Here is a 144,179-nt window from a genome sequence, read left to right on the forward strand (position 1 = left end):
TTAGTTCAGCCTATGCTCCCGAATGAACAAGGACAACTTCAAGGTTAGAAGCAAGATGGAATAAGTTAGATCTGACCTCTTTCACTGTCATAACTTCCTCAGTTATAATTTTTGCAAAGGCAGTTTCAGTTTTTAAACTATTCTTTGCATTCCCACATTCCAATTTTGGAAGCTGGGAAATACACAAAGTTCTTTGTTTTAACTAACAATTGCAAAAAACAAAATAAAAATCGAATTGATAACATAAGAGCAGAATAAATAAAAGTTTCAAAAGACCCACCTACTAGTAATTCAACTAATACATGAACAGCAAAAAAATGTAACAACTGACAATATTTTATTTTATTTTATTTGAAACAGAGCCTCGCTTGGTCACCCAGGCTGGAGTGCAGTGGCGTGATCTAGGTTTACCGCAATCTCCACCTCCCAGGTTCAAGTGATTCTCCTGCCTCAGACTCCGGAGTAGCTGGGCTTACAGATGCCGGCCACCACACCTGGCTCATTTTTGTATTTTTAGAAGAGACAAGGTTTCACCATGTTGGCCAGGCTGGTCTCAAACTCCTGACCTCAGGTGATCCACCTGCTTTGGCCTCCCAAAGTGCTGGCATTACAGGCAATTTTCACAAAATCAAGATGTTCTGAAAATGAAGCATGTTTCCCCAATACTGAAAGCGTTCCATGTGTATGGACAGACTAGGAGTTTTACAAAGTTATGAGAGTTGTGTGGCAGTCATACCCCTTATGGGAGTACTAAACTAGGTCGTCCAAGTTCTAGTAACATGCTCTTTTTGCTTAAGGATACTGAATTTTTTTAACCCTTACTCTACTCTAAATAGCCCAATTCTCTGTGGAGTAAAAGTATATAGAATTGCTAGTCAGTTGGCATGAGAAGTACATAAATGACTTGCTATTTTTATTTTTCCATGAAGTTGGCAAGTTCCCTGTGGTCTACCAGAGGCTTCAGGATCACACTGAGGAAAACACTGCTCTAGAGCTGCAGTGCTGAAACTAATTTCATATCGGACCATCGAGAAACAAGTATGGCCCTGGCAGGATTTTTGGAATGTTAGAACTTGTGGACCTTCGCCTCCCTGCATGGAAGAGATGGGAGAAAAGGAAGAATGTAGAATTATGCATTTTTGCTGTCCCCTTTAAAGTCTCTCCTTCCTCTACACATTTCTTTCCTCCCCACAGACAAGCAAAATAAATACGGATGGGGGAAAAAAGTTGTGATTGCTTATTAATTGATTGCTGCATATATCTATAATACATATTGTGACATGAAAGTTCTTAGGAATGGCTTTCATGTTTCCATGGACCATAGTGCCCAATCTCCATAGCTTTTGTTTGTTTGTTTTGTTTCATTTTTTGATGCTAAATTCTGTGTAACATCCTTAGGAAATGGCTCTATATCAGTCTGCAGAACTATACTTTTGAATTCTCTGCTGACCTGAGATAAAATTAGCACTTGTAATAGTCACCCATTACTTCTTTACTTCTGCTTTAAAAAAACCAAATCATTTGGATGAAGCTTGGACCATGTTGTCTGAAAAGTTGTTGCAGAATCATGGATTAAATTCTTCCCTGTTTTTCTATCTGTCTTTATCCCCTGTCTGTTTCTCTCTCTCTCTCTCTCTCTCTCTCTCTCTCTCTCTCTCTCTCTCACTTGCTCTCGGCCACTGTGTATTCAGTGTTTACCTTTGCAAGACATTGCATTTCACAGTTAATATACGCTATGATATTAGCCTGAGTAAAGCCTCCCAAAATCAGTAATTTATCTATAGCAATACTATCCCTAAGAATTAAGATATAGTCAATAAAGGCTCCTGAAATTCTACCAATACTTAAAATAATGGGAGTGTTCCAGAATAGTGCTGTTTTCTTGAAGTAGTTTGATTTTGGTCTCAGTCTTTGGCCAAGAATGGGTAAAGACACAAATCCACAAATCCACTTCAGGAAAAAATAACCTTGGAATTAAAGAACAAAGATGTTAACTAATTATTAACACACTTACAGAAATGATTACTAATTGCATTAACATGTTATTTTAGCTTGTATTCAACCCAATGTATTTCATTGTCTTTTATGTTACTATGAGAGTTAGGGATTGTCCTTGGGAATTTTTCAATTAATGATCAATAAGAGGTAAAGATCAGTCTCTAATTATGGAGTTGTTAAATTAAAAGTATGTAATTAAATCAGCAGCCAACCAGAATTCTTGTAGAAAAATAAACATCTTAAATGTAACTTTTCAAAAGTTACCCATTTCTTCTTTACTTAAGCTTTAAAAAGACCAAATCATTTGGATAAAGCTTGGACCATGTTGTCTGAAAAGTTTTTGCAGAATCACGGATTCAATTCTTCCCGATTTTTCTACCTCTCTTTATCCCTTGTTTCTCTCTCTCTCTCTCTCTCTCTCTCTCACACACACACACACACACACACACACACACACTTTCTCTCAGCTACTGTGTATTCAGTATTTACCTTTGCAAGACATTGCATTTCGCAGTTAATATAATACCTAATTTAATTCTTCCACTACCTCCCCCAGCAATTATCATATTCATATTAAAAATGAGAAATCAGTGCTTAAATAGGTAGGAGCACATTATTCTAGCATTTGGAAATTTTACTATCAAAGTTTAAGTCTGTCTGGCTTTAAAATTGTGCTCTTCACCACAGAGCAGCTTTTCTCAAGAGTGATAAAAGTGAATTCCTTGCTTTTGCCTGCAGAAAAACAAAAGAGTCCTAAAGGCTAAAGACTTATTGTTTAAATGTATGTAGGGAGGAGAACCTATATTTCTTTCCTTTCCATTAAAGGAGGTTTGGGGGCATGACATGAAACTGCCAACCAAAGAAGGAGTAAATATTGATAATATCCTGGGTGGTTGAATGGGCTTCTAATTTTTTATTACTATTCAGGAAGTGTCACTCAAACTAGATTCTTTTATTGCAGTGGTGCTGTGAATCACTGTCATAAATTTTCTGTTTGTACAATTTTCCCTCTCATATTGTCAAGTATCTCGTAGTTTTATTAGTGGCTTGCCTGTAATTAGATTCCAGGTACAGACACACACTCATCTTTCCAGAGGAAATCAGAAAACCTATCACTTGTCTTCTGCTATTCCAGTGAATTCAGTTTGGGATATAAGATGTGTTAGTGGTAATTTCATTTGTGAGTTACACAGTACCCAGTGACAATGGACTCTGCTCTCCTGATGTTTCCGTAACCTCCCCTCATTTGGGATTTTGCTCTGCCTGAACATTTCTGTTTTTAAGTGAAGACTCTGTCTCATATTTTGGGACCTATACAAATTAAAATCGGAAAGAAAAACCATTTAAGTATGGCTGTCTTCAGTATTTGTTAAGTATTGCAATGTTCATTATATCTTTATTTTCTGGCCTAATTCGTGGCCTAATTTTAAAGGAGAAGAATTTAATTTTAAATATAGCATCTGTCCTGTGAGTAAAATCCCCAGGGACCGCTTGTTGTTTTCTTTCTTCTGAGACCCATAGGTTAATGACATTTCTTTCTTTTTTTTTTTTTTTTTTGAGACAGAGTCTCGCTCTGCCGCCCAGGCTGGAGTGCAGTGGCGTGATCTTGGCTCACTGCAAGCTCCGCCTCCCGGGTTCACGCCATTCTCCTGCCTCAGCCTCCCGAGTAGCTGGGACTACAGGCGCCCGCCACCTCGCCCGGCTAGTTTTTTTGTATTTTTTAGTAGAGACGGGGTTTCACTGCATTTATTTCTTTTTATCTGCAGTTCTGCTGAGTATACACTGTAAAGTGCAGTCCTTGGTGATATGTGCTTACATTATCCCTTAGACCCAAATGAAACTTTCAAATGATAAGACTTTGGTTTAGATAATTTTTAAAAATCTCTCTGTGTGTCTAATAGTGTCACATTTATGAACACTCTATTCCCAGGGGCTGTCAAACACAAAGGGCAGAGAAGCCTGAATAAACATATTTTCAGGGAAGCAAGTACTACAAGAAAGGCCAAGAACACCATTATAAGCTATCAGATCATGAAATGACCATGTTCTAGCAATGTAAGAAAACATGAGTTTCATTATTTTCCCCCGATCTGTCCAAGGACTCACAATTCATGACACATATGCGCTTCAGAACAAATTAAGGTGAAAAGATGCTCAGATATTAATGGAAATCTCCTATTTTCTTTTGATTAATTAAAAGGGGTTTTAGGAGAAAACTAATAATGATCCACAGGGAAGAAAATGCCATTAAAGTCATGGAATATATATTAGCAATTATCCTACTTTATTTACAACCCATTTTTCTGCTGAAAACGGAATGCATAAAATATATAAATTGTCATAAAATAATAAATATATATAAAATTCATGAATACCTGAAAACAGGTTGTAAACATAATGATATTATTAATAATTAAAATAATTTCATATTTTTCAGTGACCAAAGTACATGAGATGAACTTTTAAATAGTATTAAATCAGTAAAGTAGGGTTGTTATAGAATGCAGCCCTAATTAGACTCTGTTCATTTTGATACTCATTTAAACACCTCCTAATTCTCTTCTTAAAGAGAAACATAGATTAGAGACTAAGGTAAGACTATAATGAGTCAGACAAATTTTGAGTGCTTATTATTTCATAGAAGATGGAATATCAAGATGGATTCTTACAGGTGAGCCTACGAACTTTGAACTGTAAAAAATATCAACAGGGCAGTTCTGGTCCAGACTTGCTCTAGGTACATGCCAGCCCCTTCATTTAAAAAATACAGTAACATCAAGAAATCTGGATTTGTCCATGCCTGACTTGAATATGAGTTGCAATCCCAGGAAATTCCTGATTCAATTCCCAGGGGGCCCAACTAATGAATCATGGTGTTGGGCATTTGAACATGGATGTTGACTTTGCCAAATGGAGAGGTCAAGCATAGGGGTAAAGCCTAAGTACATTTTTCTGAAATAAAGATGTGCTCTGGGATGGATGTGGCAGCTCCTGCTGTGGTACCAACATTTTGGGAGGCCTAAATGGGAAGGTTGCTTGAGGTCAGGAGTTCAAGACCAGCTTGGGCAACATAGTGAGACCCCATCTTTCCAAAAAATAAATAAATTAGCTGGGCATGGTGATGCACACTTGCAGTCCCAGCTTCTTGGGAGACTGACACAGGAGGATCACTTGAGCCCAAGAGGTCGAGGCTGCAGTGAACCATGATTGGGCCAATGCACTCCAGACTGAGCAACAAAATGAGAGCCTGTTTCCAAAAACAACCAAAAACCAAAAAACAATAACAACAACAAAACACACTGCTCTGAAAGAAACCCAAATGTAGATATGAACTACCAAATAGTTACTGAACAATTTTGGTGCAAAGCACAATTTTTGACTCCAGAAATCTAAGATGCATTTCAAGCTTAATGAAAGAAACAGAAACTATTCATGAAAGGTAAGTAGCATGCAGTATAGTCGGAAAAGCTTGATTTTTTTAAATTCCCACTAGGTTATGAACTTTTTCACCTCTTTAATACCTCAGTTTCTTCTCTATAAAATGGGAGTGAAAAATCTATCTTATAAACCAGGTGCGGGGGCTCACGCCTGTAATCTGAGCACTTTGGGAAGCCAAGGAGGGTGGATTGCTTGAGCTCAGGAGTTTAAGACCAGCCTGGGCAACATGGCAAAACTCCATCTCTTTGTAGAAATTCCAGATTTAACTGGATATGGTGGCACATGCCTGTAGTCTCAGCTACGCAGGAGGCTAAGGTGGGAGAATTGCTTGAGCCCAGGAGGTTGAGACTACAGTGAGCTGAGATCGTGCCACTCACTGCATTGTAGCCTGCATGATTCAGTGAGACCCTGTATATGTATATATACCTCATAAGGTAATTCTGGTGATTGAACTAATTTGTTTATGTGCATCTGGCACATAGTGAGCACTCAATTGATTGTAACCATTAAATACGCTTACAATATATAGTGATTCATAAGAGGTACTTGATAAAGACTAGAGTCCTTTCTCCTAACATCATGCATCGATTTGACAAATGTCAAAATAATGGTTCAGAAATAAGAGTCATAACATAATAATTCACTGAGTAATAATAAAGCCTCCAACAGAAAATTCAGGACTTCAATGACCATGTGGGAGAAGATATACCAGAAAAACAAATGTATAGAGGGAATTATTTGATGTTTGAGAAATAATAAGTAGAAAATTCATCAAAGTAGAGGCTAAACAATGCAAAGTGGGGTAGAGAAAGTTAAGAATGGAGAAGTAAGAAGCAGTGGAAGAAACTTCTAATTTTTTATGGACATCATCTAGAACATCAATAACATTTTAATCAAGTAGAAAAAAAATTAAGAGAAAAAGTCCTGAAGTGTTTTATAATAAAACATTGAACAGGAAGCTTTTCAGCAATGGATATTATGTAAAATATGTAAAATTACACACTGACCATCTGTGTCTGTTAAGTAAATATTTGCTGCTGTGGCAAGTAAGGCCCCAAATTTCAATGGCATATTACAATAAAAGTTTGTTTTTTTGTGTGTAAATTACATGTTCCTGATCAGCAGACAGCCTTCCGTATTGTCAATTATGGATCTAGACTCCCCTGTATTGTAGCTTTGCCCTCCTCTGAATCCATAGAGAAATCTCTATTCAGCAAAAGCACAAGGAAAAAAAGTGAAGGAATGATTACAGAAGGTTTTAATTACTTCGGCCTGGAAATGGTGTCCATCATTTTTGTCTAAACTCTATTGGCCAGAACTCAATCACATGGGCCTCATTCAATTTAAAACAAGACTAGAAAGAAAAAAAGTTTTAGTATTTTTAAAAGCCCACAGTAGTCTGCCATATCATCTAAAATGTCAGTCTGTTCAGGCTGGAATTTGCAACACTCAACTCTTGACAAACAACACATGAGCAAGAACAGATGAAAATTGGTGGCTATTTAGAATTGACTTATGAGCCTCATAAGAAAGCACTATATGTTTTCATTTTTTTAATCAAGTAAGCTTGAATCAAAATGAGTGATTAGTTGGATTGTGAGCTATCTAAAATGTAAGAAAAGTATTCAAAATATATAGGTCTGTCTGAACATTCTGATACAAGGAGCTGTCTCAACATCCCATTGTGTTATTTGCAACCTTTCCAAATAAGCGTATTCTCTTTGTGCATTTTACATGTTAATTACTGAAAGAATATTTGTTGTTAAATATTAAAGAGTATTATGAGGTATTCATGTAACATATACAAACGCCCATGGAAACGAAGAGGAAAATTTCTTAATTACATAAGAGCATTTAAATAAGAAAAACTATCATATAAAGAGTTTGTTAAAAATGTAACCACCAGAAAAGTGCATAATAAAATTCCTTCCTACTAATTCTAGTAGTAGATGTAGTAGCCAGTGATGTTGCTATGGGATGAAATGTACGCCCAAAATGCATATGCTGAAGTCTAACACTCAGTAACTCTAAATATGGCTATATTTGAAGAGAAGGACTTTAAACATTTGATTAAATTAAAATGAGGCCATTGAGGTGGGTCCTAAGCCCATCTGACTGCGGTTCTTATAGGAAGAGAAAATTTGGACAAACAAATAAAGACCAGGGATGTACACACACAGAAGAGCATGTGAGGATACAATGAACAGACAGCCAAGTACATGGCAAGGAAAGAGGCCTCTGGAGAAAACAAACCTGCTGAATCCTTGATCTTGGACTTCCAGGCTCCAGAACTGTGAGAAAATAAACTTCTGTAGTTTAAACTCCCCAGTCTATAATTTCTTCTTATGGCAGCCCAAGCAGACTATAATAGGCGATTATGAGATGACAGGTCTGATTCAAAACTTAAGGTTTCAAAGCCAAATAGGCACCATAAAGTATTTACTAAAAAACTTAAAAGTACTTTTGCAATTAAAAAGGCCAGTAAACAACTGAGTATCATCAAAAGAGCTGTAACACAACAATTCATTTGGATATAATGCTAGAAATTCTTGCAATATTGCTGAAATTATGTATTTAAAAAATTTATAGCCTAGTTATTTAGAATACAGAATGCAAATTCTTATAGAAAAAGTAATATTAGGGAGTTCATAATACAAAATGTTTCATTTACCAGGAAGCTAAAAAGTTTATTAATTTGTATTCACCTAAATGCATGAATACATATATGTAATGCAAAATATGACATAAGTGAAAGAAGAAATCACAAACATGAACACATAATTATAAAAGAAGATTTTAATACATCTCTCTCAATACTTGATAAGAAAAACACTCAAAGTCATTGAAATCACAGATCTGCAAAATATGACTCACAAACTTGGACTAATTGCTATCTATAGAACACTGCATCCTGCAATTACAGAACATTTTCAGCATTGATCATACACCAGGATATAAAGCAAGTTTAACACATTTCAAATAATTGAGACTATACATATTTTGTTTTGAACACAATGACATTAAGCTAGAAAACAATTTTTAAAATGTAGAAAAGCCCCAGATGTTTGGAAATTAAGAACTATAATTCCAAATAGCTCATGAGTCAAAGAAGAAATCTCAATGAAAAATTAGATATTTGTAACGAAATTAAAATCTAAAGTAATTTAAATCTGAAATATACATATTTAAATAAAAAACGGTTGATAATAAATTATTTATGTAAATATTTTCATTCATTTTGTGTTGCTATAACAGAATACCAAAGACTGGTTAATTAATAAATGAAAGAAATGTATTTTTTAGAGTTCTGGAGACTGGAAAATCCAAGGTTAAGAGGCCTACATCTGCTGAGGGCCTTGTGGTTGTGTCATCCCATGATGGAAGGTGGAAGGGCAAGAGAATACAAGAAAGCCCAAGAGAGACCAAATTCTCTCATATAATGAATCCATCTCATGATGACAAACCCATTCCTGCAGTAATAGCAAGAGCCTATGCATGAGGGTAGCCCATTCACAAGGGTAGATTCCTCATGACTTAATCACCTCTTAAAGATCCTGTTAAGGTTGCTGCAGTGGGAATTAACTTTCCAACACACAGACTTTGAGTAAAACATTCAAACCACAGCAGTATCCATTTCCAGAAGGTTAGAGAATAAACAGTTAGTTAAGCCCAAAGATAACAGAATGAAGGAAATTAAGAAGGAAAAAAATGTGGAAATTAATCAAAAAAAAAAAAATCTCAATAGAAAAAAAAAAAAAAAGGGAAACCAAAAGTGTGCCTTTGAAAGGGCAAATTACCCCAGCAAAACCTTAGCAAAAAAAGAGCGAAATTGAAATATTAATAAATAATAAGATACAAATGATAAATACTAGGAATAAAAAAGAGGCATCACTTCAGAATTTATAGAGATTTTTAAAAATAGCTATTATAAACAACTATATGCCAAAATATGTGCAAATTCGGATGACAAGACAGGTAACTACAACAATGTAACTTAGCAAAACTGATGAGAAAAAAACAGAAATCTAAATAGTCTTATGTGTTTAAGACATTAAACTTGGGATGAAACCCTGTTTCATTAGCCACAGACAAATATGAATTAAAACTAAAATAAGTGCTATCCACATCCACTAGAACTGCTAAAGTTAAATATAGAAAATAATAAGGATTGTCGTGATGTGAAACTACTGGAATGTTCATATACCCTGTGACTACAAATTGGTGCAACTGCTTGATACATGAAAAAACAGGGAATCTCATACTTAAGGTTGAACGGAAGAGGAATGACACAAAATTCACACCATATGATTCAATTTATACTATGTTCAGAAATAAGCAAAACTAATCTATATTCCCTTGTGGAGAAGAGGTGTGGTAGGTAGTAGGATGTTTGAAAGAGACTTTTAGGGTGCATATAGAGTCATCCCTCAGTATCCGCTGGGGATTGGTTCCAGGACCCCTGCGAATACCAAAATCCACAACTGTTCAAGTCTCTTTTATAAAATGACATAGCCTTTGCATATAACCTGGGTACTTCTTCCAGTACACTTTATCATCCCTAAAATACTTACAATACCTAATATTATGTAAATACTATATAAATAGTCATTATACTGTACTTTTTATATATTACACTGAATATTTTCAATTCATGGTTGGTTGAATCTGTGAATGCAGAATTCGCAGATATGGAGGGCTGACTGTAATGTTCAATTCACTGACCTGACTGATGATAGAGGTGGTATGTTCACTTTTATCGCACTAATTACTTATTTTTTGTGTACTTCAATAAAATGTCTATAAAACCATCACAGATATGATAATTATTCAACATGTACTGGGCTCCATTATGAAATTCTCCAGTCTCTTTATTATAAAGTAAACAAGGTATAATTACCTGGATAGAACAAGGCCATTGTGAATTAATCATGAACACATGAAACACTAGAATAGCCAAAACAACAACAAAAAAGAAGCTCACAATTTCAGCTGTAGAAAACTTATTTCAAGTTTATTCCAAAAACAGAAAAAAAAACCCATATATTTGTGCATATGTATTTAACAGGGAAAGAAACAGGGAAGAAAAAATAGAAGCAAATATTGAAGAAGATATTTTGCACAACTAACATAAAAACTGTGCAGAATTTGATTCCTCTAAAAGACAGTAAGAATAGAACTTGTAAATTTGAAAAAATCAGTTGAGACATTGTTGTTCTTGCTAATTAACAAAAAGTGTTGATGTGACATTTAACACTTAGATTCTGACTACTGAACAGATGAAAATAAACTGGGAAAGCCTGGCCCCAAACTGTAAAAAGACCATAGGAAACATGTAGATATAATAATTTATAGTTCTGCCTTACTGCCCATCTGGGCGACTTAACCAACCACTTCCAGCCCCAAGCTCAGATCTCATTTAGCTATTTAGACTGGGGCCGGATCCAGGAAGTAAGTTTTGATTAGTTCAATGTAATAATGGACAGTTGTTTGATTCTCCTGGCTAGTAAATAGGTTTAGAAAAGATTGTGTTGCCTAATTTTCACCAGTGAGAGTGCTTCATGGAAAGGTACAGAAAATAAGGAGGATTCAGCCTTTCTTTTTCCTCCTCACTCTGAACACTGTTGCCCTCTGTGGTGCTACAAACAGCTTGCTCTATGAGGAGGGAGAAACCCTATTTCTGAGAATAAAGAATGATGTGAGTATTGAAATAGAAAATTAACCAGCCATTGAAACATTCTACCACCCTTCACTGGAAGATAATAAATCTCTAAATTGTTTATTCCAGTAATTCTCAAAGTGTGTCTTCCAGATCAGCAGCAGCGCCATCACCTGGGAACTTGTCAGGAATGCAAATTCTCAGACACCACCCCAATACTACAGAATGAGAAACTCTGGGCAGGGGATCTTGATGGCCCCATAAAGTTTGAGGACCACTGGAAAGAGTCATTTTGAATTGGGTTCTGTTACTTTTGGCCAAAACTTTCTATTTGAAACCATAAATGGTAAGGAGTAAGATAAGATAAAAGTAAATGGTGATTATGAAAAAAAAAAAAAAAAGACAGAGAGAAACAAATTTGGAAAACCAACAGATAATACAAAGCTAGAACCTGGTACATTTTCTCGCTTATAAATTATAACTCAATAAAGAAGAACGGGCCGGGCGCGGTGGCTCAAGCCTGTAATCCCAGCACTTTGGGAGGCCGAGACGGGCGGATCACGAGGTCAGGAGATCGAGACCATCCTGGCTAACACGGTGAAACCCCGTCTCTACTAAAAAATACAAAAAACTAGCCGGGCGAGGTGGCAAGCGCCTGTAGTCCCAGCTACTTGGGAGGCTGAGGCAGGAGAATGGCGTAAACCTGGGAGGCGGAGCTTGCAGTGAGCTGAGATCTGGCCACTGCACTCCAGCCTGGGCGACAGAGCGAGACTCCATCTCAAAAAAAAAAAAAAAAAAAAAAAAAAGAACGTACTCACATACACCAAAGGCTAAGATTGAGTTTATTTTTCAAATTCTATGCTGCATACCTTAAGCATCTCTGTATTTGATAGCAGTTTCATAAACTACGAATACCTCAGGGTCTCAGCATCACCCGTGTTAATCTTTGTATTAGTTAAGATTCATCATACTTCCTTAGCCCTCCCGTATTAAGAAGCCAAAGAATACAGCAGAGTACCTATAGCTCTGTCTTTCTGCCCATAAAATTCCCTCAAAAACACTAACTGAAGAAATAGAAATAGAAATTATTTTACCTTTCCAAAATTACAGGGCACTCTAACCCTAAACCTCAAAATTTATGGAAGAACTGCAAAATGTAGCAAAGACTAGACAGGTGTGAGAAAACGTCAAATGTGAAAACCTGTAGATCTCAAGCAAAGCCAGCAGAACATAGTCATCCTTAAGCAGGGATTGCATCCTCAGAAGCCAAAGAAATAACAGTTTTTGTTTAAAATATTTTCTGTTTAAAACAAAGGAAATAGAACACCCAGGCAGGTGGAAAAAGCTCCACGAGATGTCATTTGGTACCATGGTGTATCAGGAATTCCACAAGGAAAGAGACATACATGACATTATTGAAGAGACTGGAGACAGATTGGAGTGGAAAAACTGAGGAGGAGTTTGGAGCCTCATAGCTGTTCACCTCTCCTGGCCATGTAAAAGTCATGATTTAAATAAATAAATAAATAAATAAATAAATAAATAAATAAATAAATGGTGTCATCCAAGGTGACACCTTGAGTAGCCTCCAAGATGAATTCCTACTAGCTGACATGCACTTCCTTGATCTCTCACATAAACCTTTTGAACAGAGCCAGTCCAGGAAGAGCTCATCTTATTTAAACAATCAAACTTAACCAGTCCCGGATCTCCCCCTAAATGCTACAAAGTAAAAGATGAAGGCTACAAAGAACAACAGAAACAATTACAATATCAAATCTATTATTATGAAATTTTTTAAATTTAGTAAAATAGCCAAAGGTTTCAAAGCAAATACACAGGGCTTGAGGAAATATATAATAGTGCAAAGAAATAGAAGCTTAGGGAAACCATTGAGTAGAAAAAAAGAGTTATTGAAGCTTCACTGATGACAATGCTAAGGAAAACCTACTGCTAAAAACACAAAACAAGTAAATGGAGGTCAAGTATGAGGCAAAAAATGAGCAATGCTCACTCAAACAATGAGTTTTAAAAGCAGTGACCATAATTGGAATGGAAACATTTTCAAATATGTAAATCAAAATTATTTTCTATACTGAGCTACAGAATAAAAGAGAAAATTGTCCGGGAAAAGTGTCCAGGAAAAATTGATACAGAATAATCAAGCCTAAAATATACATGAGTAGAGTTAGCGGTCTTCTAAAAACAAAACAAAAGAAAAAATCTGTTTGGCATCAAGTTCACAAAGATAAAGTCACCATTGGAGGAAGATTCAGGCTAGCCTTGGAGACTTCTGTTCGGAACTTTCTAACAGTAGAATGGATTGGATTGCCAAATGCCTACAATATTTTCAGAGAAAGAAATCAGAACACGAAAAGCTTTATAATCAGGAATCTAGATGCAAACCAAAGCAGAAGACAGACATTTTCACATGTGTAGGAATTCTAATTCCCATAAGCCTTTTTTAAGGAAACTAATAGAGCCAACCAAAAGACAAATAGAGAAACTGTAAGGGATTGGTTAGAATATTGAATTCATTTAACTCCAAGACTGAGACCAAAGTGCTGATAAACTTATGGTTAGAAAATCAAAAGAAAATATTGCAAACCATAAAAATAAGTCAAAAACATATTACCCAAAATGTGGATACAAAAGGAAGAGAAAAATGGAAAGTGGTATAAGTACTCTATTTCCTCATCTTGAGTAGCTAGTGATTAAAATATGTTTTTAAAGACTGATATAAATGTAATAGAGATACCATTTTTAAAAAGTGTATAATGGAAAAAAGTAGTAAAGCTAAGAAAAAGACTGTGTTCATCTGTAATTTCATGGTAGAAATAAAGGGAAAAGATTGAGAAATTATAACAATTTTGTTATTGCACAAAATGAAGATTTAATAGTTACTGCCTAATGATGAAGAGTAGTAGTTAGTATATTACATAAAATTATGATATAAATGTAATCACTGAAAGAACCAAAGAGGCAAACTTCCAAATTATCTGAAAAAATCCACGCACATAGGAGAAAACTAAGAAAAGAATCCATAATAATGCGAGAAAGAAAATCAAAGAAAAGGGGTCTCAGGCTGAACAAAGCAAAAGTCTACTTTTTTAAACTTGCTATAAAAAGACACAACGTTGAAACAAAAGGTCTCAAAAAAAAAAAAAAAAGCTAGGGAAAGGTATACAAGACACATATAAACAAAAAGAAGGCAAGATTAGGAATCTTAATATCAGACAATGTTGGATTCATGACAAAAAGAAAAAGAGAGTAAGTGTGACTATACAAAATACAAAATTTTTTTAAATGGCAAAATAAGCAAAGATACTAAAAAACCTAAGATATTCCCAAGATATGAATTTGGTCAACTCACAGAAAATCAATTTGAAAATCTAGGTGAAATTAATGATTTATTTTTAGAAAAAGGTATAAGTAGTTTTGGAATTATTAATCAAAGTAATTGTTTATTTAAAAAGAGATACGCAATGTAAGTTTATAATGCTAAAATCACAAATGTTAATGCAGACAAAAGTTTTTTCTATGTACCAAATACCATAGCAACTACCTTCATAAAGCAAAAACTACAAGATATTCAGGGAAAAATAGGTAGAAACATACTAACAGGAGACTTTAACATACAAGTCTCTGATCAAATTTGGTCAAGTGAACAAAGATATGTATGAAGACACAGATGGACTAAACAACATAATCCTAATGAGCTATATCATATGAATAACTTATGTAATGTTGCACTCTGATAATAGAAAACATACCTGATTGTAGATAAAACATGAAGCATACACAAAAATGTTCTGCGTAACCACTAGGCACAAAGAAAGCCTCAATAATTTTATAATATTCCATACACGAGATTCTCTGATCACTAGGCAATCAAAGTAGAAAGTAACAAAAAAAAAAAAAAAAAAAAAAATTAAGACCTGTCCACCTGGAAATTTTTTAAGTTTCTATTACACAAATCTTAGGTAAAAGTGTAAATACAACTTAAATTGTGGTATTTCTTAAAAAGTAGTAATAAAAACGCTGCCTTGAAGAATTCATGGAATACATTTAAAGCAATAATTAGAAGACATTCCATATATTTAATGCACAATAAAAATGCTTCCATAAGAAGGTAAATGAATGGGATAAAATGCAATTAAGATAAAGGACAAAATATAAAATAGAAAAACAATAAAACTGACAAATACATGAAAATACTGGTTCTTTGAAAAAGTAAGCAAAAATGAACAAATCATTAGCTGACCTAATTCATAAAAAAACAGTGAAAAAGCTAAGATATACAAAATAAGAATTTTTCTCCTCCAGTTACTATTTCATTAATATGAAATTTAAAAGGGGAAATTGTAAAACCCCAAAGAGATTACTTCATATTGTTCTATGTAATAAAACTGAAAACCTAGATGAGATCAACATTTTCCTCAAAAAATCATTTTACCAAAATTCACCTCAGTTGAAACAGAAAGTTGAAACAGACAAATGCGCCAGGTGGGGTGGCTGATGCCTGTAATCCCAGCATTTTGGGAGGACTAGGAGAGCTGATCACCTGAGGTCAGGAGTTCGAGGCCAACCTGGCCAACATGGTGAAACCCCATCTCTACTAAAAATACAAAAATTAGCCAGGTGTGGTGGCACGTGCCTGTCATCCCAGCTACTAAGGAGACTGAGGCAGGTGAATCGCTTGAACCTGGGAGGCAGAGGTTGCAGTGAGCCGAGATCATGCCGCCACACTCCAGCCTGGACAACACAGTGACTCAGTCTCAAATGAAAACAAAACAGAAAAACAGACATATGTCCACAGAAGAAATACAAGTATTTACAAAAGGACTATCATACACCTAAAAATAAAAAAATAAACATAATAAAATCAATGGGCCAAGATGGTGTCACAGATAAATTTCACCAAACCTTTAAGGCCATGTAACACCAACACTACATAAATTGTTCCAGGGCATACAGAAAAGAAAGAGGAAAAGCTTGCAAACTTCGTATCAAGTGTAACAATAGAACATAAACATGACAAAGACAGCACAAGAAAAACTAAAAACACAATCTCATATCAAAGCAAATATTCTAAATAAAATGTTAGCATATAGAATTCAATACCAAATTAAGAAAATAATACATCATAACCAGGTGGGAATTGATTTAGGAATAAAAGGATAATTTGAGAATAGGAAATCATTAAAGAACTATTATACAAATTTTTAAAATTTACGATTTCGGCAGGGCACGGTGGCTCAAGCCTGTAATCCCAGCACTTTGGGAGGCCGAGACGGGTGGATCACGAGGTCAGGAGATCCAGACCATCCTGGCTAACACGGTGAAACCCCGTCTCTACTAAAAAATACAAAAAACTAGCCGGGCGAGGTGGCGGACGCCTGTAGTCCCAGCTACTCCAGAGGCTGAGGCAGGAGAATGGCGTAAACCCGGGAGGCGGAGCTTGCAGTGAGCTGAGATCCGGCCACTGCACTCCAGCCTGGGTGACAGAGCGAAACTCCGTCTCAAAAAAAAAAAAAAAAAAAAAGTGATTTCCCCTCGATGCTGAAAATGTTTTGACAAAATACCCATTCCTGATAAAATACTCAATCAAAATAGGCTGCTATATTAATAGATACTTTCTCAGCATGATTACGAAGATAGATGGGTAGTTTAGATAGATTAGATAGATTGATAGATGGATAGATCAATATCTCTATGTATGTATCCATTGCATATCGTGGTCAGCTATTTATCTGTCTAGACATATATAGAAAAATACATTATTTAACCCTAAAGCCAACATTCTTGTTGAATAGTTTAATAATAACAAGGACATTCTCACTAATGTTATGAACAAGATAAGAATTCCAAAAAGTCATCACTATTCTTTAACATTTTACTACAGGCAAGAACCAATGCAATAAGAAAACTGAAAACTATTGGAATCATAAGAACTAGAAAAACTCATAAATTTGCTCTATTTACAAGTGATACGACAGTATGCCTAGAAAACCCACGAGAGCAATAATGAAAGGAGGTCAGAGAAGAAAATAATTTATTAAGATGACAAAATTGAGAGCAATAATGAAAGGAGGTCAGAGAAGAAAATAATTTATTAAGATGACAAAATTAAAATCAATATGTGACTATTATACATTAGCAGACGTTAGTAATAAATAAAATAACCAATCAAAGATACAGTGAAAGAGAAAACCCATTTATAATAACAACACACACACACACACAAATTTAGGAGTCAGCTTAATAAGAAATGTGGAAAAAGAGGAAACTTTAAAAACATTCCTGTAAGATACAAAAGTAGATTTGGAAAATGAAAAGCATTTTCACTTGGAAAAGATTACCCCTGATATTATTTTCTCAAAAGAATATAAATTTAATATGATCTCAAAAATATATCAACAGCTATTAAATGTAGCTAGACAAATTTATTCTAAAAATGATACAGGAAAAAATGCAAGAAATTCTAGTAAAAATAAAACCTAATGAAGAAGAATCCGACTGCTACTTCACTTTCACTAGATGAGCTAAATTAAAAAAGACAAAGTCAAAGTTGAAGCAACTGGAACTTGCATTTATTAGATAAAAGAATGGTAGTTCCCTATTGAACTAAACATTCACCTACCCTGTACCCCAGTAATTCTACTCTTAGATATTTACCCAAGAAAAATGAAAACATACATCCACAAAATAGTTATTCAAGTGTGTTCATAACAGCTTAATGCATAATAGACCCTAACTGGAAACAGCTCAATTGTCCATCAGTAAGCAATAAAGTATAGTTTATTTATACAACGGAATACCACTCAGCAATTAAGAGAAATGACACACACACGACATGGATGACTATAAAAACGTACTACTAACTGAATGAAAGAAACTTTACACAAGTACAAGTGTACTTACCTAGTGTATGACTCCATTTACATGAAGTCCTAAAACAAGTCAAACTAATTTATGATAAGAAAAACAAATGAAAACAGCATTTGCCTTTGGACAGGAGTATAAGTGAAGATTTACTGGGAAAAAGAACTTTACTGGAGTCAGAGAGTGTTCAGATTTCTCAAAACTCATTGGATACTACATTTAAGATTTGTGAGTTTCATTACAAACAAATTTATTCCAAGAAAATAGAGAACGCTAACAAATTTTTAACTCTATTTGATGTTACGCATACTGAAGTATTTGGGAGGGCGATAGTGATGTCTTCAATTTACTTTGAAATGTATCCAAAAATGAGATGAACTGAGGGAGGGATGGATAGATGGATGAGTACTCACTGTAAAAAAAGAAAAGCAGTAAAAGAGCATTAGCCCTACTAGAAGTGAAAACATATTTTAACATTCCTAAAATTTAACAAGAAATGTGTGATTATTGGAAGAATACATAAGCCAGTGAAACAGAATAGAGTGTCCAGAAATTGACTCATATACAGATGAAAATTTTGTGTATCATAAAGATGACCTCTCATATCACTGAGAAGATAGAGACTCTTTTTTTTAATTATTATTATTATTTTTGAGATTGATCTCTCTCTATTGCCCAGGCTGGAGTGCAGTGGCTCAATCTGAGCTCACTGCAACCTCCACCTCCCGGGTTCAAGTGACTGCCCTGCCTCAGCCTCCTGAGTAGCTGGGCTACAGGCACACGCCACCACGCCTGGCTAATTTTTGTATTATTAGTAGAGACGGGGTTTCACCATATTGGCCAGACTGGTCTCGAACTCCTGACCTTGTGATCCGCCTACCTCAGCCTCCCAAAGTTCTGGGATTGCCCAGCCAGAGATAGACATTTTAATAAGTAGTGTTGACACACTGAATACCCTTTTGGATTACAGGTAAAATGGGATTCATACCTCACACCATGCATGAAAACAAATTCCAAATGGATAAGGTATGCGTATCAGTCAGGGTTCTCCAGAAAAACAGAACCAACTGAATATGTATATACAAATATAGAGAGGTTTGTTTTAAGGAATTGGATCATGCAATTGTGGAGGCTTACCAAGTCCAAAATCTGATGAGGTAGTCTGGCAGGTTGGAGCCTCAGGAAGAGTTTCAGTTTGAGTTAAAAGGCAACCTACTGGTAGAATTCCTTCTTGCTAAGAGAAGTTCAGTTTTTGCTCTATTAAAGCCTTCAAATGATTGCATGAGGCCCATTTGTATCATGTTGGGTAACCTGCTTTACTCAAAGTCTATTGATTTAAATGTTAATCTCACCCAAAAAACACCTTCACAGAAACTTCCAGAAAAATGTTTGACCTAATATCTGGGCACAATAGCTCAGCCAAATTGATGCATAAAAATAATCATCACAATATATAAGTGTACCAAAAAACTGAAATCACATACCTGAAGAAAATTTGATTGAATTCATTTATACTCAAAATCCAAATGTAATACGAGTAAACTGTTAATAATTTTGACTATTTAAAAATCTTGCAGAGCAAAACAAGACATTATAACAAATTCAAAAGGCAAAGGACCAACAGAAATGAACATTTGCAATGTGTGTAGCAAATATTCAATGTTTATATATCAATAAAGTATCTGATACATAAATAGCTTCTAAAAGTTGAGGAGAAAAAAGCTAAAACCCAAAAGAAAATGGATGAACTTACATGCCTTCTGATGCAATGCACCGAGGACACAGCATCACGTATGTAGTATTATTCCCCCAAATGTTGCTTATGAACCTAATCATGAAGAAACAAGCAGGCAAATCCAGATTATATGACATTCCACAAAACAACTGTCCTGAACTATTAAAAATGTCAGTATCGCACATGATTTTTTCTTTCCAAAAAAGGTGGAGAAATTGATGTAGATTGAAGAAGACTAAAGAGACAAATGTAGTATTTGATTTATTGATGAATTTTCAGTGGGGGGGAATCAGCCATAAAAGGCATTGGGATAACTGGGAATATTAACATATGAGTTAATACGTAAGATGATTGTATATTATCAATGCTCTATCCCTTGAGAGTCACAATATTACTGTGACTATGCAGGAGAACATCCTCATTTTTAGAAAATACATGCTTATGTATTTCAGAGTGGTGCATCACAATGCCTGAAATTAAAAGTTTTGCAATGCACAGATGTGCACATACAGAGACAGACACAGCACAGATGATAACCGGGTGAATTTAAGTGAAGGTTATATTTTCTCTTATCTCTTCACAGACCACCCTAGAACTACATGGCCCTTCAAAATTACCCCAAATTGAGCTGAGGTGGCCATGCCATTATGTCCCTCCACTCGCATTGATCAGTCATCTGATGCTGGCTGCTGCCTGGAAAGCTTGCCCTTGGGCAGGACCACTCTCTGAAGCTAAGGCAATCCTGGAAGAGGCTGACAGCCAAAAGCTTTCCTCTACAGCACTCCCAGCAGCTGGACCAACACGTGATCCTTATAGACGCATCTAGGCAGCACATCACAATGTCCACTATAGGATACTTCAAGATGCATAAAGACATTTCAGAAGTTATTGCTAGAGAGGACATTATTTCTCCAGTCAGAGAAAAACAAATAAGACGGCAGATGTCCCACATCAATGCAGCTCTTGATAAGCACACCACATTCTATCCTACTATTGTTATTGCTGCTAAGGATTTATTTTTGTGGCTTTTTAAACCAACTCATGTTTAAGTGACTCTGAAAAAAACGGCTCTTTTCACCCTGAAATTATGTGCCTGATTTAGCTGAAAGAAATACGGTAATACATAATCTTAACTGAAACACAGTATAGCAATTTCCCTGAGAAGGTCAGGGTTAACCTTCAATGCCCTTACTCATAAGGGAAACATCTTTAACTTGAATCAGCATATTTTCATTAAGTTCGCATTGCCCTTCAAGGTGCAAAAATGGCTTTCATCTCCAAGCAGGCAACAACTAATTAGAAATAAAGTTGCAAGGAAGGCACGGATTAAGCTGTGAGAATGGCACAGCCATTGCAGGCAAGGCATTCCAAAGAATCCAAAAATCACTTAGAAGTGCAAAATAGAAACCAGAAACGGGGCTGTTTGACATAAGACATTTCAAGGGTGCAATGGGCCTTTAAGTCAGAATTCTAACATTCATAAAGCTGTAAGCGTATACATACACATGCTAATCTAAAGGACATTGTTCCCGGTGGCTCACAGGAAGGCAGTCCAGAAATTTCAGCTTGTGTAGGAAAGTCACAATTGCAACTGTTTTATCCTTTTATTCTGTAGCATCAACTATTATTCTTTCTGGAAATTCCAAGTTTGAAATTCAGAATACAACTATCACAGAGTATCTGTAACCTGAAAATTAACTGATTTGTAGTTCATTGCATATTTAAAGGTTGGAAATTATAAGTGACATACAGGAAAATGCAAGACTATGGCAATTGTACAATGATCCAGTGTGAGCCTGTGTCCAGTTTTGTTTTAATTTAGAAAAACAGCACAATGCCTGACACATGATAGGCACATAATATGTATTCATTGTGTAAATTTTAATGTTTTCCCAACAGAGAAAACCTGTCATCTTTTAGGTAACAGAAATAATAGTACCTATTTAACTGTTCTATATGTTCTGAGCAATTTTAATGGGTAGAATCTCTTAAAGATAACTTTATTTAACTACTGATGTGTCATTTTTCATATGCTCTGCCAAAAAAAAAATTGCCTAGTTTTTGGGAAAATATTGTCGACATTTGCTTAGCAAAATATAGTTTCTAAAACTCAACAAGCACATTGCCTGCTTCATATTTTGGTTCAGTGAGTTTGTGTGCTATTTTCTTATCAGGAGACCCATTTAGGAGATGCAGTACCTACTAATATATTTTTCCCTAATTCTTTTTCCTGAAAAACCCATGGGGGCAGGAGGAAAGTTTTCTGATTATTTTTCAGCCCGATATCAAGTATACATAAGATCACACTTAGGAGTTATTAAATTAAATCAATTTGCCCAGTTAACCTTAAAATGGCGATTTATATAAATTGAATAAACGTGTCCACATAGGAATAAAAAGGATAAAAGGTAGAAAAAGTCAACTGATTGGAAAATTCCTAGTCATCCATGTCTTAAAATGAGTTGCAAAAGCTATTGAAAGATGGCCAGGAACGGTGGCTCATGTCTGTAATCACAGCATTCTGGGAGGTCGAGGCGGGCGGATCAACTGGGGTCAGGAGCTCGAGACCAGCCTGGCCAACATGGTGAAATCTTGTCTCTACTAAAAATACAAAAATTAGCTGGGTGTGGTGAAACACGCCTGTAATCCTAGCTGCTTGGGAGGCTGAGCCAGGAGAATCACTTGAACCCGGGAGGCGGAGGTTGTGTTGAGCTGAGGTCACACCACTGGACTCCAGCCTGGACGACAGAGCAAGACTCCATTTCAAAGAAAAGAAAAGCTGTTGAAAGGTTGGTATTTGTGGGGTGGCTACACTTTCAATCATGCTTTCTAGAACTACTGAGGTTGACGAAACAGCCCGAGAGCAATTTGAGTTATTACTATTTAATTTTTAAATTTATCTGTAGTAGCCTTGACAAGAAATAAAAGATGAGTTGTTTGAGCTTGAATACAAAAGTCTGTTTCCTATCAATTAAATTTGCTCCTTTTCCCACACTTAAAGTATTTCCCAATATGATACTTGTGCTGGTGTGCTTGATTTTATTTTGAAATGAGTTTTTTGTAACTTCTGTTCTGTTTTCTTTCCTTTCTGAGATATTCATTCTGAATCTCTGTGTCAGGAAACAGAAATGTTATCTCTAAATGAGAAGTGTATGCAAGAAACTCTGCCATTATTGAATTTCAATGAACTTGGTGGTTCTAATGACATGAAACTCTGTCAAATGTTAACAGAAATTATAGGTAGAATTCTTCAGGAAGCTTTCAAATCATAGCCTCTTCTGTCAGCATTTCATAATAACCTACCATCTATAATCTACCAAGGTACTGAAGTATCCCTGAGGAAAAATCATGACTTTCTTAGGCCAATTTAATAACAAAATGCATTTCCAATTTCAAGTACTTCTAGATCTTCTAATTGTGTTTTTCGGATCTACTGCTTGGCAGATATAAAACATAATGGCCAATGAAAACATTCATTCATTTGATACTTGGGACTATTTCTGATTAAAATGATTGTGTAGTCATTTAACAGCTCTCTCTTTTCCCATTTTAACCAAAGAATGAGTATGAAAAATTGTATAGGCCTTTCTTTTTCCAAATGTTCTAAATGGAGGCATAATAAATATTATTTAGCAGATCAACCAAAGCATTAGATACAATCTTTAAAGTCCTTTCCATTTTTTCTGTCCACATTATTACATTTTTCTAAAGACAAGAATGTGACGTAGATAATGTTGCTTGCCTTAAGTTAGTCTACACTTTTTTTTTAAATGATGCAAAAGTCTATGGAAATCAAGAGGCAAGGGGCAGTGGAGATCTTGGAATTCTTACCACAGTTGATGTGTCCAAAGGGATGTCACTTTTAAATTAACTAATACTACCTCCCATTTGCTGTCTTCCTGCTTCAACTAATATCGCCTACATTCCTGAATATTCGAAGCTGGAGAGGTATACCTATGAACAGAGATTTGGAAACAATACCAATCCAAAGAGAACCCTAGACCTACCTTTCTTCCTACCTTTTTGGGCCTGATAACAATTGATTGCATGATGGCTGATCTTGGTCCAGGCCAATACTTACCCCACTGTAAGACAAGATTTGGGACACAGAGTAGCTACCTTCAACAAGACACCATGCAGATGATGGAATTAACAAATTGAGTTACAATGGCTTCTTCTACACACAGCTGCAAGCAAAAGGTCTTGTCCTCGTAGTGTAGGGAAAAAGTTTGTGGAGCGGTATTTTTAGGCATGTTCATGAAATATATATGCTGGCAAGGAATATCCGAAGGAAATGAAAACACTGTTTCAGAGAGATATCTGCACTCCCATGTTCATTGCAGCATTATTCACAGTAACCAAGACATAGAAACAACTGAAGTGTCTGTCAACAGATGAATAAAGAAACTATGATACACACACACACACACACAAACACATATCTTACACTATATATATTTATGTCTATATACATATAGAGAGATATGTATGTACACACACCCAACGGAGTATTATTCAGCCTTAAAAAAGCAGAAAATCCTGCTACTTAGGACAGCATGAATGGAAGTGTAGAATATTACACTAAGTGAAATAAGCCAGACACAGAAAGACAAATGCTATATCACCTCACTTAAATGTGAAATCTAAAATATAAAATTCATAAGAATGGCAACGGTGGTTACCAGGGGCCTGAGGTGGCAGAAATGGGGAGATGGTAGTCAAAGGCTACAAACTTTCCGTTGTGAGATGAATGTGTTCTGGACAGCAATATGTGGTGCAGTGGTCATAGTTAGTAAGGATGCATTGTATACTTAAAATGTGCTAAGAGAATAGATGTTGTATTTTCACACACACACACACAAAAGTGTGTGAGATGAGGTAATGGATATGTTAATTAGCTTTATTGTGGTAATCATTTTGTAATGTACAGCAAATCCTTACCTTTTATACCTTAAATATACAATATACAATATTTAAGGTATAAAAATGTACAAAAATATACAATGTTTTTATTTGTTAATCATGCATCAATGAAGCTGGGGAGACAAAACCAAAGTAGATAGACTGTAAGCTGAGGAAGGACAGGCTCGTGTCACTTCTATTCATGGCTGTTTTCTATATTCACTGCACCTAGCACAGCCTTTGAAATGGAAGATAGATGCTCAAAGATACAGTAGATACATGCTCAAAGAATGAATTTGCCAAAGCTCGAGAATCAATATTAACCAGCTATATGGGTTTCCCCTTCCTTGATAGCCTTGCCAATTCCCTGGAGCCAACCATAATAAGTATACTTACCTAAGGTAGATATAACCGTGTGTGTGTGTGTGTTAGTACCGTGAATGAGATACAAGTGCCATGAATATCTTCACCAAGAATAGGAACTAACATTTTTTGATAATGCTTTACAACATAGCTGTTAAAATTATGCCATTTGAATTCAAAAGCAGAAAATAATGTCACGTTTAGAAAGTCAAGTTTCCCCAGATTTGAGTTATTACTGGGGTAATTCAAAATTTGTAAACTCCATTGCTAGTTAACAGAGATTTAGGCTTTAGTCTTAGACTAACTGGAACACTTGGAAAATTAATGGAGCCAAAATAATAATTAGATTTTAAAAGACTTTAAGTTGAAAATAAAATCATAAATTGAAATTTAAATCAGAGAGAATAAAAATATATAAATACAACAGAAACAAATCTTTTTAATACAATGTATTTGGTAAATCACAATATAAATATAATTTGTTCTTTATTGAGGGCATTGACTCAAATTCACAAATAGAGTTATATTTGAATTACATTTCATGTATCTACCAATAAGAGGAAGAAATTGTCTTCCTCTCTTCTTATTTTTAATGGCAATACTTCTGACTTACTATTGGTAATTTTTCCAATCTCTTCTTACTTTGTATTAATAGAGATAATTTAATTTACTCTCATAGCTCTAACTGCAAACTTGCTCATGTTCTAAATAATTTTAAACTGATTTCATCCAAGATGTCTTTTCTGAGATTCAGGCTTATATCTAATATATATATTATATCTATTCAAACATGCCCATTTAGATATTCTACCAGCCCCAAGTTCACCATGTCAAAGCTGGTCATATCATCTCCTGTCTAATTCCTAATTTCCAGTATTTTTTCCTTATTGCTTATCTCACTTGGTTACTCTAAATAGCAAAATCTTAACATCAATAATTTCCCCGTCTTTATTCTCTTTACACAACTAATCAATTCTTATCAATTCTACCTCCTGCAATTCTTCCAGATCTATCCACTTCTGATGCAAGCCACCAATGTCACTGGCCTGGCCAACTGCCACACTTTTACTCTTTCTGTGTCTGATCTTGCCTCTGTCACTGACCCCACCTCTATTCATCCTTCACCCTGCAACCAGAATGATCCTGATGAAGTGCAAATTTGATCACAGTAGGCCATTGGACAGACCCTTAAATGACTCACCAGTGCCCTATGATTTATTAACTTTAGATAGATAGCTTGACATTCAAGTGTTTCACAAATTTCTCTTCCTTTATTCACTGACTAGACTTAAATGATGTCGAACTGCTGAAATAAGCTCATTACTTTCTGTTATGGACTGAACTATTTCCTCTTCAAATACATATGTTGAAGTCCTAACCGCCACCCCCCCACCCCCCGCCCATGTAACTGTTTGCAGATAGAGCTTTTAAAGAGATAAGGAAAGTTAAATGAAGTCATAAAAGTGGGGCCTTACTCCCCTCATTTGAGGGCCTTACTCCCCTTATAAGGGCTGGTGTCCTTACAAGAAAAGTCAGAGACACCAGGAGTGCATGGACACAGTAGAAAGACCCTCTGAGGATACAGCAAGAAAGTAGCCATCTGCAAGGCAAGAAAAGAGGTCTCACCAGAAACAATCTCTGCTAGCACCTTGATCTTGGCCTTCCAGCCTCCAAAACTGTGAAAAAATACATTTCTGTTGTTTAAGCCACTAAGTCTTTCATAATCTGTCATAGCAGCCATAGAAAACGAATACATCTTCCTTCCATTCCAAGCCTAGGAATACCTCACCCCTCTCTTTTTTCATACCTTTCTCACTCCTCCATTGGATGAACTAATTCCTGCTGGTCTTTGATGCCTCAATCAAATTATGAGTACCTCTAACAACTCAACCCCTCCTACAAGCAATACTGGATTAGTTGCTCCTCATAGGAGACAGACCCTATAGCCCCTTGTTATCATATTTTAATGGTCTAGATTTTAAATTCCACATAATTATAAATTATTTGGGGGCAGGGACTATATCTTATACAGTCTTTTATTCCCAGAGCTAGGACAGGCACTCAAGTAATATTTGTTGAACAAATGAACAAACAGTACCTGATACACAGTAGATGTTCAGTAACTGAAAAATAACAGGTAGAAAGCTATGCTAAAAGCTTTTACTAAAATTGAGGAGAATTCAATGGATGATAATTAAAGAGCTAGGAGTAACTGCAATAGTGCAGTAAAAGAGCAAGTCCAGGAAAACAAAGCACTTTAGTTTGATGTCAAGACCTATGAGTAGCACAGGATACATAAATAATAACAAGAAACATGGCAAAGCGCATATCAAATAGCATATTTGAAATAGATTTAGGCACAAGTAATTGTTCCACATCAAATAACCTTATGCATTTGTGTACAAGAGTACAAATTTCATCTCCTTGGTTTCTTTTTCCTCCACATATGCCTTTAGAAAAAATGGTTATAAAATAAACCTTTTAAGATTTCATGAGATATTTCATGTTTTGTCCCTCTAATGGTTCTATTAAGTCTCTTCAAACAGGCACTTTTCTACCAGAGCAAACTTGAAAGAACAGAACATTTATTCCAAAAGCAATTTCCTTCCCCAGTTATTTTCTGTATTCCCTTGGCAGTGTTTTTCGACAGTTTTACTTGAATAAGAGCTTATTTGGTCCCAAACCAGCTTCTCCTGCTGCTTGAACCTGCAGTCAAGTCTTAGACCTTTCCTGTGTGACCTCCCAATTTGCTACCATGGAAATGATTACAATCACACAAGTATATCTTTTATTGCATGATGAGTTCAGATGTTTATTTTTAAAAATTAAAGAAAACTCTTGCAAAACATATTTAGAAATACATTGTGTGTCTTTCTTTAAATCCAGTCAAAGAAATTGAACAGGTTCCCAAATGGAACCTTTGATGTTTACAGGAAATTGTTGAAAATAAAGAGATAATGGTGATGATGATTATGATGATGATAACAAGCATTTCTTATCATTTCATACAATTGTAAAGCTTGCAACAGGCTAATGGTTTACAACCACCCCGGGGGAAAAAGGATGGATTTTAATATCCCCATTTTACAGACAAGAAAACAGTCTCGGAGAGGTTATTTTACTTAAAACTGTAAAGTTTTTCCAACCAGAAGAGGCATTATGGGTCATCTGTTGCCAGTACTCTTGTTTTGCAAATAAGGGATCTTAGGTAGGTGACTTTCCCGGGACGAATTTTCCACTAAGTGGTAAGCCTCTCACGACTGCTGTGTAGACAGTAGGAGACACAGCAGCTGAATTCTTCTGAGCACTAGCTCCATTCCAGGAATAAAGCCAGTGCCTCAGGACAAGTGTATGCGTTATTTTTTGGCCTCTATTTGTAAGAGTTGAATGTAAACAAGTGGCCCCAAGTAGCCCTAGGTATTAATAAAAAGAACCTTTCTGGGAAGTTTGAACAGCAATTAACAAAAATAATGTATATGGGATTGCGACCTTCGATGGCCTTTTGAGACCTATCTGGTGTCACTCCTACCTGATTGTCAACTCTCTCCTGCTCATCCATCTCCTGGGATGTCCCTCCAGGAGAGGAGCACATCTACTACCCATGAGTTTTCAATTGCACCAGCTTTGCCTCTTCACTGTCTCACTGCCTCATCACAGCTCCTACTGGAGATTCAGAAAAAGCTTGCTGGAAAAAATAAAAATAAAAATAAAAAACTGGACTCCTCATTAAAAATTGGTCATGGATTCATGGTATCAGAAGGTTGTTTGAGTGCAACTAAATTTGGCAAGCACCCACAGATTACAGAAGTATTTTAAACGATGCCACAGTAAGCCTGACAGAAAACAAGAAGTGTAATATTTTTTTCCAAGCAGGTAGCTATAAGATGGTTTGTTTCTGTTTAAATCAAATTGCAAATTTGTTCTTGTAACCCTTTAGTTTTCTCTGATCTCCCACTCAAATCCTCTCCTCATTTTCAGAACTTGTGTTGAATCCCAAGCGTCTACCTTCAAATCAGGAATCTTCCATTGAGGGGGGCAAGAGTAATCACTGTAGCCCTTTCCTGATACCTCCCTAGATAGTTAGATTACTTTATGAGCTTAACAAATTGCTTTCTCTCTTTCTAAACAACCACTTCTACCAAAGTACCTGGATCTCTTCAGGTGGGAAGAATGATCATTTTGTTCTCTTAATACACATTTCACGTACCACTCAGCAGATTCCACCTGCTCTGTAGTCATGAATTCTGGGGAGGAAATGAGGGCTTTTTCCATACTTCCAGTTCCTTGGTAATACTGTCTTTTAGGAAAGGACAACACAGGTACTTTTCACTACAAGATTCCTCATCCAAAGTCAGCCCCAGCCTTCACATCTTCTTCCTCAATTAATTTTCCTACCTTACCCTGCCCCTTTGCCCCACACCTCTGCACACTGCCTTGCCCTTTCTTCAGCCCTTTCCAACAGTGCTGAGAGGATCTGTATTCTGAATGATGTTTTAAGGTTGCAGTCCCCAGGTGTCTCAGCTAAAATTCCTAGGGCAGAGAACATTTATAGTTCAGTGCATGCTTTCATAGTCAATGGGAAAAAAATCCTCTTCTACTCCTAATGGACTTCTTCAGTAACACGCTTCCCCTGGATGTGTGGGAGACTGACGTTGCCAGAATATTTCTTTTTTATGGCTTTTGTTGCTTTGACAGCTTTGATTTTATGGCAATTTTAATCATGTGTGTCCTATTCCTTCACCTCTGGCATTTTGCAAATATTCGATTTCTCTATCGCTACTACCATAATGGCCTTCAACAAACTGTGATTCATCAAGCTGTTTCCCCCAAGTTCTTCCGCCTCATCCACAGGCGAAACCCCAAAGGGAACTGCATCAGGCAAACAAGGCGATGCTAAATGCTCATGAGTGAGAAAATCTATTAACTAAAAAGGGGAGGAGAGAAGGAAGAGGAAGGAAGAAAAATTACACGTATAAGTTAATGCAGCCCCAAGACACCACTGGCAGTAACTTATGCACTGACACTTTAAACAGGCTTTATGAGTCTGTTTACTCTATTCACAATTATTCATGAAAAAATGTGCTATCAAATATAACAACACAAAGTACATGTGCTATCTTAAAGATACAGTGAGTCAATAAATCATGCCTGAGCTTTAACAATATTATATTTCCCTTTCTTGTATATTCATAGAATAATGGAAGTGGAAATAAAAAGGAGCTAGAGATGGAAAAGACCAAATGGGTTATCCATTTAATCTTGTTCTGACAGAGGATCGGTCTAGAGCAATACGTCTTAGGATTTGTCGTTTAGAAATTAGTGCCTCTTTTGTGTCATAGCTTTTGGTCACTTTTCTTCACAGTTTATTTCTGAATAGCCGAGTTCCAGTTCTTTTCCCTGAAAAGCAGAAGTAAAATTTGATTTTGCTAATTTGCTCACCTTTTTCCTCATTCTAATTCCCTAGACCCTGTATAAAAATTTCCTCTGCTGTGGATATTTATACTATTTTAATATGCCTTCAATTATTCTCTGGTTCCTATTACTCATCTAGAATAAATCCCATGGCCAGCTCCCTTTCTTTCCTGAGAGGCAGCCCTCAGGAAATATAGCACCTCTTCCCATGCAAAATGTTTTGTGTGCAATATTTCCCCAGGAGAGTGAGATTAGGATAATGTCCTGAAGAGCTTTGTAAACTAAAATGCCTCTCTTTAGCTATTCTCCTCCTAGCAATCTCTAAACTAAGGCGAGATTTGCCCATAAGTCCTGCAGCCCTCTCTCTGCCTCAGCAGCCATTTCTGCCTATTGTATACCTGTGTTTCTGATTCGTTTGTCTCACTTTACACTTAAATCTCACTAAGCTGCAAGCCCTATTCATGCTCCAACACCGTGTGGTCCCTTTTTTCTGTTTCTTCTTTTCTTACAAATAAAGACATTGTTTCCAAATTTCATTGAAACGCTATTTACTTTTTTACAGAGATTATTAAAGATTTTTTTGTGTGAGTCATATTAATGCTACAGTTGACTAACTACCTCTCCAAATTGATCAATTTGTAGCCATTTTTTCAAAGCACTGTGATGCTTTGGTTACAAAAACTAAGTAGGTTTTCAATATTTTCACTTTGAGGCCACTCCTCACTCCCACTTTCCTACCAAAGAAAACAAGAAGATATGATGCTACCAAATATTTTATAGAAGTCATTATAATTATCAGAAATACACAAATGTCCCAAGAATGTGTACAGTTTGTAATATTGATGCAAAACAATATGGATTAAAGTGTCAATAGTTTATTCACTTTTTACCTCCAGATTACTTTTAGATCTGGCATAGATTGTCAATAAATATACAAACATTTGAAAGTGTATATTTAGACAATACATCATTTCCTCAGAACCAAAATATTTTAACTATGTTAATTTTGCTACACAAAAGACTTAGATTTAACTTACAAACACAAAATCAAGGGTTAGCAAATGTCTGTGTAGATGCCCAGAAGTTGTGTTGTGCATTTCACATGTATTTAGTCCAACCCTGAAAAGATTCCCACAAGTCAAAGGGACAGGCTAAAGTGCAGAGAGGTATTTTGCATAAAATCACACACACGAAAAATATTAAGGGACTGTATCAGTCAGAGTTCTCCAGAGAAACAGAAGCAATAGGATATGTGTGTGTGTGTGTGTGTGTGTGTGTGTGTGTGTGTGTGTATTATATTTATTATGGTAATTGACTTACATGGTTATGGAGGACCAAAAGTCCCACAGGCTGGAGAATGAGGAAAGACAGTAGCATAATTCAGTCTGAGTGTGAAAGTCCAAGAATTAGGAACTTCAAAGTATGAGGACAAAAGATGCCTCAACTTAAGAAGAGAGAGAGAATTTGCCCTTCCTCTGCCTTTTTGTTCTCTTTGAGCCATCAATGAATTCAATGATACTCACCCACTCTGGTGGAGGTGGGTCTTTTTTACTTAGTCTACTTATTCAAATGCTAATCTCTTCCAGACACACCCCCACTGAAATACCCAGAAATAATGTTTCACCAACTATCTGGGCATCCCTTAGCCCAGTCATGTTAATACACAAAATTAACCTTCACAGGGACTTAGAATTAGAACACAAGTGTATTGGCTGGGCACAGTGGCTTACACCTGTAATCCCAGCACTTTGAGAGGCCAAGGTGGGCGGATCACTTGAGGTCATGAGTGATGAGAAGTTTGAGACCAACCTGGCCAACATGGTGAAACCCCACCTCTACTAAAAATACAAAAATTAGCCGGGCATGGTGGCATGTGCATATAATCCCAGCCACTTGGGAGGCTGAGACAGGATAATCACTTGAACCCAGGAGAAGGAGGTTGCAGTGAGCTGAGATCCATCCAGCAGAGTGAGACATTGCCAAAAAAAAGAAAGAAGGAAGGAAGGAAGGAATGAAAGGAAGGAAAGGAAGGAAAGGAAGGAAAGGAAGGAAGGAAGGAAGGAAGGAAGGAAGGAAGGAAGGAAGGAAGGAAGGAAGGAAGGAAGGAAGGAAGGGAGGAAGGAAAGAAGGAAGGAAGGAAAGAAAAAAGAAAGGGAGGAAGGAAAGGAAGGAAGGAAGGAGAAAGAGAAAGAGAGAGAGAGAAAGGAAGAAAGAAAGAAAGAGAAAAAGAAAGAAAGAGAAAAAGAAAGAAAGAAAGAAAAGGAAGGAAGGAAGGAAGGAAGGAAGGAAGGAAGGAAGGAAGGAAGGAAGGAAGGAAGGAAGACAAGTATATCTCCACAACATCAGGCAGGATGTGCAAATATTGATTGAAAGAAGAAAAGACCAGAGCTGGGAATCAAATAAAGGAACTCTGTCTGTAGGATAGTTATGTACAATGGTACAGAAGCATGAAATAGTGTGAAATGTATTGGGAACTTGCTAAATTGAAGATGGATCTAAAAGGATTTGCAGTGATTACAATGGGGGAAGTCAGTTACAAATCAGCTCATAGGGACCTTGCTCTTGATTTGCTGCCAGAAAAGAGTTGAGATTTTATCCTATTGCAAGGCAGTCACTGAAGAACTTTAAGCGAAAACCCTCCTAGGATCTTTCTGGCTTCTGGCATCAATAACTGATTTGAAGACAACAAGGAGAGATAAGGAAACATGCTTAGAAAGACACTGCAACAGTCCAAGTAAAGAATGATGAGGCCCTGAACTAAGGCAAGCGCTGTGACAGTGGAAGTAACAAGTAAGGTTAATTAATTTCATAGTGGAGGAAAGATGAATAAAAAGGAGTTTAACTCACTGCCAAGTGAGTTTATGGTGATGCCCTCCATAGGTAAAAAATGTAGAGCCTGGAAACTGCTGTGGAAGATAACGTGGGTATGGGATGGGGACGCTGAAGACAAAGGGAGGAGTAAGCTGGATGAGATTGGAAATCTTGAGTTCAGTTTGGAACATCTTGAGTATGATGATACATGGGCATCCAGTCCAGTAGGATACTGCTGGTGGTGAGACCGTGGGATGGGATGAAATTGCTCAGGAAAAATGTGAACAGTTGTGATCTCAACTGTAAGAATGTTCCAAAATATGCACACTCAAGCTTTGCCTTAGATATTTTCAGTAGTTCTGAGGTAAAAGTTCGGTTAATTATAAAAAGCCAACAAATAAATAAACACGGTGCTCAGGCCTAACAAAACACATCTGTCGGACTTCTGCTGGATGGACAGAACCCCAAGTCTCTAGATTGCCACTGTTTTCACTGATTTGTAGACTAGTGTTTTATAAGGTATGAATCATAGCCTATCGGTCATTTATAAAATTGATTTAGTAGGTTGTAACAGTGTTAAATATCACAGGTAATTTCACATAAAGCAGCATGTACTGTTTTCCTGTACTTTCATATCCATTTTATATGCATATATTTGTGTAGAGACAGGTGGCGTGTGTGTGTGTTTGTGAGAAAGAGAGTGTGTGTGTGAGAGTGTGTGTTTGTAGTGGTTCATAATATAAAGTTAAATTTTTCTTTCACAGTTAAAAAGTTTTAAAGCCACTGTTGTAGGTGACAAAAGAAACTAAGACAAAATGTTATAATGTATTTTTAATGTCAAAATGGTCAAATTCTAGAAAGAAAATCTGAGCCAGATATTTAAAAACATGATTCTATTTCTAGTTTCATTACCTTTACATTGTTTGTTCCTGTGCAAGTCAAGATCTCTAAATGGCTTTTTTTCTAAACAAGAAATGAATAGTGCTTATAAACTACTTCACTGACAGCAATTTAATGACCATTTATGTCAAGTGTTTTGAAATCTGAGAGAAATAGACTATAAACAAAAATATCACATGGATTTGTTTAACTTTTAGAAAAATATGTAAGGATAATTTGGAACAACTCCTGCTTGACTCATGAATTTCATTGTAGATCTTCCTCCCGCTTGTAAAGTAACAACTTTTGGATTATATTTTATACTTTATAATGAATATTTACATATATAATAATTTTGGCTCCCAAGGAAAGTCTTTGAGGTAGGCAGGGCAAGTTGCTTTATCTGCATTTTGCAAAAGAGGAAATCAGTCTCACAAAGGATACATGACTTATTCATGGTAACCACAACACTATTTTCTCAAATATTAACTGATATTTCTGATAAAACTATGACTGTTTCCATTTGTATACACAAAGCATATTGATCAGTTTCTAAGAAGCTAATAATCTGACATTTTTCATCCACCTATCATCCACTGAAACTAAAATTACAAACACACACTCTAAATAATCTTATTTTACTAAAAAACTTTTTTTCTTCATGTTTCTATTTAACTCTTGTAGGAGAGATTGATGGTTGCCTCCCTGTAATTTTTCTTTTCTTGCTCACTAAGGAAGCCCTAATTTTATCCATATATCTATACTTTATGGAATATAATTCTGTTTTCAGTTCAGGAGTAAATCCTGAATAGTTTAACTCTATCAGGTTAACTCATACTGTTTTTCAATAACTGGTTTATGGATGGAACTATGACCCATTCCGATCATAGATCTAAGAAGCAGGTCTCGTGAGTCTAAGGACAGCAACTTAGAAAAAGAAGCACAAAGAAGAGATTGTCATTTTATTTCTCTGAAATCTGACATTTCTGGATGTAACTATGGAACTATGGTAGTCAGACTGCAATCTAAGGGAAGCTAACCTGAGGATCAAGACTAGCTTGATCCAAAATCATGGTAGTGGAAAGATGGAAGGAACTTTAATTCCTGATGACACTTGAATCATCCTATATAGAAACTCTATATGAAACAATATACTTTTTCTAGAGTTAAGCCTTTTGAGTTGTGTTTTTTAATGTTTACAACCAAAAATATAGCCAATAAAAATCTCCATTACATTTGGTTTATTGGTCAACCTTTGAGACTAAATAGTGTAAGTCACCATTTAACTGCTTGGTCAATAATCTGGGAAATACAGTCATGTATCACACAACATTTTCATCAATGACAGACCATGTATATGACTGTGGTCCCATGAGATTAGAATACTGTATTTTTACTGTATATTTTCTATTAGATATGTTTAGATACACAAATACTTACCATTTTGTTACAATTCCCTATGGCATTCAGTACAGTAACATGCTGTACAAGTTGTAGCCTAAGAGCAATAGACTATACTGTACAGCCTAGGCATATACTAGGTTATACCAGTTAGATTTATGTAAATACATTCTATGATGTCCACACAACAAAATTGCCCAACAACAAATTCTCAGCATGTATCCCCATCATTAAGTGATGCATGCTTGTATTCTAATTTGGCCTGTTTTACATTCAGTTAATCTAAAATACTGTTTACATGCTTATCTTGTTTTTTCATTGAGAGACTATTTTCCAAACTTTCTAGATCTTTAGAGAATCCAGTGCTTTTATAAATCATTCAGAAACACACTGGATAAATAATGACATCACATATATTTTTTAAAATCACATGCTAACAATCTTTCACAAGTGTTTAACTTTGAAAAGTAACAACTCTTGGAATGTATTCGATGCTTTAAAATGAACATTCACATATATAATAATTTTGGCTCCCAAGAAAAATCTATGAGGTGGGCAGGCAAGTTTAGTTAAACCATTTCACACACTTCTAACTTGGTAGGCACCATATGTGTAACACACGAACAAAAAAAAATGTGTCAGAAAAGGGGATACTAGCCCAGCCAACGGACATGACGAAAGTATGAACAATCTTGGGTTGGTATCTAATACCTTCTGAAATTTTATTCAAAATTGCTTATGTGTGTTTATGCATATTTTTCTGGATAGACCATCCATAGCTTTGATCAGAGCCTTAAAGGATTAAAAAACACTGTATATGATGAAAATAATCCTCTCTATTTATGTTCTTGAATGAGATTGGCACAAGTCAACATTGTTTATTCAGATAAAGAATGACTTGATCTCGGATTTGTCACTTCATACAAACCTAGCTCATGTACATAGTTTATATATAAAGCTACACTACTTGGTGAAGGCTGGAAAATACTAGAAGCATTAGATGCATTTTCGGAGAGGATGACATAAATTAGGCAATTGGATTTTTAGTTCTGCATCATTTCATCCACAGCAATATAGAGTGGTTTAATTTTCTTTCCAATACTAAAAAATATAAGCATATGAAAAATATAGGAAAAAAGTCTGTGGAATGGTTCAGTATTCACAAAGTGACACTGCTAAACTGTGGAAGACAGAGCCTAACACACTTACAGTGTCTACCATTCCAGGTTTATCTCTGAAAACCCTATCTCCACCTCTACTCCATCTATTCCTAAGCTGTAGTTATAATGGAAATACTTTTCTCTCTAAGATAAATATTTCCATTTCTCTCTGCCTCTGAATATATCATTTCCCTCCCACGATGTTCTCTCCTCTTGCCTTCACTTGTTGCCTGGCATATTTCCCATCTTTCAATACTAGTTCCAGAGTCACCTCCTCTGAGAAGAACCTCCTAAGAAGAGTGTGATGTTCCCTCCTCTGCTCTCATACAACCCCAGGCACTCTTTCAACAAATATTTATTCAATATCCCTAATCACTGGGAACATATCAGTGATCAAAACAACATCCTCACTCTCATGGAGATAATATTCTAATGGGAATAGAGAAATAGTTTTAAAAAGCACTTAATATATGGCAGAGGTAATAAGTTTTACAAACAAGAAGAAATTAGGGTAAGCAAAGAGTGATGGGCGTGGTGAGCAGCTATTGCAGACGAGGAGGAAAATCCTCTATGACAGTGTACCATTTGAGCAAAATCCTTCATTGAGGGAGGAAGACATGTGACTGCTCCAGGAAAGCATATTCAAGGAAGAAAGAACAGCAAATCACAAGCTTCAAGGTGGAAGCATATTGTAATATTGGAAGAAAAGAAAAAGAAGAACAGTAGGAGTTGGAGGAGGGTGAGAGGAGTAGGAGATGAGGTCAGAAAAGTAGCCTAGTGCCAACCTAAGCTCTTGTAAGCTCTGGCAAGGGCTTTTGACTTTTACATGAATATAGTGAAAGCACGGGAAATTTTAAGCAAAGAGTGACTTGACCTTATTTCTACTTTTAAAAACTCACTCTAGCTGCTTTGAGGAGCCTATAGGTGTGTCAGTGAAGAGGCAGGGAGACCACAGAGAAGTCGTTCAGGTGAAAACTGGTGGTGGCAGCTTGTCCTAAGGTGACTGCAGATGCAGGAAAGTGAAAATGATGAACACTGACAACGTGTTTAAGGGTGTGCGCTATAGAAGAGCGCAGAGAAGTGGTTAATTTACTGAGAAGGGCAGTGAAGTCAGAGAATATTACTAGGATACATCACAGCATATTTTACCCTAGTGGGAATGATCCAGTTAAGAGGGAAATGGTAATGATATAGGATTGAGGGAACCCAATGTCATGTCCTTTAATAGGTGATTGAAGGTGGGATACAGGTTGTAAAATGATGGGATGACATTATGGGTCAGGGACAGTTCAACTGTACAAGACAGGTATACAGAGTACTTGGGAGTAGATGCAAGTGAGGCAGTATCTGTGGTGGCTCAACATCTTATAGATGGGGAGAGGAAAGGGGAGGGATGTGGTAAGAAATCATCTCAGTGTGCAAGAGACAGCTGATGGAGCAGGGCCATATTTGGCTGGCTGGACAGGACTAAGGTGCAATATATATAGTGAGATATAATATGAGATAGTCAGCATGTTAGTGTATTTTATATCAGTCTCATTCGACTGCTAGGATGCCAGGATGAAGGAGAAAGAAGGTTGGATTTAACCACAATGGGGTCTTCTCAGGTGAGTTTGACAGCGGAAAAGAATGGCAGGGGAGCTGAGAGTGAATGCCAATGATGACTTACAGTGATGAACCACAAAGTGAACCAACACAGGAAGAAAGTGAGGACATGAGTGGGAGCCACAGACAATAAAATGAGTAGGATCAGCCATTCTAGGGGTTATTGGAATGGGAGAAATTGAAGCAGTGACCTGGAGGGAAAAGTGGCAATCAAAGAATGGGACACCTGAAACGGGGTTTTGGTAATGGCACATTGTATGTGTGACCATGAGTGTATGCAGCTGCGGTGAGGTGGAAAACAAGATCATTGCAAGTGTTCTATTGGGTGTCCTATCACTGGTAAAAAGGGAAACACACTGTGAGATATAATTAGGCATTTCACAGGATCTTTAGGAAGGTCAAAGAATTATTGCAGGCTGTCCATCCAGGACAATACCCAAATTACATTGGAAGATTGCTAACAAGACACAGTTTTCCACTGCTGCTGCTGGGAACAGGCACCTTAGTTTTTCCTGCCTGTGTGGACTCCATGGTGCCACTGCTGGAACCCATGTAATACTGCCTCTCTCCCCGTCATTCTCACCAGGAAATGATTCTGAAATGTGCCTTCTTCTTCCTACCATGTTTCCTAATCAAAATCTTGCTTGGAAATGTCTGATGGGAGAAACCTAAATCAAATTCTTGGGCCCTGGTTGTTAAAAAAGGTTTGAAAATTAAGTTTCTGACATCTACCTTGAAGATACAGGTCTCATAAGAGGAGAAATTCTCCAAACACAAAGAAGGAGATGTTGGGCAGCCAACACTATGAAATATTAAACTGCAGATCTTTACCTGTTTGATGTTATACTCCCAGCACTTTTCACAACACACATAAGAAATTAGCATGCAACAAATGTCTGTTGAATAAATGGATAAACAAATGGATGAGTAATTTTTTAGGCACAGCCATTTGTTATCTATTTTGACACCTGGCTCCCACCTTAAACTCTACAAATAATGTAAATTAAACTGGGGGTATCCTAAAGCATTAATTTACTGCCTTAAACCTCTGATATTGTTCTGTACATGAAGGTTCCTTTGGGAAGTTGAGTCATTTAGGCTCCCATTTATTTCAGCACAACTGTCCTGAGAAGGTGCTCAATCTCCATTAATGCTTGAGAATATAGAACACAGTGAATATTTATTCATTAAACAGAGATTTATTGAGCCTCTAAAATAGCCAGACATTCTTCTAGTTGTTGGGCACAGAGCAGTGAAGAAAAGAGATAAAAACCTCTGCTCTGGCAGCACAAAGGCAGGCTTCCTAATTTACAATTATGTTTGAGTGATTATAAAGCCAAATTATGTTTATGGCAGATAAGTTTAAGAAGAAAATAAGATCACCTATGACAGCACCAACACACTAGCACAATTCTTGTGCCTTTTGATATGTATTCCTATAGTTTTTTGAAGTATATAAACAAATATTTTATTACAAATGCAGAATGTTACCTAAACATACAGCTTTTTGTTTTGCTTTTATTCACTTGACATTACAGATATTTATGAAAAATTTTTTATATTATTATGGAGTTTTTATAGCATTTGAAAACATGCCCATATTATTCTGTCTTATAACAGTATCATTACCAAGCCTGCTTTATTGACCAATTAGGCAGTTTCTAATTTTTCATTATTATAAACAATGCTGCAGTGAACATCCTTGTATATACATCTTTGCACATTTATCTGATTATGTCTCTAGAATTATTTTGTAACTGTGCAATTGTTAAGTCAAAGAGCAATCTGAACTTAAGACTGTATATATTCATGCTAAATGCCCCTTCATAAAAAGTTGAACCATTTCATCCTCTGCTGCAGTGTGTATGAGAGTGCCTATTTACTACATCCTAGCAGATTCTTCTTTTTTGACTATTAATCAACTTCTGATGATTCAGCCAGCAACTCTCCACAGTAGGGAGAAAGGTAGTTGAACGGCTGTCACTAGATGATAAGTCAACAGATTTCTTGATATGTACCATTTATCCACAAGAGTTACACTGTGCCCAGTAGGATCCTTACCTATTTCACGCTGATAGGAATGCTAAAGAAACTTCTGAAGGAAGAAAGGAAAAGAGGAAAGCAAATGCATCAGTAAAACTTCCTCCTATCATTATTACCCATCCATCTTCCATTAATAAGCAATGTTAATAGCATTGAAAAATATGTTGAGACAATGTTGGTACTGACAAATGAAATTTAGCTCTATAAATACATTTGTACCCCGTACACAAAGTGATCAAAGGCAAATGGAAATGTAATTGAGATAACATATGAGGTAATAAACACTGAACAATGGGGAAAGTATGGTCCTTCTCTGGGAATGTCCACATCCTACCCAGGCCTAATCTGTAGAATTTTTAAAAAGCAAGAAAACACTTAAACTAGTAGTCATTGTTTTCATACGTTTATTCCACTTTCAAAATTGTAATCATTAATACTTACTGATGTGCACCAAGTGTCAGAAACGTCATAATCCTAATAATAAGGTTTACTCAATCCTAATATAAGGTTAGGATCAATCTCCCTATTTTACTGTTAAAATTCAAATAAATTTACTAAGGTTGCAGCTAATATATGGTAGATTCTGGACTTGAAATAAGTTTTATCTGACACCAAAGCCAATACATAAGTTTGTCCTTTTTGGGAAACTGTTTCTTGGGATGTAGTCAATCACCACTTAATATTAGAGATAAAAACAAGTTCCAGTGAGGACCCATGGGTCATTTACTTATAATTCGGAATTAGTCTCCTCTAATTCAAAAATCTCTGTTACATAAGACCCTGCAGAAACGAGGAGAGCCAGGAGAGCCAGACAGCCTGCATGAACTGGGAAAACCACTCAGTGTTTATGCCTGTACTATTATTAGTGCTGGCAGGACCCTGTTTCTCTCTTTCTGCACAGCCTAAATCCACTAGCCTCAAACCTCCTCACACCAGGAGAGGTGTTCATAACTAAAACAAAGGTTAGAAAGTCCCATCCTCAATCATAAGTGACAACTCCGCATCTTTAGAGATCTTCCCAACAGATGCAATTATGAGTTGCATTCAAGCTCTTAGTCCAAATCCTGTTATTTTCTTCCGACTATGCCTCACTGCCTGGCTTGAGGTTTTTCCCACTGAATCAGCCCTGCCTGGAATCTGCCTGTGGCTTCCACTTTGGCCTCAGCATTTCCCATCCGTTTCCCAGAGACTACCCTTCCTTCAGATGTCTCAGCTGGTTCCCCACTGTCATACCAACTCTGCCTTAGTCTCAGCAAAGCCAGATCTTTATATATTCCTTAGAGAGTGGCTTCTTTACTCTTCCTCAGGATTCAGACTGAACATATTCCAGATGAGTGGATGGCGCTAAATTAATTTCTATAAATTGCCTTCTTGAATCTTCTTAACAATTATAAGAGATAACTACTATTAATTCTTTACATTACAGGTGAGAAAACTGAGATGGGCAGATTAAGTGACTGGTATGGTTTGAATGTTTGTGTCCCTCCAAAATTCATGTTGAAACAGAATTCCCAATGCAACCATATAAAGAGGTGAGGTTGTTAAAAGGTGATTAAACCTTGGGGACTCCATGCTTATGGAAGCGATTAGTGCCTTTATAAAAGGACGTCAGGAAGTGAGTTCTTTTCTTGTGCCCTTCCACTATATGAGGACATACCAACAGGGTGCCATATTGGAAACAAAGATCCCTCACCAGATGTCAAATCTTCCAGTGCCCCGATCTTGAACTTCCTGTCTTTCAGAATTGTGAGCAATAAATTTCTGTTTTTGTAAATGCCTAAGTTTTTTTTTTTTTTAATAGCAACAGAAATAGACTAAGATAGTAACTTGCCTAGCTCTTACATAATGGAGCCGAGATTTGAATCCAGATCTCCTAAATTCAAACCAATGTTTTTCTACTTTAAAATATTGAAAAGAAACCACTCAGATGAGGTCTAAACACCTTTTGAAAACAGAGGTGTTCCCTTTCTATGGTTATATTTAGTAAATTACAGTAGAACAAAATAATCCTATATTTTGCCCATATGGGTCTCTGGTCACTAGGCCAAAAGACAGACTCATGGTAGGTAGCCACTACTTTGTGCATTATCTACAATTTCAGATATGAAGCACAATCTAAAAATAGGGGAAGATCTGGACAAGCTTAGTTATGGGTGAGAGAGTTAATTGACTTATGCAAAACTTAAAATGCACATAGAAATCACAGAAGTGTAAAAAGTATCTCACTGCTTGTCTTATACTCCACATGGTCTCCCTCAGTGAGAGGTGTCATCCCAACATGAGTCCCTTCCAAAGGTATTCCAATTAGTAAGAGACCTTAGGCATCTCGACATGTAAAATAGCATTCAAAAGGATTGTGACTATAGAGGATGCCATATCTTTCCCCAAAAAATAGACAGAAAGAAAAATTATGACTTGTAGTTCTTGCCTAATTGCCCTCATAGACTAATCAGGAGAGAGAATGATGCTACCTCCTGTCTATAACCTTTTGATCTACTCCTACCAGGATTTATTTCATTTTCTCAAAATCACAGAAAGAATAAAACAAGGTGATCAAGGCTAAAATCATCCTCTTCATAGTCTTCCCGGACTTGACACCTTTTTTTATTGCTGAGACAAATCATGTAAGGTATTTATTTAATAAATCAAAAGGTTACAACAGCTAATTGTTACAGAATTTCTTAGCAACATGCTCCTTTTCTTAGGTTAAGCAATATTTTTCTTAAATGAATTGCAATGGTTATGTTAACTGATTACAACTAGAATTCCAATTTGCACCAAGGCATTATGACCTCTATGTAGACACAGAAGGAGTCTTGGAGTTGACATAGCTAGTTTATAGGAAAAGAAGAGTCTATTTCTGAGACAGTCCTTATGCCATGAAAATTTTACTGGAAATCCTATTAGGCTTTAAGTAGACATTCTGCTGTATTATGAATACCAATACTATTAATTCTAAAGCTTGCGCACAAATTATATAATCACTCAAGCCACTGCAGGAGTTACTTAGAAAACAAATGTGACAGCATTTATCACATTGCTCCTTGTCTATAAACAGAGAACTTATGTTGTTCCTCTGTGCAGCATTTTGTAAACGTCATTCAGTACAAACAAGAGAAACTGAAATATAACAGTTGCAGAATCAAGATTAGTATTTAGGTTGTTGCTAGGTATTTTAAGATGTAAAGGAGGCCAGCCATGGTGACTCACTCCGTAACTCCAGCATTTGGGGAGGGCTAAGCAGGAGGACTGATTGAGACCAGAGTTTAAGATCAGCCTGGGTGACATAGTGAGACCCTATCTCCACAAAATTTTTTTTAATGTTTTTAATTCATAAAAAAAGATTTGAATGAAGTATTCTTTAGTCTTCGTCTTGGGAAATGGAAGAAGGGGAGACTTTACCAATGCTCATACTAATCTTAGTCTTAAAAAAATGCTATATTTGACTTCTCTCCTCTAACATCAGAGAATGGTCACTTGCTTACCTATTTTTCTCTGATGTAGTAATCTTTTCAACAGATTTGAATCAATGAGAATTACTATATTTGTAGAATTACAGAATTTTTTATAACTTGAGTGGACCTTGATGATTAGTGAATTGACATGTGATGAACTAAGTATCAGAGAGGCCAAATGTGACTGATTCTACCATTTCTTTACTATGTCCTTTATTTTCCTAATCTTACTAGCAGCCTATTCAAGATGTCTTCCCAAAACAAAAATAGAACAATAAATCATGAACATGGTCAATAATATTTTACTAATTTATTGTACTTGAATAAGAGGACTTAAGAATTGCTCTTCTTGTTACTGTCATTGGTTAGACTTCTCATTTCATAAAAGAGAAGAATGTCTTTTGTGTTATTTGTCCACAGTTCTCCATACCGGTATAGCTGCCCAACTTGAATCAGTTGTATAATTAGAATTAGAAGAGATGGATATATTTTAAATGGTCCCAAAATATATTATGGCACATGTAGATTTTTCTTCTTCCTTGATTCCACACTTCTATTTGTATTAGAAATTACCAGAAGTCACACCAAGATTTTAGAATTATTTCATCATCTTTCCACAGCATGGCTCCATTCCATAATAACCTCTGTGAATATTTTTTGCATTCCCAGCTTCAACCAGAACATTGCTTCTCTATTATCTTGAAGAAATAAAACATGTTTTTGTGTCAGGATGATTCTCTGTTCTCTCATTTTTCCCTTCAAAGACAGTTTCTCTCTTACTCTCCTAAGTTACTCCATTTACCTGTACTATAAAACTTACTCATTCCCACTTTCTATGATAATTTAACCCCATGGGCCTCTCCCTAGCTTCTTCAATTCCCCTGTTCTTACTGGCTCTTATGTTTCCATCTTCAAAAAGTCTCAGATTACTCCTGTTTTAAATAAACTTCTACCAATTATGTTCAGTTAATTTAGTAATAACCTCTTTCCGGTCATTCTAAATGGCACTTTCTGACTGATCTTGACCTATTTCTTTCTTGAGATTCTTTTCTGCCTTGATTTCAGTGATAACGAACCATCTTAAATTGTTTTGCTACTTTTCTCTCATTGATTTACGTTCTATCTTTTGCATTCTCCAATTGTGTGTCTCAGGACTCTGTCCTTAGTTCTCTATCCTTTAATCTTTTGAGTTTTTCAGTGACTTAAATCACTATTGTCAACTATACCTTCTCTATGTATGATGTCTGTGTTATTCATGAAAGGCCAATTGCTAAGCTTTTGGATTGCTCATGTGATGATCCCACCCATGTGTTCCTTATCAGTTGCCTCCTGGGGCAACTCTCCTGCAATTGCCCCATTCAAACCATGAGAACCTCAGGATCCTTCACTAGATCTTCTGTGTTCTGGTTAATAGATGATAAAGAGAAAGAGAGTGAGCATAAAACTTATGCGGAGTTTTGTGTCTCTTTTGGTTTTTATTTTTGTTTCTAGGACCCAGTCTGAAAGTTGCAGCCATCACTTTGATCCTACATTACATTGGCCATAACTCAGTGATACGATTACACTTAACTGGAAGGGATACTGAAGTATGAGGTCAAGATATACCAAGGAGGGGCCGGGCGCGGTGGCTCAAGCCTGTAATCCCAGCACTTTGGGAGGCCGAGACGGGCGGATCACGAGGTCAGGAGATCGAGACCATCCTGGCTAGCACGGTGAAACCCCGTCTCTACTAAAAAAATAAAATAAAATAAACTAGCCGGGCGAGGTGGCGGGCGCCTGTAGTCCCAGCTACTCGGGAGGCTGAGGCAGGAGAATGGCGTAAACCCGGGAGGCAGAGCTTGCAGTGAGCCGAGATCCCGCCACTGCACTCCAGCCTGGGCGACAGAGCGAGACTCCATCTCAAAAAAAATAAAAAAAAAGATATACCAAGGAGGAAATGGAAATGGATTTCAGAGAATACATCACAGTCTCCACCATGGCTCTCAACTCTCCATCTCCAGCTCTGACTTATACTTGAGCAAACCTTGCATTCACTAACGCTACAGAATATCCATGCATGACTTTCCTATGTTTTCCTCCAACCCAACAAGTTCAAAACTGACTTAATAACACATGTGTAAGCTTCATAAAATCCAAGCCTCATAATTAGCATCAGAGTCAGCATCAGAGTGATTAAATGAGTGCTGAAGGCCATCCTGATAGTTACGGTAAAGTACTAGGCCAGAAATCTAGTCTTGTAATTTCCGCCCTATGCAGCACTGCATTTATCCATCCCCTTTCTCACCCTTCCTGTCAGTCAAACACTCTTTTCTCACATTCCCTCCTCCTCACTCTTTTTTTCCAGTTTTTTTAGCCTCTTCCTATTATTGTCCATATTTTCTCTCTCTTTTCCAGAATGACTTTCCATATCTAAAAATCTTTGGCATCTTACTAATTCCACTAATTCTCTAACATCTCAAGCTAAAAACTCACAGTAATGTTTACCTGCTTCTTCTTTTTCATCCTGATGACAATTCCCATCCTTTCATTCTTCAATTTTTATAGCATTTTAATTTTTTTTATTTGTCATCAATCTGCCGTTTTATTATTTTAATGTTTTTCTACTGGGACATCAAACTTTATATTCTCTCAATTTCATTATACACTCCACTGCCATATCATCTTCAAAATATCATGTCTACCTAACATGAATACTTATGGTTTTAAAAAATTATGTGATTTCAAGGACTTCTGAAAGCAGCCCTTACACTGTGTCTCTAAGACTACTTCCTCATACTTTCATACACAGATACCCTCCACAGTTTTACCAGTAAAATAGATGCATAGTCTTTGGTGTTTATTCATTTAACGTAGTACCCCATGCACTGTGAGGGTACGTGGTCTTTATTGTCTGTGTACCTAAAATAAAACTGACAAACATTCATGAAAATGACCTCTCTTGTAGAAATGGTAGGTACAAGATACAAAAGGCAGACAGGAAAGACTCAAAACAATTGTCTGGGGACGTTAGAACCCTGTGCTTGATTGAATTCATCTGAGACCAAAAATGTGAACAGCTTTATAAGTATAGATTAAAGATGCAGAGATATGTAAAATATATACTCTATTTAAGGAATTGTTAGTGGTTCTGTGCAATTAAATATCAGATTCAATGTTAAATAAGCCTGTGGAGGTATGTGGGGGGCCAGATCATGAACAAGCCATTTATCAAAAACTCGTTAACCTAAAGTACATGAGGAATCAATAGTTTCTTTAACTAATGGAATAATATGCTCTAACTTGAGGTTAGAAAATTAAAGCTGGTAGTGACAAGAAAGTTGAACTGGACAGGTTGTAGTGGTAGAAGAGAAGCAAAGTAGGAAACTACAGTAAGAGTACAGAGAAAAGATTCTAAAAGCCTATACTAAAGAACAAAGAGGTATGTACCAAAACAAGATATAGTTGAGACAATAAATCAACAGGGCCTAATTACTGACCATATATAGATATATGAGGCAGGAGAGAGAAGACTCTAAAGTAACTACTATATATATATCTAGCTTGGAGGATGGTCCAGTGCCCAAAACTTAGAGTACATTAGGAGAGATTTTTCTGAAGCAAAGATAAATAAAGCAAATTTGGAACACTTTGAGTATGAATGTCAAAATCATATAAATTTTAATTGAAATATTGGGAGAAGAAATTACCTACAGTGAACTAGTAAAAGGAGAAGAATAGCTACCTGTAGAAAGAACTCACAAAAGACTCAAATAAATTGTCAGTGAATTAGACGAAAATCAGATGAGTTTCAAAACTGAAGAAACAATGATCTGGTCAAATACCACAGGCAAGTTAATTAAAATGAGAAATTCAGAGTGCCACTGCAATTGATGGTTAAAAATACCACTGGCCTTTGTTGTTGCAATTTCCTTTGAATTATGCATATGGAAGCCCTATTGCAAAGCACTGAAGAAAGAGTGAGAGGCAAGAACATGGAGGCAGCATGGACTATTCTTTCAAGGAGCTTGCTGTAAAGAGAAAGGAGAGATTCAGTACCAAATATCAAGAGATGAATGAAGTGTCTGCTGCCCACAGGAAGCTTCCTCTTCCTTCTCGAAATTCACATTATAGTCAGAATCCAACCAATCCTTTCCTAAACCAATTTATCATATGCAACAACAACAAATTGCCCATATAGTGGTCAGTCCCTGTGCACACAGTAACCTGCAATTTAGTACTTGACTTTGAGCTAAATACTTCATGGACTTTATGTCTCCTTAATTAAATATGATTAGTCTCATAAAGACAGAAACTGTATATTCAGTCATTCATTCAGTCATGCAACTGATATTTATTGAATATTTAATATGTGCCAGACATTATTCTAGGTGCTGGTGCAATGGAACGGAACAAAACTGGCACAAATCCTGCCTTCATAGAGCTTACATTCTAGTCGAGGAGACAGAAAATCCAAAAATTTAAAAAGTAACATGTATGAAATGTTTGCATGGTGAGAGGCTGCCTAACGTGTTAGTTAAAAGCACAACCTACAGAGCCTGAATCCATCTTGACATTGGGCAAGTCACTTAACCTCTCTGGGTTTCATTTTTCTCATCTGTAAAATGGGACTAATGATGTTGAGTTCAAAGCATTGTTATTGTTATTTAAAAAGTTAATATTTCATCAGCATTTAGGACAGTGACTTGCTCTTAGAAAATGCTAAGTCTTGTTAAATAGAAATGAGCTAAGGGGAAAAAATGGAAGAGGGAGAAGGAGAAATGGGAAGTTTTAGAATTTTAGATCAAGTAGTGAGATGGTTTGGCTGTGTCCCCACCCAAATCTCATCTTGAATTGTAGCTCCCATAATTCTCAGGTGTCATGGGAGGGACCCGGTGGGAGGAAATTGAATCATGGAGGTGAGTATTTCCTATGTTGTTCTCGTGATAGCAAATAAGTTTCATGAGATCTGAGGGTTTTATAAAGGGGAGTTCCCCTGCACACACTACCTGGCCTGCCACCATGTAAGACATGACTTTGTTTTTTGTTTTTTTTTTTTTTTTGTCTCAGCCATGATTGTGAAGCTCCCTAGCCATGTGAAACTGTGAGTCTATTAAACCTTTCCTTTATAAGTTACCCAGTCTTGGGTATGTCTTCATTAGTGGTGTGAGAACTGACTAATACAGGTAGCCAGGGGATGCCTCACTGGGAAGGTGAAGTTGAAGAAGTCAGACAGTGAATTATTTGGGTTTCTTAAAGAAGAACATTCTAGGCAAAGGAAACTGTAAGTACCAAAGCACTGAGGCAAGAGTTTACCTGGTATGTTTGAAGAACCCTAATGAGGCCAGACTGAGGCCAAGAGGCACAGTGAGGGCAAGAGTCATGTTAGACAAAACCAGAAGGGGAACTGGAGGGATAGAAAAAGTGCTATTGGGCGGTTTGGGGCACAGGATATTAGGCCTTTTGATTGTCATTTGTACAGGCTCACTCAGCTGCTATACTGAATATAGTTCAAAATAAGCCAAGAAACCATTTATAAGGCCATTGCAATGTGTTAGATGGAAGACGTTGGGAGCTTTGGCCAGAAAAGAGAGTGGAGGGATGGTAAAAGTTGTCATGCTTGAGATATTTTTGGTAAGTACAGCCAATAGGTTTTGCGGTAAGATTAAATGTGGGTTGTGAGAAGAAGAAGTAGGTCAAAGATTACTCAACAACTTTAACCTAAGCAACTAGAAGAACAGAATTACCATTAACTGACATGAAAACTATTGCAGGAAGAGCAAGGTGAAAAGATATATTAGACATGTGGTTTTGGATATATTAGGTGTGAGATGTCAATTGCCTGTCCGAGTTGAAATGTAAAGTGCACAATTGAGTCTACAGTCAAAAGAGATACTCAATCTGAAAACATACACTTGGGAATTATCCATGATAAATACTAATTACAGCCACAAGAGTAGATAAGGTAAACTAGGAAGTGAGCATAGTGTAACGAGAGAGGGAGAAAGAGAAAGAAAAAACATATCTAAGGCCTGTTCCAATAACCAACATAGAAAACTGGGAAGAAGCAGCCAATTAAATTGAAGGAAAACAAAGGAATGTGGAGTCCTAGAAGTCAAGTGAAAAATAATCATTTTAAGGAAGAGGGAGTGATCAATTTCATCATGATGCCAATAAGCCAGTTAAGAGGAGGACCAAGAATTATGAGTTAAATGTAGTAACTTAGAGATCTTTGGTGAAGTCGAAAGATGAGTTTCAATGGAGTCATAGGAGCAAAATCTTGGGATCAAGGGACAATGGAAAAGAGGAAGTAGAGAAAATGAGTAAAATTTTTTCAAGGAGTTTTGCTATAAAGATAAAGAAAGAAATGGAATAGTAGATGGACAGTTAAGTAGGTAAAGTTAGGTATTTTTATGGAAAAAATTTCATGCCAATTGCAAAGATCCAGCAGAGGAAAAATAACAAGGCCAGAAAGTAGTAACATTTACTTCCAGTTGGATCCTGTAGCTCATTCTTTCCCTTTGAATTATAATTTCCATGCTGCTCCTGACCACCTATGAATTTGCTCAGTTCAATAGTCAGAAATCCAAACCCAAAGTGAGTTTTTCTCTGGTATTTCTTCCACCAGTTTTATAATACTAACATCCCCATTTGTTTTACGAGAAACTTGGAAATTATGTGATTATTATCCTAGAACATTACCTGTGTTCCTAGTCTCAGGATCATGTTCTGGTCCTGAGGTTCTTGGTCTCAGGACCAACACTCACGGTCTCAGGCTCACCTTGATCATGGTTCAATGTTGCTTCATTTATCAACTACTGTCTGAGACCTCTGGGACAATTATTTGATCCATATTGTTGTCATGAGGAGCTTAAATTTTCTTCTCTTCTTCGTTGCACTGCCTTGCCTACAGCAATGCACCTGCTGACCAGACCCTTAATAAATATATGGCTTCCAGTCTCAGCTAAACCTTCAATATTATTCAAAAATCATTCTACTTCTTATTCAATGACTTTTCCCATAGTCCACAGCAGCTACTTAAATCTCTCAGGTGCTTATTTTCACATCTTTCTGTCATTATAAGATTATCTAGTTCACTCATTAAACACTTACTGAGACCCTACTATGTGTTGAATCCTATACATGGCACTAGTTGTACCAAGGTCTCATCTACAAGTATCTTGTAGCCTCACAAAAGGAAAAGAGTGGAATTAAAGAATAAGTTAAAAAGAAATAATGAAACAGATAAAACCATACACAGAACCAAACCATTTAAAAAGACTTTTAATACAATTTGGTTCATGTTTTAATATAGGTAGTAGTAAATTAAGTAAACCCAGAAGAATAAATAATTGCACCAAAAGAGGCCTGGCACGGTGCCTTACACCTGTAATCCCAGCACTTTGGGAGGCTGAGGTGGGCAGATCATCTCAGGTCAGGAGTTCGAGACCAGCCTGGCCAACATGTTGAAACACTCTCTCTACTAAAAATGCAAAAATTAGTCGGGCATGGTGGGCACCTGGAATCCCAGCTACTCGGAAGACTGAGGCAGGAGAATAGCTTGCACTGGGGAGGTGGAGGTTGCAGTGAACCAAGATTGTGCCATTGCACTCCAGCCTGGCTGATAGAGCGAGACTCCATCTCAAATAATAACAGTAATTGCACAAAAGAGTCAGAAAAGTCTGACAGAAGATGTGGTATTTGACTGGGGAATTAAAGCATAACCAGAAGTTTTATAAGTTCCATGAGAAGAAATTGGACAGAAGATAATCGTAAACAGGGAATTTCTTGAGTAAAAAAAGGAGGCATAAAATCATGTCTTCCTCAGGGAATAACCACTGAATCCAGTGTTTTTGGTGGATACGGTACAAGATAAGGAGTTTGAACCACTTGTTTAGAAACTTGGGAACAATGTAAAGATTTTGAGGAGAATAGGTGGGGACATGTATGTATCAATTTAAGAACTATTACTGAGAGTTATGTGTAATACAGATTAGAGAAGAGGACAGCCTCAATGCAGTTAAGTGGAAACTATGGCATTATCTGGAAAATAAATGATAAAGATCCCACCTAGAGCAATATTGTCAGAAAAAGAAAGAAAGGAAGTGGGCTTAGTAAAATATTTGGGAAATATAATTGGAAAGTTTTTCTGATGGAAGATAATGAACACAGGGAGCTCCAAAACAGAAGGACCAGGAAGCAACAAAGAGGTTGAGTTTGAGATGCCTGTAAAGCATCTGGAGGCACATGTCCAGTAGACATTTGGAAATTCACATCTAGAACTTCTGGGAGATATTGGGGCTGGAAATATTTATTTAGATGTCATCAGGATGTAGGTGGAAATTAAAGTTGGAAGAGTGGACTAAATCCTCTGAGAGACTGTCAAGTAAGAAAAAAGAACATTCTAGGAAAGAATCATAAAAAAGATATACACTTTGAAGGCTCTTAGGGTTGTACCTAGAATATAGTCTCTTTACCATCTGTACTTGCCACCTATTTCCTCAATCTTATTAACCAATAAAAACTGACAAGGCTTAGCTCCTAAACTTAAATCTTAAAAAGTACTGGTCCCCAGCTCTTTGTTCTCCTAGCTTACTTCTTTTTTTTTTTTTCTTTTTTTATAATTTATTTATGTTCTCAAAGAGTGTCACATGATTTCTTCAGTTTCTCTTCCATAACTGCTGGCAGAACTGTCCTAGTGGTTGCACATTAGAGAATTCTTTCATCATTTGCTCATGGTAACACTATTTCATACGAAGATTCCATGGTTTTAGTTCATTTTCACCCATGTTATGCTTCTGATGAACACAAGTACTTTACTCTCAGAAGTTAGCTCTGGCATGGGGTGGATATTACAGGGCTTACTTACTCTCAGCAAGTGGTTCTTTTACATTCCAGCACATTAAAAATTCCATGTTGCCTCCTGACATCTTCAGACACCCAGTAACTTGTGCAGTTTTCGTCTTATAAGTTTTCTGGATATATTCACCTATGTCACAAAGTACATAATCAGAAAAACCTTTTTTTCATCAAGATATACTAATTCTACAGCCTCAAATAAAGTGTACAGTTACACTAGACACAGTATGGCTTCATTTCAGCAATAAATTATAAACTAAAGGAAAAAGGCAAGATAACAACCCACTGCAGTCTTGAACTGGGATATTTCTAGACTTCCATTTAGGCACATGCAGGTGAGAAACCATCCTTGTTAATGGATTAGGCAGTTAATTGATATGTATTATACCTGAAAGTGGCCAGAGAAAAATGGAAAATGAGCATGCATTTTGTGCCCCACTCATGTATTCAAGCTCTCCCTATGTGCTTTTAACTTACACCATCAGCACTTAATATACAGATAACTCATTTTAAAAATGAAATGGTTGGAGTGTTATAATTTTTATAATTTCTCCACACTAATGCTTTATATAGCACATTTAAAGCACCCAATAAAGTACATCCCAAGGATTTCTGCACCTCGCAAACTTTATAGAAATCTCTTGACTGGTGGCTAAAATGCTGGCCTACTTGAGATTGAATATAATAACTACTGAATGGAGCAAGCAATGAAATTATTCTTACTTATATGCACTCTCATGTCAAGGGTTTTAAAGCTCTTTACGTATGTTAAGAATTTGAAAAATATTCTTTAAATCTGAAATTAGGTTCTGAGTTTTTATTCATCTTCACTCTAAATAACCTTGTATCACTAGCAGAGTTTGCAATCCTTTCCATCACAGGTCATAAATATACCAAAGCTCTCTACTCAGAGTTTAGTCCTTTGGGTATCCATTTACCCTTCATCATACAGAAAATGGCCCATAGATGCTTATTCTTTGTGTTTTCTTCTATAAACAGTTTTTAATCCCCAGTAGTCCTCTCTGATCTTTTATGTATTAATCTTTTAAAGGCTTTATGAAAATTCTGTTAAAGTTTTCAGCAATTATATCCTGTAACTATTTTTTCCACTTAAAGCACTTCTAAGTAATCCTGCAGGTTAATGAAGCAAAATTATTTAGGGCAGGTCTGTGCTTCCTTACTTGTGGATGGTTATGCAGAGCCACGTTTGATAACCAAAGGTGTCTCCTTGTGGCACTGTAGTTTTGCAAACATATCTGTGAGGGATAGGAAGAACCATTGTTGGGTTGATTATAGAAGAACACAAACTCTATGAAGACTCAAACCTACTTCTATACTATTTTCAGGATCAGTAATTTCAAAATCATATGATCTGAATTTCCTTCCTGCCAGGATCCTGTTTTCCTTTCCGAAGATACTGTTTCTCCACCCACACTAAACAGCATTCCCTTCCTTCATCAACAGCTGTACATCTTTTGGTTCTTGCATTGGATGTCACAGGCCTCCACCACTTGCCTCCCACTCTTCCTGCAGTTGCCTGGTAAATGTGGATGAGAACATATTTCTCTTAGTCATTCATAAGAGCTCAAATGACAAATGAATTTTTCTACCCCTGCTGCTCTCTAAACTTTAGGAAGTATCAAGTGAACCATTATCTATTTCATGATATTCAACTTGGGTGACCATGCTGGGAACACTTGCAATTTAATGCCTTTTTAAATGTATGGTTATGGGCTATATCGTATCTAGTCCTATTACATTTTTCTACAATATTCTCATTTTATTGTGCCATTAATAATTTATTATCTTTATTTTTATTATCAGATTATCCATTATTGTTTTCTTATTTGTTTTTACAATGGTTGTAAAAATAATAAAATCTTTGAAGCTATCTTGGGAGGTCACTAGGGTCCCCGTATTGCCCTCTGCCAACTTGTCATTATGCATACCCTTGCTTGGGTCCTACATGAGCAACTCCTAAATATACACCATAGACAATGTATTATTTATTCATTTTTTTAAAATTTGTGAATTGTGCATAATATATAAAACTAGAGATCAGATCATGGCGTGTAGAAAATGAAACCATTTTTCTGGCAACATAGAAAGACTATAATTCCTAGCAAAAATGCAAGTAAGTATGAAAACTAAGTGCCTCTAAGATATTATTGAATGACATCCAAATTAAGATCAAATGCAATAATTTGTAGGTTATAATAACTTAACAGTATAGTTAAAATATATCCCTAAAATTACAAAATGAGGATCAGAGAAAGTTTAACTTTTATTTAATTTAATTAATTAATTTATTTATTTATTTATTTATTTTTGGAGATGGAGTTTCTCTCTTGTTACCCAGGCTAGAGTGCACTGGTGTGATCTCGGCTCACCGCAACCTCCACCTCGGAGATTCAAGTGATTCTCCTGCCTCAGCCTTCCAAGTAACTGGGATTACAAGCGTGTGCCACCACACCTGGCTAATTTTATATTTTTAGTAGAGACAGGGTTTCTCCATGTTGGTCTTGAACTCCTGACCTCAGGTGATCCACCTGCCTCGGCCTCCCAAAGTCCTTCCTCCCAAAGGATTACAGGCATGAGCCACCGTGCCAGGCCCAGTTTAACTTTTATTTAACATTAAAAGTAGGAATGAGAAAAAGGTATCTTGAGATCTAATATTTGGATTTATGTGAGATTAGTTATTTTCTAAACTAAGAGAAAATCCACTGTTTTCAAAATGCCTCGATTAACAATATTTCATTCATTTTCCTATTTATGTTTCTAAATAGTCCTAAATTCTAGTGTTCTTTCTGGAGAAAATTATTCAAATATATAACAAATGTGTAATTGCATGTAATGTCCATGAGGACAGAGACCATGTCTCTCAACAAATATTCCCTGAGTAAATCAATAAATAGAATATATATGTGTGTACATATATACACATTCACACATACACATACATATTTGTAATACATCATGTATTATATATGTTACATAAATGTAACATATAATTAACACAACTATCGTTACATTTACAGTACTATACTTGGAATAAAATAGCATTTGGACAAACTGGAATTTTCACAGAAAGTTTTTTATAATGATGTTATTTGGCATCATACGAGCAGAAATAGACAGTTCTTTGTGCACCAGAAAGTTAAATTCGGTTTTCACATTTATGTTTCCCAGAGAATACTTACAAACCAAAGGAATCTTTTTAAAAATTCTCTAGAAACATAGAAAAATATTTAGTTTTTGATTTTTGAGTGCACATATCAAGGCATGTCAGATATTTTTCTGATCCAATATCTAGTACCCTATTGGCTACAAACTGAGGAACTACCAATACTAATTAGCAACTATAGCACACATCGAATAGTACTCCTAAAATATGTGCTGTAGTGTAACACAGAACTCTGAATTTTAACAGAGCACCCAAAAATAAGAGAAAATATTAAGTCAGTCTCATAATTGACCATTATGTCACTTACATTTTCTTATGCCATGCTTGTAAAGTATTTGCTAAAGTCTATTTGATTTTTCTCAAATGTGAAAAACAGATTTAATCTTTAAAAGATATTTCACGTCTTCCTTTTTGTTGTGTTTGTTTTGTTTTGTTTTGTTTGTTTGTTTTGAGACGGGGTCTCGCTCTGTCACCCGGGCTAGAGTGCAGTGGTATGATCTCAGCTCACTGCAACCTCCGCCTCCCAGGTTCAAGCAATTCTCCTGCCTCGGCACTCCCTAGTAGCAGGGATTATAGGCACGTACCACCAGGCCGGGCTACTTTTTGTATTTTTAGTAAAGACGGAGTTTCATCATGTTGGCCAGGGTGGTCTCGAACTCCTGACCTCAGATGATCCACCTGCCTTGGCCTCCCAAAGTGCTGGGATTACAGGCATGAACCACTGCACCCGGCCTAAAAGATATTTCATTTCTTTTTTTAAATTTCAACTTTTATTTTAGATACAGGGGTATCTGTGTAGGTTTGTTACATGGATATATTGTGTGATGCTGAGGTTTGGAGTATGGATTCTGTCACCCAGGTAGTGAGTACCCAATAGGTAGTTGTTCAACTCATGCCTTCACTTATAATTAAGAATATGTGATATTTGGTTTTCTATTCTTGCACTGATTCGCTTATGATTATGGTCTCCAGCTGCATCTATATTGCTGCAGAGGACATTATTTCATTCTTTTTTATGGCTGCATAGTATTCCATTGTGTATATATACCACATTTTCTTTATCCAGTTCATCATTGATGGGCACCTAGGTGGATTCCACGTCTTTGCTATTGTGAATAGTGCAGCAGTGAACATATGTGTGCATATGTCTTTTTGGTAGAATGACTTATTTTCCTCTGGGTATATATCTAATAATGGGATTACTGGGTCAAATGGTAGCTATGTTTTTAGTTCTAAAAAGGACATTTAATTTCTAACAAACATCCTTTCTTTGTATGTTTTATATGATTGAATACATTTCTACTCAGCTCTTAATTTCAAATCTTTAGAATTTTAAGTAATAAAAATGTTCAATAGTAGCTATTTCATTTACAACGTACTAAAATAACCTATCGTTTTATCTAGTGTCTGGGTTAGTGATATAAGTTTACTGTATATTTAAATATATATACACAGAACATAAAACCTCACCATAATTCTATCCCAGAGATTTACACCTGGAAGCATCTTATTTATAAAGTTAATTGACAATCAGTCACTATTTTCTAAACAAGAAATCATGAAAGGAAGTAATCTTACATAAAATTTTACAACATATATTATATCATTAGCCAGGTTCTAGCTTTTATACTAACATGAAAAAATGTACATACAGATTAGAAACTCATCCACTGGGGCACCTAATAATTGGATCAGTGAAACCTTGAAACAAGAGCAATGTATACTGAGATATGTTTAAATGTTCTTTGATTTTTCTTATCAATTTGAAGCTTTCTGAATGTAAGATACATGCTTATTTAAATATAGAAAAATGACATTCAAGAATGGTTGAATCCAAATGTAAAGGCAGTATGCTGTCTCAGGATTTTAGCTGGAAAGAGATGGCATGGTTTAAATTGGGTAATTAGAGGAGGTTTTAAAAGGCAGCTACTTATTAAGGTCTTGGGTTAGTAACAGTGAGAAGCCAGCACTAGGTCTGATGGGAAGTGGAGCCGGGTTGTTAACCCTAATAAGGAGACAGAGAAGACCACCTTGCCAACGCAGCCAGCCCAAGGTGACCCTATAGGAGGGGAGCTGATGAAATACATTCCTCATATTCAGTGTTTTGCCTTTCTGCATTAGTCAAACCCATCCAGAAGCCAGAAAGCATGGAGCCACTGATAGAGTCCTTAAAGCAGAGCAGAGTAGAGAAGGTAGTAAATGGACCTGAAGGAGCAAATAGAAGATATTGAGCACAGAAGGGAGCTGAAAAGGACAATTCATCACAGGACCAAGAAAGTAGACAAAGGAAATGTACAATGCCAAGGGAAAAGCAATAGGTTATCAACTGAACTATGTAGGCAAGAAAAATGAATGAGAAGTCATCCTTCTCTCAACAAAATGTCACAGTTGGATTTATAAGCAAGAACGTATCTAAAAGAATAGTGGAAAAAAATACTGAAAAAATAAGTGAAGGGAAAGGAATTAGCAATTGTAGTTATGACTACTACCTACCAAACTTTGGACTAGGTAGTTTTTTAAACAAGTGATAGCTTTTAATTTTATACCTCAGCAGTGAGAAAGTTTTGATTATAACAATTTTAATGATATGGAAACTGCAACCTACAGGGGAACCTGCCCCCTTGACCCCACTATAAGTGCACCTGTATATTACCACTTAGTCTCTACCAAACAGTTTAACTACCAAAGTACAGGCTTCCCTTTTGGGCGAGCATAGTCTAGTGATGAATCATCGCTCTGGCCTCAAGATTTTCTGGCCTACGAAGACTGGATGGAAACTCGCGTCCCCTTTCCAGCAATGTCTGCAGCTTCTTGTCTCACCAGGATCTCCTGAGAGAATGAATAGACAGATTGTGCTGCTTAGTATGCCAAGTCACCTTCTACTAGATCTCCCACCCTTTCCCCTACAATGGAGCTGGGGAAAGGACGCCAGGCATATAGTCTTACACCATGTATGGAATCGATTAGGCAATTCTACTTGGACCTAAAAAATAATAACCTTACTTTTCTTCCAACTTAAAATTGGTTGTTACGATCCCACACTCTTAAAGCTATTTCCAGCAAGTTTACATTGTAGCCATTGCAGCATTTATTTGTCTTATCAAATCCCTTTTATCTACAAAACTAATTTTATATTCTCTTGGTCGGGCTTTACAGTTTTCCTTAGAGCTCTCCCACATATAACCACAACACGCTCTTGAGATTTAATAATAATAACAGCTAACATTTACAGAGGGTCATGCCCTGGACTGGGATCAAGACACAGTTTATCTCGTGCAGTCTTCCCAATGGGTCTATGAGGTAGATGCTATTATTAGCCCCATTTTAGATCTGAGTAACTGAGACTTAGCTTAGATTAAGCAGTTTGCTATTGTTGACACAGCGAAAAGTGTCAAAGATAAGATTCAAGCCCGGAAATTCTGGCTCCACAATCTGAGTGTTTAACCATTACTCTTTGTTGCTTCTCAATATATTAAAAATAAATCCTGTTTTCCACTCCACCACCCTAATTCTCCCAAGCAAATGACAGAGATAGAAAATTTGGTTTACATTTTCTTTTTCAGATAGTCACATTTTTATTTATTCTTAGTTTTTTACTCATTACTTTCCCTTATGTCTGGTTACAAAAAACATCTTATTTTCCCCTCAATTTGTTTGTTTGTTTGACACAGTCTCACTTTGTTGCCCAGGCTGGAGTGCAGTGGTGTGATCTTGGCTCACTGCAACCTCCGGTTCAAAAGATTCTCCTGCCTCAGCCTCCCAAGTAGCTGGTACTATAGGCGTCCACCACCACACAGGGCTAATTTTTCTATTTTTGTAGAGATGGGATTTTACCATGTTGGCCAGGCTGGTCTTGAACTCCTGATCTCAGGTGATCCACCCGCCTCAGCCTCCCAAAGGGCTGGGATTACAGGTGTGAGCCACCACACCTGGTCTTCCCCTCTACTTTGATTAAAGCATCATCCAGCATACCAAAATTCTCTACAACTTTCCAAGTGATGCCAATTAAGCAATGGACATTATCAAGCCATCACTTTGTGTTCAGATTTGTCAGTGTAACAAAAACACATTCAGCCAAATTGTCCATGCAGGCGAATAGTGTTAAGCGCAACCTCATGGAGGACTTCTCCACTTCTGGTCAGGTAAGCACCAAGCAGGGAAATAGTGAATAACCAAATGTACAAACTCTGATGACTACATTAGTGGCACGTAATTAAAACCAAAAATATTTGCATCCTTTAAGTATTAAGGAGACTGGTTTCAATATGGCAAAAATCAAACCTTCTTTACGAATAATTAAAGAATTCTGAGTGGAATCTGAGACCTACAGGCAAAATCATTTCACTTGAGTTTTCAATATAATAACGTTTTCAGTATAATAATGTTTGAAATACTGGCTAACCAAAGTCAGATGTGAGAAAAATAGCTTCAGAAATGCCAGACAAAAGAAAAAGAAAGATTTTCAACATTCTCCAGAGAAGACACCAAAATTTAATAGTTTTACTTTGGTATATAGCGCAACATAAAACTTCTATCCATATATATTTTCTTTACATCCATGATAATATGCCCAGGAGATTTTTTTTTTTTTGTCCTATATTGGCTTTGGCTAGGAGTATTGTTTTCGATTCTGCAGTTTTATAATTTTGTCTTTTTTGTCTCTTATCTCAGTCAGCTAGCATAAAATTATTGTTTTTGCTCATTTCTTATGTTTTATCATATGTAATTGGGATAGGTACTCCCGGGACTGTGGAACAGCTGGAGTTACTATGAAGCTGGCGACATCAATTTTGCAGCCAGCCTGACATTGATTTAAAATGCATTTCAGACTGATGAAAGGTGGTGGATTCACAGTCCCTGAGACTGAAGTTCTCTGGTTCCTCACGGAACAAAGAGCGCCCGGGGAACTGCAGTGCCCCATAAACTTGCTTCAGCTGTGAGGTGACATTCACCAGAAAGAGGCATGTTGGGTAGCTACAGCTGAAAGAACTGGATTATCGGTAAGCCACATATCACTTAGTCTGAAAAGAGTAGTTTAATTGTTCCTGTTGTTAGATGAATCATATTAGAGTATCTTCACTATAGTTCATTTAGCAATAATTTTCAGTTTCTTATCATGTTTTTTTCCTCAAAATGCCTAGATTTTTCCAACATGTGAGATTTCCTGGAGATTTAAATTTGTTCTTATTCAGAACTTTTCACTAACTTCCTATGCAAAATAAGGCAAGCTCTTTGGTCTCTCTATGATTCAGTTAATATCTCTGTTAAAAGGTGGTTAAATTAGCTGGTTTATAAAACACCTTCCAATTCTAAAATCCGGATATATGATCCCAGTTTATCACAAGAGAATAATTTACCCTAAAATTCCATAGAGATACCTTGGAAAAGTAGTTCATTATGCTCTATCATATTTTCTGGATTCTAAAATATGATAGACTTCTAGAATTCAGAATAAGGGCAATCTTCTGTGATTTTTAACAACAATTTGTGGAAGTGCATCTGGAAAGATTTTATTTGTTCCCATTTACATGGTGAACGGCAATTCTAGCCATTTCCTGTCTCTTGCCTGCATAATTTCAGTTAAACAAAACAAAACCTAAGACAACTAGTCCATCTTCCCAATGGCAAGATAAACACTTTAAGACTGAGCTATAAGGAACAAGCTCAGAAAAGAAGCTTATTGGAATTTGCTATAACCAACCTGGTTCTCCATCATTCAGAAATAGTCTTATGGTGTGGGTCATGCTATTTGCCTCAAAACAGAGTTTTCTAGTTACACAGACCTCATATTGAAATGAAACTGGAGGGGAAAAAACATAGCTCCCTAGAGTTGTCTTGTTACCCAACAGATTTAAAACAGAGCTAATGGAATAAAGGGAGAATGATAAGCTGTAGAAGACATACAAAGTGTGTGCTCCACTGGATTCTGATCAAAATCAGGGCTTAGGGTTTTGGAGCATCTAGACTGTTTGTGTGTGCCATTGTATCTTTTATTCTTTCTTCCATTCTCAATGTCTAGCAACTCCAATTCACCTAATCTCACTCCCACAACACACACAGGCACACATTCATACATAAAACACGAACATACCAACATCTAACTCAATCTACCTGCTTAGTTCCTATATGTTTACATCGTTGTAACCAACAGTCATCTGTCAGCATGTTATATGATCAAAGACAACATACTCAGGTTGCAGGGAATGTCAGCCATCTCCTTGTGTCTCTCAAAAGATAATGCTGGCTCTGTTTGGTGTTGTAAAAAAAGTTTATAAGAAAGTTGCCGTTGGGGCTCAGAAAACTATACCCCAAAGTATAATGCTTTGGAATGTTGAGTACTTTGAACCAAAGGAGATTGGAAGGCCTCAGAAGCCACCTCTCTCTGGCCTTCTCCTGCCCTGTGATCTCCTGCCCTTATGTCTCACCTAAAGCACATCACAAAAGGCAGAATTCCTATTCCCTAAGACAGGTCATAGAAACTAGAACTCTTCTTCTCCAAAGCAAGCTATAAAACCTAAAACTATTATTCTAACCTTCCTCTACTTTTCTGCGTAGGAGCTGGCCATAAAGAAATTCTGTGACCCACCTTGTCGGATAGTAGGTCATAAGACCCTCCTTCCAGAGGGGTCCTACCTGTACCCAGGAGGCAGGAATGCTACATAGAGCAGCCAAGAAGAAACTGGGCAGGCTATTCCGGGTTTCCCACTCAGTCTATTACAATTAGATCATACCCTGTTGCCCAATCACATTTCTACACAGCTGTCTATTCTTCACTGAAACTAAGCATAAAAATAGTTTTCCTCACGTCTTTGAGTCTTCATTGCTGAAGGCTCCTATGTCACATAAAATTTTTATTAAATAAGTTTGCTATGCTTTTCTCTTGTCAACCTGTCTTTTGTTATAGAAGTGTCAGCCATGACCCTTACATTGGGCAAGGAAAGGTATCATGCCTTTCCAATCCTACTCTATCTACCTTCCCCTTTATAATCCAACTTTTGGAAAAAAAAAATGTATGTTTTCTTCAACCAGTGCTATTTAATTTCTATGTCAAGGAAGAGAAATTCAAATGGCTTATTAACATTGTTACTAAGGACCTAATGCTAGTTAATTTCAATAGATAGATGCAGAAAAAATCATCTGTATTTTCACTCTCAAGGCTAATCATTTTGCTTTTTCAGAGACATTAAAATAAATACATAAAGGAAATAATACATTTACCCACTAGAGAGGTCAGGCTTAACTGCTTATCTACCAATAAAAGTCTACTCAATGAGGAGAGAAAAGGAAAAATAATGGATAATGAGGAGTGATTATTTTGAATAGAAGAATGAAGAATAAAGCCAGTTTTAGCACCAAGTCCTTGGTATGTAACAGCGTATATGTTATCAGCAGCACTAATGCTGACCTCAACACCATGGTTATGCTTTTGAGTCAACTTTCTGAGCCAAGAAGGGCCATGAACCAAGTATCACAGGCCTCATGTCTGATTAACAGGAAGCATGGGTAACAACAGTGCTGTCTGTTTCCTCTGGCATACTTAGCAGTGTGTTATGTACATGATAGGTGACTCCATATCTTTAATAAAAAAGATACTCTAAATTATGCTTCCTTCATATCTAGATGGGAAACTGCATGGCTGAGAAGCAGCCTGGAGAGGTGGAAATCACTGTGGACCTTTCATCATGTACAAGAAAGCTTCTAACTAATTCTGAGTTTCAATTTCTTTAAAAGAAATGATAATAATAATGCCTTTCTTGCCTGTTTCACAGATTTGTTATGAGCATCTAATTAAATAATATGATAGCATTAATAGCATCTTCCATCACTGTACCCTTACATAATAAACAGAAGCAAAAGACTTCATGAGCATGATCTCCATTAGCCATTAAAATAAATCTGTGAAATGGGTAATATGGACCCAGTTTTGCCACTGAAAACAGTTAGGCCCAGAGAGTTAAAGTTCCATAGATTATAAATGAGAAAGCAATGAGGCTCAATCCAAGGATTTCAGGTGACATCTTGTGTAAGGGATATCAATGAGACTTTACCCATTCACTAAATACCAACAAGGAGCATATTCTGTTCTCCTGGCTTCTCCTGGCCTATTTTCAGGTGATGGAGGTTTGGTGATAATAACTGCACTTCAGCTGATAAGAAAAATTTCCAGTCAAGTTCTAAATTAATAGGATACCAAATCACCAAAGTTAAAGTTAAGTAGAAAACTTGATGAAAATTTAGAAAAATGTACTTTGTCTTCAAAGGTGAAATCTAAATTTTCACTGACTTTTTGCCTTCTGCAGTCTGGGAGAAGGGTCTTGCTGCTTTTCTTTCTCCTTTGTCCTTGAATGCTGCTCATAATTGCCTTCTGCCCACGATACTGTACCATCATTTACCTAGAGCTGGAACATTTTAAAAATTAAATTCTAAACTAGAAAAAGTGATGTCAGACCATCTAAGGTCTCTTTCTGCCTTTCAAAATTCAGTTAAGGGCATTTAATCTCTTGAGTTCAGGAAAGGATGCAAATAATCCTTTGGACCAAACTGCTATCTAATTAGACCAAAAGCACTAAAATTCACTCCCTTTTACTCAATCCAGCTTTGAAAGACACAAAAGTCTGTCTGTTTTGGATTATTTTTTTCTTAGGTAGATAATTGAAATTATTCTAGTTTGGCTTCTCAAGCACTAAAGTGTCATAGTGATGAGTGTCATAAGGTAAATATAGGGATATCTCCTTACAAATATTTCCTTTTGCAATCTGGTATTGCATATGGATGCCTGGAATAGGTAATGTAAATTGGTCTCCTCTAATTTACATTTAAACAGGGGCTTAAGAAGGATCAGGGAGCACCACTCTGCCTTGAAAAGCTATAGCCTAATAAGAGTGACAGGAATTGCCATCAGTATTATAATCATTACCAAGTTCCAAAACAAACAAACAAAAAAAAACCTTGTTAGGAATAGATCCATCTCTGCAGATATCCAAGACTGCAGCGCTGGGATAAAATATGAATCAAAGACTAATGCCAAAAAACCAAAATTACATTTTTAAAAGAGGATGTTACATTAAAATAGTGATAAGCCAGGTAATTATAGAGAATTCATGTACCTTTCAGCATAATTAATGACATTAAGTACCAAAGTTTGAAATTTAAAATCCATCTACCTTAAATTATGTTTTTGAATTTACATATATCATTAGAATGAAAATAAATGTAGAATGGTTAGATTAATAAGTATAAACTAAACATGGATTAGATATTCATCCATTGTGAATATTACAAAAGAAAGCAAGAATTGCTTCTCATATTAAGTAGATTCTCGTTAACTGCAGGGCATTTACTAAAACTAATATTAATATTATCTTAGTTAACTTTTCATATATAACAAGATCTGGGTAAATAAACCCTGTATGAAATCTGGAATGCAATTTATAATGAATTTGTACTAATGATATCTAATGTGCCTAGTTAAAATGGAAGTTTTATAGAGAATAAATGTTGCTCATTTACTTCAAAGGGAGTTACCAAACATGTATAATTTGATGATAATTTAAGAAATAAAACAATGTTAGCTAATATAAGTACGATTTACAAATTTCCTTATGAAAATGCAGCACACATGTTATGTATTTTTTAAATTTTTTACTAGTTTATTTAAAAACTTTTTAGACTCTATGAATACTCCAAAGATTCAAACAAATAACTATTTGGGAATATATCCTTGTGGTACGTAGGAAAATACCCCCTCCCCAAGATTTCCATGCTGGAATCCCCAGAACCTGTGAATATGTAACATTGTTACTTGGCAAAGGGACTTTACAGATGTAATTAAGGTCATGGACCTTAATATAGAAAGATTATTATCATCTGGATTATCCAGATACACCTGATCTAATAAACAAGCCTTTAAAAGTAGAGGACTCTTTCCAGATGAAGTCAAAGAAATGTGGGCTAGGAAACAAGAAAGATGAGGCAGAAGGTGGGGGCACAGAGAAGTATAGCAGGTAATTCGCATAGTCTCTAGAAGCCTAAGGATGCCTGGCCAAAAGCCAGCAAGGAAGTGGTAACTTCAGTCCTACAACTGCATGGAACTGAATCCTGCTAAGAAATCGAATGAGCCTGGAAGTAGATTCTGCCCCAGAACCTCCCACATGGAATGCAGCTAGACTGACATGTTGGTTTTAGTCCAGTGACACCCATGTCAGCCTTCTAAACTACAGAACTGTGAGATACATTTATTTTAAGCCACAATGTTTGTGGCTACTTGTTAAGGCATTAAGAGAAAACTCATACCATACTGCATTTATATATATATGTGTGTATATATATATATATACACACACACATATAATATAAACACTTATTAGTAAGTGAACACTAGGATGATCAAAATTCACTTTCATGGTAGAACCTCATGGCATCAATATGAATGAGAATTTTGAAATTCTAAAGTTTTAGAGAATAATTTCTTTAAGAATTGACATCTTAAATCACGATATAAAACAAAACAGACAGACAAACAAAACTGCATTTAAAAAATAGAACTAGGTGTTTGGATATTCAACATTAGCTAGGGATTTCGTGGTTTGAGTTTTTATTTAATTTTTTTTTCAGTTTCCTAACTAAAGATTGTATAATATTGCTGCCTCTTTTTTATATCCTCCAGTGAATTTTATCATTTTAGTAAAACTACAGTTTATTATTACAGCTATTCTTTGTCAAACAATGATATATATTTTTGAATCAATTTTCAGAAATACAAATTTTATTAGCATTTTTAAAACTTGCATTATTTATTTTTTTGTTTGCATAAACTCCAAATTATTAAATAAGAAAGTATTTTTTGCCTAATTTCTTTTGTTGTTTTATGAAAAATGAAGTATAGCTCTCACACATTCAGAAGAAACTTCATTCAATTCTTTAGTGTTAACTTGCTGCATCATCCTGCTGTGGGGGACATGCTTGTACGTTTGCCTCCAGATTCCCTAGAGCAGGGATCCTCAACCTCTAACCATGGATGGTACAGCAGGAGCCGGGCTGCACAGAGGGAGGTGAGCAGCAGGTGAGCAAAGCAAAGCTTCATCTGTATTTACAGCTGCTCCCCATCACTTGCATTCCCACCTAAGCTCCGCCTCCCATCAGATCAGCAGCAGCATTAGATTCTCATAGGAGCACAAACCCTATTGTGAACTGTGCACGCACGGGATCTCGGTTGCATGCTCCTTATGAGAATCCAATGCCTAATGGTCTGTCACTGTCTTCCATCAGCCCCAGATGAGACCATCTAGTTGCAGGAAAACAAGCTCAGAGCTCCCACTGGTTCTACATTATGGTGAGTTGTATAATTATTTCATTATATGTTACAATGGAACAATAACAGGAATAAAATGCACAACGAATGTAATGCACTTGAATCATTCCCAAATCATCTCCCTCCACCATCTGGTCCGTGGAAAAAAAAATTGTCTTCCACAAAACCAGCCCCTGGTGCCAAAGAGGTTGGGGGCCACTGCCCTAGAGGAAATTCTTCTCTCACAGAAGGAACAGAGCATGGAGTGAACACTGCCCCCACTCCACCCCTCTGCTTACTTCCCTCAGGGAAGACAGAATAACTATCTGCTTGGTAAGATCCATTAAGGGTCCAATATCTGTTGTCTGCACTGTCTATCAGAAATGCTTGCTTTTCCTAATTATAGTTTTGTATCTGAAAATCAGCATTGAATATTGTATAGTGAAGTGCAGAAGAGTTGTTGTTGTTATTTTAACTTTTATTTTAGGTTCAGGGGTACACGTGCAGGTTTGTGATATAGGTAAACTCATGTCACAGGTATTTGTTGTACTGATTATTTCATCACACAGGTACTAAGCCTAGTACCCAACAGTTATTTTTTTCTGATTCTCTCCCTCCTCCTGCCCTCCACCTCCAAGTCAGCCCCAGCATTGGTTGTTCCCTTCTTTGTGTTCATTTATTCTCATCATTTAGCTCTGATTTGTAAGTGAGAATATGCAGTGTTTGTTTTTCTGTTCCTGTGTTAGTTTGCTAAGGATGGTGGCCTCAGAGTTTTGACAAAATAATGAAGCATAAAGATAAAGCACTCAGATATAGAAATGTTGTGCTTTCAGTGAGTCACCACTTGATTTTTTGGAGAAAAGCGTAAGAACATAATCTCAACATTATTTTTGGTCTATTTTGACAGTGAGTTCAAAAAACCAGCAATTTCCCAAAATCTGTAAAGGAAATACCCAGGGACCCTCAGACTGTTTACAAACATACTCTCTCCTGGGTTCTCATAGCAATTTGCTCCCATTTCCTCAGTAAGACTTATTATCCTGAATTATAATTGTTTGTACTTGCATTTCCTGACCTTTCACCTCTTCCTTCACCTCTTAGAGCTTTCCTGCTTCTCCTGACACCTTCCTCTCCGTTACATTCTACTTCCAGTTTGTCTCCAAGTCCTACAGATTTCACTTCCCAAACACTTTAAAATCTGTCCTCTCCACTGTCATCATCCGCATCCAAGCTACCGTTACCTAGCCTTGTAGCATGGCCATTGCCTCCTAACTGGCTTCTCTATCTAATCTTGTCTCTGTCAAATCTTTTTTCTACTTTGCAGACGTGGTGATCTTTCCAAAATGGAAATCTGAGAAGCTCTCATGCACTCGGCTACTTCTCAGCCTACTTTTCCAGCACTCTTACCCTCTATGATAGCAGATACAGATGCTCCTTTACTTACAACGGGATTACATCCTGATAAACACATCATAAGATGAAAATATTGTAAGCCAAAAATGCATTTAATACATCTAACCTACTGAACGTCATAGACTAGCCTACCTTAAATGTGCTCAGAGCACTTACACTAGCCCATAGTTGGGCAAAATCATCTAACACACAGGTTATTTTACAATAAATTATTGACTGTCTCATGTAATTTATTGAATACTGTGTTGAAAGTGAAAAACGGAATGGTTGTATGGATACGGAAAATACAGTTTCTACTGAATGTTTATTGCTTTCTCACCATCTAGTTGAAAAATAGTAAGTTGAACCAGCATAAGTCAGAGACTGTCCGTAGACATTGAACACTTAATGCATGCTGAACACATTGTGCTTACTGCTCTGCATATAATATTTAACTCAGTCCTCACAGCCCACGTTGAGATTGCTATGTCATCCCCTTAAGCAGTTGAGGAAACTGATGCAGAGTGTGTTTAAACAATTTACCCAAAGAGCCACAGCTAATTATTAGTAGGTCTCTGTTTGAAGCCACATAATTTGAATCCAGAGCCTATTTTCTGAACCTCCATTCCACACTTAACTTTTCTTTTCAGTTTCTTAAAGGCTACGTGTTCCTCCCTGCCTTTTTTTTTTTTATTTTTTTATTTTTTTTGGAGACGGAGTTTCACTCTTGCTGTCCAGGCTGGAGTGTAATGGCATGATCTTGGCTCACTGCAACCTCAGTCTCCCGGGTTCAAGTGATTCTCCTGCCTCAGCTTCCCCAGTAGCTGGGATTAGAGGTGTCCGCCACCATGCCTGGCTAATTTTTGTATTTTTAGTAGAGACGGGGTTTCACCATATTGGCCAGGCTGGTGTCAAACTCCTGACCTCAGGTGATCCTCCCGCGTTGGCCTCCCAAAGTGCTGGGATTACAGGCATGAACCACTACACCCAGTCAATGCCTGGATTCTTTCTCCATGTTTCTCCCCCATACCTGATTCACCTTTCTCTCCATCTTTACCTAGATAGCTACTTCTGATTCTTTGTATCAGCTCCAGTGTGACTTACTCCCAGAAGACTTCTCTGACTCCCTAGGCTACATCTGCTTTCTTCAGTAGAAGATGTCATGGACTTTTATCCCTCCCTTCACAGCACTTACTGTGCAGTCAGTCACTCTTGGTTGTGTTTATTCCGTAACACTGATCTCCAACACCAGCTGATGAACCCCAGAAACAGGACTCTTGTCTGGTGCTGCTCACCGTTGTGTCCTCAGTGCCTATAGCTATATCTAGAAAAGAGGTGCTTAATAAACACAGGATGAAAGACTGAAGCAATGCTTCTTTCTGCCTTTAACCATATTCTCTCTCTGAGCCCTTCACATGCTACTATACAAGCTCCCTATAGTGTTTAAGTGTGACATATTTTAGCTCCACCCTCTGAGATTCAATAAAGCTCTTTCTCCATCTCTAGTCTGAAAACTTCTAGGCTGGATGCAGTGGCTCACCCTTGTAATCTCAGCACTTAGAGAGGCTGAGGCGGGCGGATCACCTGAGGTCGGGAGTTCAAGACCAACCTGACCAACATGGAGAAACCCCATCTCTACTAAAAAATACAAAATTAGCCAGGCATGGTGGCACATGCCTGTAATCCCAGCTACTCGGGAGCCTGAGGCAAGAAAAATGCTTGAACCTGGGAAGCAATGTTGCAGAGAGCTGGGATTGAGTCATTGCACTCCAGCCTGGGCAACAAGAGTGAGAATCCATCTCAAAAAAAAAAAAAAAAAAAAAGAAAGAAAAAAAAGAAAAAGAAAAAAGAAAAGAAAAGAAAAAAGAAAACTTCTAGAGAAGGACCTTGACTGGCATGGTTAGGGTCAGGTTCTACTCCTAGACCTGTTGACTCTGATCAAAGAGGCCATATTACTATGTACGTCTGACTATCCCCACCTTTCTCAGAAAGAGGGAGATCATACTGTTCTAAAAAGACACTCCAATTGGTGTCCACTACAACATCCAAGTGAATGTTAGTCCAGTTGAACTTAATTAAAATGATGGCAGTATAGTAACCACTTACCATAAGCAAAGCATGTTGCTCAATGTTTTACCTATGTTATTTCATTTTATATTTATGATAACACTATGATGTAGATTTTCCTATGTGTATTGTTATCCCTATATCACAGAGGAGAAATTAAGACTTAGAGAGTTTATCACACAGCTGGAAAATGGCAGAGTAAACCCTAACTGCAAAGTTTGCGCTCAGAATTGCTACACATTCTGCCTTCTTAAGGTAAAGCTATTTGAGTATACAGATAACCAAAATTTTACTAGATGATTAGTTGCATCCATGTACAGATGTAAAGGAAAGAATCCTCCAAGTAATTACACACAGAGTCTGTAATACAAAGTGACGAATTGGGAGTAGGAGGAAAAATAAGATGTATATAAAATACAGCAAGGGTTATCTCTGTCTAATGATAGTGAAATAGTAAATGTAAATACATAAGATTATGTGAAGTTGTGTTAACCATAACTGCACACACACAGACATATACAAGCAAACACAAAATAAGTAAGCAAGGATTTGAATCCATCCCAGTACTGCTCATTGTACATGACCTAACCTGGGGTTGAAAAAAGCCCTCTCTCAAGAGAGCACAAAAATATAAGCACACATATTGATCAGAAAATCATGTTTCAATACACTCATTTTCATTTTCAAAGTTGAAATTTTTATTAGATCCTCAAAAGTATTATATTCAAATTCACTCGAGAGTAATCTTTATAAGAGAAAATATAAATTGAGTTTCACATACTGACACCTATTTTAGGGATTTGGGAATAAAAGATAAAATAAACTAATTTTCTATAAATCCTGGTATATTATCAAAGTGGTACATTAATTTTTATACTAAATTATTTAACTATTAGCATATTATAAAATTAAAAATGACAGTTCTGTTTTATACAATTACAAAGCATTGAATTTGAATATGATTCAATAATAATATGTAAAATGCACTATCATATGAAGTTGATCTGATTAACTTCATAATACTATATACTTATAAAATATTATTAAAAATGTATTAACATGGTTCCCTTTAAAACATTCTTTCCTCTGATATGACTATGCCCAATGCTTTAATGCATATGATCAAATGCTTTAATTTATTCCCTAAACATTTTCTTGACACTATTGGTTTCTATATTTGTTTTCTAGATAATTTAACTATAAAACATTTCAATATTTCAGTTTTATCATGTATGTGATGCACCATTAAATTCCATTGTATAAATCTGTTAGATATCATAAAATGTTCCTATAATTAAACCAGAGAAGTACATATGAATTGGATCCTGTTCTAATTGTCATTTATTCCAATTTTGATCTGTTTAAAAATTGAGCTGAAAGTAGATGTTAAAATCTGAGAAACTTAAAGGAAATGGTGTATTTATGGATCAGGTTTTTAACATCTATGAAAAAATATTCAAAAACAGGCATTTTCTTTCAAAATACAATTATAATAACATCATAGATTTTTAACATAACAAATTTGATAAAAACATTTTTGTTTGTACTTTCAATAAATCAGTTGGCACATATGTGTTAACTACCTTCTATGTGACAGAAATATTTCTGTGTACAGGGAAAGCTGGAAGAATACAATATTCAGTTAGGTATTTGTTCAATTGACATCTGACTCAAAAAGGATTTCAAAATAAATTAAAATAGGTTTGTATTTAAGTAAAATGGTAATAGGTGTTAAGGAAATTAAAGCAACACCAATACAGAGGAGCTGTTGGACCAGTGGACTCAAACGCTCCATGACCCTCAGTCAAACAATTGGGTATAGCTCTTCAGCTCTGTTTGCCTCTCATGCTGCAAAAACCCCTTTGCTTCCCCACTTCTGAATAACTCTCATGCTATGCTCATTAATAACTCAGCACCCCCACAGGCATCTTACACCCAGCAAACACTACAATGAGGCTTATTTTAAACATCCTACCTGGCCAACTGCATTCAATTCATGTTTATATGTGTCGGTGATGTGAATTTATCTCACCAAACCTAAAATTCTGAATACTAGACCGCTTGGATATCCTACAGGCACTTTTTAGTTAACATCCTAAAAACTCAATTCATACCATTTCTACTCCCCAATCTATACTTGTGTCTCCACTTACATCCCCTGGCACCAGTTCTACTTGTTGCTCAGGACACAAATTTGGGAACTATTCTAGATGCTTTCCTTTCCTCATTCTACATCCCTCGTCTCTGGCCTGGGATCAACTGCCACATGCTGGCCTGCTTTACTTCAGATTCATGACTGCTAAACTTCAGTGTGCCCATATCAGTCCTACAGCCTCTCTCAGTCAATTCACTCTCTCTCCTAAATGACTATTTCACAATTTTTCCTTCTCCTCAAATTCCCAGTATCTCTTCCTGGTCTTCATCCTCAGTGGATGACTTTCCATATTATCTCACTGAGAAATAGAAGCAATCTCCAAAAGACCTTCTAAGAGCCCGTGTCCCACATCTGTCTCCTGGGCATCCAGACCTTCCTATACCGGGTCTCCTAGAACCAGCCACTCCATATACTCCAGTCTCCATTTGCCTCTCAAGATGAGGAGTCAATCTTATCATGGTCAATTTCCCCTCTCTTGACTCTTTCCTGTAATATACATACTTGCTATTAAAAATGAATAATAACTACTGACAACTTCATCGTGAACTTCTAGCTTCCAGAATTGTGAGAAAATAAATTTCTGTTCTTTAAGCCACCCAGTCTGTGGCATTTTGTTTTGAAAGCCCAAGCGAACTAATACAATAGTACACTTATACTGTTGAGTTTTCACGTTTAGGCAATCTATATTAACTTCCTTCTAGAGAAGATGAGAATTTACATTATTTTCACCACTCCCCACCGACACTCACATACGTGGGCAGCCATGCCTCCCATTATAGATACTATATTTGATCAATCTAAGAGACCATTGATTTTAAGGTGTACTGTCATTTTATGTACTAAGAAAAATTATGCGAATTAACTATGATACAAAACTTTCTCATCACATAGACTTTTTACTGAAAAAGATTTTTTAGAATTAATCATATATAAATTTCATAATGTATCATTCTTACTCAACATAAAAATATGAGCCAAGTAAATTGTTAAAGGTATACCTAGTATTTTTTTCAAATTCAGAATCTGATGTTCAAATCATTTATTTGACTAAGTCTTACAATCAATGTTATTCCACACTATCATCCTTTGTACCATCAAAAATGTTGACAATGTAGTTTTTATAGAAGAATTCTTAAAATACCAAAAGACTTTGATGTTGGTCTTCAATTGAGTTTTGCATTATGCACAGCTATCTAGATTTTTTTCTCCCTCTTCGAGAATATTACCAGCTACACTTACTTTACTACTTTACTTTATTCCCACACCATTGATGCCTTATTTATGTATATAACCATGTAGCTGCCACCAAACTAATTATAGGACACCTCCAATACAGCATGCTGCAGTTTTTTATGTTCTTGCTTTCTATTTGTATTTTATTTGTTTGTTTATTTTGAGGTAGGGTCTTGTTCTGTCTCCCAGACTAGAGCATAGTGGTGCAATCACAGCTCACTGCAGCCTCAATCTCCCAGGCTCAAATGATCCTCCCAATACAGTTTCCTAAGCAGCTGGAAATACAGGTGTGCGCCACCAAGTCTGGCTAATTATTTTGATATTTTTAAAATAGAAATTAGGTCTCACTACATTTTTCAGGCTGGTCTTGAACTCCTGAGCTCAAGCAATTCTCCTGACTCAGCCTACCAAAGTGATAGGATTACAGGCGTGAGCCACCAAGCCCAGCCCATGCTGTCTTGCATAGGTGATGACAACCTTACTATGAATTGCTGCCTGGCCAACAGTATTTGTAAGATATCATTTATTATATCATAATCCCTATTTTTAAGTATATTAAAAAGCACATGCAAGAATTAATGAAATTAAAAATATCATTTTGATTAGACCAATATTCCATGTTTACTTATCAGAGCCATGTAAATGCTCATCATTGCACATATGAATTTACTTTCAAGTTAATGAAGTTTCAGGGCCCCTCACTGACATGACTATCTTCCAAATCCTTAGGAGAGGACCTAAAGATATGTTCACAGGATCACACTTCCTTTTAAATTGCAAAAGTAAGATATTTTAATAGCAACTTGTTAAGGTCACTAACCCCCTTCAACTCTGACTTTACGTTTATCATCTATCATGTTACTCCTCATGACTGGGGCTGTGATTAGAATGCTTGTGTCTGCTCCAAAATTCGTGTGAGAACTTAATCTCTAAATAACAGTATTGAGGGGTCTTTACAGGATGTTTAGGCTATGAGGGCTCCACTTCATTTATGGATTAATGCCATATAAAGTGTCTTGAGGGGGCAAGTAAATTGGATGCAGTTATTGAAAGAGTTATAATGCCCAGGGGGCCTAATGAAGGAAAAAAAATATCTTTATGGATTTTTCAAAATAAGAGGAAACAATCTGCAAACAGGTTATGTCCAGAGAGGGCAGATGGTTCAAGATCAATGTGATGATGAAGTCTAGAAAGTGGTCATATTGGTGGGGACTAACCCAAAGATAGTGGAGTGTCTAAAGAATCACATCAACAGCATAGCGTCACATGGACCATGAGGTCAAAATTGCTGAGATCCACTGTAGGAGATGATGTCGAGAGAAAATGTCTTAAGCCGGTGCTAAAATAATCAGACTCAATGAAAGCAGATTCATGAAAGTAGTAGACGTGTGCATTAGGATTTGGAAGGTCCTGAGGTGTTGGGCTTCACTTGAAGGAAAGTTGAGTGACAAGAGCTGGCTAGTGGTATAGAATCTGTCAGCCAGAGACAAGGACAAGGAACAGGCTCACTACACCCCACTCACACTCAAGAAGAAGAGGATGAGCAGATTACATGCAGTAAGGAATGAAAGGCTCATCTCAGAGAATACAGTTTGATTTTTAAACATAAGTATTATAGTGGTCCACATAATACATTTTCTGCCCATATTTCACAGTGTTTCTATGATTTTCTGTGAATTACCTTCTTCAAAAATAAATAAGAAGGAGTCAGGAGGTTAAAAAGGAGGAAAACGAATAAGGAGAAGAGAAAGAGAAATTAAGGAAGAAACACTAGTGAGAAAAGAGTTGCCCTCTTCAGTGCCTGGACAATCTCTCAACTGCAAGGTGGCCCCTGCTTGCATGTGGAGCTGAGTGAAAACAAGAGGACTTCCTAGCTACTGAATGACAGTTGTCCTCTACCTATGGCTTTGTTTCTCTACTCAGTAATTCATAAACACGTTGTGCATTAGAATGTGCAGGAAATCTTTACAAAATTACATGGATTCCTGAGTTTCCCCTATCCCCCCACCTTCTCTATCATCTTCCCATCCCAACCCAGCCCTATTAAAGATGAATTATTGGATATAAACTTTAGGGCTTTGTATTTAGAAACCTCCCAGATCATTATGTTACTAGATGAAGTCCTCGTTTGAGAGCTTCTACTCTAGGTTATGCCAATCCTAGGCAACTAGAAAGTTCTAATGACATGCTTCCCCCAAATCCTGAACCCTCTCCACCTGGTGGAACTCCCCAAGACTGGTGGGGAGAAAGTTATTCTGTGGAGATCCTAAGAAACTACAGTCACCCAAAGAAATTTTTCAACTCATGACTCCACAAAAACATGTTTAAAAAAGACAAACTGAAAGAATGCTACTACGGAACACAATTTTTCTCTCTTTGTGCTTTCCTTTTTTCTTCCATTAGAGTCAGTCGGTTAACAAGTCTCAATGAAGTAAAGCCACACATGTTACAGCAGTCAGGAACCTGGTTTTTTTGTTTGTTTGTTTGTTTGTTTTTTAACTCACTGTGCATCCTATTCCACTCCTCTCCACAACTCTTATCCTATTAGAGTGGCCAAAATGTGAGGAATTTATTTCCACAAAAATGCTCCTAAATTAAAATAACTTCACAGAAAAATATGACCCAAAAGAGATATATCAAATGCAGAATGCTGAACAGAAAAAGAAAACTATAGTGTCCCCAAGGAGTCTGAGAATAAAGTCTGAGTACTGCAAGATGGAACCTTCCACCAGATTGCTGTTCAATTTAATTGTGGTTTAAAATGTGCATATGTGAAATTAACATTTAGGATCCTGGTGATTTAAAAAGCAGCAATAGGCCACCATTTGAACTCACAGACTTGTAATCCATCTTGTCCCATGGAACAACTAAGTACAATATGATATCAGTGCTCAGATTTCTGGGGAGAGAAAACAGTGGCCCTATTTTTAAAAATAAAACTATGCATATGTAACATGAACACAAAAAAGGGGAATTATGCTAATACCAAGGGGGAACTACAAAGCTTCCATCCTTTTAGTCTCAAACCAAGTAGAAATCCCTACTTCGCTCTCTAGGTCTATTAGGAATGTCATTGCACACAGACCAATGTTACATTCTTAAAATGTTCTCTGAGCCTCAGACTATGCCCATGTCTTTCACAGTTTGAATGATCAGAGGAGGAGCTACTAAGTGAAGGATGAGACCTAGACTAGTGTGACTGAAGGTGCACTGATAGTATCTTTCTACCTGCAACTCCACCCCATGGTTTTGTTTTTTGTTGTTTGTTTGTTTGTTAAGATGGAGTCTTATAGTGGAAAGACTCCGAGCCTAGACTCCATTCCTCATTCATGACCTTGTAGCCTGGGGCAAGTTACTTAACTTTTCTGGAACTGTTTTTTATTGATATTTTTGTTGTTTTGTTGTCAGTAATTACAGCTGCATTTTAGTTACAGGATTGGGACCATGAGTGAAAAAGAATGGTTAAAATACCTGTTACTGGGATACCATATAACACCTAGTTAGCAAATTTGGCATGGAACGACTTCACCAAAAACAAATGAAGCCAACACCTCTGAGGTTGTGTTGTGCTGATGGAGCCCATCAGGGCAGTTGACTGGGTGGACCTGCTTCTGCTACCATGGCAAGATCTGACTGCTTCAGCCTCTTGACCCTCATCATAGATGTGCAGCCCTCACCCACTGCCCTGCTCCAGTCACACTGCCTCCCGTAAGTTGGAACAGTCTAGGCTCTGACTTTCATCAGGTTCCTGTTGATACCTTTCTCCTGGCTTTTCACAGGACTCATCTCCTTAGTTCTCATTTCAAATGTCACCTCCTCAGAAAAGCTTTTTTATAACTATCCCTATCTAAAGGAAGACCTTCTTTGTATTTTTAAATATATTCCCTCCTGTTTGTTTGGTTTTTTTTTCTAATTGCACACCCTAATCTGTAATGACCTTATTTATTTGGTTGTGTAATATAACCTAATGCCGCTGAGTGCCTTTCTACCCCTTCTGCCTAGGAAAGTGCCTTGTGCATAGGAGATGTGCAGTGAATAAGATATTTGTTAAACGAATGAATGAGTGAATGAATGATGAATGAAGGAACAAGTTATTGTTTCACCACTGTCTCAATTTTGAAGCTGTTTGGACTGAATTCTCATTCAGAGAAAGCCCTAGGGGTCTTGAAGAAAGACATTGAGAAAAATGAAATAAAATGTTGGCACTATGATGGTCTCCTAATGAAAACTTGATATATACTAATTATTGGTGGAGACATTTTTGTTATTGAAGGACAGTAGCCTCAATAGAGCATATAGTACCTTCACTTCCATTTGTCTGGGTTCCTTCAACTGTAAAATGAGGAAACGATTCATATGCACATTATGTGTGCTGTGAAGGTTAAATGAGTTTATATATGTGAATGCTTAAAATAGTACCTGGATCTTAGTCAATGCTAAAAATGGCATTTCCAGAAGTTCTGTTTACTTCAGTCTATGGCAAAGACAATTTGAGTCAACAGGTTAATTCATCTCACTGAGACTGCAGATATGGGAGGAAAGGCAGAATCTGTGCAGCTTTGGTCAACAGGACCTTGATGACATACACAGGGTTAAACAAAAGCCTATAATTCCTATTAGGTGAGAATTAGTATAATTTGATGCTGATATAACCTGACAAGATGAAAATGCTGTTCCACTAAAATCCGTGGAGAGATTATATCCTCAAAGTTTTGAAGCAAACTATTTTCACTAACAACATGTGATTATTGAAAAGTTATTTTAAATCCTTGCTGACCAAACTGATCAGAGATAACAAAATATTTAAGGATCTTCTGGTCAAATGGACACCAAAGCTTGTTGGATAAAATACAGGGCAGTTGGATTTATGGTAACACATAAGTCAGCAAGTCCCTGGATTTGTCTGTTATACTTTCTGCTATGTATTATCAGGACCCTTGAATAAAGATCCATTTCAGTTCAAAACTAGTAAGATTTTAAGATTTACCATAAATTCAGAGTTTTGAACTGATGATACATTTAGTGTGTCAGTTTATAAAGATAAAAAGTTTTTTTTTTTTTAAATCCATGTTAGTAGGAAACTAAAAATAGCAAATGGTCCCATATTTATATCTCAGTAGTCAGAATACAAACAAACATCCTTGGTGAAAACACATCAGTGCTTCCAATTAAGGCAATATAATTGCATGCTTTGAAGTGGAACAATGGAAAAATCTGACAAACCATTGTATTAATTTGAGACACAGACTTTAGAGACATATAAAAAATAACACTTAATCTTTGTATGGCATCTGCTTCTACACACTTTTTGCATAACATTTATGTATTGTGTGTAAACACACACATTAGATAGATAAATAGATAGCTGGATAGATAAACATATGTTAAAGAGCTAGATGAAATCTGGTGCAACCCACTAATTCACTTTAGTAAGCCATTTCACTGTTACTGCTGCAAGTTCTATTGTCTTCTACAGTTTCATTGTTTTCAAAATTATAGAAAGCTTCACACCTTTATGCTCAGTCTGTTAATTTACTTACCTGGCAGATCTCAAATGACCAGACACGAGGATAGAGGACATAGTCTCAAATAAATCAGAGAGTGCTGTAAAAGCTGAGAGTAATGCTTTTTATCCTATGTGTGTATTTAAATATTTCATTTCATGTATAATGGAAAGTGCATTGGGGAAAAAATAGCAGTTCAATTAATAATCTCTTATGAACAACTGTTAGAGCACAAAGTTGTTTTCTAAACTCTTCATGAGATTACACAAGACAATTATTTAGTGATCAGTTTTCAACGGTCACTCTCTCCTTTCTTTGCCTTCTAAAATGACCTAACCAAAACTATCCATTATTTGTAAATTTATTTGTTAAGAATCTTGGTTTCTGGGCCACTGACTCTGCCTACACCAGTACTTGATTATATAAGATTTAAGAAAAAATACCACTTAGATTTCCTTATCAAGAAAGACCTAAACATCTCAGAAGGGGGCATTTAATCTAAGCAATTAGGTGAATGAATAATTAATTATCCTATACTGATTATTGTAAATGGCTATTGTCATTCATAAGCCTTTAGAAACCCCTTTGCAAGATAGATTGTAGGTCAACAGTTATATAATACAGCAGAGAAGCATCATTAGTACATTTTGGTCTATGTCTGGAAATCATAGAAGGAAGCAGGCAGCCAGTCTAGAAGAGAGGAAATAATTCATCACTGTTGTCTTACACCCATCATAAACAGAGCAGTTACAATTAGGGCAGTTTTGTTTTAATTCTAGTCTTCCAACCTCCACCATAATCACGACAAATTCTCTTCCAACTTTTTTTCTGAGATTTTTTTTAACTTTAAAAATACCTTTACCTATTTTGTAAGGCATCATATTAATTATCTAAAACACTGAACTATTTTCCAGTAGAATTGAAAGCTCTAAAATGCAAACATGCTATAGTACTCCAGATTGGAGCAACTTTCTGTAATGTAAACTGTTATGACATGAAATTCATTTATTCATAACTTACACTGATTTTGTTGTAAGATATTCAATGTTGTAAATGTAGACTCTTTAGTAAAATGCATTGCATTGAACGCAATAATGTACTTTATCTAGCAGTGTCTAGAACATTATCAAGGTAACTTTGAAACTCCTTCTGGTACTTATGATCAAAATTTCAGACTGACAGTCCTGAGTATGAAATCAAAATATCCATCAGCGCAACTGATATGCCAAAGGTGTGCTTTCAGCTCATAGCCAAGTGTGCAATCTCTGCATTGCCAGGACCATTATGGTAACTAGACACTCTGGGTCTTATTGTCCCTTTCATCAATGTGTAACATCATAGCATAAAGCCATCAATACATTTCAGGCAGAAGTTTGGAAAAATTGAATTTAAAGATGTAATTGATCAATAATTAGGATGTACCATCCAAGAAACTAAGTCGAGATTTAGAAAATTAAGGGCATTAAATTAAAATCTAAACAAACATTTTTAAAAAGTAATAAATAGTTTAGGGTTGAGCTATACTGTTTCTACTCTGACTGTACCTAGCATACTCTACCATACTGAGTTTAGGTGTCTCTTCAACACAGGTGGTTTGGCTCCTACCCATATATAGCCTGGGGGGAAGTAATCATGATTTTTAACAATTTCTTTAAATTAGTGATTTTTTGTTTCTTTGAGATGGAGTCTCTCTCTGTTGCCCAGGCTGGAGTGCAGTGGTACGATCTCAGCTCACTGCAAGCTCTGTCTCCCAAGTTCATGCCATTCTCCCACCTCAGCCTCCCGAGTAGCTGGGAATACAAGCACCCACCACCTTGCCCGGATAATTTTTTGTATTTTCAGTAGAGATGGGGTTTCCCCATGTTAGCTAGGATGGTCTCGATCTCCTGACCTTGTGATCCGCCCACCTCGGCCTCCCAAAGTGCTAGTATTACAAGCGTGAGCCACCGCGCCCGGCCTAAATTGGTGATTTTTTAGTGTCATGTATAGACAGAGATAAATAATAAAGAAAGAGAATTTGTAATCATCTAACAGATTTTTCCTGCCTGCTGCACAGACAAAATGAATTCACTGAGACCATGGCATTGCAGTCGAGAAAGAATTTAACTGGTGTGAGGCCAGCACACATGGGAAAAACTGGCGTTATTCAAATCAGTCTCCCTAAAGGCTCAAAGGTTAGGGTTTTTATGGACAATTTGATGACTGGGGGACTAGGGAATGGGCGCTGCTGATTGGTTGGGGATGAAATCATAGGGTGTGGAAAATGGTCCTCTTGTATTGAGGTTGCCTCTGGGTAGGGCAACAGGACCAGTTGAATCATGAGTCACAGGTCCTGGCAGAGCCAATCTGTTGTAAAAATGTCTGAAAAAAATCTCAAAAGATCAAGCTTAGGTTCTACAATGGTGATGTTATCCATAGGTGCAACTGAGGAAGTCACAAATCCTGTCACCTCTGGATACGTGACTCCTGAGCAGTAAGGAATTATGGAAATGTTGTCTACTTCTTATCAGAATTCAGAGCCCTCTCACAATCCTAACTTTGTGGCCTTTCATTAGTTTTACAAAGGTGATCTAGTTTGGGAAGGAGCTATTATTGTCCTTGCTTTAAGGTTAAACTATAAACTAAATTCCTCCCCAAATTAGCTTAGCCTATGCCCAGGATTGACCAAGGACAGCATGAAGCTTAGAAGCAACATGGAGTCAACTGTGTCAGATTTCTCTTGCTGTCATAATTTTGCAAAGGTGGTTTCATATTTAGCCATTCTTTCTTAAGCAGGAAAGATAAAGAAGTTAAAGTTTACTGAAAAGGGTATGAGGTGAATCCACAAGTAATCTAGGAGAAGCCATCATTTTTCACATGGCATTATCATGCCAGGAAAAGTCACCATTTACCATTCTGCCCATGATTCTCCTATATAGCTATTCACAGGTTAAAGCTTTGTATTTCAGACTCTGTAACATTGGGAAAATCACTGGTTCATTTATGAGTCTTTGTGAATTCAGAGAGGAATTTAAAGTGTTGTGTCAGGTTTAGAGTCAGGTATTTGAAAGCTTTGGCACTCCTGGGTTAAGCCATCTCAAATATAAGATGGAATTAAAGCAAGGGAAAAATAATAACACATTAACTTTTAGTTCATTGTTGTCTTAGAGCCTGAAGGCCTCTAAGAGGTTTAACAAAAGACCATGAAGAATAACATGCTTGAAATACACTCCAAAGAAGAAGAAAGTAAACAATGAACTTCAAATAGTTCAAGGCAATGCACACTAACAGTATGTAGGACCAAAAATAAAAGTCTAAAGAGAAACTGAAAAGCTTTGAGACTGGCCTTTAGGATGGTGCATATGAGAAGGGGAAGAATTTCTAGTTAAAGCCTTTCAAGATCCAACAGATTATACTTTTTGATGGCCAATAGTATCATTCTGACCTTGACTGCTGCTGTAGGAAATAGCGGGGCATTCAAATATGGCCATGCATTTGCTCCACGTCAGTTAGACACTGAGAATAATGATGGCCCAAGAATAGAGGTCCTTTTGCTATAGTCTTTGTTCTCTGTGGGATAAAAATCTGAGAAAGATTTTCTATTATACCCCAAATAGCATTTGTTCTGGCAGCTCATAATGGTGGGGAAAGGGAAGCAGATTATTAAACGAGGGGAAAGGTTTACCTAGGGAAACTTCCATTTATTGCATGCCAATATAACCTGGGTTTGTACTAGGTACTTCATCTGTGTTAACTCATTTAATCCTAAAAACACTCAGAGATGGGAATTGTGATTTCTATTTTATAGACACAAAAACAAAGATGGAGAGTGATAAGCCATTTGCCCAAAGCCATTCAGTGGCTGAATGATAGAGGTAAAATTTGCACTGAAATATGTTGAGTCCAAAGTTCTCAGTCTTTAATCACGATGCTTTTCTACCCATTACTAAATTTCAAGACTTGTGAGATCATCTCTAGTAAGTCTTATCATTTTATCCATCTACTTTAGGCAGATATTATCCAGAACACCCTAAGATCCACTGCACTCTATAAGGAAAAAGCTGACCTCTAGGTTTTTGCTTGAATCCATCTGTGGGGAGCAGCCAAGATGTAGAATAGAAACAGCTCTGGTCTGTAGCACAAGATGGTCAAATAGAAACAGCGCCACTCTGTGGCTCCCATAGAGAAGAATGAAAATAGCAAGAGAATTCTGCATCTTCAGTTGAGATACCCAGATTCTCTCATTGGGACTGACTAGGTGGTTGGCATGACTCATGGAGAGTGAAGCAAAACAGGGTGGAGCGAGGGCCCACCAGGAGCTGCACAGGGCAAAGGGAGCTCCCTTCCCCAGTCAAGGAAGGTGGTGAGGGATTGTGCTACCCAACCCTGAAAACCACACTCTTCCCACTGGTCTTTGCAACTTGCAGATCAGCAGGTCCCCTCATGAGCCCATTCTGCCAAGGCTTTGGGTCCCAAGCACAGAGCTAACAAACTCACTGCAGTTGCTTGGGTGGGTGGCCACTCGGGCAGGCACTGAGACACAGGAATTTTCACATACTCCAGCTCCAGAACTTCAGTGATGCAGAAGATCCATCTACTCCCATGGGAAGAGGATTGAAGCAAGGGAGCCAAGCAGTCTCAATCAGCAGGTCCCACTCCCACAGAACCCCAAAAGCTAAAGCTAAAGCCCACTCACTTGGAATCCATGCCAGCCAGCACAGCCAGCACAGCCAGCTAGAAACTCCCTAAGAAGCCTGAGTTTTGAGGTGGGGAGGGCTGCCGCCATCACTGTGACTCCAGTCGGCCATTTTCCCTTGCCACAACTGCCAGCAAGACCAGGCGGTTTGGACTGGGAGAAGTTCCCCACAGCACACCACAGTGGCTCTGACAGTTCATGGCCGGGATGCTTCTTTAAGCAGGACCCCAACCTATTCCTCCTCACTGGGTGGGGTTTCCCTGAGGGATTATCAGCATTCCCAGCCAAGGGTTTATGGATAGAATTCTGATCTCCCTTATAGAAGCCCCTAGAAGGAAGGACAGCTGTGGTATTGTGGATCAATGGTCTTAGTCTTTTCTGCCTGCTGGCTCTGGAGAGTCAGGGCAGCCCAGATGAGGGGGATTCCCCCCAGGGCAGCATACCTACTTTGCCAAGGGGCAGCTAGACTGTTTATTTAAGTGGATCTCAGATTCCATTCCTCCTGTCTGGGTGAGACATCCTGACAGGGATCTTCAGACACTTCATACAGGAGCATTTTGGCTGGCATCAGGTAGGTGCCTCTCTGGAACAGAGCTCCCAGAGGAAGGATAGAATGCCATGTTTGCTGTTCTGCAGCCTCCACTGGTGATACCCCAAAGTGCCAGGTGCAAGAGGGACACAGGCAAATAGGGTCTGGAATGGACACCTGGCAAACCACAGCAGTCCCACAGAAGATGGGCCTGACTGCTAAAAGAAACAAACAGAAAGCAACAACAACAGCATCAAAAAAGAAAAAAAAAAAAGACCCCACAAACACTACATCCAAATGTCAACATCCTCACAGATCAAAGGTAGATAAACCCACGAATGTGAGAAAGAATCAAAGCAAAAACATTGAAAACTCAAAAAGCCAAGTGCCTCTTCTCCTCCAAATGATCTTAACACTTACACAGCAAGGGCACAGAACTGGGCTTAGGTGGAGATGAATTGACAGAAGAAGGCTTCAGAAGATGGGTAATAATGAATTTCACTGAGCTAAAGAAATATATTTTAACCCATTGCAATGAAGCTAAGAACCACGATAAAATATTACAAGAGCTGTTAACCAGAATAACCAGTTTTGAGAGAAACATAAGTTACCTTATGGAACTGAAAAACACAACATGAGAACTTCACAATGCAAGCACAAGTATCAGTAGCCAAACAGACCAAGTGAAAGAAAGGGTATCAGAGCTTGAGGACTATCTTGCTGAAATAAGGCAGGCAGACAAGATTGGAGAAAAAGAATGAAAAGGAACAAACAAAACCTTCAAGAACTATGGGATTATGTAAAAAGACTGAACCTATGACAGATTGGGGTACCTAAAGAGATGGGGAAAACAGAACCGAGTTGAAAAACACACTTCAGGATATCATTCAGGAAAACTTTCCCAACCTAGTAAGACAGGCCAACTTTCAAATTCAGGAAATCCAGAGAACCCCAGTAAGATACTCCACAAGAAGTTCAACCCCAAGACACATAATCATCAGATTCTCCAGGGTTGAAATGAAGGGGGAAAAATGTTAAGGGCAGCCAGAGAGAAAGGCCAGGTCACCTATAAAGGCAAACCCATCAAACTAATAGCACACCTCTCAGTGGAAACACTACAAGCCAGAAGAGATTGGGAGCCAATATTCAACATTCTTAAAGGAAAGAATTTCAACCTAAAATTTCTTATCTGGCTGTTTTTTTCAGACAAGCAAATGCTGAGGGAATTTGTCACCAAGAGGCCTGCCTTGCAAGAGCTCCTGAAGGAAGCACTAAATATGGAAAGGAAAAAACATTACTAGTCATTAAAAAAAAAAAAAAAAAAAAAACTGAAGTACACAGATCAATGACACTATGAAGCAACTACATAAGTCTGCAAAATAACCAGTTGGTATCATGATGACAGGATCAAATTCACACATAATAATATTAATCTTAAATGTAAATGAACTAAATGACCCAATTAAAAGACACAGAATGGCAAACTGGATAAAGAGTCAAGATCTATCAGTGTGCTGTATTCAAGAGACCCATCTCACATACAAAGACACACATAGACCCAAAATAAAGGGATACATGAATATTTACCAAGCAAATGGAAAGTTAAAAAAAAAAAAAAACAGGGGTTGTAATCCTAGTTTCTGACAAAACAGATATTTTTTTTTTTTTTTTTTGAGACAGAGTCTCACTTTGTTGCCCAGGATGGAGTGCAGTGGCGCGATCTCGGCTCACTGCAAACTCCGCCTCCCAGGTTCACAGCCTTCTCCTGCCTCAGCCTCCCAAGTAGCAGGGACTACAGGCGCCTGCCACCACGCCTGGCTAATTTTTTGTATTTTTAGTAGAGATGGGGTTTCTCCGTGTTAGCCAGGATGGTCTCGATCTCCCGACCTCGTGATCCATCCGCCTCGGCCTCCCAAAGTGCTTGGATTACAGGCGTGAGCCACCGCACCTGGCCAACAAAACAGATTTTAAACCAACAAAGGTCATAAAAGACAAAAAAGGGCATTACATAATGCTAAAGGGGCAATTCAACAAGAAGGGCTAACTATCATAAATATATATGCACCCAACACAGGAGCACCCAGATTCATAAAACATGTTCTTAGAGACCTACAAAGATACTTAGACTCCAACACAATAAGAGTGAGAGACTTTAACACCCCACTGTCAATATTAGACAAATCATCAAGACAGAAAATTAACAAAGATATTCAGGACTTGAACTCAGCTCTAGATCAAGTGGACCTAAGAGATATCTACAGAACTCTGCACCCCAAAACAACAGAATATACATTCTTCTTGGCATAACATTGCACTTACTCTAAAATTGATCACATAATTGGAAGTAAATCGTTGCTCAGCAAATGTGAAAGAACTGAAATCATAACAGTCTCTCCGAACACAGTGCAATCAAATTAGAACTCAAGATTAAGAAATTCACTCAAAACCACACAACTATGTGGAAATTGAACAACTTGCTCCTGAATGGCTCCTGGGTAAATAATGAAATTGAGGCAGAAATCAAGAAGTTCTTTGGCACTAAGGAGAACAAAGTGACAACATACCAGAATCTCTGGGACACAGCTAAAGCAGTTAAGAGGTAAATTTATAACACTAAATGCCCACATCAAAAAGCTAGAAAGATCTCATATCAGCACCCTAATATCACAACTAAAAAGAGCTAGGGAACCAAGAGCAAACAAACCCCAAAGCTGGCAGAAGACAAGAAATAACCAAGGTCAGAGCAGAACTGAAGGAGATAGAGACACACAAAACCCTTCAAAAAATCTGTGAATCCAGGAGCTGGTTTTTTGAAAAATAAAATAAAATAAAATAGATGGACCATTACCTAGACTAATAAAGAAGAAAAGAGAGAAGAATAAAAAAGACACAATAAAAAATGACAAAGTGGATATCACCACTGACCCCACACAAAGGCAAACAACCATCAGAGAATACTGTAAATACCTTCATGCAAATAAACTAGAAAATCTAGAATAAATGGATAAATGCTTGGACATATACACCCTCCCAAGAATGAACTAGAAAGAAATTGAATCCCTGAATAGACCAATATCAAGTACTGAAATTGAGACAGTAGTAAGTAGCCTAGCAACCAAAAAAAATCCCAGGACCAGATAGATTTACAGCTGAACTCTACCAGAGGTACAAACAGAAACTGATACCCTTTCTTCTGAAACTATTCTAAACAATTGCAAAAGAGTGACTCTTCCCTAACTCATTTTCTGAGGCCAGCAACATCCTGATACCAAAACTTGGCAGAGATATAACAACAACAACAACAACAACAACAACAACGACAACAAAAGTACTTCAGGCCAATATCACTGATGAACATTGATGCAAAAATTCCTGATACAATACTGGCAAATCAAATCCAGCAGCACATCAAAAAGCTTATCCACCATGATCAAGCTACCTTCATCCCTGGGCTGCAAGGCTGGTTCAACATATGCAAATCAATAAACATAATTCATCGCATAAACAGAGCTAAAGAAAAAACCATGTGATTATCTCAATAGATGCAGAAAAGGTCTTTGATAAAATTCAACATCACTTCATGTGAAAAACTCTCAATAAATTAGGTTTTGAGGGAACATATCTCAAAATAATAAGAAACATTTATGACAAACCCACAACCAATATCGTACTCAATGGGCAAAAGCTGGAAGCATTCCCCTTGAAACCCAGGACAAGACAAGCATGCTCTTGCTCACCACTCCTATCCAACACACTATTGGAAGTTCAGGCCAGGGAGATAAGGCAAGAGAAAGAAATAAAGCATATTCAAATAGGAAGAGAGGAAGTCAAATTTTCTTTTTTTGCAGATGACGTGATCCTGTATCTAGAAAACCCCATCATCTCAGCCCCAAAGCTTCTTAAGCTGAAAAGCAACTTCAGCAAAGTCCCAGGATACAAAATCAATGTGCAAAATTCACAAGCATTCCTATACACCAACAACAGACAAGCAGAGAGCCAAATCATAAATAAACTCCAATTTACAATTGCTACAAAGAGAATAAAATACCTAAGAGTACAGCAAACAAGGAAAGTGAAGGACCTCTTCAAGGAGAACTACAAAACACTCCTCAAGGAAATAAGAGAGGACACAAACAAATGGAAAACCATTCCATGCTCATGGATAGGAAGAATCAATACCCTGAAAATGGCCATACTGCCCAAACTAATTTATAGATTCAATTCTATTCCCATTAAACTACCATTGACATTCTTCACAGAATTAGAAGAAACTATTTAAAAGTTCATATGAAACCAAAAAGGACCTCATATAGCCAAAACAATTCTAAGCAAAAAGAACAAAGCTGGAGGCATCACACTATCCTACTTCAAACTATACTACCAGGCTATAGTAACCAAAATAGCATGGTACAGGTCTAAAAACAGACACAAAGACCAATGGAACAGAATCGATAATTCAGAAATAAGACTACACATCTACAACCATCTGATCTTTGACAAACCTGACAAAAACAAGCAATGGGGAAATGATTCCCTATTTAATAAATGGTGCTGGGAGAACTGGCTAGCCATATGCAGAAAATTGAAACTGGATCATTCCTTACACCTTATACATAAATTAACTCAAGGTGGATTACAAAACCCAAAACTATAAAAGCCCTATAAGAAAATCTAGGCAAGGCCAGGTGCAGTGGCTCACGCCTGTGATTCCAGCACCTTGGGAGGCTGAGGCAGGTGAATCACAAAGTCAAGAGATCAAAAGCATCCTGGCTAACATGGTGAAACCTTGTCTCTACTAAAAATAAAAAAAATTAGCTGGGCATGGTGGCATGTACCTGTGGTCCCAGCTACTTGGGAGGCTGAGGCAGGAGAATTGCTTGAACCTGGGAGGCGGAGGTTGCAGTGAGCCGAGATCATGCCACTGCACTCCAGCCCCTGGGCAACAGAGAGAGACTTTGTCTCAAAAATAAATAAATAAAATAAAAATAAAATGAAGAAATTCTAGACAATGCTATTCAGGACATAGGCATGGGCAAAGGTTTTATGACTAAATCACCAAAAGTAATTGCAACAAAAGCAAAAATTGACAAATGGTATCAAATTAAAATAAAGAGCTTCTGCACAGCAAAATAAACTATCATCAGAGTAAACAGGCAACCTACAGAGTGGGAGAAAATTTTTACAATCTGTCCATCTGACAAATGTCTAATATCCAGAATCTACAAGGAACTTAAACAAATTTACAGGGGAAAAAAAAACATTAAAAATGGGCAAAGGATATGAACAGACATTGTTAAAAGGTGTCATTTGTGTGGCCAATAAACATATGAAAAAAGCCCAAGATCATTACATCACTGATCATTAGAGAAATGCAAATCAAAACCTCAATAAGATATGACCTCATGCCAGTCAGACTGGCAGTTATTAAAAGGTCAAGAAACAACAGATACTGGCAAGGTTTCAGAGAAATAGGAAGAGTTTTACACTGTTGGTAGGAATGTAAATTATTTCAAACATTGTAGAAGATGGTGTGGCGATTCCTCAAAGACCTAGAACCGGAGATACCATTTGACCCAGCCATTCCATTATTGAGTATATACCCAGAGAAATATAAATCATTCAATTACAAAGACACATGCACATGTGTGTTCATTGCAGCACTATTCACAATAGCAAAAACATGGAATCAACCTAAATGCCCATCAATGGTAAGAGTGGATAAAGAAAATGTGGTACATATACACCATGGAATACTATGCAGCCATAAAAAGGAACAAGATCATGTCATTTGCAAGGACATGGGTGGAGCTGAAAGCCATTATCCTCAGCAAACTAGTGCAGGAACAGGAAACCAAACATTGCATGTTCTCACTTATAAGCAGGAGCTGAACAGTGAGAGCACATGGACAAAGGGAGGGGAGCAACACACACTGGGGCCTGTCAGGGATTGGCTGGGGAGGGAGAGCATTACGGAGAATAGCTAATGCATGCTGGGCTTAATATCTAGGTGATTGGTTGATAGGCGCAGCAAACCACCATGGCACACATTTATCTGTGTAACAAACCTGAACATCCTGCACACGTACCCTGGAACTTACCACAAAAATTAAAAATTTTTTAAAAACCAGGACATAATAAAGCTTTTTGGCACAAAGCTTGTTTCTAGCATTTAGGGCTAGATATTTGCAAAATTCTAAAAGGTCCCAATAAATTCTGAAATGTCCCTTCTTAGCTTCTAAGAAATGTGTGCTTAAAACCTGTTGAATTAAAACATGGGGTCGATTTAGTGATAGAAAACTGCACATCATAAAGGTTTTTGGCACAAAGCTTCTTTTTAGCTTTTAGGGCTGGAAAAAAAAGAATCCTTCTATGAAAGGCACTCCCTATCAGGGTTGCACCCAGTCCTTCTGTCAATTAGGTTTCAAAGGACCCAAGAGATAACTCATTTTATTAAAATGGCAAAAATCCTGACTCCGTCAACCTGATGAAGAGAATCAGACACAGCAAGTCACCCAGCATCTGAAACATCTTACATTCATTCAAGCATTGCCATAAAAGAAGAACTCCTCCATAATCCTACCTGAGAATATCCCACTGATGCAATTTTGAAAGACGACCATCTCTCTGAAAGGTCAAACTTTTTTCAGAGATTGTTTTAATGCTGAAATTAACCAAAACGGCTAAAGAAGCGCACACTTACAATGATCAAGTAAAGTGAAATAAATGCTAATTAACTTTCTACTCATTTTATGCATTATTTCAAATGTTGACAGCAAATATTTCTGTTCTCAAAATAGATTCAATGATCTGGTAGTGAGACCACATCTTAAATCACATTTATATATATATATATATATATATATATATATATATATATATATGTATAATATTTTTTTTTTGCAAAATGAGACAATACCATCATATAAAACACCTCCTTCCATAATAGTAATAGTATTATGAATAATGTGTGCCTAAAGTAGATGGATAAAACTACAGGACTTACTAGAGGTGACCCCAAAAGTGTTGAAATTTAGTGATGGGTAGAAAATCGTAGTGGTTAAAGACTGGGGGATTTGGACTCAACAGATTTCAGTGCAAAAACTTTCACTTTCACTTTCAGTGATAAAATTTAGCCACTGAATGGCCTTAAGTATGATTTTTGAAAATCGAATACTAAGTATACTACCCAAAGTGATCTACAAATTCAAAGCAATCTCTATAAAAATACCAGTGACATTCTTCACAAAAATAGAAAAAACAATCCTAAAATGTGTATGAAATCACAAAAGATCTAGAAAGCCAAAGGAGTCTTGAACAAAAAGAATGAAGAATCATGTTACCTGACTTCAAAATACACACAAATCTCTAACAACCAAAACAACATCATACTGGCATAAAAGCAGATGTATCGACCGATGGAACAGAATAGAGAGTCCAGAAATAAATTTACATACAGCCAAATGATTTTTGGCAAAGGTGCCAAGAACACACATTAGGGAAAGGACAGTCTCTTCCATAAATGGTTTTAGGAACACTAGATACTCACATGCAGAAATATGAAATTAGACCTTTATCTTTCACCACATACAAAAATCAAGTCTAAATAGGTTAAGACTTAAACTTTAAACAATAAAACTACTAGAATAAAACAGGGGGAAAGGTTCATGACCTTAGTCTGGGTAATTTTTTTTTTATAAGACCTCAAAAGCACAAGCAACAAAAGCAAAGATAAACAAATGGGACTATATCAAACTAAGAAATTTCTGCACAGCAAAGGAAATAATCAGCAGAGAAAAGAGACAACCTATAGAATGGAAGAACATATTTGCAAACTATACATCTGACAAGGGGCTAATACCCAAAATACATAAGGAGCTCAAGCACCTCAATCACAAAAACAATCCAATTAAAAAATGGTCAACAAACCTGAATAGACATTTATTAAAAGAAGACATATACATGACCAATATGTTTATGAATAAACACTCAACATCACTAGTCATCAGAGAAATGCAGATTAAAACCCCAATCAGATACCAGCGCACTCCAGTGAAAATGGCTATTACCAAACACACAAAAGATGAAAAATGTTGATGTGAATGTGGACAAAAGGAAACCCACTGTCAGTGATGATGTAAATTAGTATAGCCACTGTGAAAATCATTATAGAGTTTCCTCAAAAAAATTGAAAATAAAACTACCATATGATCCAGCAATCTCACTACTGGGTGTATATCCAAAGGAAATGAAATCAGTATGTTAAAGAGACGTCTGCCCTCCCATGTTTATTAAAGAACTATTCACAATAGCCAAGATATGGAATCAACTATCTGTGTCTATCAACAGATAAGTGCATAAAGAAAATGTGAGACATATATATATACACACATATACATATATATATGGAAATATTACTCAGTCATAAAAAAAGAATAAAATCCTGTCATTTGTGACGACATGTATGAACCTGGAGGGCATTATATTAAGCGAATAGGCCAGGCACAGAAGGACAAATATCTCTTGATCTAACTCATACGAAGAAAATAAAAACGTTGATCTCATAGAAGCTGAGGGTAGAATAGTAGCTATTAGAGGTTGTGGAGGGTAGGGGGGAATGGACAGATGGGAACAGGTTGGTCAGTGGCTATTATGTTACAATTAATATAGGAGGAACAAGTTCTGGTGTTCTATTGTACTGTAGAATAGCTATCCTACATGTTAACGATAATGTAGGACACACTTCAAAAGAGCTAGAAGAGAGGATTTTGAATGATTTCACCAAAAAGAAATGACAAATGTTTAAGGTGATAGATATGCTAATTAACTTGATTTGCTCATTACTTAATGTATACATGTATCAAAGCAACACATTGTACCCCTTAAATATGTACAATTATTGTTCCAATCAAAAAGAACACTTTCAAAAATAAAATTAAAAATTGAGTCTTAAATATCCCAGATTTCAAAACTAAAAGGATATACAAAAAAATTCTGAAAAAGTCTTGATTTGAATTCAGTAAGATTAACCATTCACGATAGAAAGCCATTTCCATGCAGCATTTGAAGAGGATCATCCATCACAGAGACTAGCACATTCTCCATGCTAGGCTGAAGCTTGGAACTTAATGAGAAGTTACTGACAGCTTTCGTCTTCACAGCTGCCCCTGGAATTTGTTAATAAGTCAGTTCTCCTGACAGGCAGATACTAGAAGTCACTCCACCATATTTCAATGAATACAATACAAGCAATGCATCCCTCTAAAAACTTATTCTTCCAATTATTTGAACTAAGTAAATGTTCCTTTTAGAGGTCATCGACCAAGTATATTTAACAAAACTAGCCTTATGGTTTTTAATCACCTTTAATATAACTGTTTCTAACAAAAAAATAGTGAAAAGAAAAGAATGTGTCAGAATTTCTCAATTCTTGTTCTTTTCTAAATTGCAATTCTCACATTCTAGCTTGATCCTCAATTATGTCACAGTAGCCTATTAAATTGTACATGAGTTTAATACCATATACTGTCTTTATTAACTCTCAAACAATCCTCAATGATAGGTACAGATAGGTAAACTGAGGCTCTGAGAATGTGATGCCTAGATTACATCGCTAGATAGGGTAGAATTTTTTTCCACTTCAGTAAAAAATCTACTTTTCCTGGAGAAAGAAAACTAGCCTTAGAATTAAATAGAGAATATCTGTTTCCACTTTAATGTAAATTAATGTCAATGTCTTTTTAAAATTACATGTACTGGAGTAAAAGAGTTAAAACTAAGTTTTTCACAGGCATTTTTAGCTTAGGTCCTTCACAAATTTATCTCAATAGATTGATTGATTGATTGATTGATTGATTGATAATGAGGAAATCATTGCTCCACAGATTTCCACCAGCAGCCATAGTTTGGCATGAAAGACTCTTGTTAAAACTGATATGTTATCATGTGAAGAGGGGGGTATATCACATTAAATAATTATAAGCCATTAATATCATTCTACAATTCTGTTTAACCAATTAACTATAATCATCTAGCAAATCTTGAAGAACCAGATCACGCAGAAGAAGAACAGGTATGTTTGATATTTCAGGATGGAGAAGGGAAAGGCTAATAGTGTTTATAGTCTTGGTACTTTTAAAAAACACATTTGAATTTATTCTGCAAGGTTCTTCTCAAAGCTGATGGAAATAGTCATTGAATGCGTTAATGCACACAGCATTGTCAGACAGATTTTCACATTCCACAGCATATGCAATAGCTTGTCCTCAGCAGAGCCACACCTCCCCACAATAACACTAGCCTTTTCAGACTTACAGAGCTACCCCTCATGGTGCCAACCACATGTACAATTTCAGAGCACATTTTCTGTCACCTCTGCTTCCTTCAAGATCTATCTGTTGTTGTTCTTCTTTCTTAGAGTGAAAGGCAAAATGAGGCAGAAGTCGCAGCTAAAGATATATTTTTCAATTATAAACAATAATTGCATATTTGTGGGCAGACAATCACCTAAATATCAAGGACAGATCCAGGACTGGTGCCAGGCATAATGGCATAGCTCATACCTCAACATGTCCTGGAGTTACAAAGCTCCTATCACAGACTCCTTTGAAAACTCCTCCTGGTCCACCCTATATTTAAAAAGAATATGAAAAAATAAAGAGTAGTTATTTGGAAAATGCATTATTTAAAATGCATTTTAATAACAATTCCATGTTTGGTGGGTTAAATTTCTCAATACAGTTTTCTCTAAGTTTGTTCATTAATGGCAATATCTCTTTAAAATTATATGTATGGAGTAAAATAATTAAAACTAAGTTTTCTCACAGGCATTTTTATCTTAACTCCTTCATAAATGTATCTCAATAGATTGATTGATTGTTAACCAACCAATTAATTTTCTCATACATCTACTTTCCAATGGCAATAAATACAGGATCTCTCAGTGATCTTAAACAATATTTCCTCTAAGAACATGACTGAGGCCATGAAATCACCTACTGGGTCTTCGCAGGTCTGATGAAACCATGACAATTCAATTCTTTACAGATTGAAAATGTCTTAATATTAATTCTTCACTAAAAAAGTAAGCATTTTGTATAGTTTGATCCTTTAAAAACTACCACTCTCAAATGGTTAATATCCTTATTAACCAGAGATGTCATATAAAGAACTTGAAAAATACTGAGGATGCAATAAGTAGATGAGCAAAAAACTCACCACCAAAACAAAGAAGTTCAACTACAATGGAAACAAAGGAAAGCTGTTCAGAGTTTTTATTAATAAAAGAAATACCAAATAAGCCAAAGAGAAATAGTCTTTAACCTATAACTTTTTAATTACATAAAATAAAATGGTGATTGGCAGTATAAACTGGCACAAGGCTTTTGGAAAGTAATTTAGCGATACATGTCAAGAGTATAAAAAAGAGGCTTTGGCCTCAAGGAAATAGACATAAATGTGAGGGGGCAAAGCATGTAATGAAATTGGTTTATCACAGTCTTTGTCCTAATATTGCAAAATTAGAAATAATCTAATATCCAGCAATAGAAGATGAGTTATGTAAATGGTGTTATAGCTATTACATTGTAATATTCTCAAGGTTTAACAACGAGGAGATGAAACAACAGTGGCCAAATGGGGGTAACTGTAGAAGTAGAGTGAGAGGTATATGAGTGCCTTACACTCTCCTTTCAAAAATAAAAAAGGACATTCTTAAGTTATAGTGTTAAAAGAAAAGGAAATGCATCTATATTGGAAGAAAAAAATATACAGAGAGAAAGAAGTACAAAAAAAAATTAGTTGTGAATAGCTTTTCAATTTGTTTAGGAATTGATATTTAAAATGAAAGTTAATTGTCTTTAAATAAACGCTACCCTCTTCCCAAAATCCATAGAAACCATGAAGATTCCTCCATGAAAGCAAAGAAAGTATTTGTAAAATAAAGCCTCCGGGAAGATTCAACGACAAAACACTAGAACAGCAAAATCGTTTTTAAGGAAATACTATACGTGTGGAAGTGGTTTCTTTTCACAAACAGAGCTCTTTCGAAACAAATATTTGCCTTTGGCAATGAAATGCCTTGGCAGGCTGACTTGGAATTAAGACCAGGTTATGGACAAGGAAGAGGGAGAAGAACAAAGGGGAGGAAGAACCGGGTAGCTATTCACTAAATGAATCTTTCCAGAAAAAAAACTAAGAATGCTTTTATACACAAAGTTAGAGCAAGCGAGAGAGAGAGAAACACATGTAGGTCTATAAAACTTTCCTGGGATGACTTTATAATATTTCCAATCTGCAGAAATGCTCTGGTTACTTCTAATCTGAAAGGACTTCTATTGTTTTCCAGCTTTTCAGTATACGTTGGAAAGGAACCATGACCTGAGGTATTGTTGTCTTTGGAGATTAAGAGAAATGCAATTCTCTGCTATCGTTCTTCAGATGCTCTCCAATTATAACCAGTTGCAGGCAGTTATGTGTGGCCTTTGCAGCTTGGTGACTACTAAATAATTGGAGTTGAGATGTCAAATATTTCCCTAATGAGCTCAAGGTCCAAAGTAAACCATGAACTGAAATCACAATAGTGACACATTTCAATGCGTCTGCTTCTCGAGATGGGTGAGAGCTGTTATGTCCCCAAAAGCATGGGCATGATTGCTTTGGGGCCGGGGGTGGGGGGGAAGAAAGAAAGAAAAAATAAGGATAAAGAAGAAAGGAATCTTTCTCTGTAACACATTAAGAGGATTATCATTTTTAAATTGTTATTTCTTTCACTTAGGTTTAGAAATTCAGCCCTAGAATTACTGATTCTAAACATTCATAATTCTATTCAAATCAAAATAAATGTAGAAAGCTGGAGAAAAAAGGATTCTTTGGAAAACAAAACAATACTATAAGCCATCATCAGAAATGACTAGCATATTGGTGGAAGCGTTGCTATTTTTGACAAAGGGATATCTGGCACCTCGAATCACAGATAAACACAGGTGTTGCTTATACACACAGCCAAGTTCCATCCCCCAGTGAATGCTCCGGGTTGCTGCCTGCTCTGTCATGCTGAGGTGAAGGTGAACCCAAGAGTGCCACAACTCCCAGGGTGAATGGCTCCGACTGCAGAAAACTTCTCTTCTAAATAAGTAGTTAGACCTGAACAAAGATATTGATGGTGCTTGCTACCCTAAAATTTTTAAAAATACTACAGTGATTAAGGTCTGTCATTATCAGAAAGGAACCAGAGTCTCACAGCTTCGGTTAAAGGTCTATTTTGAGAGTTCAGTGGAGGGGGAAGTCAACTTTCTACTGCTTGACATTATCTTCGAATCATGCCACCACAATAGCAAGAATGTGGGCATTTTAAATTCTCATATTATGTTAGAAAATAACTTTACACGTTTGCCCTTTATGAAATAATCATTATCAGCAAACTGTTATACTGTGAACACCGCTATGTGAATTATGTTTTACTAAACAAAAATCTTCCAGTCCTTTGAAACAATATGTTGGCCTGGGAGCAGATTCTGCCTCACTATTTGGACTGTGGACATGTTTGTGCTTGTCTCTTCTATTGCTTTGGGGATTTCCCCAATGTAAATCCTCTTGGGAGTCAACTCTCCAGCTCTGTACAGATGTACTGTAATTGACTCTTTGTTTAAGATCCTGCATCCAGTTTTTAATTTTTTTTTTTTTTAACAGGAGTAGAAAGATTAGACGCACTTCTAAGGGACCTATTGTGCATTGTGAGCACTGCGTGCTTAATTGCAACAAGGAAAAACAAAAAAAAAAAACAACAACCCAGCTGCTTAATTTATGGATATCAGCGACAGGGCCAGCAATTTCGACATGGAAAGGGGGAGCTGTCATTATTCATAAAGCTGGCAAGAGTTTCTTCTGAATTTCAGACTGAACAAGAATCTCTTTGTTTTTCTCCAATTACTTTTTCAAACAAGCAAATTGAGTGCTCGTGGAAGGTGCTTGTTTTCCTAAATGAAGTCCTCAATTTCACCAATGAACAGGTGCAGCAGAGGGAGTGGCATTTAAGGTGTTAAAAACTTCCCCAAATTCCACTAGTATGCCTTAAGCTTAATCCAGATGCCCTATTTCTAGGGATCAATAAAGGTGAGGCTCTGTGGCCCTATCACTCTTGGTCTATTTTAGAACACTACCAGTAAAACCACCAATTTCAGTGGTGATTTTTCAGAATCAGCTGGGCCTGGAAATACACACATGACTTCTCCAATGTATTGCCTCATATAATTTTGACTCATTTCCTTCTTTACTTGGCCCAGAGCCATTAATATCGTACAGACTGCTCAATGCCCTCCAACTAAAACAGAAAGTGTGCATTGTGGATGGTGTGACAAAGTCAACGCCAAGAGCTCTCGTCTTGGTCTTGCCTTAATTTTCTCCCAGTTCTCTTTCTGACCTCTCCTTTGACAGAACACACCCTTTGCCCACATAACAGTAAATCTTTTGTGGGATGGCCCAGGGATACCACAGAACCAAAATGAGCTCTATCTTGTGCCACACAGTCTTTCTAGAACATTATGAGAATTCAGTGGCAGTTTTTTATGATGCTGTCTTCAGAGTCCCAAGACTTGGGGACCTCCTTGAGATAAGACTGCAGTGGAATAAGAAGTAATTGCTGTCTCAGAAATTAAGTTCTCTTGGGTGGGATCCAAAAAGGATTTGCTTTAATTATGAAAGTATTTTCAGAGGCAAATAGTCTTAAGTGAAGTTTCAATGGACTGCAAACAGATTATCTTTAGCATGAAACATCTTAAGAAGAGGGAGTCATGAGAAGTAAAAGGAGTCAAAAGAAAATATATACACACGAGACCGGGCATGGAGGCTCATGCCTGTAATCCCAGCACTTTTGGAGTCTGAGGCAGGTAGATCACTTGAGGTTGGGAGTTCGAGACCAGCCTGGCCAAAATGGTGAAAGCCACCTCTACTGAAAATACAAAAATTAGCTGGTCTTGGTGGCACGTACCTGTAATCCCAGCTACTAGAGAGGCTGAGGCAGGAGAATTGCTTGGACCCTGGAGGTGGAGGTTGTTGCAGTGAGCCGAGAGTTTGCCACTGCCCTCCAGCCTGGGTGACAGAGTGAGTGAGACACCGTCTCAAAAAAAGAAGAAGACATATGCACATGAAAAAATCGTTTAAAAATAAAAATGTCAGTGCACAATGAACCACTAAACAGAGGCATTCCATCCTAAATTATTCTGTCAGAGCTTCTAAAATTCCAAATGCAATAGATTTTTGGTTACTAGTAATTATGTCTGGGTTCATGCCCCTAAACTGAAAATAACATGCTACCATATCCCATTACTACTTCCTTTAACAAAGCTTCCCTTTAATATTTTTCACTTTGTAACCCTTTTGGTTACTGAAATTACATTCACCAGAGTAGATTCATAGAAGGCATTGCGTTCTTATTTCTGTCCTAGCATTTGGTATGTGTCTGTTTTAACAGGATGTCCTGATTGTTACTGCCCCTTGTTTTAGCAAAAATCCAGTTTTGAATAGTCATATTTAGATGTGTGATGAGAGGATAACATACTTCTGTAAAAATAAAGATGTATATTAATTGACAACCTGACTGTGTATCCAGAAACCCTCTTGAGGAGTTTCCATTCACTCAGTTAGATAAGCCAGAAACTAAAGTGAAGACATAAGACAATGGAACTGACTTCAATGGAGATATGGTATAGATTTGATTCTCCTGGACTGCTCACAGAGTAGATTCTAAGTTTGGATACTCCTATGTACATAATCAAAAAAATAATGACTACCACGGGGCTAGGATTGTGCATCCTATTCTAGCTCTATCACCAGACTGACAGAACTAGAAGCTTTAGCTTTAGAAGCTAAACCAACATACAACTTCCCTGCTGATTTATTGCTTTCTCATGCACAAGATAATGATAACTGAATTAGATTCCTCTCATGGCCCATGTGAAGATTAAATGCTACCATGCAAGGGAAAGGATTTTAATGAAAAGCATCATCCAACCACACAAGACCATGGGCTGGGTGCTGTAGCTTACACCTGTAATTTCAGCTCTTTGAAGGGCTGAGGCAGGAAAATCACTTGAGGCCAGGAGTGCAAGACCAGCCTGGGCAACATAGTGAGACCCCATCTCTATAAAGAAATGAAGAAAAAAAAATAGCTTGGCATTGTGGCACATGCCTATAGTCCCAGCTACTTGAGAGGTTAAGGTAGGAGGATTGTTTGAGTCCAGGAGTTTGAGGTTACAGTGAGTTATGACCATGCCACTGCACTCCATCAGCCTGGGTGACACAGCAAGACCCTATCTCCAAAACAATAAATAAATAAAATAAATAAAAAAATAAATAAATCCCAAATACATGAGGCCATTATTTATGCCAAGAAAACATCTGATTGTTGGATCGTCAGTCCAATGTCCATGAGATTTAAACTGGAAACATATACTAGCATGTTAGAAATGCAACCTTTTTATTTGATCTTAAGGAGAAATTAGTGGGAAGGCTTCTGGTTTTGACATTTATTCATGTAACAAATCTTTACTGAACTCCCGTCATTTTTTATTCATTGGTTAGTTGCTTGTTACAAAGTGATCCTTAAGACATATATAAACTTTCCAAATAGAGTTTAGAGTCTGATAAGAGGAGCTGGATATTAAGCATCTCATCACTCTAATAATTATATAATTGAAATCATTACGAAGTATTATATAGGAAGAATATGTTTGGAGAATGTAAAACAAGGCCTAAACTATATTTCAAATTTTGGTGAAGTTCTCTATAAATGGCACTAATAAGAGACCTAAAGAACAGGTAGGAGTTACCCAGATAAGCACAAAGAGAGAGACTGCAAGCAGAGAAAGTAGCATGGATGAGACCCTGACACATAGAAAATGAGGAGCAGAATGAAGCTGGGTGATATTAGAAATGCAGGGAGAAGTAAGATCACACAGAAACCTAGACATCAGGGATTTGGAATTGATGGGCAGAAGGAAATCCAGAATTGTAGCTATAAACTCAGGATTTCTTTTTATCTGAGTACAAAATTATGAATGTATGATTGCAGCCCTTTAATACTAGCCTCTTTGGCCCTGGATCAGTGATTTTCACACCTAGCTCTCTGGAGTCCAAGACTCCTGCAAAGCTGCTTCATTTGGTGCAAGGAGGAGGGCAGGGAGGGCCCTAGCCCAGAGATATCACATTGCTTCCCTTCCAGACCACCCTGCCCCCTGCTAGGATGCCAGAGAAAATACAATCTCACTTTACATGCTGGGCTTCTACATGAGAATCATTGGAAGAAAGGACTCCAACACCAAAGGAGGGAGAGAGATTGAAAGGGAGGGAAGAGGGGAGACTCAGAAAGAGAACGGAGGAGTCGAAAGGAGGGGGAGAGAGACAGAAAAGTTACTATCTTCCATGAGCAATAAGGTTATTGATATATGGCCTTCATTCCCATTTTCCTCTTTTTTGCCTAGAGGAGTTTGTGTTTTGTTTTCTGAGAGCTTATCGTTGTTTTCTCTGCTGAATGATGCCCATGGATCACCATATTATATCAGATCATTTGTCTTAAAATGGGGCCTAACTCGTTAGTCCACAGGGCCTCGGGAAATCTGTGATGCCTCAAGAGGCACGCTGGTGAATATCCTTTTATGGAAGGGAGAGCCTTTCTTTTCCACTGGGTGATGCTAATTTGCCTTGACTGTGTGGTACTCCCTTGGGCTTTCCTTTCTGAGGTTTGAAAACCTTTTTATTGCAGCTTCCAGGGCTTTGTTCAGGATTGTTGATGGTGTTCTGAGACCTGGGGAGAGTTAGGGATAGTAACCATTACACGTATCGTATGCTAGAAAAATCTGGATGTGGAATCTCCAGACTGGAAAAACAGTACAGGTTGCTACCAGCTGGCAGAGTGGAAGTTAGAGGGGCACAGCTGGCCCCTCCCCGACCTATCCCATGCTCTGCCCCTCAGGCTGGCTGAATGAAGGCCAACCTTGATGCACAATGGATGCAGTCTTGGCAAACCTATAAATGGTAACAAAGAGAGGTAAAGTGTAAGGCTTCAATCCCAGAGTCTCCAGAAGGAGCCAGTCTTGCTGATCCTTTTCTTATTCAATTTTTCTTCTCCCTGGTGGAATGCTACATTTAGCTTATCTCTACCCAGGCCAGCAAGCTGGTCATCCCATGCCAACAGAGTGAGACTCCATCTCCAAACGCATCTATGAAGCTGCCAAATGTTACTTTACATTCTCTGTGTAAAAATTTTCCAAAAATGACCATGCCTTGGCTTAACGTGTTACGAAGTCAAAGGCATCACTGCAAGGAGGGCAAGAACAACCTAATTCAGAGAAGCTTCTGCATGAGAATTGTCAGTCCCTCCATGATCCTCTGGTTTACAACAGTCTAAGACCAGTTGTAAAGTCCAATGCATATGATATAGATTCAAGATCTCAGCAAGCAAAATGACTTAGTTCACTTATGCAGCAGAGAGAGTAGTGCTCACCAAATATTGCCCAGATGCACCTGCATTTTCCAGCCTCCCTTTGAAGGAAGATTAGGGCCATTGACTCTCAGCCAATGGGCTGTGAGCTTCAGAGACACTCTGGTCTGACATGGTTAGGAGTGTGTCTGAGTTCCCCGCAATCTCTCTTCTGCTGCCTTGCCAATCCAAAGCCACTGGCATGCTGAGAGGTTGCACGATGCAGACTGCCTCATGTCACCCTCCTGCAGTGACTACTTGAAAGGGTCACATTCTTATGGTACCCAGTGGGATTCCACCCAGTGGGAATTTCCAGCCTGTATCAACTAATACAAAATACAAAACAAATTTAAGGCAAATTCTCATGTAAATATCTTGCCCCTTCAAGCTCTCCATCCACTCACTGCCATATTTCTCCAAGCTGTGGTTTTCCTGTGTCATGTGATTAACTTCCATCCTCTTCACCCTACTGAGCCTTGCATTTTCCAGGATCACCAACGAGTGATCTGTGAATACCAAACTATTTCCTCTCAGTCTATTTCGTCTTTTTCCTCCCTACAACACATGGCATTTGGCATCAAAAACCACCTCGAAATCTCTTTTCCCTGTGTTTTTGTAACACTGTTAAATCAATTAACCACCAAGTATTTGTTGAATGACTGCTTATACTAAACCTGTCTTATTACGTACCTTCAACTCTGTTTCTTCTACAACTTTCCACTGAGGTATCTTGAGTTATATCCATAGATTCCTTAAGCTTTAGTTTCCTAATCTGTGAAATGGGAAGAATAATATCCTCCCTTTCGGTTGTTAAGAGGATTAAACGGGAGAAAATGTATGAAAGAACCTACGACTGAGCATGAAATATGGGATTTTTTTCCTTTACTGCTGTTGTGAAGTGACAACTAATCAGGCAACTTCCAGATCACTATCCGAAGTGCACAACTTCTCAGAAATTTCCAGTTTTACATTTTTAATTTCTAAGGGACCTTTCAAGTGGGATGTTTACATTTACCTCACATCCAGGAACTCAGCTGACAATTTCTCATAGGCTCTACTAGAGCCTTCTACCCCAACAGAGTCTCTATTTCTACCTGTGGTACCATGACTAACCCAATTATCAAGGCTTGAAACTTGAGATTCAGTTAAATTCGTGGAAGTCTCCTGCTGATATCAGCCCAGTAAAATAGTTATTGAACAAGAACACTACAGGCCGAGTGCAGTGGCCCATGCCTGTAAACCCAGCACTCTGGGAGGCCGAGGCAGACAGATTACTTGAGGCTAGGAATTTGAGACCAGCCTGGCCAACATGGTGAAACCCCATCTCTACTAAAAAACAATACAAAAATTAGATGAACGTGGTGACGTGTGCTTGTAATCCTAGCTACTGGGGAGACTGAGGCAGGTGAATCACTTGAACCTGGAAGGTGGAGGTGGTTGTGAGCCAAGATTGCACCCTGCACTCCCACCTGGGCAACACAGTGAGACTCCATCTTAAAAAGAATAAAAATAAAAAAGAACACTATGATTGGCAATATTTTCTGTCAACTCAGAATTGAGTGAGATACAACCTGGACACAGATAGGAGTCATGCTGGAGAGGAGGGCCATGAGGTGATGCCAACTGCCTCAATAAGGAGGTACAGTGACTGGAATGCAGCAGGTGATAATCAGAGGCTCATCCAGATGCTGTAATCCTCAGGGTATTTTGTATAAAGGTGGCATAGTCTGAAAGAGGCAGTGCAGGCTCTGGGCTAGTGAACTCTGTGGAGGAGTTCCAGACCTTCACCTTTTTGTAATGGCCATAGCTCTGGAACCTGGCCACCCACTGCACTCAAGTCATGTAGGATTAAAAATTGAATGGGTCCTTTCAAGGAAGATAGTTGCTGAAGGAACTGAGCCATCTCATTTTAAGAGCTTCTCATATAGAAGGAGGATTTCAGCATGGATTTCAAAGGCATATTAGAGACAGTCTCAGTAAATTTGTGAGATATTAAAATTATTTACCTTAAATAAATCTCTGGAGTCTTCCTCATCGCTTCTAACTTACACAGGTCACTAACCAAGGCTAACAGAGACCACCCACAAAGAAAGCTAAAAATTTTATTGGCTCCAACTTAGTCGTATGGATAGCATCCAAAGATTTCCAGCCCCCCCCCAGATTTCATAGGATTGTGAATTTATGTAAACCACCAACATTCTGAGGTTAGTGGTGCAAGGAATAAAAAGAGAGCTGAGCAGATCCTTCAAGCTGTGTAGCAATTTGGAAAAAGTAGTTCTCTCTCAGATTAATAAAATAGAAATTGTGCTTCTAGAACTATGTTACTTCCCCTTACTGCCAAATCTCTTTTGCATTTGTATGATCAAAACCTCATAATCCTATTGAATGCACACAAAATTGGATAATAAACTTCTCTGAGTGTTATTGTTAGTATCTGCTCACCAATACCAACACAGAGGGAAGCCTGTGTGCATATAAGATATTACCATATTATAAGCTTCTAAGTCTTTTCAATATTTTCTTTTCATTGTTTAAAATATGTATCCAAATTAAGAATTAAAAAGTCATTTCTGTCAGGTAAAGTAGGCATATCTACCACATAAAATAGTAATGTGATTAGCTATCAAATGCATGGCAAAAGTAGAATTTTTACAATTTGTATTTTCTGCATCAAGAACTGAAGACAAGTTTGGCCACAAAACCAATAGTTGTTCTGTAATTGCATTTTTTTTTCTTTTCCTTCACATGATTACATTTGGGCTGTGAAGCAAAGTGTGATCATATACAAATGCCATAAAAGGAGAAGATTGTATGGATGAGGATATGACAGGGGGAAGGACTGAGGCCGATGATGATTAACAGAAATTGATAATACAATATCGATTCTCATTTCCCTTCTCATCCCCAAATTGCCATAAGACAGACCACAAACAAAATCCCATAAGATAGCAAAAGTTATGAACATACACTCTTTCATTGAATCCAAATGCAGCATATTAGAAGAATCTCAAGGGCAAATGTTTCCTCTAGAACACTAAATTGGTATAATACCAAGTGTATTTTTTTAATAATACCTTGAAACAAGATGACTCATAGAAAGTCTCTGAAGTATGAAGTAAGTCAGGAGAGAGAAATCCTCTCCAAATTCAACTTTATCTGAATTTCAAAATCGTTTCCCTAGAAGAGGGGGTAAATTTGTCTCTTAAATAGGGAATACAGTACTTTACAAATGAAATAACAAGTTTTCTGTTTTATTTGGTTTTGTTTTGCTCTTGAGTTATAACAGAATTTGAGGAGTTTCTTAAATTCCACGTTGAACGTGCCTACTCAGTGTATGTCAGGCTGGCTTTGGATAGTGCAGATGGGGAGGGGCGAGGGTCAGGTGGGATGTGGGGAATGGCATTTTGTAGTGTACCCCCTGTTCAGCATTCCTGAATTATTTATGTGCCAGTTGCTCGCCACATGTTTATCATATAGATTATGTTTATACCGGTTAGACAACGAAGAAAAACAGATATCATTTCTTTTTTATCTCACTCTGGAGATGAAAGAAGATTTGTAATCATTAAAGACAGGTAACTGTGTCCTAAAATAACTTAGGTAATGTTAAATCAAGGAAGCCAGCATGTCTGAGGCTGGTATTTACACTATTCTGTACACTTTTATTTTCACGTCTTTATTCATTTAATCCTTTCCAAAAATCACTGCCATTTTGCTTTTGTGTAGACAGAGTATTCATCACCCAGGTTAGTTTTTTTCTTTTAATGCCAGAATATAGATAGGAAAGCTTCAGTTTGTTTTGTTTGTTTCTTTTGTTTTGTTTTGTGTTTTTTTGTTTTGAGATGGAGTCTCGTTCTGTCACCCAGGCTGGAGTGCAGTGGCGTGATCTTGGCCCACTGCAACCTCCTCCTCCCAGGTTCAAGAGATTCTCCTGCCTCAGCCTCCCGAGTAACTGGGATTACAGGCACACACCACCATGCCCAGCTAATTTTTGTATTTTTAGTAGAGACGGGGTTTCACCATGTTGGTCAGGCTGGTCTCGAACTCCTGACCTCGTGACCCGCCTGCCTTGGCCTCCCAAAGTGCTGGGATTACAGGCATGAGCCACTGTGCCCAGTCTGGAAAACTTCAGTTTTAAGAAATCCATCACAGAGAGATAATCAATTTACAAAAGAAAAAGGGTGAAATTCCTTAAAAATTTTTAAAACGAAGCAGATTTTCACCATAGAGAAAGAAAATGGAGAAAACAATGAGGCCACATGAAAGGGAAAGTGGAGAGGAATAGAGAGGCCTGGAATGATATAATATCCTACAGTATTAAATTTTTAATCTCTTCCCAGGCCAGGCAATTCCTCTCTGTCGGACAGTGTCATCCTAATGCAACCTCCCAATATCCTGATGACTTAGTGTGACCCACAGAGCTTCTCTTGGTTATGTACATAGTTTTTTTAGAAGTCTGAGCCCTTGGTGAGAAATCACTACACAATGCTTTTCTTGGTGTCAAGCAAAGGCTAGGTAATTAATTTCTTGGTATTTGTTTTCTTCCCCCCTGCCTTATGATCTATCCTTTCTCCCTTCCTTCAAAATTATAGCTTCTAACATACCCGCTAAATAAATCCACCAATAAAATATGCTTTATCAGGAGAGACAATAATGTCTATCAGTTTTACATCCGTTAAGGTCAGCAGAAAGCCTCAATTACATATAAAATTATTTTGATGTTTGTTCTAACAGTTTCCAAAATTTCCCATGTTTTTCATGTAGGAAATTTGAGGGGTAAAAAAGAGAATACTAAAGAGTAACAGAAGACAGGCTCCAACAATATTTAAGAGACTACAGTTATTAAAACTCTCCATTAGTATTCAGAAACCCCACTGGTTTTAAGTGAGGTTCCTTGTGCAATTGGGACTGTGGTACTAATACACAAGGGCCTAGGAGAAAGTGATTAAATAATACTGTGTATGCTCTAATGCACATGCAAGCATTTGGCTAAGGATATGTATGCTTTTCTGACATGAGAGTGTGATATTCCATAGACCTACCATACGGCTCCATTATGTAGAAGGATCCACTAGAGAACTCCTGTTATGTAGCAAAGCTGAAATATCTGCCTCTTTTATGCAGGCAATATTCCATTTTAAAATGTTTTCCAATCTGGCTCAGAATAACCCCCTCTGTGAACCAAATGTGTTCGTTACCAAATATTCTCGATGGTTTTTCTCCAAGGACTGAGACAGCCTCCAGGTGTTAGTAATGACCCAATCATACAAAAGCCAGCCTATTTATCTTCTCTTACCCCAAGAAAATGTGGATATGCTTCTTTCTTACTCTACTTTGCCTCAACAGCCTTCATACATCTGCTGGTTATATATTTGTAAATCTCTCCTTTTATCTCCCCAACAGATGCGTGCTGTGATGAGAAATTCCGAAGCACACATTAGAAGCAATGATGGTTATCAGCCTAGCAGAGGCTGATGGGCTTCCTCGGATCCCGCCATGGCACCAAAGGAATGCCAGAAAATGATTGGCTGGGGAGCTCTTCCACATTGTCAGGAGCACTGGAAAAAAGGCTGCAAGAGAATGATGAGGAAAAACCTGGAGAATGGCAAATGCTTCACTGAAGCAATCTGTTACATTCCTCCTTGCAGAGTGGGACGCCTGGACTGAGATGAGAGAAGTAATAGGACTGAGAGGAAGTGAAAGAAATAAAACCCTAAGAGAGCAGGACAGAAAGAAAAGATTTATAGCATGGATTGTAACCACTCTAATATTTTGGGCTCCTCCTGAACTTAATCCAACTTCCACGTTACTGAAAATTTATTATTTCCCTTATGGATTTGTAGAAAATAGATACTAAATGAGTAAGAAAAATGGAAAGAGACCCCCCCCCAAAAAAAAGAGACAAAAAAACGGAGAGGACTATGAGTCCAATTCCTGTTTCTCCTGCTTTTGTCAGACCAAGTAAAACATTTAAAATCATCAGTGGATATTGGCTGATCCTTGCCATCTTGAAAGTGGCTATTCAAACCTTTTAGAGACGGAGCTGGTCATTGCCTCAGTTATTGGCCAAGGTGTGACATGAACTAATAGCACTTCAGGGACAACGGCCTTTCAATGACCATCAGGTACCAGTGCTTCTAAATTGGCCAATTTTGCGTGTCAGGAGGCCAGAAGACATACCATCACATAAGAAAAACACTTTAATCCAGTCATTATAAAGTAGGAGCAAAACAGTGGTTGTGGTGTTTATAGCTATAGCTGTAATCTCAGTCTAGGTCCATTCAGTCAAGAAGATTGTTTCCAGTCTAATAGAAAACACTTCCAATAAGCCTGAATTACAACCCCAATATCATTTTAGTTTTTTAAATTAACATGTGAAATAAAGGGTTTTTCTCAGTCACAGTCACTTTTACTGCCAAAAACCCAATGAATATCTTTCCCTCTAGAATCAAATACACTGTTTAATTTTAATCTCTTAGCTGACTGACATAGGAACAAAACTGTTTTTGCATTTTCCCTTTTCATTTACTTTTCTGCAATTGATCACTGGCCTTAAAAAGATGAGAAGATATATTTCAGTTGCCATTTTCTGTACTGGTTTTCATTCATTAGTTTTCCTTCTCCTCCTTCCTTCACCCTGCAATCTCCTTCTCTTCTATCACATCAGTTTTATCTCTTGCCACAAGCTCACATAATTTCTATCGTGTGTCTTTGTAACGTCTCATTTGTTATGATGTATTATGCATGCAAATGTAATTGCAGAGGAGGAGTTAAGCAGAATGACAGCTTAAAGAGGCATGTTTTTTTGACTCTGTCACTCCCAGAAAACAGCATAAAGAGATCTGGGACAACTAGATGTCATGATGAAAACATTAGAACGCCAGGATATCAAATTAAACAAAAGAACTGTCCTACTGAAACCCCATCATCTCCCACATGGAATGAGAGCCAGGAACATAGAAGAGAGCTACATGAAGTTGAGACAATTATTTGTCCTAAAATCTGCCTTTAATTTTTACACTGTGAAAAATAAAATGAAAATTGTGACTTCAGCACAACACTTTTGGGTAAGAAATGTATAATTCTCCTTTGTCACACTGTATAATTAGTTGTTTACAGACCACTAAGTTTGTGAAAATTCATATTAACAAAAATAGTAACCTGGAAGCTAACTGAATAAATTCTAATGGCACTAATCAGTCTTAAAAATTAAGGGATTTTACTTTGATCCTATATCCAAAGAAGAAAAGTACAATGATATAGGAAGTAACTTACCCCTGTCTTACAAATCAAGTATTGTCTAACACAATATATCCATTGAAAGATGATAAAGAAAATTTGTTTCTTAAAATATAGTGCTAGAAAAATAATCTGGAATTATTTGTTTAAACTGCTAACAGGAAATCTAAAATATGGTCTCAAATGGAATTATTTTGCATATGATAGATTTCAGGCAATAAATGTTAACCCCAGAAATAAATTCATTTGACTCAGTGTTTACACAGTAAAAAGTGAAGTAGGACTTTCTCTAAATAACACTTGAGCTAGAGCACCTTTCGTGGTAAACCAGTCCTTTCTCTTTTTCAGACACACCATTATCTGTGCTCATTATTTCTGGAGACCCAGAAAAGTTTGGAAGATACTCGCAGAAAGGGATTTATATGTGTGGAGGAATCTCCTATACCTCTCTAACCCAAAGAGACTGAAATTAGGAAATAAGCCCAATTGACAACAAATATTAGCTACATAGGCTCGGTCCACTATCCTGAAAGTTTGTTCCTATTCAGTCATAATTTAGATACTTAGGGAAATTCCAAGAGGAAGAAAAATGCTCTCTCAACATACGGCAGAAGACGGCAATGAGAACAGCAGCTTAGGATGGATGGGAAAGCAGAAATGCAGGCCCAGAACTGGGGCTTCTCAGAATTCTGAGAAGCTGAGATGAAGGCTGGAGACTTTGTTCCTTCCTCTGTTTCTTTCTTTCTTTAAAAATATGTTATTAATTTATATTTTCAGACCAGAAGGCAATCTTATTTTCTTTACCAGCTTTGAATCCAGACTGGCACAGCACTGTTATATTTGGGAAAATACAAATGGATGTAGAATCATTGGGGAAGATGTAGACAAGCTTGACATTGTACAATTCCTTTTCACTATGCACATCCCTGCTTAGCCTGGGAAGAGCCTCTGTACATGAGGATGAACATGAATACCAAATGAACACCAACTGATGTACTGACCACAGACCTCTCAACATTACTGCTGCTGTTATGTCTATGAAAGAGTTCACGTGGCCTTCCGCTTCTTTGCTACATGAACTCCCAAATACCCATTTTCAATTTTTTATTCTTATTCTCTTTTATGAAGTAAAGCTGCCCCAAAACACCACCACTAAGGGAGAATGACTTTGCAACTAGTGACAAGATTAAATAATGTTGGAACTTTGTAGCCCAAGTTAGCACTGAGGAAAAGCTAGTTCAGACAATAAATGTATCAGCACTATGTGACCCTTGTCAGCATATGAAGGAAGTAATGCAATAATAATAAATTGTACTGGATTGGGATGGGCTATGGTCACAAATGGAAATTGTGCCTTCAGCACAATACTGTTGGGAGAAAAAAATGTATAAATCTCCTTTATCACACTGTATAATTAGTTATTTCAGACCAAATAAGTAGAAAAATAAGTAGTCTCTTGAATGGTTTGACAGCTAAAGTGTCAGACATCGCTTTGTATGACCCTAAAACTCTGCCAGCTAATCTTCCGGTTGTCTAATAATCTTGTCTCCTGTCCTAATTTCAGGTCAACCTTTGACCTGAATTAAAGTGGGTCTGGGCATCAAAATCTAAACTACAGACATAGCTGTTGAAACCTTAGAAATGATCACTCTTCTGGGCAGAAGGATGGCTCATCAGAATGCATCACTGAGAGAAAACACAGCTGGACGGGGTTGTCAAAGGGCCTTTATTTCCCTCTTTGGTTCCCTTTTCAGTGGTCTACCACTCTGCTCCCAGTTCTGTTCATAGCAGCCCCTACCTGAAGCTTTTGTTCATCTCTTGCAAGCTCATTCTTGAATTACTCACGTGTAAAAAACAAAAGGACCATCAGAAAGGTTAAGATCTGATAACATGCCAGTGACAACATCCAAAATCCTCCCCATAATAAGTGCCCCTGTGTCCTGGCCTATACCTATACCTCCAGGTTTATCTTCTGGTTCTCTATGCTCCCCTCTCTAGTCTTCTGTAATGACTAATTGACTATGCTATTTAACAGCTTTGAGACTGGTTATGGTATTTCCTCTGCCTGAAGCACCATCACTCTTCACCTACCTCCATCTCCTTCCACTTGGCCAAATCACTTCCAAGATATTTTCCCTGACTCTCCAATAAGAGTTCACTGGCCCATCAGTGATTTGCTACATGAGCCTCCGCAGAGCGTCTACCACACTACCTTGAAACTGCTGACTCGCTCCTCCTATAGACAGACATCTCCCAGGAACACAGATCATGTCCTATTCATTTCACATCCCCAACAACTAGCAGACTGTCTGGCACAAAGGTGGCATTAAAGAGATGTTTTTAAACTAAGCCAGAGTTTCTTCTCTCAGCATTATTGACATTTTTGGACCAGATAATTCTTTGTTGTAGGGGCTGTTTTGCACATTGTAAGACGTTTAATAGCATCCCTGATTTCTGCCCACCAGATGTTAATAGAGCACCCAGTCCACAGATGTGACAATCAAAATGTCTCCAAACATTGCCAAATATTGCAGCGGTGAGGAGGGGTGTAAAATTGCCATCAACTGAGGACCACTCACCTCAACTATTGTCCACTGCTGACAATAATCCTGGAACAGATTATGCCTATTTGCTATCAATAAGATGGCTAAGGTGTCAGAATTTAAACATAGTAAAGCCAGAAAGCAGTTAACATTTTTCTACAACTCCCTTTATATCACTGACAGTAGGTTAGTGTCCCCAAACACCGAAATCTGTTTCTCAGTAGACCACAGTCTTCTGTATCTGGGGGTTTAGACAGGGAAAAAAGTTGTTTCCTTGTTTTTGATGATTTTGATTCATGCTAGAAATGGCATTAGTCAAAGGCAAAAATTTGTCTTCCCAGATGCCCCTAACATAGTACCTTTCATTCCCAGACTAACAGTAGGGTTGGGGGATACCCTGAGAAGTAAAGCAAGTATTCATATCCCACAGTGCCATGGGCCCACCTGGTGAAATTGGACAAGTTACTGAATATCTGAAAGGGTTGTGGGATTAAATAACAGCATGCTTGTAAAGGGACTGGCACATAATAGGTATTCAACAAAGAGCATTTGATAGAATTAAAGTGACTCTCAGAGAAGCCAAATGAATTGTCCAAGGCCTCAAAGTACATCACGCAAGTAACACTAGAATCTGAGACTCCTGACTCTTGTCCAGAGTTCTCTGTTCTCTCTATTACACCAGATTTTTCTAGTTGCAAATCATGACCCCGGGAATAAGACAGAGGGAAAATGTCTTAGTCCATTTTGTGTTGCTATAAAGGAACAGTGGAGTCTGGGTAATTTATAAAGAAATGAGGTTTCTTTAGCTGATAGTTCTGATGATTGTACAAGGAGCATGGCACTGGCTTCTGTCTTTTAATGACGGTTTTTGTGCTGCATCAGAACATGAGAGAGAAAGTCAAAGGAAAAGTGACCACATGCAAGCAGGGGCCCAACCCCGGAGGTGTCCTGGCATTATAACAACCCACTCTTGGGGAAACTAATTTATGTCCTCAAGAACCAACTGATTCTCATGAGAGTGAGAACTCACTCACTGCCGCCAGAATACCACCAGGCCGTTCATGAGGCATCACCCTTCACAACCCAAACACCTCCCACTAGGCCCCACTTCCTAACACCATGACACTGGGGATTAAATGTCAACATGATATTTGGAGGGGATAAATACCCAAACTATAGCAGAGCGGAAAAGGACACAGGAAAACATTGTTAAACCTAGTTCCAACTGCTTGTGAATGGGGAGAAAAGTAAAGGCCAAAAGTGTTTTTAAAAAAATATCTGTCCCATTAGTCCACAGATAAGTGATTCAAAACTTATAATTCTAAATGACACTGCCTAGGGTTGGTGAGGAGTCCAAGAAATCTAAAACTCTTTGAGAATATTGGTGGCTTCTGATATTTCACACATGTTTAAGTTAGAAGGGTTTTGCCATTAGTATTAGTTTTTTAAAGGCTCTTTCTTCTAATAAACAGTAGTTGGACATCCATTTGAACAGGGTGAACCATCGGCTGCCTTTAAGAATATTCATCACCTGTCTGGTTAGACTTAGACGCCATCCTATGCTGGGAGGCAAACTGGTGAACTCTGTGACTTCTGTAAGTCCTTTTTAGCCCTCTGATTTTAGTTCTTTGATTTTCTATTTATGATCTTCCAGGGAAAAGGAATGGAGTTGACTTATTCACATTAAGTCCATTGATATATTTTGAATAAGGTATAGAGGAGGATTTTTGAGTGACTCCTCACTCCTCTGAAGGTCTGTGACCTATGAACTGCCTTAAGGCTTTCTCTTCAACCTCTCTTTGGGGTATTCCCAATCTATTTGAGCTATTAAGCTCTCCACTCTTTGAATAAAGATTTTATTTTAAGTATTTATGAAATGAGTTTACTAGTTACCAAACATGTGTCTACTTCTCTAGTGAATAGTTATATCTAATAAATAAGCAAATAAAGTCATAAGGACAGAGCTTCATCAAGAATATCTTGATGTTCATTGAACATCTGTGATCTCAGTGTGTAAAGTGCATAGCTTCAGGTAATACTACCCTCTGAACTGAATTAGCTTGCATTTTTTTCAAAGCCCATCTGTAACTTGTCAAGCAAGGACTCCATTCAACAATTTGCTGCCAAAGAGGGGCTTTATCTCCATCTTTGAGCGGCCATTTCACACCTCCCTCTCTAAACTCCAGACCCAACTATCCACATACATTCCTTTTTCATTCCTTAAAGCAATAGCAATTCTTCTATGATTGAAGTAATTTCTCTAGAAAGGCTATTTCTTGCAATTTGATAAAAGCCTCCTTTTTTCCTCCTCTGAGGTGTGTGTTGAATTTAGAAGCTGTGGTTATACCACATGCGAGGTGGAGCAAGTGTCTGGTGGAGGTGATGTCACAAAAATAGAATGCCATGGGATGGACTTTTTGACAATTACCAGTTAGTTGGACGGTAAAACTAAACAACTACATTTCTTCTATATTCATGCAGTCAGGTTTGTTTCAGTAAATCCTGCAGAGAAGTAGAGCCAGTTAATAGTTTCTTTAGAAATCACACCCACAAATTGAAATGAAATATCACTATTCATGAAAATAATCCTTTTACAAGATGATTTTGCAGTGAAGAAGAATATTTTGTTTTGTAATTTGTTTTTGAAAACATAATTTGGAATTGTATAATGGAATTTTGATCAAAAGTGTGAATAAGTTTTCTGCAAGTAACTACAAATCCTTATATATGCTCTATTTCAATAGTAATTATTTCCCTCAATCCCAATGTTATATTTTTATTCTTGCAGATAATAGAGAAAGCTACTGTAAGACAATTGTATTGACAAAACTTCTAAAATTTACTTTTAATTTTATCAGAATGAAATGCTAATTGAAAGAAATAATAGGATAGTCTCTTTTTTGTTGCTGTATTCCAAAAAGGAAAGGAAAAAAAACAAGTCAATAAACTTAAAAAGCATTTATTAAGTATCTATTGTGAGTCTGGCACCAGAGTAACATGTATAAAAAGAGCTCAAAAAAGACACATTTGGAAAAGACATTGCCATCTTAAGGGTCACCTTTATCACCACCATTAATGCCGTAAAAATTAACAATGATATTAGTTATGGTAATATGAATGCTGTCGCAAACTATTCACCAAATTTCATGTCTTGTTCCAATAAAATTAAATCATGACTACACAACAGTTTAGTTGTGTAGCTAAACAGGCAGCTTTTCACATTTCAATATATAAAGACATTTTTACATTGTGGCTCTGTCATTTTATAAGGTCTTAGAGGAGTCCTCACTCAGCCAGACAATGAGGAAAGACAAGAAGGGTACAACAGGTGTTTATGGGCCAGGTCTGAAAGTGGTACCTATCACTTCAGTTTATATGCCATTAGCTAGAACTCAGTCACATGGCCACATCTAACTGCAAGGGAGGATGGAAAATAAAGTATGCACAGAAGAAAAGGAAAAGGATTTGGTGAGCTGTTCACCATATAATGACTTAGTGGGAAGAAAACAAGATGGAAATTAAGGGTCAGAATGTTGGACTTTGTGATACTACTAAGTAGAATATGATGTAACACAAATCTATTAATATTCTGGGGCCACAACTTTTGTATAAGAGAAGGTAGCCATAATATTCTGATCCTGAATCCAAAAAGTGTTAATAGGAGAACACATTTATGGAAGCACAGTAAAGTTGTAAGGAAATGAAAAATACACTTGTTTCAAACAAGGAGGTGCTATATAATAAATGTCTGCTTTAAAAATGTTTTCCCAACAGCTTTATTAAGGTACGATTCACATACAACAAATTGCACCTATTTAATGACTACAGTTTGATGTTTATATATACACACACTCATGAAACCATCACATCAAGATAAACTCATCCAACACCCCCAAAGCTTCCTCCTGTCACATTGCCATCTCCCAAACCCTACCCATCCAGCCCCTATTTCTAGGCAACCATCAATTTACTTTTTTGTCACTACAGATTAGTTTGCCTCATCTAGAATTTTATGCAAATAAAAACATATCCCTTTCTGACCAACTTTTTCACTCATTATGATTATTTTGAGATCCATTTAAATTGTTATATATCAATTATGGCTTCCTCTTGACTGCTGAAAAAATATTCCACAATTTGCTTATCCAGTAATCTGTGGTGGATATTCAGGTTGTTTCCCGGTTTTTATAATTACAAATAAAATGTCTATGAACCTTTACATACAAATATTTCAATAAACATGCTTTCATTTTGCTTTGATAAATACCTAGGAGTGGAACGTCTCAATAATATTTTTCTTTGTTTCTCTTTTCTGCTTTCTTTTGGGTTAGATGATCAATTTTAATGATTTCATTTTGCCTCTTATATTAAATTATTATTTGTACCTTTTAAAATTCTTAGTGGTTGCCATAGGGTTTTCCAATATACTCTAAGCATACATAACGTTTTTGGTATTTTTGATTTAACAGTATCTTTTAGAGCTATTAAATTCTAAGAAAATATAAATTGCATTTTACCTTTATTTAGTTTTCTACACCCTTTATTTCTTCTGATAAAGATTATAGTACTTATGCCTGAAAAAAAAAAAAAAAACTCCCTTAAAATGCTATGTACAGTGGGGCTGCCAAGAATGAATTCTCTCCATTTTTCTGTGTCTGAGAAAGTATTGCTTCTACTCCGCTTTTAGAGAATATTTTTACTGGGCATAGAATCCTAGCTTGACAGATTTTGTTTTTGTTTTCGATTTTCTTTCATCATTCTAAAGGTGCTCCTCACTTGTCTTCTTGATCACATGGTTTCTGGTAAGTCGCTGTAATTAGCATCTTGTTCCTTCATAGGTAATGTATCTTTCCTCTGGCTACCTTCAAAATCATCTCTTAATATTTCAGCAGTCTAAATATAAAATTTCTAGGTGTGGTTTACATGGTATTGATTCTGCTTGGTGTTCTCTAATTTTTTTGGACTAATTCGCTTATATCTCTCAATCATTTTAGAAAATTTCAGCTTTTATTTCTTCAAATATTTCTACCACCCATTCCTGTTCTCCTGAAAGAAATTCAACTATGGCTATGTTAAACCACTCAATGTTCTCCCACAGCTCCTGAAGACTGTGTTCTGTTTTTCTTTTCTTCCTTCACCCTGCCGCCACCCGCCTCCACTCTTTGCATGTTATGTTTTACTTTGTGCATTCTACTGGCCTCTCTTCAATTCACTGATTCTTTCTGTGGCTAAGTCAAATCTACGAATGATTCCATGAAAAACATTCTTCATCTGTGTTACCATGTTTTTCATTTCTAGCATTTCTATTTAAGACTTCCTAGTTTGTCTCTCTGCTGAAACTACTCATCTGATCTTACATGCAATCTAACTTTTCCATTAGGGCTTTTAAGGTATTAATCACGGTTATTATAAATTTTCTGTCAAATAGTTCCAACATGAGTGTCATCTCTGAGTCTACTTTTGATGATCACCTTATCTCCTTCAGAATATATTTTTCCTTGCCATTTTATATGCCTTATAATTTTTTGTTGAAAACCAGACATCTTGCATAGGACAGCACAGACTGAGGTAAGTATTTCTATGCTTGGGTATGAACACACCTCTTTTTCTGGTAGCCCATTAGTGAGGGGTTTACTTTGATCTAGTCCAGAGTTAGGCTCTGTTTGAGATTTGTTGTTGCTATGGCTAGCCTCAGCTCACCACAGGCTTCAAATTCCTCTAGTAGTATCTTGAGCTGAGGGTGTGGGATGGTTGACTAAGGTAATTTTTTAAATGTTTGCTTCCCCTTTGGTATTTTTCCACTGCACTGCTCCTCAGAGAGAGTCTGTTTCTTGCAGATCTTCCAACTGTACTCCACTGTTACCTTTATTCAACAGCTGTTAGCCTAGTGGCAGAGGAGGAAAAGGAGGTATTCTCTACTGTTTTAAATAAGTCTCAATCTTAGGCTACTACAGTGCCTGTGAGTCCAACAAAGCAGTGTCCTTCACAAATGCTCTTGCCTCTCTTCTTGCTGTAGTATTGAGCCTGAAACTTATTCTTGCTCCTCCTCAAGGGTAGTGCTTTTATAAAAATTTCCTTCCCCAAATTGCAATGGGTTTCTACCAGTGCCCTAAAGCAATGTCGTTTTGTTACTCTTCACCACCACCACTCACCCTCAAAGATTAAGGCATTTGATCTGAAAGGGAGACAGAAAAAATAATTAGGGGTAATGTTTTGGTAGCTGCTCTTCCCTTCCTGCGTCAAGCACCATGAGAAAATATATCACGGCATTTTTTCCCATCATCCCATTGGAGCCTTGTGCGTCAAGGTTTTTCTAAAAGAATGTTAGAATATGAAAATGTTATTATTTCTGAAGTCTCCAGAGGCTTTGCACTCTCATACCAGCCCACACATTCTATTTTTAGCGATCTTTAGTTCTGTCTTCTCACTGGCTTTTATAGTAGCCAGTGGTGTCTGCCTCAGTAAGCAAATGCTTGGATCCTGTTTCTCTCTCAGATGCCTCACTATCCCAAGATTTCCCATTGCAACTCTCTGATAAGTTCAAGAAAAGTCATTAATTTGCAGTTTGTCCAGCATTTTCCTTGTTGTAGTGTTTTTTCCAGGCCTTTCCATCTTGAAGCTGAAATAGAAACTCATCTGGTTACAGAATTACATGTTGACAGTTTTTCTTATTTCAGTACTATGAAACTGCTGCTCCACTGTCTTCTCACTTGCATTGTTTCTAGCAAGAAATCTGCCATTCTCATTTTCAGTCCTCCGTAGACAACATGTCTTTTTTATCTCCTTTTAAGATTTCCATTGTATCATTCATTTTGAGTAAATAAATTATTTTGTGCCTGTGTATAGTTTTCAATTTGGTGTCTATTAAGCTTCTTCAGTCCATCTGTGGGTTTATAGTTTTCTGTTGTTTTTTCAAACATTTCTATCCCCACTCCTTTGGGGATTCCAATTACACACATATTAGAAAGTGTGTGTGTGTGTGTGTGTGTGTGTGTGTGTGTGTGTGTGTGTATCTGATGGTCTTTGTATTCTTTTTAAGATACAAAACATTTTTTAATGTAAATTCTTAATACTGGAATTGCTGGGTGGAATGGTAGTTCTATTTTTGGTTCTTTGTGAAATCTCCATACAGTTTTCCATCCATAGGGTGTTGAACTAATTTACATTCCCACAAATAGTGTATAAGCATTCTCTTTCCTCTGCATCCTCGCCAACATTTGTTATTTTTTTACTTTTTAGTAATAGCCATTCTGATGGGTGTGAGGTGATATCTCATTGCAGTTTTAGTTTGCTTTTTTATTAGTGATGTCGAGCTAGCCATATGCAGAAGAATGAAACCTGACCCCTACCTCTCGCCCTATATAAAATTTAACTCAACATGGATTAAAGAATTAAAGGTAAATTCTCAAACTACAAAAATCCCAAAAGAAAACCCAGGAAAAACCTCCCCAAGACATGAGCCTGGGCAAAGAATTTATGACTAAGACCTCAAAAGCAAACGCTACAAAAACAAAAATTAACAAATTGGACTTAATTAACTAAAAAGCTTCTGCATAGTAAAAGAAACAATCAACAGAGTAAACAGACAACCTACAGAATGGTAGAGAATATTTACAGACTAGGCATCTGACAAGGGACTAATGTCCAGAATCTATAAGGAACTTAAACAAATCAATGAGAAAAAAATAACTCCATTAAAAAGTGAGCAAAGGACATGAATATGCACTTCTCAAAAGAAGACATACAAACAGCAAGCAAACATATGTTGTTGTATTGCTTAAGTCTTTTCCCCCTCTGTTTTTTATTTTGCATATTTTCTACTACTCAATCTTAAAGTTTAGCAAACTTTTCTTCTGCAATATCTAATCTACCATTAATTCCACTCAGTGTATTTTTAATCTCAAACATTATAATTTTAACCTCTAGAAGTTTGATTTTGGTCTTTTTTTTAAATTCCTCATGTCTCTATTTAACATTTTCAGTCTTTTCTTTAGATTTTGAATATATGGAGTACAGTCATAATAACTCTTTTAATGTCTTTGTCTATTAAGTCTAACATCTGTTTTAGATCTGAGTTGGTTTCAATTGATTAATTTTTCTCCTTATTATGAATTTCATTTTCTTGCTTCTTTTCATGCCTACTAATTTGTTGATTGCATGCCAGAAATTTTGAATCATACATTGTGGGATATTGGATATTTTATATTCCTCTAAAATTCTTGAACATTGTTCTGGGACTCTGTTAAGTAACTTGGAAATGGTTTGATTCTTTTGGGTCTTGCTTTTAAGATTTGTTAGGCTGAAGAAAAACAGTAGTCTACGTCTAATTTTTCCCCTCTGTTGAGGCAAGACGCTTCTGAGTATTTACCCAATTCACTGTAAATTACACGATTTCCCAGTCTGGCTGGAGAATAAGCAATATCCTTAGCCCTGTGTGAGCTCTGAATAAGGCTGCTCTCAATTCTATGAAGTAGTTCTTAAGATTTCTGGCCTCCAGTAATTTCCTCAGACGTATTGTCGGAGCATGCTTTGATGATTACTTGAGGAGGAACCCTTGCAGATACCTGGAGGTTTTGTTTTCTGTTTTGTTGTATACCTCCCTTCTTTCCAGTACTCTGCAATGTGAACTCTAGCTATGGTCATCTCCCTAAAATCTCAGCTCCTTCTCTTAGGAAGCCCTAGGAAGTCATCTGGGCACTTCCGCCTTCATATACTGCAGTCTGAAAATCCTTTAAGGCAATAAACTGGGACAATTTTAGGGCTTACTTTGTTTTCTGACTTCAGGATCACCATCCTTCATTCTCTAATGTTCAATGTCTTGAAAACTCTGCTTTAGTATATTTTGTCCACTGTTTTTAGTTATTTCAAGTCAGGGAGTAAATATCATGCCGTGTTACTCCATTTTGACAGAAAGTAAAAGTCTTAAAACATATTTGAGTACACAAACTTTTCTGAATATTTCCTGAGTATATAACCTCTTCATTAGAAGCACTCATATCAAGATGAAATGGACATAGTATAGTTTTAGCACTCATACTAGGTAGTTAATTTTTTTTTTTATCACTTACAACTCAGCATTTATTTCTGCTTTTTGTATGAGATAAAACCAAAATTATTTTGGGGAACCAGCCTTCCTGACTAGTCCATGTAGTTTATTTGGGGGTCCACTCCTGGCTTAGATAATTGAAAAACGCTATTTCAGTGTAGTTTGAATTTGCATTTTTCTTATTATGAGTGAGATTAAGTGAAGCTTCATATGCTTAAGAACAATTTATATGTGCTTTTTAGTTAGCTGTCAATTCATATCCTGGCTTCATTTTGAGAGGGGATTATGTGTACCACTCTTAAAATTTCCTATGAGCTCTCTGTGTAGTTAATAGAGTGACCCATTTGTCTCATATATTGGTTGAATTGAGCATTTATTTGATCATTTAATTATAGCCTTGCTTAAAGTGTTTTTACTCAGTAGATATTTATTTTTGTATAGTAAAATGTTTCATTTTTTGACTTCTAAATTTTTAATTATGGTTAAACCCTTCCTAATTCTATAAATATAAAGGATTTCCCCAGTGTCTTCTTTTAGTACTCTTATTGTTTTATTTATATAACGTCTTACAAATTAGTTACCAGCATTTATTAGTGTTCTTCCCGAATACTCCAGTCACAATGACTTGTTTCTGAATTCTTATAGCACAGATTGAGCCACATCATTTATTATAATTATTTGCTTTTGTAATAATGTTATATTATATTGTTTCACGTATCTCATGATCCCTAGCTGAACTATGAGCTCAATGACAAACTGGATCACATTTTCTTTTATTATTTACACAAAGTCCTAGCACAATGCTGAACACAGAATACAACCTGCTAAGGACTAGATGTTCACACCTAAATAAAAAGGAAGGCATTGTGTTATCTGTCTTATTCATTACTCGGCATATTTTAAGTGGTATGCTTCTAATAATGCTCAGTTAATATTAAAATATACTGACTGTATGCATAATAATTAAGACAAAGATATGTTTTCATTGTGCATAAACGCATGCTATACATGATATGAATAAAATGATACATATATAATGTTTTACAACAACAGTGAACTGCCATAAAATACTACATATATAATAACCATCATAATTTGATAGCTGTTATATGATTTAAGTACAACTTTCACAGTGGCTTTCACAGTGTTTTTTCCTATATCATATTCTGGTTTCTTCAAGTCATATAACATGATCTCATTTGATGCCAATGGTTTACAAAACATTTAACTCATATTTTCTGAACTCCTGGCTTTGTAAATACTATGTATCTTGGACAAACATAACCTTCCCAAAACTATTTCTCCACTTGTAAAATGGAAATAATAGGAAATAACAAGATCTTTGTTCAAGACTCAAGAGTTAAAAAAAAAAAAAATACCATAACTAAAATGCCTGGGATAAAGCCTGACATGCAGTCAGTTTTAATAAAATGGTGTCATCATTTTCATTATTTTCTTCAACATCCTTATTCTAAGTTGTTATTTCTTTTGTTTCTTTTTTAACCTGTCTAGTGTGTGCAATTTCTTTCTTTTTTCTGCCTTTCCTTCCTTCTTTTTATTGTTTTTATTATTTTTTTCTTTTCTTTACTATGCATGTTAGTTGCGCCAATCTTGCTTTAACTTCACTCTTCTAATCCTGGGTACAGTTTGCACTTTACTAGAGATCTTGAGATATTTGGAAACACAGTGTTTTTACTTAAATGCCCAGTTTTAACTTAGTTTTTCTCCATTAGGTAGGCATCCCAACCCATGTAGGCACCCCAGCAGAAGCGCTGAGCCACTACTCCCTAGAGGCGAGAAATGCAGTTCTCTTCCCTTTCTCCCACCTCCCATCTCTTCTCTGCCATAGCCCCTTTCTACCTTTACTAATGTAAGCAGAGAACCTTTCTCCTAGTGTGAAAGGGACCGTAAAAGCCCCCCTCCTCATCTGCCATGTCACAACCTGCACACAGAGCTCCATGCTATCTTGCTGGGCCTTGTTGACCACCTCTGAAATATAAGATTGAACGATGAATCATAACATAACTAAAATATATTGGGTGTTGCTATTTGCCAAGCAATATGTTGAAACTTTTATGGGCATTATCTTATGGAATCTTGGATAACACATTGAGGTAGATATTATGACCTATTTACAGATGAGAAAACCAAGGTTTAAGTTGTTAAACAATTTGCCCGAGGTCACATAGCTGGGAAGTAGCAGCCACAAGACTTGAACCCAGGTGTGCTTGACTTCAAAATACATGTATTATACCTTAAAAACCAATTCTATCCTCTAAGAAAAGGAGATACATTCAACATGTAATTTGATACTTTTCCTCTCAAAACAAAAACCGACCAAGAATGAGAATAGTCAAGAATTGGCTTTGAACATGAAAATTGCCTAAGAAATAGCCAATCAAATGACCTCTGAGCCACAGATGAATACCACAGAGCAAGTTCAAAAACAAATGTCTCAATGAAACAAAATTTCCAGGGAGAATTGAAAATGCTCTTTGGATCTACCACAATATTTTCCTAAGGGTAACTTATATTTTCCTTTCGATTTTCAAGTAGGGGAAATGCCAGTTTTGCTTTCCTTGTTTTTCTTAGTTCAGAATGGCCAAATAATGAACTTTGGACCCTCTCAACTATTAGGGTTACAATATCTCTTGAACTCCTTTTGTAGTGTGAACAAAATGAATTTATATTGTCTGTTGTTTGTTCTAAAACTCCTGCCTTTTTTTAACTCTGTTTTTAAATTAGTAATTTTCACTACCTCATGCAATCTTCTAAATTACTTTTTAGAGTGCTGGCTATTAATATTTTAGGTGGCTTTGATGTTTTACTTTATAGTCTTCAATTTTATTTTACATTTCACAGGTTCCTAGTTGCAAATAATCCTACAGGCAATTTTCTCACACTGCAACTATTCCTTGAAAGATATGCTAATGCAGCATGACACTTGCAATACTGGGGGTTAAGTTAATCACCCAAAATGAGTTGTATTACTGTCAGTGGTGTATAAAGACATCCCATAGTGAATTACAAGGAAGGCTAGCTTTAAAGCTGAATTTCAAAAAATACCCAAAGCTGGAGATGAACAAAAATAAGCATTTATTTCAAAGTCCATTGAGCTAAAGAATCAAACATTTGTTATTTCTGGTCTCAAAGTTACCCAGTATAAATAAAGGAATTCGTATCCTTTAGAAAATTTAATTACCGGGAAAACCCTTATAGATCACACATTCCTTCTCTGGGTAAGGCAAACACTGCATAGCAGTTTCTGTCTTCATATTTATTGTAAGAAAAGGAAGAAATCACTGTCTTGCTCTCTGTTTTGCTGAACCACATGACAGTTCTAAAAACCTGGGGAGTAGATTGCCACCCTCTGCTCCCTCTGTGAAAGTGATGCTCATGGCAGTATCACAATCTAAATATGCCTTTGCCAGAAATCAAGAGGCAATATACTGACGGATTCATCTCTCTCTCCACTACTCAGCTTTTACTTATGTTTTAACTAATGGCTTAGGCAGGAGATTCAGGAACCTGTCAATTATATGACCCTTTGTAATCTCTGATACTTAAGTCACTTGTACTACTGCTTTGTATCAACCTCATGGACAGTGAAGGCACACCCAACAACCCTGATTATTTTAATATTATTCCTCACTTTTTTGTTGGGAGAAATTAACAATACCATGCTCCTATGCCCAAACGTGGAGCCACACTGCGGCTCCATTTTCTGTATGCATTTACACATAGAGGGCTAACAGCAGCCATCACTGGCAGCTCTGATTCTTATTGGCAGCATCATATGCATTGCCACAGTGCTTTTCCGTATGGGCAGCAGATTAAGGACTTTCAGGAAGGCTTAATCCTTTTTGTCAGAAGGATACTTCTCAATAGACTGGTTGCTCAGAGGCAAACTGAGGTAGACTTCAGAGCTGCATTTTAAAATAGCAGCAGTCTGCACTTACAATGATCTAGAATTCTCTTTCCTGTCTTGCAAAACTATTGAAATAAGATTTAGTTACAATGTTGTGATATCCATTTTTATGAGAGAAGAAATAGATTGTGAAAAGTGTGTTACTTCACTTGAGAAGATCAAGAGAGTGGGGAAAGAATAAAGGTTTACCAGGAACATAGTATTTATTTGCCATGCATATTTGATATGAGTTCATTAAATACACAATAGAAGTGTCAACATAAAGTGCTGTTTAGATCAAGCTATGAAAACAAACTGCCCTGGTATTAACATTGGAATATACTAAGCTATGGTTAAATACAAGCCTTATTTACTATACGGTGGAGAAATATTTTATTGACTGTTGTTAAATAACCATCTACTTAGCCTAATTGAATATGCCTTTTATCTATAAAGACTGATGGGTTGAATACTGTGACAGTGTGGTTGCTACTTTCGCATACCATCTATTTGCCTTTGCATGCATTTTTCCTCACCCGGCAACATTCAATAATTAACAATTATCACCAGCCCATGCCTAATTTGAGAGTATTTTCTCAGTCTCACTGGAACATTGCCAAAGCTATATCCAGGGAGGAAGCAAAGTACAGAAGCATCTTTTTAAGGAACACTTGCTGTAGAGTTTAGTGCATCTGACTGCACCACAGCATGAAAATCCACTCACTGGCACAATGAAGTGTTTCAAAAGACAGAGCAGACTCAATGGGATCTCTTTTGGGAGATTAAATTTAAACATAGATATTTTGGATTAAAACGCAGATACCTCCGGCAGAAGTAGAAGACTGTGTAGTCTTCCTGGCACATTGCCTTACTGACGATCGTTAATATAACACAAAAGTACAAAGGTAGGAGACTATTATTATCATCGTGTCTCATGCAATATGCAGGAAAACTAAAGCTGCTATAATTAATACTGACCCTCTCTTTACTGGTAGCTCTCCTGGCAATTTTTAGGGAAGAATATCAGGAGAACAATGCATAGTTGAAAGTTTTATAACCCAGGCTTTTGCCTTACAAATGATTTCTGCCTCTGCTCTGACCTTAATACTTCAGGGCAGGGGAAATAAAGGCCATGAATACAGATGTTGCCATCAGGATACACAAACATTTAACAAACATAAGGAAGACATTAGTACTTATTCAAACTCATTTCTAACATGTTTGAGCCATCTATTCAAATGCCATTTCCCTAATTAAAGTTAATAATGAAAATTAGGTTTATCAAATATTTTCATTTAATGGTAGTCTATAATCTCTTGATTCCCTCTCCTTGGCCATGTAGACCAAAGTGTTTAAATGGATAACTACTTTTAAGGTTTAAGAATCAAAATAAATAGGTATAAACTCAAAAATTAACTCCCAAATATATTGATGGAATAGTGAATTCAAACTACATAGTTTCATTTATCAATTCTTCTTTAATTATTTTCTGCAAATTTCCAACTGCTATGTAGACTAATTCCAGGTAAGACATTTCATATCATAGTTGCACTGTAAAGAGGCCGTGAGGACTAAAATATACAATTTCTCTTTCTAGAAAAAAAGACAAGGCTTTTAGCCTGAAAAACTAGACCATACTACTTTCCCCGGTGGTTTCATCCAAGCCATCCATTACTTTCCACAAATTTATCTTTCACTAAATGTATACCACAAAAAAACCCACTTTGTTTACAATCTCTTCAGAACAATCTACCACTTAAAATCTTAGCTAAGTGATACCAGTAATCAGCTAAGTTGGCCCTGAATTAGGCAGTTTCTGGTAAAATTTGGTTTTTCATTTATATTTTAGTTGACGCAACACTAAATATAGAAATTATTTTTACTAATGAGAAATTGGTCATGTGTTACAGAATTCTCAGAGGTGTTGTTGTATATGTTAAGAATATCAGGATTGGCAGATGCTAAGGAGCTATAAGGATTCATTACCACAATGTTGGCCAACCCACCTCTTTCTCCTTCCTTTCTTTATATGTAATTCCTTTTCTGAGGCTGCCTTTTTCTTTTAATGGCATCATCATTAATTCGATCAACCGAGCTACAAACCCTGAAGTCATCTTTGACAACTCTCCCTCCCTTGCCTCCTTTCCACTGCCTACAATGTCCCTACTCTTCAATCCATCCTCATTTTTGTTTCCATAATTATTTTGCTAAAATAAGGTCCAACTGCAGCTGCAAGGAAAGGTGGTACTATGGGAAAAGGATAGAATATTAGGGTGATGATACTAATGATCATTTGGTTACTTATGCTGTTAATATTACATTGTCTATTTGGCTTGAAGCAAAAACAGGTTAAGGGGTCAAAAGCTATGACTTTGAGTGCAACACTTACAAGCAGGTGACCTTATGCAAATTACTTGACTTTCCTAAGCATTAGTTTCCTCATTTATAAGATGCTCATAAATTGGAAATCCTTGAAACAAAACTCAGTTTTCTAAGATTTCTTATCAACCAAGACTCTTAAATGAGTAATCTGTATTCATTTTTCTACACTATTTCATATAATCAATCCATTATAATCTAGCTTCCATTTCTAGTCTCACAACTAAAACTACTCTTGCCCATGTTATCCATAAATTCTAATCACAGACTCAACAGACACATTTTAGCCCACATCTTAGTGACTTTATTGATGGGATTTATCTCTAATGGCTTCTCAATGAGTAATCAAATATTCTATTCCCTCTCGGTTCTACCTGAAAGTTTATTCTTTATATCCTTCATGGGCTTCTATTTTATTCAGATCCTGATTCTTTCTTCAGGGTTCCATTCTTGATAACTGGCTCTTTCTTTACACTTTCTCTTTGGGCAATCCACTCCAGTGATTTTGAAAATCACCCATACACTGATGATTCCCATTGCTAAGTCCTTGATTTTACCTCTAAATTTCAGATTTGCATATGTACCTGACAGCTGTATATATGATGCCACCTTTCTCCTGGTCATTTTTAAATCAGCACATCCTAAATAGGTCTTATCTTAACTCACAGAAGTGCTCACGCTCCTTGTAGATATTAGAATAAAAATCTCTTCAATCTCCAAAGAAACCTGTATCCCAGAGCCTTGGGGGGCCAAGGCTGGAGGATTGCTAAAGTCTAGGAGTTCAAGACTAGTGTGGGCAACATAGTAAGACCCGTTTCTAAAAAAAAAAATTTAAAATTAGCCAGGCACGGTGGTGCACAACTATAGTCAGAAACTGAGGTGAGAGGATCACTTGAGCCCCAGAGGTCGAGGCTGCAGTTAGCCATGATTACACCACTGCATTCCAGCCTGGATGACAGAGAAAGACCATATCTCAAAACAAACAAAAAAGCAAACAAAAACCCTGTCTTTCTAACTCCACCTGATACTTAGATTTTTATCTCCTGACTATTTCTTGTATCTGTCACCTGCTTCCTATTCTTGTCACCCCTCTAGGTCAGTCTCTCCTGGGTTCCTGGACAAAAGCAATAGCTTTCTAATTTGTCTCCCTCCATGCTCTCCTACTTCCTGCTGCATACTCCCCACAAAACCTGAAGTGCGAAATCTGCAATCAAGTGTGACCATCAATTCCTCTACGAAAAATGTGTCAGTAGTTTCCTACTGCCCACAGCTTCTTAGCACGGTATGCAGGGCTCAACGTAACCTTGTCCATATCTACCCCTCCACCTTCATATTTCACTTTAATGCCTTTATACATTATATTATTGTGTTATACATTGTTGTTAAACAAATGTTCATACCACACTTCAATTCTTAAACTTTGTCATTCATCTATGTCTTTGCTTTGATTGTTCTCTTTGCTTGATATAGTCTTTCTGCTTTTTAACTTCAAGATTCACCCTTCAATTCTCAGTACAGGGAATTTTTCAGTAGCCCTTTAATCTAAAAGGACTTTTTCTTCTATATCATTCTTACCACTGATCACAAGAAGTGAAATTAAAATTTTGTGTCAGTTTCCTCTACGCGATAGAAACTACTCAAGGGCAGGATCTGTACCTTAATCAACTTTGCACTCTGGGCATTATAGTACTATACACATAGAGATCACTCTATGATGATGCCCAGTTTCTGTCTTGGGCATCTACGTAGATGAAGGTACCATTCATTGACACATAGATTATGTGTTTGAGACGCCAAAGGACAACTAGATAGAAGTTTGAAGTAGTTAGAGGAATATATGAATCTGAGTCAGGCATCAGTAGATATCTGGGCTAGAGATAAAGGTTGATAAGTGATAATTATATAAATGGTAATCAGGCAACAAGGAATTTCATGAATTGTTTTCTGTTTAAACTTCCATGCCGAAAGCTAATTATTTAGACCTTCTGCTTTAATCAGAGTTGCTACTACCAAAAATCATTTTAATTAACTCAAATACTCAAGAATCTGGATGCCTGCAACATCCCTTGGTCTAGATTAAGTAACACAGTTTTGATTTCAACCAGACTGTTATGTTATTGTGTTGAAAATGAGAATTACCCTCATGAAGCTATTAAACCATCGTGAAAAAACATATAAATTAAACTTTGAATTAAACATTACTGAGCTTTAAAAGGCATGATACCAAAGAATAAGTGCTGCTTTGTGGTATTAGAAGTGGACAAATGTCTGTATTTCTAATACACTTACGACTTTCCAACCCATGTTAGCAGAGGCGATACTAAAAGATTAATTCATTTGTGTATGCACAGGCAGTAAAAACTGTTCAGCTAGGTAACAAAAAGGTCAAGGGCATAAACTAGATATGCATTTCTTTTCTAGTCCCTAAACCATGAACAAGATGTGCAAAACCTATAATGAACATATAATTCATTATTCCTTAACACTCTGCAAATGGTTTTGAGTACCTACTATATGTCATCTTTGTGCTGGAAACTGGAAATGAGAAGTAAAGAAAACAAGAAAAATTTCCTTTTCTCATTAAGTTTATGGTCTAGTGAGGAAGACAAGAAATAAAATACATAAGTAAAATAGAGGGTGTGCAGGATGCTGATAAGTCCTATGTAGTAAACTGAGGCAGGAAAAGGCAATATGGAATATTGCGGGAGTGGGCAATTAATTTGAAATAGGGTGGAGAGCAAGGTTATGCATTTTAGCAACAATCTGAAGACAGTTCAAGAGTGAGCATTATAAGTATGTGGAGGAAGAAAATTCCTGGCAAAAGCAAAGACTACGAAATGAAAAAATCCCTAGGGTGTTCAAGGAACAGCAAAAAGACTTTGTGCGAGAGTAAAGAAAGCAAAAGGAAAGTGGCCAGACAGGTAACAGGTGCTCCTATCATGTCAAACTCTTACACTTTTGAGGACTTTGGCTTTTATGCATTTTTTTTTTTTTTCTGAGTGGGAGCCACTGAAGAGATTTGAGCACAAGAATGTCACCATTGAACCTGGTTTTTATACTTCTACAGTGGCACTATGGCTTCTGTGCTAACAGTAGACTGTGGGTACAAGGACTGAGCGGGGAGACCAGTTAAAAGACACTTGCAACAATCCAGGCAAGAGAAGATGTGGCAGCATACGATGATAGCATAAGATATAGTGAGAAGTGATTAGATTCAGGATATATTTCAAAGTCAAAGCCACTGAATTTGCTAATAGTTCAAATGTGAATTATAAGAAAAAGTAAAGCTTCAAGAATGATGGCAATGTTTTTGGATTAATCAATTGGAATAATGAAGTTGCTATTAACTGAGTTTTGGGATACTAGAGGAGCAGGAGGTTTGGAGCAGGATGCTGGAGGAAATCAACTCATTTGGGACTCACTGAAGGTACTCGTTAAACTTTCCAATAAGGATGGTGGGAGGCCATCAGATGAGAGTCAAGTTTAGGCATGAGATCTGGCCTAGAGATACAAATTTGAGAGTTATCATTATATAGATAATGAGGGAAAAACTAAAAGATATCAAATAATGTTCTATGAAAGTCAGGTAGTAAATGGACTGAAAAAAATTTAGTGATTGTCTGGCAGCAAAAAGGGCCCACTTAATCTGTTTGATAAATTTAAAGTGAGACCACACAGCAATGCACAGATGTAGGTATGGAATAGACAAGGTTGTACTTTTGCCAGCTGTGCCAGCTATTGATTTGGAATGTGGAGCATCAAAGAATTATTGGAGAGGTATGCCTCCAAAATGAAAGAGGAAGAAGCCAGCAGACAGCAATGCTGACTGACAAATGCCACCCCTGGATCAGGAAGCCCATTAGAAATGTAGCTATTGGCTGGCAATGGCTACATCTCAGTGCTGGGGTCTTGCTTAGTCATCAGCTGGGACCATTCCAAGGATTTGACAGCAGACTCAAAGGTGTTAAAAGCTGGAGGCTGTCAGCTAACTATACTCCTCAGTGGTGGATAACATTTTTAAAGGGGGATGTGAGACATCTCCCCAGTACTACCAGACCAACTCTTTCATAATCAACTGAGAGCGTTGAAAATGAACGGTATGATAGGATATTATTAACGAAACATAAAATCTTAGCTGTCTGATGAGAGAAGTGAAAACATGATATGTGCAAAGGACAGTGAAAATGGGAGAATCCATGAACGTAGTTTCCAGCAGGACTTAAATATCGTTGAAATCAAGCTGAAAAAAAAAATAATAAGAGGTGCTGGTCATTGTATAGGATGCATGCAATTGTGGTAATGGAGAGACTTCTGGTAATGAGAAGGTTTAAGGTGTGACCCTGGGAGTAAGTGAGTGGCGGCAGTCTGATAGGAAACATTATCATTGGAGGCAGAGGTCAAGGAACTGAGAGGCTGTCATATAGGAAGGATCACGTATGAGAATACTAAAATCACCGAGAGTTATGACAGTATTAGATTGAGATGCAATGAGCCTGGAGAAAAATCTTTAAGTAAGGAAGAGGAGTGACCCAGACATTAGTAGGTGATTGCAACAAGGAGGATGATGGTAAAGATAGATGACTGGAGATTCAAAGCTAAGATGATTTACGGAGAAAGATGAGAAAATGAAGTTGAAACAGTAACAAGAAACGAGGTGGACCCTACCGTACTTCTAACACTGATAATGAAGTAGAGTGGAAACAATGCCCAATGGAGAGGGCTGCAGAGCTATGTTCAGAGCCAGGCTTCCAGTTAGAGCAAGAAGGTGAGGCAATTGTTCAGAGAAGGTGCTGACCGTACGGAGTATTTTGTAAACAATTGCCTGTGATTTCCAGAGGGTCCTATGTCAGGATATTCTGAACTGATATAAGGAAATTAGAGTGCGGGAGACGAAGAATAGCATGGGTTTCTGGGGCTTTTTATGAGGATAAACAGAAACAGAAATAAAAAGTATAACATAGATTGATCTGTGAGTCTCCCATAATGGTGGTGAGGCAGGAGCAATGAAGAGTTGACAAACGGGCAGGCAGCCGGTTGTCTTCTTCAGCCCTGCCAATGGATACATGGAACATGGGGAGAAGCATTGAAGCCCCTCACCCATATGTACACAGGTTTGGTGTCCTTGATCACAGAATCATATTATACGCATTGCATGTATTAATACATTCTTTTACACAATAATCAATGCACAATACTGATTTTCAGAAGGAATGAAGCAAAGGCAATTTTGAGTGCTTAGTACATCTGAGACATGGAGTTAACTGTTTTCACATACCTCAACCAAGTTCTCAACACATAAGAAAGGTATTTACTAGTTTTTTATGCATAAGAAAACTGAAACTCAGAAAGGTCAAGTGACTTGTCTAAGATCATAGCTAATTCACAGCAGAACTAGGATTTTTTTATTAGATCTCTCTGACTTGAAGCCTAGATTAGGCTCACTACATCACACCTTAATACCCATCTTAATGGATGCATCTAATCAGAGTGCTGTTAATATTTTATTTTTATAAAAGTGGGTGTTAAATTTTTGAGGTATAATATTATATATGTTTCTGACATATGTAATATTCTTATTTTATAAGAATAGTATTGTTATATGATATCCTTATATTATAGGGATAATATTGTTATATATTATACCTTATAATCATTTTTAATAAATTAGTTTATAATTCCACAGAAAAATTCTAAATTCTGTATGCATTTGTTTTCCAGAGTGAAGCCAATATGTCAGGTCCATTGGCCATCTTAAAGTTATAGATGTAGGCAGCAAATTACATGGGATTAAATGGAGAATTTTGAAGGCAAAATCACTCACAATGCAGATTTCCATCAAGAATGAAAAGAAACTCCACAAAGTAAGAACTGTGGATCTGAAACCAATAAGCAATGGTGAAACCAAAGACCCAGATTTCCTACAAACTATGCATTTTTCATCCATATAAAACTTTTCTGTTAAAAATACATGTACTCCCATAATTTTTGAGATTGGCTGTGAGATAACAGATATGTTAAAACATTATGTTGTTTTCTAAAATTATAATAAAGAATTGATTTTAATAGTAATATGACACTCCAAATAACTACACAAATATCTCATTATAATCATAAATATTTTCTACATAAACAATATGTTTATTTTTATCAAATATATAACATCAATAATTATAAGTTATATTCTATCCTCCAACACAATAAAATAGTTACATTCAGTTATACTTAATAAAAGAGATTATTACACTGTCTTTTAAAAAATAAAATTATTCTAATGTAGCATTAGAATAGCTGTTTTTGAAAGGATGTGAATTTTTTGGCTCTGCCAACAAAGACATCCAAATATATTTGTCAAAGCTTGTTCCCTAAGCCTTCTTATCCTTGTAAGTGCCAATCAGCCCATTAGGCTGGTGATGAGGAGGGAAGAAGGAATTTGAATCACATAGCATATTCAGCCCCCTAAGAGAACGAATACTTGAGGATTAATATTTACCATATTTCTTCAAGTCTGTAATGTACATTTTTTGAAATCTGGATGTCTTTTAAAAATCTTTTTATAATCAAAGACACTATAGATTTGATACAATTTATTAAATTAACTTAATTGTGCTTTAATCTATCCAGCATGACAGAGCAATTCCTACTGGATAAAATTCTCCACATCTTCCAGACAGATCTGCTGGCTGACAATGGTAGAATGAGCTGCAGAGAATCTTAACATAAGAACTATCTGAGTAGAAACTTCAAATATGTATATCCTTTATCCAAAGCAAGTCCATATCCACAATGATACCAGTAAGTCTGAGTGTCAAAAAAGGAGAGTTGCAAAGTATATATACAAAACTAAGCACACCTTTTTTTTAGCCTTAACTAATATTAAGTTCTTATTGATAGCAAATATGGTTCTGACCAATTTTACATGTACTATCTCACTTAATTCTAACAACACCATGAAGTACTGTATTCTTACCCAATCTATATGTATAATAACTGAAGTCCAAGAGGTTAAATTACTTATTCAAAAAAACCCATATTTGGGGTGACTAGTTAGAATTTGAATCTAATCCCAGTGTGCCTTTCACTTCCCCAGAACTCCCTTCCACTGCCAGCAAGATGGCTTATTGCAGACTCATGAGCCAAAACGGGCTCAGAAGTTGTAGTTGTAGGATTTGAATTCAAAATTTGAAAATAAAAAACAAAAATGGCCAGGTGAGGTGGCTCACGGCTGTAAGCCCAGCACTTTGGGAGGCCGAGGCAGGCAGATCACTAGAGGTCAGGAGTTTGAGACCAGCCTGGCCAACATGGTGAAAGCCCGTTTCTATTAAAATTACAAAAATTAGCCAGGCCTGGTGGCGTGCACCTGTAATCCCAACTACTGGAAAGCCTGAGGCAGGAGAATCACTTGAACCCAGGAGGCGGAGGTTGCAGTGAGCCAAGATCATGCCACTGCGCTCCAGCCTGGGCAACAGAGCAAGATCGCCACATACACACACACACACACACACATACACACACACACAAACCATACAGGCAACATGCCTATGCGCATTCCCTTAGAGACCTCTCAGGTCCCTTTTAATCCCATTATCTTTGTGCATATGCTGTGATAAATTGTGATTTCCACATTTCAAGTAGAAAACACCTATATCAAAAATTAAACTGGGAAAGTAAAGTAAAATAACGTGTCCAACAACAACAACAACAATCAAAAGCCTGCTATTTTTGAACAGAATCTCTGGCACCTTTTCAGTGATAAACCAACACCTTATTAATATCTTACATTTCATGAGTATTTATTATGTCTGATATACTTTCCGTATAATATCTCACTTAATCCTCATGGCAATGAAATTGATACTATCATTATCTTCATTTTTACAGATGACAAAATGAAGGAAGAGAGACACTAAGTAATTTGCCTAAAATGAATTGACCAGCATTTCTAAATCAGTCTTTCAAACCTCAAAATCCACTTTGTTAACCATTATGCTATACTCCCTCTTGGCCCCTCTGAATTGCCATAATGTAATTTGAAGATGGAAAGTCAGTGGCCGTCTAAAGCCCTGCGCTGAGGGTGAAGTATGTAGGAATCCTTATAATCGGCTAAGTCTGACTGCTCCAAATTCTTCAAATGGTATTTTACATACACTGAGGGAAAATTGTGTATTGCCAGAAATTAGTCCATAAAAGGCAAGAGTATTATGGAAAAAAAGAAGTATTCACATAGGGAGGTGAGATTTTTAAAAATAGCTTAGGCAACTTAATTTTTCAATTCCTTGAGTCTTACAGTGAAGATTTAAATAAGAGTTATAACATTCAATGTTCTGAGGTTTTGAAGAACAGAATTACTTTTTAAATTCCTTTGAAAGACATGAAAGATTGTAGTGGATTAATATTTTTAACGACACTGAACAGATCTCACTAGGAAATTTAACAACTTTACCAAAAAAATTTCCCAGTATGAAATACTTGAGAAAATCTCACTGTCTTTTTTCTGGTGTTAATAATAAATTTTAGCACCAAAACGTTTTGCAGCTGGGTGGGCAAGGAAGAAAACATTTTCAAATTTATAGGCAAAAATCAGCATAACATTCCAATCGTGTTAGGTTATATGTGCTTGTGTGTGAGCATGGATAAAATGATGAAAGACAAAGAGAAAAGAAAGATGTGCAAGAAGAATAGTACCTTTACGCACAGATAACTTGAGACACACAAATGATAACTGAGATAGTTGTGAATTTCCAACATGTGCACATAAGGCTTCAATTTGAAAATAATGTCCTCAAAATAAATGAATCTGTAATTTTTAAAGTGTAGTTCTCATAGATAACTATCAAAGGCTTGAAATAATGGAGATCAAATTTTGATGATATAATATTCTGAACAAACTAAGCTAGAAATTTTGACAACCCCCAAAAATGCCCATGAATAGGAAATTAGACAACATTTGACCAAGATCAGATCCTCATCAAGAGCTAGTCCTGAGCCAACTCTTAGTTGCTTTTTTTTTTCTTCCAGCTTTGTTTCATATAAGAAAAGTGAACACTTATCTGAGTTTTCAATAACTGAAAATTGTCGGGAGTAACAGAATGACATAAAATCCAAATACACCTAAATAGAATCTTCTAAAGAAAAATTACAAACTTTTTCCAAATGTTGCCTCCATTCCTTGGTGCAGATTCCTCCTTTTAGCACTTTTCCACTTTCCACCTCATCCTGCTAGAACCATTTCAAATAATCTAGCAAGATGTTCAGAGCAGCATTGATGTCACGCTGTTGCTGCTGATTTAAAAGAATTATTCTGCCTCCTACCTTTGCCAGATAGACTCTCACCTAAGACAGGGGCTACAAGAGAGGTTATTATAATTCTGGGGACAATCTCAAATTATTGGGAAAAGAATGAAGTTGAAAATAACCAAGTTTTATTCTGTACATATTTCCCCAATTACAATTACAAACAAAAGTTGAATATTAAAAAGCCTTTTCCAACTTGTTGGGAGTCTATTACTTTCTTGTAACAGCCCACTCCCTGTCTCTACAAAATTGCAGCTTGTAAGGGACGTGATGGTGAAAACAAGGGACAGACTCAAAGCTGCCTTAATTGATCACAACTTGTTTTGTTCTGTGGTGCAGAATTCGGGAAGGGGCAGGAGGCCAAGAGAAAGCCACACTGAAGAGGGAACCCAGTCAAAGAGCCAAAACCCACACCAGTTCTCCTGCCCAGGACCCCGGGCTTGTTAACAAATGTATTCTTCATTTTTCTTTTCCCAAAGCAGATTGAAATGGGGGCAGAGGGGAGAGAGAGAAAGCTGGACATTTCATCTCCAGCAGTTTTTCTGCCCAGCAATTTAGGAATGGTGCTAAAATGAAATCCAACCCATCCAAAGTATCTTAACCTACTGCAAAAAATTTTATCTCTGCAGCCTCCTGCACACCAGTCAACATCTATGTCATCATTTTACGAAGGCATCACTCCACCAGCTGTAAGAGTGCTGGAGGTGACTGATAATAATTAATATATCTTTTCAATTACAGCCTCTGACAATATTACTGATAGGCATGTCATGAGTAACATTACAATACAAAAGATACGTTGAAAATTTTGTTGTATGACTATTCCATCACTTATATTTCCTGCACCAGCTACTCCCCTTTCTTCTACGAGGATTGATGTAACTGCTTCCAGTGGCATTTTCAAAAGTCCAGTTGTACCTCTAGGACCAAATTTTCAGTGCTAGATTTGCCTGCAGAAATCCATATTCACAGTTTTGAGAGAAGATGGATTCGACTTAAGTAAAATTATCACCCAACATGGCATGTAGCTGTTATGCTTTCTTTAGTGCAGCCTGGGATTAAGGGAGTCTGAATTATGAATCCATATTTTTCATATGAGAGAAAGTCAACTCTGTGCTTTTTTAACATTTTAGCTCTTAATGTACATTTGGCTCTCGAGGGGAAACTCAGGGATCACTGTGTATTTCCTAAATTAATCCAATTATAATGATTTCTATATTTAACGATGAGCCACAAATGTTTTTAATCACGCCTTGCTCCCTATGGTACAGCTTACACAATACCATGCATGCATGCTAAAGAATAGCACAAAAATATCCTGTACGCTAATGGAATACCTGGCAACAGAGGGAATTCATCCTCAAAGCTCAAACCACTCTCTGAAAGGGCAGAAGCCGCAGATTTGGAACCAAATGAAAGTCTGTCGCACTTGTGTTTTCTTTGGCTTTCTCTACCCGACCAAACTGGATCATTCCAATAAAAACTATCCACCTCAGAGCCTAAAATTATACCCTTAAAATTAACAGGATAATTACCCACTCTGAATTTCTCTTTTGCTCTGAAGACACAACCTTTATCTTATGGCTTCAGGGGAGAAATGCTAAGAATTTAATAGAGGGGGAAAATATCAGGGTTGGGAACTCCCTTCATTGCCTTGAGGCATGTGTCCAAGGTTTTGGGGTCAACAGAGGAAAGCCAGATCCACAACCGGGGTCTTGCCCTGAAAAAACAGCAGAAGCCATTTGATGATACTTTTCCATTGTGATTTATATATACTTGTGTATGACTGCCATTTGAAATGAACTTGTTTCCAGAGGTGGGTAGAAATATGTAGAATTAGTTCAGTATGTTCAATCAGATGTTTGGCAAGGGCTACCTAGGAAATACAGGGCGACTCGGGGTGAAAGTTTCGTCATACATGCTCAGTGGAAGCCTTGGCTCTTACATTTTCAAATGAAAACATTGAATTAAAGTTACATTCATTTCCTGGGGCGGCCATAACAAACTGCCATAAACTGGGTAGCTTAAAACCAGAAGTGGGGCGGGCGCGGGAGCTCACACCTGTAATCCCAGGACTTTGGGAGGCTGAGATGGGCAGATCACGAAGTCAGGAGATAGAGACCATCCTGGCCAACATGGTGAAACCTGTCTCTAAAAATACAAAAAATTAGCTAGATGTGGTGGTGCACGCCTGTAGTCCCAGCTACTTGGGAGGCTGAGGCAGGGGAATCGCTTGAACCCAGGAGGCAGAGGTTGCAGTGAACTGAGAGCGCACCACTGCACTCCAGTCTGGTGAAAAACAAAGCAAAACAAAACAAAGAACAGAAGTATATTGTCTCCCAGTTATGGAGTCTAGAAGTCAAAAATCTAGTTGTCAGCAGGATTCGTTCCTTCAGAGGGCTGTGAGGGAGAACGTATTCTATGTTGGTCTCCTAGCTTCTGATGCTCTCCTGGCTTCTGATGCTCTCCTGGCTTCTACAGGCATTTCTTGGCCTGTAGATGGTGTTTTCACATTGTGCATCTTCACATTGTCTTCCCTCTGTAACAATCTATCTCTGCATCTTTTTAATAAGGACACTAGTCATATTAGATTAGGACCCACCCTCATGATATCAACTTAACTTGGTCATCTGCAAAGACCCTATTTCCATATGTCATTTTTAGAGACATTTTGGGGAACAAATAATTTAACCCCTAACAGGGATAAAACTATGTCCAAAAACAATGATCTATTTAAAATAGAAGTATGTTTTCTAGAAAAATCTTTTATTTTTACTATGCAGTATCACTGGCCCTTAATTGAATAGCATATGGATGAATCAGTGATTCTTAACTAGCTGAGGTAGGGGTGAGTGAATGAACAGGTTAGGGAAGAGTTGGTGGGGGAGAACTAAATATCTGCTAGAGGTAAGTATCAAAATCAGAGTCAAAGGAGGCATGTGTGTGTGTGTGTGTTTTTCACTGTGTTACACATTAGAATTTTGTATTTGAAGTATGAAAAAGAAAATATCTGTAATACTTTCTGTTTTTAGTATTACAAAATCTTTAGAAAGTTTTTAGTATTTAGTACCTCATCAAGGTACTGTTAGCTGGTAGAAATGAGTAAAAGATATTTCTGTTCCTCCTCCCTCTTTCATGCCCTTCCTCCAGGAGTATTAAAATATGGGTTGGGGGTAAGAGTAGGGTAAGAATCAACATGGCCATGTGTTATCAGAAGGAGAGCTTTCCAACACTAAAATACCACTAGTAAGATAACAATTCACTCACACTACACACAGACATGCAAAGAGAATAGATTCTTCATTTTCCTATTGCTTACATTAACTTTCTCATAAGCTACCAACTTCTCTCCATTACCCTCTCCCTCCTGGGTAGCAAGGGGTAGAGAGCTAAATGTAATGCAATTTGATACCCTCTGGGTAGCTTAAAGGTCTGTTTAGTAAATGCTGAGTTTTTGATAACCTCCTCTTCCTCTGCTTCTCTGCAGGATGATGCCTGGGTGTAGTGACCAAGAAAGCTGCTGTGGTCCGTATGTGTCCCCTAAAACACATATATTAATAATTAATTGCCCATGTGATAGTACTAAGAGGTGGGGCCTTTAGGAGGTGATTAAGTCATAAGGGCTCCACCCTCGTGAATGGGATTAATGTCCTTATAAAAGAGACTTCACATGTTACTCCTTTTGCCTTTCTGTCTTCCACCATGTGAGGGCACAGCGTTTAAAGTGCCATCTTGGAAGCTCAGACTGGGCCCTCACCAAACTCCAAATCTGCTGGCACCTTGATTTTGGACTCTCACCCTCCAAAACTATAAGCAATACATTTCTACTTTTTTATAAATCAACCATTTTCGTGGCATTTTGTCATAGCGGCAGGTGTGGACAACACAGAGGTGATTACGTTTACATGATTTCAAAGCTCAGCACCTGAAGGAGACCTCAGTGGTATCCTCGGGACCCTTTGCAATGACTCGCTGCTCACTCTGGTCTTTTGGGTACTATTGCCTGAAACATACTCTGGTGTTGTGGAGGTTGCATGTTGGACCCAGCCATTAGTTTTCAATCACCATTTGCGCAAAAACAATGGTCTGTCTGTCTTAATCCCAGTCCTCTAGTGCTCTACCAGCTCTCATGGCAACCTTGTATACTCACACAGATGTCCTGCAACTGGTTGGAAATACTCAAATCTGAGGCATCTCCTAGAACACCAGTTGGCAATTCACGCTCTGTGAGCCAAATCCAGCCTGCTACTTGATTTTGCAAATGAAATTATATTAAAACACAGCTACAGCCATTTATGTACATATTATCTGTGGCTGCCTTTGTGCTTCAAAGGCAGAACTGAGTAGTTGCAACAGAATCCACACGGCCCACAAAGCCTAAAATAGGGGTGTCCAATCTTTTGGCTTCCCTGGGCCACATTGGAAGAAGAATTGTCTTGGGCCACACATAACATACTCTAATGATAGCTAATGAGCTAAAAAAAAAAAAAAAACCACAAAAAACTCATAATGTTTTAAGAAAGTTTATGAATTTTTGTTGGGCTGCATTCAAAGTCATCCTGGGCTCCATGCAGCCTGTGGGCCACGGGTTAAACAAGCTTGGCTTAAAATATTTACTATATGACTCCTACAAGAAAAATTTGCTAATCCCTATCGTAGAGTTTTGTAATCTTTACTTGTATGACCAGAGAAGTTTTGCTGGTACACACACACACACTTTCATTATTTTATGGCTCTATCATATTCTATGTTGTACAGTGATCTCTGACTACATCTATCCTTAGCCATGTTCCTGGACTCCTTCATACTACGTTGATATTTCTTTGGCACTCTTTTCTTGAACTTTCACTTCAAAAATAGGACCAAAAAACCACAAAGTTTAATTAGTTGCTTTACCTTAGTCTCACTTTAAATCTATCTATAGATTCTAAATGGCACTTTACAGATTGTTTCCATCTGTTTGTGTCTGTTAATTGACTAATTTTGTTTCAGAATTGTTTGTCAAACTTCTTAAGGATTAAGACAATATCTAATATTTCTTACTTATTTCTCATGGCATCCCTTGGAAGGTGCTGGTGGTTAATAAATATTTGTTGGTTGATTTTTAGGTTTAGAACTTTTACACTACTATGAATAGCTACACCACAGCTATTACATGTGCTGTGGGTTTTTTTACTGTTGTTGTTTCTTTTTGTTTTTGCACTTTTTCTTCCCGTGTGCTCACTGCCTTAATTCTAAAGTCTGCTCATTGCTCATTCCAAGTTTCTCCAGAAGGTCTGCTCCATTGCCAAGAGTCTGTAGGAAAAGAAGAATTTGCAGATTCAGGACAGAACCACCATGTTGTTAAAAACAAAACTATATCATTTTTTAAAATTAACAATTGTATTTTGTTACTAAAGGAGTACAGGCTTCATACAATCAGGGGCCTTGTCTGGTTTGTTCATCCTTAAATCCCTAGAATCTAGAACATTGTTTGTACATAATAGATGTTCAATGAATACAAATGAAAGACAGTATAGTTATAAAAGTGAAAGGAAAAAAAAGAAATAAAATCTTGAACAGATGCTCTAATATAAAAAATATACATGGCTGGGCACAGTGGCTCACACGTGTAACCCTAATACTTTGGGAGGCCAAGATAGGAGGATCTGTTGAGCTCAGGAGTTCAAGAACAGCCTGGGGAACATCATGAGACCCCAGGTCCACAAATTTTTAAATTAGCTGGGCATGGTGGTGCACACCTTTAGTCTTACCTACTCTGAAGGCTGAGGCAGGAGGATCTCTTGAGCCTGGGAGGTCGAGGCTACAGTGGGCCCTGATTGTGCCACTTCACTCCAGCCTAGACAAAAGAGCAAGGCCCTGTCTCAAAAATAAATGAATAAATTAAAATTAAAACTAAAAAATAAACAAGTGTATGTTTCAGTAAGCATCTACAATTTTAAATTCATAACATTTACTCAAAAAGTCAATAAATAAAATTATTAAACTGTAAATGAAACTTTGAAACCAGGTGCTATAACTGATGGTTTTAATCTGATTTCAGCATAAATATTCAATTTATCTCTGCATTTGTTTCATTTGCATAGGATAGAGAAAATCCCGATTTACACAGATGACTTGCTAATTTTTTTTTTTTTTTCAGGCGGAGTCTCGTTCTGTCACCCAGGCTCTAGAGCAGTGGCTCATCTCAGCTCACCGCGAGCTCCACCTCCCAGGTTCACACCATTCTCCTGCCTCAGCCTCCAGAGTAGCTGGGAATACAGGTCCCCGCCACCTCGCCTGGCTAATTTTTTGTATTTTTAGTAGAGACAGGGTTTCACCGTGTTAGCCAGGATGGTCTCAATCTCCTGACCTGGTGATCCACCCGCCTCGGCCTCCCAAAGTGCTGAGATTACAGGCGTGAGCCACTGCGCCCGGCTGACTTGTTAAATTTTTTAACATTTCACTTTGCCATCTCAGAAGTCTTCATTTAAACACATCCGGAAACTTGGAAGAAGAGTAGCATAAAATTTATTTGCAATTTGAATAGCTATCAGTATCTCAGAATTATATTTGATGAACAGTTTTCTCAGTAAATCTAAATATTTATTAATATATATAAATATATATACCTATATATAAGATATGCATATCTTGAAATATTTAATATCATTAAGGTATCTTATTATCTCAATACCCATCTCTATTTATATATA

The sequence above is a fragment of the Macaca nemestrina genome, chromosome 1 (assembly GCF_043159975.1).
Source record: "Macaca nemestrina isolate mMacNem1 chromosome 1, mMacNem.hap1, whole genome shotgun sequence".
In the NCBI taxonomy this organism is placed as follows: domain Eukaryota; kingdom Metazoa; phylum Chordata; class Mammalia; order Primates; family Cercopithecidae; genus Macaca; species Macaca nemestrina.